Genomic DNA, 135,063 nt, shown 5'->3' with positions numbered 1-135,063 from the left:
CCTCTACCACAACTTCATTGCTAGAGCATCTAGTGGTTGATTTACGGACACTAAAACCTCGTGCACGAGTATGTATACAGCACAACTGATGCATATCATCAATTGTTTATCTTGTCATACCAACAAGAGAACCAGATACATCAACACAATCAATAGTGTTTTCTGCAAATATTTCAGAAACAAGTAATACTTTTTGAGTAAAAACCTAAACCTTTGGAGCAAAACTAATACTTTTCACGAGTTTTAGAAATTTTACCCTCATTGACTGGTACATGTACATTTTGTTCAATGATAGCTACTGCATCTATAAGAAATTAAAAAAGTTCATATGCAAACAAATAAATATCACAACAATTTCAAAATGATTAAAATGTAGGTAAACAAATCATATTAATCTTACATTTATTGATTTCTATATCATCTTCATCGCTACAAACAATGACGATTGAATTTAAATTTTGACCTATAAGAACAAATTAAAATACAAATTACATCAAAATAGAAATAAAATGTCATATAATCTATACAGTATGTATAGAAATTTATAAGAAGTGGTAATATGGAGAAACTATACGTTTTAATGAGAAGTAATACTTTCAAACATTTTGGTTTGTATGTCATTTAGAAAGTAACAAGTAAAGTATCACTTTCTTAATATAAAGTAATGTGTTTACATTGAAAAGTTATAGCATCGGTAACTGAAAAAAAAAATTACCTTCCTGAATACCAGTTTAAGCTTCATTCTCCATTGTAGATTGTAGTCGTCAAATTGGTCAAAACAAAGAAATATAGGACGACCCTAAGATTGTTGCACGACAAATTCGACAATTCAACAAATTCTCAACCTCATATGATGAACATGTTGAAACAAATGCTAAATATAATGATACCAACTGCATTCTGGAAGCAGTACACTATCATGGAGCATATATACATACTTTCAGGATTGTGAGTTTGAAATGATAGTGTTGTAATGAAGAAATACGAAAGAAAAAATAGACATTTACTGATAAAATTAGCAAATTGAATTGCCTCATTTCAACCTTCTCCTTACATCCCACAAATCGATCCATGTCCAAACATTAAATCCATTTCCATACAAAAAATCCCAAAAGACACAAACAAATTTGAAGAAAAAATCCAGAATCAAATTAAAGGAAAATAATAACCTGCAATACGAAGATTTCAATGACACTTTGAGGGGTGAGAAACGTTGATTCCATGTACAATCACCCAAAATATGATCGAGAACCGTTGGAAGAAAATTGCTAAACCTGCAATGCGAAGATTTCAACGACACTGAGGGGAGAGAAATGTTGATTTCATGTACAATTGCCCAAAATATGATTGAGAACCGTTGGAAGAAAATTGCTAAATTTTGTGGGAGTTTTCATTCGGGAGTGAGAAGGAGAGAGTGAAATCAAGTGATTTGAGAAAGATCTGAATTTAAGCAAACTGGGTAATTTGTGAGAGACGGATTGACACGTCTCACAGATTAAGATCCGTGAGACGGTCTCACATGAGACCTACTCTAGAGTTCGACCGCAGCTCTCCATTTCTTCGGAATTGTCCGCTCATAGCACGATGGTACTGTTCAAAAAAGTTTTTTCCTAGTTTTTTATTAGAAAAAATTAGAGGAAATAAAATTAAAGAACTTAGGTTTTGGTTTCATAGAAAATGTTCACGCTTAACGTCAATACATCATAAAAACAAAAGTTCAGTTACCTCAACAAAGGCCGATTTTGAGCTCAAAAATAGATATTGAAATTGGTCCGATTGAGAAAGATCGAAGATGAGCCTATTAACTCAATAAGCTCAACAGATATAAATAATAAAAAATTTAAAAACAAACAAAAAAATGAGAGCTATAGAAGAATCGAACCATACAGCATATAAATTGAGGGCTATAAGCTAAATCTCTAGTTGTTAAGTTTGACTTAACTAATTTAATAGTATCTATACAGAAAAAAAAAATCATATATAACAATAAAACTTTTAAAAAAAACCGCCCCTGTTTGACGTACAAGTTTGTTGTTATCTTAAACTTTGTTCATTACAGAACTATTGAGGAATACCAGACAGAATCTTCAAAACTAAAGTTAAAACGGTTCAAATGTTCCTACTCTTTGCTCACTCGGCTATTTGCAGTTGCGATTGCGATGTATACGGTTCTCTACAGAAACCGGGAATGAATTCTGCTCAATGCTGACTTTCAAAAATGATAAAAAAGAATCAGTTAATCATGACTAGTTTATACACACTGCTTAGCTAACTCTTTGCCAAAAACGGGTTTCTTGTGGAGGAGGTGGTGATATGAACCCCTCCATTGTTCGCTCGACTAAAGGGCCAAGTTCTTGGACGAGCTTGACAGATTCTGAAAGACGATGAAGCAGGTTCACCAAGGCGATTACTTCGTTTCTTTGCAGTTGCAGCTGGGAAAGCGAGATTTACAAATGTACACATTGATTGTCAAAAATGTTTTAGAGAGAGAGGGGATTATTAGATTTTTGCCATGGAACTTACAGGCTGGTTTTGCTGGTTTTTGCCATCAACGAAGAAGAGAATCTTTAGAGCTGTTCCCAGACCCAGCACCTGAAGTTTGCCCCAAAGACGACATTTCTCACATCCAACACAATCCATCAGAGCACTGGAACATCCAGAACATAGGCTAAATGATGCCTTCAAGATTTACTAAATAAAAGAACAACGATTAAAGAAAATATTGATCTAAAACTCGTTTTATATCCATGCTATACAAAGTACAAGCTATTAATGCTGTTATAACAAACTTAGAATCCACTTGCCAAAGTTAAAAAACCCATTGAATCAGAGCATCAAATTTCGTTAATACCAACAGCTGATATTTCTATACAGCAATAAGTGACAAGAAATTAGATTCAAACCTGATGTTTTTGAAGTTCTTTTGAATCTCAAGCTTCAGTTCAGGTCCACTTTGACCTTGCCACAGCTTAGCTTCGTCAAATGGAAGTGGACATGCAGCCTGCAGTTTTGGATTGTAAACTAGTTGTCGCATTAAAAACTGTGCTTTCAAGTCCTCCTCGACGTTACCAGTATTGTACTCTGCCTGCTCCAAGTATGAGGCGGCCTGAATCATATATGAAGAGAAATGAACATTACGTCCCATATAACTAGGGCCATTGTTATAATTTCAGAAATAACGAAGGCTTACTTTTGCCACAGCTTGAAGAACAAACATGAAAGTGAAGTATAAGTTTCTAACACGATCTGGAAACCGAAAAACACGATCATACATCAACTCCAGATTCCTACCCCACTGAAATTGCACACATGAAATAGGTTTTTGGTTAATATGGTTAAGCAAAATGGTTTAATGTTCTATGCTGAATGGAAATGATGCTTCAAAACCAGGTTTAAGGTAAAATTTAATGTTATAAAAGTTTTTAAGGTAAAATTGATGTTATAAAAGTTCAACTGCGTACTTTTACAGGAGATTCAAGCAAGATTTGCTGAAACTAACAACATATAAACAAGAAATAAAGTATAGTTTTTTGACGATACAAGGGAAAGTTATTAAGCAAACCAGATTTTTAGTTTCATCAAGCAGATAGTCGGATGAGATATGAATCGAGATAGAGGAGTGAAGCCCTGAAATTAACTTGTACAACACTCTTCTCTCCGGACAAATTCCTCCAGATGTATCTGCAATTTACAAAAAAGGAAAAGAAATTTCAGTCCATGTACAATAGAGAATTTCTATTTATTACTCAAGTAATGTTTCTAGAATCGGATTGCAGCCCCAAAAATCAAGTTTCTAGCCAAGATAAAATAACAAAGAAAGAAAGAATTACACACACATGCCGGAACTTCTTGATCTGTCCAAATACATGGCATTCTCAAAATAAACTTACCCACTCTAGAACAAATTTGAAAACAATAAGCAACACAAAATACTAGCATTACTAGATATCAAAAACTACCTAGAACAGTGTGATACAAGCAAAGTTGGTCAGCGGCATATAGTCACGTCTCACAAAAAAACACAAAAAAATTGAAAACCTCCTCGATTTATGAAGAAACCACTATTAACAGATATCGTCTGCTTGCTAAAGCTCGACTATGAAATCATGGAAGGAATTATATAGACAAGAAACAAACATTTTGGACAGTTTTCAGAATATATAGCATCCCATATCCTCCTGGCTGATTCCCCAGTATAGCCAGTATATCGTTCAGGATTCAATAGTAGATTGACATATGTCATCTCACCTGCAAAAAAGAGAAAACTCTTTATTATAAACATGATTGTCCATTCACTTTTAAAAGAAGTCATCACTAATAAATTGTGATTGTAATCTGCAAGAATCAAAAGGTTCAATTATAATAACTGTAAGCAGAGATAATCTCAGGAAGAGCTTACAGAGGCATGCACACATGATTAATAGAGAGAAAAGGGAGAACCTCAACTTAGGTTTTGATGCTTAGATCCTCAAAATTTGTAAAGCAAGCAACAACAATACATGCTAATAATTTAAATGCTAGAAAAACGATAAAGGAGTTTTACGGTTATCCGTCTCGTCATCATGAGTCCAAGGATTATCCACTTCAATCCATCCCCTAAAGGCCTTTGTATCTAGCGTGCGATCAACAACATCTTGTTGGTTCTCCTCTTGACATTTTAAATCATCTGATGGCAGACCGTACAACATAGCCTTCTTAAAGGGTTCAGGAAATTCATTTTCTGGGCATTCACAAACACTACAATCACGTAACTTGCACATGCCATCATCAGGCCAAAAAGGGCAGTCACACCACCGCTTAACCTGTATATTTAATGAGTAACATCAGCTTACAGAAGATATTAATGATTATTTTTAACTCAGTGAACAAGAAATTTTGATCTTGTTTGCAGGCTCACCACCATCTAATAAGCTCAAACTATTTCCAAAGAATGAAATTCGTTGATATTGGAAGCAACCACTTAAATACGCAAAATAAAAATTTTAGTTGCACCAAATCAAACCTAACAAACTGTAAATCATTATTTTACGCAAGGGCAACATGTTAAAATATGGCGGTGTGCCCTTGAAATTAATTGCTGGCACAATCTCTACCATAAACCAAGTTTGGAATCACAGCACTAGGAATATCCTAAATTTGGTGAAAAAAGTCTATACCCAACCTTAAAATATCGGAAAAATGGACTTTTAACGAGCTCTTGAAGTAAAGGGTGCAGAACTGCCTCATTTACACTGTCTATTGTCTCATAATCACAACAGCAGTCCTCAACAATGCCTGTATATTTTCGAGAATCCTACACAAGAGGCAAGTAAAAGATTGATAAAGTTAGTTCCTTAAACTAAAACAACAGTTTAAGTCTAACTGGAAGAGCAATAGGAAATCGCTAAAGTTCCAGACTACAGTGATGCAACGAACCAACATGATCAAGAAACTGTAAGAAGAAGGAAATGCAAAAATGGGATAGAGAAAATCAATCAAATAAATTGAAATCAATAGTTTTCAACAATTAAATGCAGGTTTGCACCTACAGCGTGTAGATGCAGGAATAGAACAAGTGTGTGCAGGATATTAGTCCCACAACTAAGAATACCAATAATTTCTCAGTGAAATTTATTATAAAGTAAATAAGAAACAATATCTCAATTACACACACATCCCAAGCATTGAATCCAGCAACAAAGAAGAAACAAAAGCTCAATTGCACAAATGGAAAATGCAAAGAAAACTGGAAAAGCGAAAAGACAGGACCTGAGAACAATGACAGGATTTATGATCTCGGTCATGCTTCAATGTTAGTGATGCCGCCGCCATCAACATCACCACCGCTCCAATTAGGGCCCATTTCCTCTTCCCCCTTTTCTCCTCTATTAATTTATCTATCTTCTCATTATTATCCACAATGACCTTAGCTTCGGCCATCTCAAATCAACTCAAACATATAGTTTGTTATGTTGTAGATACTGTGAGTAGATGTTCCACTCAAAAAACCCCCGCAATCTACAACACCCAACAAGAAATACAACACACTGGTTTCTGCAAAAACATGTTTCCGCCCATTCGTCCCCAAACCAGCCCCAGAAAAAATCTATTCAGAGCAACCAGCAAAAATCTCCGAGGAGAAACAGAGCGGAATCAACATTAACTAAATATTGCCCTGTTTCGATCCATTCAATCAGAAGATTCTATCAACCATTCATCAAGGTAAATTCGAAGAAAGAATTAGCAATACCAATCTTCCATTATCCTATAAGCTTCGCATTGCTGGGCGAACCAGCTTGACGAAGAAGAAAGGGGTGCAAATGAACGACTCACGAGATTTTGAGTCAGTCACTGTAAATATTTTATACGATCGAAGCCGTATTCGAAAGTCTTCGGATTTTTTTAGCTCCAATTTGAGGTCAAATTATTCTGTTCGATCGATTTCAAATAATAACTTTAATATTTTATTAATTTAATATTATTATATATTAAAAAAAAATTTTGACACTTAAATTCGAGTTCAAATTATTTTCTTCGATCATTCTCAAACAGTAATTTTAATATTTTATTAATTTAATGTCATTTATATATTAAATAAATAAATTTTGAGTTTTCAAATACGTATTTCCGAACAATAGTTTGCAAACATGTTAGAATAATTCGAGCCGAACTCGAACTTTCATTCGAATCGAATTCGAGCAAAAAATTTAAAATTTTCGAATTTTGAAGCGAGTTCGAAATCGAATAGAGACAAATTCAAGTCTTCAAAGTATCATAATATTAAACTCGACTCGATTCATTTACCCATAATTTACCTTATCCTAAATATTTGCCATTTGCAAAATTTTTTTGCGCCATAAATTTGAATCATAACTATCAAAATTTTAAATTTGTTTGTTTGAGGTTCATTTTTTAAAAAAAATTGAAAAAAGATTACAATTGAAAAAAATATATTTAACCAAGATCATTTTTCAACTCTACTGATACTCACGGGAAATTTAGGGTCCGATTCCAGCAAGTGTCATTAGTTCAGACGCAGGTTTTGAAATTACCCTGAGCCTGAAATCACAAATAAGATCGTTAGGAGGGGGCCAGGAGAGTGTCCTGGCGTAGCCCCTCCGACGCTTAAGTCAGAGACTGAGGATATATGGGGGAAGCAGCTAAGGGTGCTGCTGAAAACGATATAGTAAATGAATCAAATGAACACTCAAACATGGTATTTATAGGAGAATACATGGGCCCTTGATGGCATATCTTCCATTTGGGCTTGGTATAGGCCAGGAGTAGTGGGCTCAGGCCCATCCATGGGGTATCACCAGTCTCACCTTCCCGAGTCGAACTGAATCGCAGGTTCGAAGTTCGATTAATTGTGCTGTCCTCGGGTTACCGAGTGCGAGTTGTGCATTTTTTTTCCAGCCGCTCGCCAGTCTCCGAAAATTGGAATCAAATCGCAATCTTTCTCTGCATGGAAAGATTTGGTCTGGGCTCTCCCTATAAATATAGGTTCCTTTCTCACTTCCTTCTCACTTTTCCCATACAAAATTTCCTTTTGCAACTCTCATACGCTCTCCCCCGCCCACGCCTCGCCTGCGTGTTAACCCTAGCGCCGTCTCACAATCACCTCGTCGTTACCTTCGCGTGCAGCCCCGGCCACCGCCTCGCCCACGCCGCGCTCACCCACCGCGTCGCCCCAGCCCCCTCGCCTCCATGTCCAATCGCCTCGCCTCGCCTCGCCCAAGCCAAGCTCGCCCCTCACCTCCCCTCATATCGCCGCGCCTTGCCTCGCCCAAGCCAAGCTCGCCCCTCGCCTCGCCTCAGCCTTATCATCGCCTCGCCCGCCCAGCCATCCTCGCCCTTCCTCGCCCAGCCAGCGCCTCGCCCTCGCCCCTCGTCGCCCAAGTGATTCGCCTCGCCCAGACAGCGCCCAGCCACCACTCTCGCCCCAGCGCCCGAGCGCTGCCTTCGCGTCGCCTCGCCCGCCCAGCCATCCTCGCCCTTCCTTGCCTAGCCAGCGCCTCGCCCTCGCCCCTCCTCACCCAAGTGCCTCGCCCCGCCAAGACAGCGCCCAGCCACCACGCTCGCCCCAGCGCCCGAGCGCTGCCCTGCCCCTCCTTCTCCTCGCCTGCTCGCCGCCCCTGCCTGCTCGCCCCTCGCCACGCCCAGCCATCCTCGCCCTTCCTCGCCTAGCCACGCTCGCCCCAGCGCCCGAGCGTCTCGCCCCTGCCCTTCTCACCCACACTCGCCCAGTGCCCGAACGCGCCTGCCACGCCGCCTATGTCTGCTCACCTCGCGCCACAGCACACACTCGCCCGGCGCACCCTAGCCCCGCACGAGCGTGCAACACACTTGTGCTCGTCACCGGCTCATCCTTGCGGCTTTTTGAGTAGTTTTCCACGTCCCCTCCGGGTCAGTTCTCTCTTTCCCCTGTTTAATTATCCTTAACACCCATGTCTTCATCTGATTCCGAGTTTAATTCTTCGAGTGACCCCGAGAGGTTTAGTGAGTCTAGCAGGTCTAGTGAGTCTAGCCGGAGTAGGACTTCCCTAGCTGATCCCTGAATTTACCCTTGATTCTCATGAGGAGGTAGTCACTACTCATGGCCGTCCTGGTAAGGAAGTTCGCCATGTGACCCAACAGATGAACATATATGAAGCAGATAACTTATGGTACGGTCATTTGTCATCCCATATCCCTCTTGGTAGCAAGTCCAAACTTAGTGCTTTGTGGCACATTCTTCCCTCCCATGAGATCATCATTCCTACCTCTAAGGACCGACCCTATCTAACTCCCAAGGGCTGCTACACCTTCTTTCAGCACCACTTGATGCCGATCTTTGTTTTCCCTTATGTGACTTCTTCCAGGAGTTGAGCAATTATTATCAAGTGCATCTGGGTCTGCTCACTCCCAATGCTCTCCGCTTGAATAAGCTGTTTCGCTGTGTTATTCCGGGCCCTAGACCTCCCTGTGAATTGCATTTATTTCTCCTACTTCTTAGTTCTGTCCAGATCCAAAAACAGACCTTTTTATGTGACTTATCGGTCTAGCCATAAGCTTTTCGAGGGGGCTCTTAGTCATGTTAAGGACTGGAAAAAATATTTCTTCTTTATCCAGTCACCCGAAGAATTGACTTTTTATACCGATTGGTACCCTACTTTCACCAAGCCTGAACTTTCCAAGGGTTACAAGAAGGATAAGGAGTATCTGGAGATAATGAGTGTACTAGGAGATCGATGCTTTAGCATTCCCCGACTCCTATCTGAAGATCTCATGTGCCATGCTGGGTTAAGTCCCGCGAAAATTAAACTGAAGGCAGGACGCCGGTAGATATTCTCATCTCTTCACCCTTTTTATCTCTTTTTTGCTTATTGTGTTCTTGGATGATATTCTCATTCGGTTCAATGTTTTTACTTGCATGTGTTAGAATCTTGAATTCCGCATTGCTTCGAGAGATTGCGAAAAAGAAAACTTGGAGTTCATCTTCTGCCCCCCAGAAGTCAGTCGTTCCAGCAGTCACGACGGGCACAAAGGGAGATTGTAATGGTGTTGAGAAGAAGAAAACAGGTTCTTGCTCCACTACTGCGAAGAGACCTGCTAGCTCCCCTACTGCTGCGAAGAAGAAGGCATGCTCCTCCTCCTTCGCCCCAAAGTGAGCCTCCTCTCCACCTTCTTCGCCTGGTAAAAAGAAGGCGTCCATTGATCCTAGCCCGTCAGTCCCACCGCACGGTAAGCGCAAGATTTCTGAGATCTCAGTCATATCGGTCTTTTCTCCATAATGGTCTGGGTCAGATGAGGGGCCTCCCCCTGAATCGGGGGTACATCCTTTATACACCTCGGATTTGGCCATCGTGGGGCGGGGTCCGACTCACCTGGCTCACAAAATAATGTATCAGCTTCCTTCCGACTTGGATGCAGCGTTCATGAATTCACTGGGGTGGTCTGAAGTCACTCGCCGGACATGCAGCAGCATCACTGAGGTATATTTCTCCTTCTAGTCTCTAGATTGATGTCCAATACATGTATGATTTTCTTGTCATCTTTTCACTCTTGTCTACTTATTCAGGGCATGATGTACATAGGGGAGTTGGTTGAGTGTGCTAACGCCACTCGATCTACTGCCTTCCAAGACTTACGTGAGGGCAAGGCTCTTCGCGAACAACTTCAGGCTACTATTGACTGAGATGAAAGTGACGCATGTTAAGGAGCTCCAAGCTCAAGGTGACGAGCTTCTGAAGGAGAAACAGGAACATCAGTGGCAGGCAGATGACCACGCGAAGGAGAACTAGAAACTGAAGGAAGAGTTAAAGATGCTCGAGCTGAAGCAGCACAAACCCGTAGGGACCTCAAGGACGCCAAGGCGCAACATGCTTGCGAAGCCTCTGCATTCAAGGAAAAATTCCTTAAGTCTGAGGAGTTCGACGATATCTGCGCTCCTAAAGCTTATCATTTTTTAAGAGTGGGTTTCGAGCGTGCAGTCGACCTCTTCAAGGCTCAGGGCTATCCTCCACCAGGCGCCCCCACTGACTTCATCGACATTGAGGGTTTCGTATCGAGTCTCCCCCCGATTCTTAGACCGAGCTCCTTTACTTATGTTATTTTTCATTTACACAGACATTGTATGCCTTCGGGCCATATTCTGTTATTTTCTTCACTGCTTTACTTTTTATATTATTATGCGACTATGGATTTTATGACATTTATATCCCTCCTTTTGCATTTGCATTCACTGCCTCTTCTGAATTGATCTCTGATTCTTTTAAATCACTAGGGTGATAAAATCGGCATAGTGCGAACTCTTCTACTAGGCGATGCCTTAGTAGAAAAATTAAAATTTCAACTCCCTCGCTCTCTAACTCCTCTGCTAGGTGACACCTTAGCAGGAAAATAAAATTTTTTTCTCTTCTTCGTCTCTGCTCCTCTACTAGGTACAGCATAAGTAGGAAAATAAAATTTTTCTCCGGCACTATGTTCTTCTACTAGGCGATGCCTTAGTAGGAAAATTAAAATTTCAACTCCTTCGCTTTCTAACTCCTCTGCTAGGTGACACCTTAGATGGAAAATAAAATTTTTTTCTCTTCTTCGTCTCTGCTCCTCTACTAGGGACAGCCTAAGTAGGAAATAAAATTTTTCTCCTGCACTCTACTCCTCTACTAGGCGATGCCTTAGTAGGAAAATTAAAATTTCTCCCCGCCCCAACCCTGCTTCTCTACTAGACACAGCCTAAGTAGGAATATAAAATTTTTCTCCTGCACTCTGCTCCTCTACTAGGCGATGCCTTAGTAGGAAAATTAAAATTTCTCTCCGCCCCAACTTTGCTCCTCTACTAGGCACAGCCTAAGTAGGAAAATAAAATTTTTCTCTTGCACTCTGCTCCTCTACTAGGCGATTCTTAGTAGGAAAATTAAAATTTCTCTCCGCCCCAACTCTGCTCCTCTACTAGGCACAGCCTAAGTAGGAATAAAAATAAATTTTTTTCTCTTCTTCGTCTCTGCTCCTCTACTATGCATAGCCTAAGTAGGAATAAAAATAAATTTTTTTCTCTTCTTCGTCTCTGCTCCTCTACTATGCATAGCCTAAGTAGGAAAATAAAAATTTTTCTCCTGCACTCTGCTCCTCTACTAGGCGATGTCTTAGTAGGAAAATTAAAATTTCTCCCCGCCCCAACTCTGCTCCTCTATTAGGCACAACCTAAGTAGGAAAATAAAATTTTTCTCCTCCACTCTGCTCCTCTACTAGGCTATGCTTTAGTAGGAAAATTAAAATTTCTCTCCGCCTCAACTCTGCTCCTCTACTAGGCACAGCCTAAGTAGGAAAAAAAATAAAAATTTTTTCTCTTCTTCATCTCTGCTCCTCTACTAGGCACAGCCTAAGTAGGAAAATAAAATTTTTCTCCTTGCAGTCTGCTCCTCTACTAGGCGATGCCTTAGTAGGAAAATTAAAATTTCTCTCTGCCCCAACTCTGCTCCTCTACTAGGCACAACCTAAGTAGGAAAATAAAATTTCAACGCCCTCAAAATACAACAACATTTATGAACTTAAAAGAATAACTTGATTTTATTGAATTCCAAATGATTATTAGGAAAATTCGAAATGAAATACATCAAGCAATCAAATCAAGGATAATATTTTCTAAGATGATAAGCTTATAGGGCCTCTTCAATGCCTTGCCTTGTGCATTTTCCAAATAATAGGCTCCAGAGCTCAGCCTTTCAAAAACTTTGAAGGGACCCTCCCACTTTGGGTCCAATTTTCCTCTCTGCTCTTCTTGCACCTTCCTTAGGACCAAGTCACCTACCTGGAAGTTTCTTTGAATGACCCTTCGATTAAAAGACTGCGCAATGCGATTTTTATAAGCTTTCATGTGAATGCTGGCAACCTTCTCTTTTTTCTTCCATAAGATCAAGGTCAGTGGCGCGTCTTGCATAGTTGTCCTCGTCGTAAAACATTACCCTTGCTGACTCTAGCCCAATCTCAGCCGGGAGCACTACCTCATTACCATAGACCAAACTGAAAGGAGTTTCTTTGGTTCCTTCTCTTGGAGTGGTTCGGTATGCCCACAAGACACTTGGTAGCTCATCCACCCAATTTCCCTTAGCATTGCCGAGTCGAACTTTCAGACGTTGTACCAGCGTCCGATTAGTCACCTCCACCTGCCCATTACTCTGCAGGTAAGCTACAGATGTAAAGACTTGTTGGATCTTCATCTCTTTACACCAAGCTTGGACCTTAGCCCCTTGGAACTGTCTCTCATTATCAGATATCAATCTTCTATGCACCACATATTTGCACACTATACTTTTCCACAAGAATTTCAGGACAGTCATTCTTAGTGATTCTAGGCCAAAGGCTCTGCTTCCACTCATTTCAAAAAATATTCAACTGCTACCAATAGGAACTTCTTCTGAGCAGGAGCTATAGGAAAAGGCCCCACAATATCCATTCCCCATTGGTCAAAAGGACAGGCGGCCGTGATAGCCTTCATCATCGCGGTCGACCGGTGATGCAACCGGGCATGACGTTGACAACTATCATAAGACATCACTAACTCTTGAGCGTCGTGCAGCAGTGAGGGCCAGCAATAACCGGCTAGCAGCACCTTCCTGGCCAACGCATAAGCCCCAGATGATTTCCAAAGCACACCTCATGAACTTCTCGGAGTACATAATTAGCCTCTTGATAACTCAAGCATCGAAGAAGCAGCCCCGCAAAAGACGTTCTATACAACACTTCTCCAATCATCACATAACGCGAACACTTTGTCTTCAACTTACGAGCTTCGCGAGGGTTATCAGGAAGCTTTCCCTCTTTCAGGTAACCAATTATGTCAGTCCTCCAATCCCCCTCCTCTTGCTCAACTGCGGGCGAACTCGTGTGAGGTGTGAGTTCAACTTGAAATACCACATCTCTAGTCTTCCAATTTCCCATTGTTCCAGCCATTTTGGCTAGAGTGTCTGCTTTTTCATTTTCTTTCCTGGGAATATGTTCAAATGTAATCTCTGTGAATTTCTCTCTGACTCTATCCACATCTTGAGCATACTCAATAAGCTTTTCATCTTTCACATCATACATTCCCTTCATCTGTTGTGCTACAAACTGTGAGTCAGAAAAAACAAGTACCCGGGTAGCTCCCACATTTCTGGCTGCTCGAAATCCTGCCAACACAGCCTCGTACTCTGCCTCATTGTTGGATGCTCGAAAGTCCAACCTTACAGCCAACTTCACTTCCTCCCCAGCTGGTGAAATCAGTACTACCCCCACCCCACTTCCATCTTTCGACGAGGAACCATCCACATACACCTTCCAAGGGTCTTCATTCTCCTGATGCATGATCTCAGCCAAGAAATCGACTAAGGCTTGTGATTTGATAGCTGTTCTTGGCTCATACTGGATGTCATACTCTCCCAGCTCAGTAGTCCATTTTACCAAACGTCCAGACATATCGGAATGAGTTAAGATCCTCCCAATGGAATGATGGTGAGCACCACAATCGGATGAGATAGGAAGTAAGGTCTCAAACGTCTCGCAGTCATCACTTAGGCTAAAGCCAATTTTTCCAACCCTGAGTACCTTATCTCTGCCCCTTGAGTGCATGTGAAACATAATAGACTGGCTGTTGAGTTGATCCCTCCAACTTGACAAGGACCGAACTCACAGCTTCCTCGGTGGAGGCTCACCGGCTGCCGGTTTGGCCAGGACAGGCAGCTCAGCAAGATATTTTTTCAACTCTCCAAACGCTTTCTTGCATGCTGGATCCCATTCAAATTTTTTCGCCTCTCAAAGTCCGGAAGAAAGGTAAGCTTCTGTGGGCGGACCTTGAGATAAAACGTGTTAATGCAACAATCCTCCCTGTCAACTGCTGAACATCTTTGGGTCCCCGGGGAGAGACCATATCTTGGATAGCTTGAACTTTCTCGGGGTTAGCCTTAATCCCCCTCTCTGTCACCATATATCCCAGAAACTTCTCACTCCTCACCTCAAAGATACACTTCTGAGGATTCAACTTCAGCCCATAGGACCTGAGGGTGGAGAAGGTCTCCACTAAGTCGGGTATGAGATGGGTTGAATTCTTAGACTATACTAAAATGTCGTCCACATATACTTCGACATTCCTTCCCACCTGCTCAGAAAAGACTCTATCCATCAATCGTTGATACGTGGTTCCGGCATTTTTGAGTCCTGAAGGGCATGACCACGTAGCAGAAAGTTCCTTCAGAGGTGATGAAACTCACTTTATCTTGGTCTTCCACAACCAAGGGAATTTGATGGTACCCTTGATAAGCGTCCAGCATGCACAAATATTGATGCCCAGCTGTGGAGTCCATCAACTGATCTATCCGGAGCAAAGGATAGCAATCTTTAGGACATGCCTTGTTGATATCTCTGAAGTCCACGCACATCCTCCACTTCCCTGAACTCTTCGGGACTAGGACAACATTCGATAGCCAAGTAGGAAATTGCACTTCACGAATGTGCTTAGCCTCCAACAATTCCCTCACTTCTTTCTTTATAACTATATCATTCTCAGGCTCGAAATTTCACTTCTTCTGTTTTACGGGACGAGAATTCGGTAAGATGTTTAATCGGTGCTCTGCTACATCTGGGCTCGTCCCTGTGAGCTCTTGGGCTGACCAAGCGAACCCGCTGAGATTAGCTTGTAAACAAGTAATGAGTTCTTCCCTGACCTTTGGGTCGAGGTCAGGGGCTATTATGAGCGTCCTCTCACCGGGCCCCAATGTCACAATCTCCGGTCTTTCATCCATCACCTCCTGAACCTCCCTCACTACCATGGGCAACCCGCTTCGCCCCCTCCTAATCATATTGACCTCCACACGCGCCCTCTTCCCATCTTCCTTCACTATTCCTTCATAACATCGTCGCGCAACTTTCTGGCTCCACAAGACTCCCACCTCCTTCCCCACAGGAAACTTCAACTTCTGATGATACGTGGAAGCTACGGCTCTGAAATCCTTTAAGGCTGGCCGCCCCAGGATTCCATTATATGATGAGGGGGTATCCACCACGGTAAATGTTATCATCTTTGTTACCCGCCGAGAGTCACGTCCCAAAGATAGGGTAAGAGTAATCTGACCCAGCGGCGGAATGGCATGGCCCGCGAACCCATACAGAGGAGTGGAGACTGGATCAAACTGGAATCATTCCACCTTCATCTGATCCAACGTGCTCTTAAACAATATATTTACAGAGCTCTCATTATCAATGAAAATCCTTGCCACATCGTAGTTGGAAATGGTGGTCGTCACCACCAAGGCATCGTTATGAAGAGCCACGATGCCTCGAAGGTCTTCCGTCTCGAAGCTGATGAACAGGATCTTTGGGTAAGTCTGCACCCCTGGATATCTCAAAATTCTCCAACCTTCTCTCAGTGCGCTTTCCGAGCTCGCCCAGAGTCTCCATCAGTAGCACCCCCCGAGATCATGTGAATCATTCCTCTCGTGGGGTGGTTATCTTCGTCTGCTCTCCTCCTCGGCTCGACAGGTTCCCGAGGAGCATCCTGACCCCGCCCTTCTCTTCTCGGCTCTCCGACCCTCTGGTTGATCCAAGGAGGTACCTCGACCCCGCCTAGAAGACGGGCGAGGTTTTGGTCGGTCCCCGGATGAGGATCCCTCTCGTCTGTCCATCGGAGGCATCCTAACTCCGCCCTCCGCTCTCTGCGACTTCTCCCACCTTCCCTCTAGCTCCCTTACCTCCATCACTTTATCACGATTCCTATTCAGAGGAACATGTGACGAGAATTGTCCTCTACTTCTAGTTCTGTCCTCCTGTGTTTCCCCCGCACCCCTCTTCTTTCCTCCTTTCTCTGCTCCCTCAACTCTACTTCCTCCGGGCCGGTTCTCCATCCTTCTGTATCATTGAGCATCCTCCAAGTTTACATACTTCTCAGCTCGAGCCAACAGATCATCGTAGATCGACGGAGGCTTCTTGACCAGCGACTTAAAAAACTCCCCTCCTCTCAGGCCTTGGGTGAAAGCACTTATCATGATGTCCGGGGTAGCCGCTGGTATCTCCAACGCCGCATTGTTAAAACACTGGACAAATTCTCACAAAGTCTCGGCCTCTTGTTGTTTTATCACGAACATGCTCAAATAATTTTTCTGATGTCTCTTGCTGCTGGCGAACCGGTGCAAGAAAGCAACTGAAAAGTCCTCAAAATAACATATGGAGTTAGGCTGCAAGGCGTTAAACCACTGCTGGGCTGACCTCACCAACGTGCCCAAGAACATCCGGCATTTCACTCCATCTGTATACCGATGCAATAGAGCCGCATTCTCAAATCTCCCCAAATGCTCTTCTGGGTCGGTATGTCCATCGTATTCTCCAACATTTGGTTGTCGAAAACTCGGGGGAAGCCAGTGAAAAAGGACTTCCTCTCTTGGGGGTCGGTGCTTCGGCTTCCCACCTGCTGCCTCAGCATCCGTATTTCCTTCCACATCTCTCACATCTCCGCATTCCCTTCACTTGGGAGGGGCTGTGTTTCTTCCATCTTGCTCTGCTGTCCCTCAACATTTTCCTCTCGCTCCTGGCGAGTGGCCAGCTCCTCAGCGAACATAGATTCTTGGTTCCTTTTCATGGCTTCATCCACTATCCGAGTGATGAATTGGCCCAGCTGCTCTAGGGTCAAGTTCCCCACATTCTCATTGGGATGGGGTTGCTCGGCCCTGGTCTCTTGAAGAGGTTGTTCCTGCCTCGCCTCAGCATGAGACTGTTCGGGTCCCCTCTGAGGACGCGATGATGCCGAGGTAGCTCTTCTACTCCCTCTCTTCCCTACTATCTATACGTCTCAACTCAAATATTCCCACAGACGGCGCCAAATGATACTCACGGGAAATTTAGGGTCCGATTCCAGCAAGTGTCACTAGTCCAGACGCAGGTTTTGAAATTGCACTGAGCCTGAAATCACAAATAAGATCGTTAGGTGGGGGAGCCCCTCCGACGCTCAAGTCAGAGACTGAGGATATATGGGGGGAGCAGCCAAGGGTGCTGCTAAAAACGATATAGTGAATGAATCAAATGAACACTCAAACCTGGTATTTATAGAAGAATACATGGGCCCTTGATGAGCCTGTCTTCCATTTGGGCTTGGGAGGGGTAGTGGGCCCAAGCCCATCCATAGGGTATCATCTACGAATAATTAAAATAATAAATTTATATTTAAGGATTTATTCCAAAAAAAAATTTAATAAATTCATTCCATAATATCAATGCAAACATTTTTCTCATAATTATTTGTATTATTTTAATGAATTTATTAAATATTTGATAGATGTTTCAAGTATATAAAGACAACACCACACTCTTTTCGATATCAACCAATTAAAGAGTTTTGAAACCTAAATGTTGATGTGCATGAAAGGGTTTTCTATCATTTCCATGCAAAAACATATTGCTTTTTCGGCCCAAACCAAGAATTTCCTTAGATACGATGCAAAATGGATTTTTGTCAATATCTGATCACAAATTTCTCTATGAAAAATATGAATCGGAGTTTGATGGCCATACGACCCCATGGAAAATCCGTGCATGAAATGTTATATTCCTTCAATACGAAATAACTCGTGTCTTCGCTTGTGTTTCATCACCCAATGTTGTATAATACAAAGACATGCAATTTTCTAGCAAGTCTAAATAAGGTATCATATTCTGCATAATGTATTCCAATGCATAACCAAAGTTCTACACATCACCACGGTCAAGCTTCAAATTATATAAAATTAAGAGGGTTTAGTATGGGATTAAGCGTACAAAACGTTTTTTTGCTACTAAAATTTTAATTAAATATAGTTAATTAAAAGATTAAATAACACATTAACATATAATGTTAAGAATATTTGCATAACTTTTCAAGTCAAAAAAAAAAAAAAGGTTTTAAAATCATAAATTACGTGGAGTAAAACTTTTGTCGATTGCTAATGGGTCTAGTGTTGTCTCTTGTTGCAAAAAGAAAAATGGTTCAAGACCAATTTTTATTTCGACGCATTTAGAATTTTTTGTTGACAGATTTTTATATTATTTAAAATATTTTAAAAAAATAACACAAAATATTATCTTAAAAATTGTGTTTTCCCGTTTTTTCATGCTTTTATAAGCTTAATTAATATAATATGGTCAACCTTTTGAAGCAAAGCTTTTTTCCTCACACTTCTTGCTTATACCACACTTTTTCACCCTTTCAGAACACTACAATTGCATTATAATATAAAATCACTCGCATATTCATGATTTCGAGTTATTTTTCTTTGTCCAAAACGAGAGTTCAAAAAACATCTAAAGTCCATTGTTCTTGTGATTTAAAGTGATGCTATCATCACATATAAGTTATTGCATATTGAAATAATATTGTAACGTCTAGTGTTAAAATGATATTAAATTTTTTTTATAAGCTATTTTCGAAAATTGCTCAACCACATGTATGTAAAAAGAAAATATCATTCAACTATTAAATGAAAATACGGCAGTTAAAATATTTTAATCGCGTCAAATTCCTAGACTATGGTTTTCAAAAAGAACTCAAATGTAACATTCAAAATCCTGATAAATCATCAAAATAGTAAAAGATGAAAATGTATAAAAATAACAATGTTTTACTTATGACTCATAAACATAAAAAGTGTGGCAAAAATTGTAGCCTTCGGGTTAACGTGCGCACACCCAGTTCCGCCTACTCAGTCTTCGGTGCTTTCAGTCTCCACATCATCATGCTCACTTGAATCATTCACACCTAGTGAGTCTAAAGACTCAACACACCTAAATTGTGATAGCAAGTATATATACATATCATGCAACAGTGAAAAGTACTATAACTAAAATATATTTCATGATCTTAAAAGCATGAATTTATATATAATATGTCAAAGCATAAACGTATCCATAACATATCTCATCATATCAACATGTACATGTTCATTTTATTTTATTGAATTCAGATCATTAGTTGTGACTTTTGTATCAGCTCTAGTCAATGGGTCCATCTACGTATAACTGCGGTACCCGGCGACGGGGACATCAGCGACAGTATTACCCATCCACTGAGCCTTGGCCATACATGTTCGTGTTTGTGTTCGTATCAGCCACAACAACTCCCCTCCTTCAAAAACATGACATTGTATTCATCACTTAAAAAAAATCATGAATATACGTACATTTTCTTAAAACCAAGCATGCAATTACTTTCCTTATTTTCATAAAAGTCATGTTCACGATAACATATACATTTAAAACATGTAATTTTGGTGTCAGGGCACTGCCAAGACTGCTAACTCAACCCAGGTGAAAAATGACAATTTTGCCCCTAGAACCCCTAATTGACTATTTTACTTCTCGACCTCAAAATTTAGACCCGAAGCCAACCAAACTCCTCACAACATAAATATAATCATTTTTTAGACGTAAACTCGAGCCCATTCAATAATTTTCACTATTCGTTTTAAAACTTGGACCTGGGTCCCGGTTTTAACCCGAATCAACCCGAAACTCAACCAAACTTTTCACTTAAACCATGACTTGAACCTACATGACCAGCCCTTAAACCACTTGTTTGGACCACCTAAGACCCTCGAAAATGGCCGAACAACTGCTCGAAATATTCAGCCCTTTGCAACCTACAACCCTAGCTCACCTAACCTTGAGTTTTCGATCCTAGCCCACACTTGACCGGACAAGCCCCAAACCAGACCACCCTAGGACCAAGATCAATCCATGGACCCTCTCTTGGACCGACCAACCCATGCCTACATTCCCATGCACGTCCACGTGCATGATTCTTCACCAACAACCCACGCGAGTCCCAATATCGAGCCAAGCCTTCCTGATCTACCCTCGGCTCACAACCATCCATGATTGGGCCTCCCTAGACCACGAATTGGACCCACCAAGGTCTGGTTCAGCCCCACACGATCGTGCCTTCCCCTTAACCCTTGCCCGGTCGAGCAACAATCACGAAGCCTCCTAGGATTCGATCGGCTCCCCCATGGCTCGATCCAAACCCAACTCCAACACCTAGATGCCCTTGATCTGAATGTGCATATCTCATTACAAGCCTTAACCTAGCAGCCCCTTACATGCACAAAAGAAAACATGAGCAACATGATCATTTTTATGCATATTTCCGTGCAAATATTTTATAGAACCAACACAACATAATAGATCGAAGATTTCTCATGCAAAAACATACAAACCAACATATATTGATGTGAATGATGAGAAAACCGAGGTACAGGGCGTGCCTTTGCGATTTTATGCTCGAAAACCTCGATATCGTCGCGTAGAACGGGCAATGGAGGGACGGGGAAGAGTTCCCTTGAAAAGCTTTGAGAAAAATAGAGTGGGATAGCTGCTGAACTCGATATGCTGCTGTTGGAAGTGGGGAGAGGGGTGGTCGAATGGTGGAGGGTGAGATTAGGGTTTGAGTGAGAGTTAATTAAAATAGTTAGTGTTAATGGTCCCTCCATTAAAATAATGAGATTAAAAATGATCTTACGCCAATTATGCAATAAAATAGTCCCATCAAAACCAAAAACACTTTCGTAATATATTTCGTTTAGGTACATTTTTGGAAATATTGGTCAAACCCTCAAAAAGTCCTCTGACTTACTAAATTTTGCCTACCGGTTTAAAATATAGCTCGTTGAGTAAAAATATCTTAATAAGGCTCATTTTCTACAATAATCTCTAATTACACCATATATTAAATAATTAAAAATAATTATTTAATAAAATATTTTTCCTTAACTGTCCCCGGACTCTGTTCCTCGTTCTAGCGCGAAATACTACGAAAAGGCCCTAATACATGAAACCTTAACAAACCATGGAATAAAACACATATTCATGCAATAATCATGAATTAATGCATTAAAATAGTTAAACACGTATTTTAGCAAAACCCTAGATGACATGCAGTCATGTTACGTAGTTCGAATTTCCTAGACCTTACAAATATTGTCGTGTTTCATAATGATATGAACCTCGCACGACATCGCTTGATAGAACTCAAATCAATGTAAACATGGGAGTAGTATTTTAAACTCTTATTTTGCTTAAGACTTAAAAATCAAACAAGGCGTAAAAATTAAAAAATAATAAAAATTTATTTAAATAAGACATGGATAATATATGAGTAACTTTACAATAAATAATCATCTTCATACTCAACTTTTTTTTTACTCCCATCCCCTCAAATCTTTGTTTTAACTCCCCAATTTTTTAAAATTTCCAAAAATATCCTTAATTTTCAAATTATGGTACGTGACATTGTTTTATCTATCGAGCATGTTCTAAAAAACATATAACCTAAAGACATGCAGTTACGCAAGGTTTCCAGCATATATATCATGTTCAAATGATCAATTTTTTTAATAAATGACCCGTCATGCTTCCGTATAATAAATTGAACAGTTTACCTCTTTGACCGAAGTGCTATCAGGTTATATCTGCCGGGTTTTACAGACTCCTCCTCACAGCCTAACCACGCATCGCAACAGATGGTTCATGTTGTGAATTCCTTCAACAGCATCTAGCACAACCTTGTTTCATTTCTTTCCTCAGGATGTATAGTAAAGTTGTTCAATTTTATTATAATACTTGAAAGAGGCAAAATATTTAGTCTTTTTATTCAAACATAACAAATTATTATTACATAGTAACCCCCTGTAGAGAAGGAGAAACTTGTTTAGCTACTTATAGTAGCCGAAGTTACAATATGCATACACTAGAGAGAAAATTGTACAAAATATTTGAAAGAAAATGAAGATGTTGAATGATATTTTCATCTTCTTTTTGTCTTGATATTTATAGAAGTCCATTGCAGATTTGAATTCCGGACTTATTCTTGTGTTAGCTTTTCTTTATTGTCTTCCAGCTATGGTTGGCATTATCTCTTGAGTGGGTCGAGTGGTCCCTTCTCTTTTCTTGAATTGTCTTTTTCTAGATCATTAATCTAGAAGCAGCTTGTTCTTCCACATTTATCTTCTGGCATAACCAGTAAATATGTGTAAGTATCATATCAGCTGAGATCTCATTCCCTGCTTCTTTTAATTGTTTATAGAGATCTTTGAAAATCTTCAGCTGATTTCTTATTACCTTGATACGTTTTTTGAAAACCTTAAAATATGTAAAATACATTTTCTTTGGTTCCAAACTTCGTTTTAATCTTGTGTAGTTATCTTGTTCCCATTTACGCTTTATTTATAGATATATTTGGGTCCAAGTCTTTTGATAGTGGGAAAATTGTTGCGTGTTTTCTTGATTGCTCGCAAGCGCATGACGTCAAATTATAGTAAAATGTATTTTGGAGTACAAATGTCGATCCCACGAGAAGTGTATATATAAACGTATATCAGTGCTTGTAATTAAAATAGTCTCGACTTTATTTAGAAAAATCAAAAAAAGTTTGGTTTATTTAAAAACAACTTAATTGCAAATAAATAATTAAACTAACATCGAATGGAGAAATATCACCGAGAGAAAATATCTAGAAGAATGATTTCACTAAGTTTCCACGATAATTATTCCCGATTGAATTTATATTCATGAATTCCAACTATTTAGTGGCCAAGAACACTTAATTATTTTATTCTTCATTTCTCAAGTGACGAATAAATTGTATCAATAAAAACTTTGATTCAAACATTCCTAATAAAAATCTAAGTTTCATTGATAAATGCAAACGATGTTCTCATTAAGCCTCACTAAAGTTATACGCCTTCCAAACGATATAAACATTCAACGATGTGTCTCTAATGATCTATAATCCTAATCTCTCTCTCGAGTTGTAGAATTAATCAAATAACACACAATTTATGGTCAGTAAATTGCAGTGAATAAAAACAAGAGACACAATTAAACTAAACGGAATTCAATCATATAAACAGCCGCGTCAAATCATCGTATCGCCAAAGCTACGTCATTCTCTAGACTAGAAAATTAGTTCATGACGAATTCTAAATAAAAACAATGTTTAAAGTTTTAGACGTCGCAACACAGTAAAATATAAAAATGAAAGAATAGATGACAAATTCGAAGTGTCGTCTCTATCCCCAAATCCGTCGTTCTTCGTATTTGTGATCGATCTTCGCACTCCGGATCTTCGTCTCATGTTCGCTCCTTCTCTCCTGTCTGTTTTTCTCTCCAAAAAACGGTCTCTTTTCTTCTGAACCCTTCTTTTCTTTATATTTCCACGTCCGGGCCTTAAATTAAAGCCCATTCGTTATGTTTTTGCCGCCATTAGCGCCACGGCGTTGTTTGGGCAGCGCATAGGCGCCCGTCATTCATGAGTGTAAGCGCCGTGGCGTTTGTTCCTTAGCGCCTAGGTGCTTGGTCTTCGTGTTTGAGGCGCCGCAACGCTTCTTAGGCAGCGCCTAGGCGCTCGTTCCTCGGCAGTAAGGCGATGCGGCGCTTGTTGGGCAGCACCTAGGCGCTTGTTCCTCGGCCTAATGAGTGCTGCGGCTATCGTCTATCACATTTTCACGCTTAAAAGAACCTATGTTTGCTCTAAACCGTCCAATAGTTGTTTACCCCCTGCACGACACAAACGCAACAATAACCAAGCGTAATTCTGTTCGAAACCAAAATAAATCAAATCGATTAACATATAAATTAAGTGCAATCATTGATATGCAATCATTGATCTTGGCCTCCGACTAATCTATTTTTATGTAATTCATAATCACTCAAGAGTCACGTGCGTGTGTGATACGTCAATGTTCATTTACCCAATCAAATGCTCAAATAAATTTACAACACCCACTAGCCTTATAAACTCAAGAGATCTTCAGTTCAGTTCAAACCACACTTCATTAATATACAAATTCACTTACATAGATCTCAAAGAACTTTATTGGTATCTGTTTGGTTCAATAGGTATTCAACATAAGTCTACAAAGCGATGATGTTACACAATGAGATGCTTACATGCAAATTATTAAAGTTCATACTTCCTAACCATGTTTCTCAAGTATCCATAGGCTTGACTTGAACAAATTTTCTCCACCAGTATATTGGATAAATGTGACAAGATTAATAGGTCTTGTAGGCTTGTAACGTTAGGCTATGGCTACAATAAAAGGTATGGAAATCAAAATTTGAGAGAAATAATCAAATTTTCATCATCTTCACTCTCATTCATTCACCATCACTTTATTGTTTTCTTCCCAATCATATCCTCAATTTCCATATTTTCTCTTTTTCACCAATTTTTGATTCATTCCTTTGAGTATTTTTATTCTTTTTGTCTCTTTTTCAACTCCTTTTTGCACGTTTAATTTTTCTTTTTCTTTTCAAGGAGTATTTGAATCATCACAACACCAATGAACTTATTTCTCTAAACATTTAGGTAGGACAATAAGTGTATAAGCTTCATTAGGTAGTTGTTATGAGATGTAGAATAGATATAAGTGGGGGCTAATTGTATGTCATTGACACACACCACTTGATTTTTAGTAGGCTCAAAATGGGACACTAGGGATATTTTATGTTCATTTGGTAGGCTCGAAGGCTTAAACGGTTCCAAAAATCGCCTAAATCATTCATATGTCACATATTATCTGTATTTCGCCTTGAAAAGTGTTCAAGCAAGTTCTAGATTTTCGTCGATCCACTAGTCAACTCATACAAACAATCACATGCATTTTTCAATCAAAATGATATATGAGGTAGGTGCACAAAGAAAAGTCAAGAATCTCAATCCACTCGAGGCTCAATGGGCTAACGATGGACAATAAACAATTAAAACAGGCCCAAAGATATTGAGAAAAATTGCCTAGATCATTTCTGTGTTTGCAAAAATGTCAGTTAATGTCATGTGATAAGTACTAAAAATCAGATCTCCATTGTCCAATTAGCATCAAAGGTCTGTAAATTGAATCGAAACATCGATAGTATCAACAAACATGACAGTGCAAAAAAAAATTGTGACTCTCAAGTTATCATAAACACATGTTTTCAGAACCATAACTTCATTCTCATCATCATCCACACAATGATTTGTCCATGACTCTTTTTAACGACTCTAACATGCAATAATTAATTTTTTTTAACAAACTAGACTCAACTGTGCAGGGAATAACTAATCATGCAATTCCTAAAATAACAATGAATTAAAAACTGAACTAAAAAACAACTGAAACTCAAAATCAAAGCAGAATTAACGACCCCCCAAACTTAATTATGTGCATTGTTCCCAATGTACAGTAATAAAGCAAGAAAAATAGGAGATTACGTACCTCATACAGGGAGCATCAAGACTCGTTGTCCTCGCCTGATAGCTCAACCTCCTCATCATCATCATACTCGATATCATCCTCAATAGGTCTGTGTCCAAATGCTGGCGGTGGTGGGAATGTCTCATCAGATGAACTAGTAGCAGGGAAACGCTGTGCAAGCACTCTATTAAAATCGTGTACGTACTCCTGGTGCTCGCGTGTCATCCTCAATAGTCTATTCATCTTGCGCTCTAATGCATCAAGACGGTGGCGGTCGGTCCGTGCACTGCCGGTCTCCGCCTGTCGTCTGTGTGATGGCTGTGGGATGTGATGTGACTGTGCTCTACTCCCTGATGACTCTCCACTCTCAATCTGTCTCTGTCTCCTATCCCTCGGGAGCTTTGCAACCAGTAAGATGTTGTCTTTTGTACGCAATACCGGCTCGCTATCATCCCATGTAACCCCAGCTACATGACAGATGTCAGTGATCGTCGACGAATGGGGCATGCTGACAGTGGAGGTGCCCCGAGCAGCCTGCAAAATAGACGTCATAATCACTCGGCCTGTGTCGACTGTCCTGCCAGTGATGATACAATAAACCAAGGCTACCTTTGTCTTTGTCACATCAGACACATGCCCAGATGGCATCAACCGCAAGGCTACAAAGTGATACCAGTTGTATGCCTCCATCTTCATGGACGTCACAGGGAACGTGACCGGGGCTTGTTGATTCTTGAGCTTCCAAACTGTGCCTGGCTCACAAAGTGTGGTTATGATTGTCTCGTAGGGATAAGCCTCTCGCATGAACATCGTGTACTCATCTGTGTCGTAATTAGGCATCGAGTACAAACAATTGATCTTTTTGCTATAGAAGGAAACCATCTGGCCCCGAATCTTCACTTTATAATCCTCCTGTTTAACATTTAGATTCGCATAAAATTCCTGCACAAAAGAAATCACAGCGTCTGCCGGCGGTTTCACAAACTCTTCCCAATTTAGATACTTAGCAAGAACCAATGTCTCACAACCAGGGATGCTCTGATCCATTCCTCTCTCCCGCTGCATATTTTTTTCTTGTAATTTTCAGTAGCAACGGTATCCCAAAACCGTCGTCTATCAAAACTTGCAGTAGACAACTCGCCATCCCCAGACTGAACCTGCTTGCTCTTCTTCTCCGGAGACATATTTCAATTCAATAAAAACATTGCTCAACAACAATTTTTCACCCACAACTCAAATAATATTCCAACAATACAAGACCCACAATATTAACTCAGTCAATCAGTTAATGGTCCCCTCTAACATGCAATAATTCCAATCCAACAATTCTCTACAACAAACTCACTCAGAGAATTCATCGAACACCTTGTGTACGTAATTCAAAACTCAATTATTTCGAATTTCAAGCATTAAAATCAAGAATCACTACACCAAATACTGTTACCTTATGATAGGCTAACCAAAATGTGCTGCAATCTGTCCGAGTGTCGTCTCGTTGAAGGATTATCTTTGAAATTTTTGAGCCAAAAGGGTATCTTGTAGGTGATATTTGAAGATGGAAAAACTAGGGAGTGATTTGTGTATGTATATGATGTCTTTTTTTAATAGAATGAATCAGCGCCGTGGCGTTTAATTCTCGCATGAATGGCGCTACGGCGCTCAATATTTTGAGCTCATTGCACACTTCGTTTCAACTTTTACCTGCATAAAAGTACACGTATCAATGTCTAATCTTCACATGCATAATTAAATAAAATAAGAAAACGTAAAAGAAATTATACTACTGAAAATGAATAAAGTAACGAAAGCAGTAAAAAATACTGGTCGGGTTGCTTCCCAACAAGCGTTTGGTTTTATGTCGTCAGCCCGACTACCTCTAGACTGTTCAAGGTGGGTCGTGATAACTTTTGGATGCCTTGATTTCTACCCTTAGACCTTCAACCTCCATGGTCAACTTCCCTCGTTTCACGTCAATGATGGCTCCAACAATAGCCAATAATGGCCAGCCTAGAATGACGCGAACGTTCTGACTATTCTCTATGTCAAGTACCATGAAATCTGCTAGCACCTTCAATTTATCGATTTGAAGTTCAACATATTCTACAATACCCAATGGTGTCATGACCAATTTGTCTGTCATCTGCAAGTTTAGTTATGTGGGTTTGCTTCTGCTCAATCCAAGTTTCTCGTAGAGAGAACTTGACATTATATTCACGATCGCTCCTGAGTCATAGATAGCTTTTTCCACTAATTGACCCCCTATTTCACATGGTACAACAAATTCACCGGGATCTTGCAACTTCTGAGGAATATTTCTTTGTGTTCCTTCGATAAATTCCACTTTCTCTTGATCTGCAAACTCAATGTTAATGTGTAGATTCTTGAGATCTTCAAGAATTTTTTTCTTATGAAAATCAGCATTTAATTGTAAAAATCTCTGGGGTTAGGGGAGTAAAGAAATATTAATGCATTGATTTGAATGATACCTCTCACTTTTCTTACCTCAGACTCTTTTGCTCGGCGCTGAATTATCTTCCCGGATGGACGTGTGATCAACCTTTTTCTCTTATATTTTTACCTTACCAATATCATCATGCTGAATAAAAATGGCATTTATTTCTCTCAGATTTGGATCTGGAGTCTTTGGTACTGCGCCTGACGGTTGAGACGTGAGTTGCTTCATTATCTGCCCCACTTGCGACTCAAGGATTTTCAAGGAAGCACCAATGTCGCCATGTATGTATCTAAGTTGTCAAGTCTAGACTCAGTCCTAGTCATTCTTTTGCCAGATTCAGCAACAAATGTCCCAACTAAATCCTCAAATGATGGTTTCCTTCTCCATTTGATGTATTGAACCCCGGCGGAGGATTCAATACATTCTTATTATTTGCATAATAAAAATTTTCATGGTTTCTCAACCCAGGATGATAAGTATTAAGGGGAGGGTTACCTCGATGTCCTCCATAACCTCCAAAATTCTTGTTGTTGATGTATTGAACTTCTTCAGGAAATTGCGATTCTTCAACAACAACCGATGGTCCCTCAGTGTTTGATGTACTCACTTTATTCATGGTTGCTATCTGTGTAGTTAATGCTGATACTTGTGCAGTGAGTGATGTGATAGGATCCACAACATAAACTCCAGCTGTCCTCTTTACTCCTGACCTCTCAGACGGCCATTGGTAGCTATTAATAGTCATCTGCTCAAGAAAGTCATAGGCTTGAGCAGGAGACTTGGCAAAGATCGTGCCACCAGCCGCTGCATCCACTGTTGTTCGTTTCTGACCATTCAGCCCGTTATAGAAAAGCTCAATCTGTACCCAGTCTTCAAAACCATGATTCGGGCACTTCCGCAACAACTCCTTATACCTTTCTCATGCCTCATAAAGCTGCTCAAAGTCATTCTGCCTGAAAGTACTAATCTCAATCTTCAATTGTGCAAACTTTTCACTTGGAAAATATTTAGAAAGAAACTTTGTTCCAACTCTTTCCACGTTGTTATGCTCCCCAGTGGAAGCGATTGGAGCCACCCTCTTGCTTGGTCCCTGAGAGAAAAGGGAACAAATGCAATATAATAATATCGTCAGGAACTTTATTAATTTTCACCATATCCGTGATCTCCAAGAAGGTCCTCAAATGTACGTGAGGATCAGCAGTGGCGGTTCCAGCAAACTGGTTCTGCTGAACCATATTTATCAGAGCAGGCTTCAACTCGAAATTATTGGCATTGATGGTCCTTCGAGCGATGCCAGAGTAATGATTGTTGATCACTGGTCGGAAGTGATCTCTGATAGGTATAGTCTCTAGGCAGGTTATGCATGTTGATGTGATCCGGGTGAATAAGGTATGAGAAATACGGGCAATGGACCGGATAATAAGGATAATTTGGTGTTAGGAAATATGAGTAAAGATAATGGCTTCAGATAAAACCTGCAAACAAGGAAAAGAACTCGTGAATAGGTGTCGGAGGGGTGTCCAGTGTGACCACTCCGATGCTTAAGTCAGCAGGTTGAAGATGAAGAAAACAAGCAATATATGTGAGAATATATGTGAGTGCTTGAGAGTTCAGAATTTCAGAATCTGTAAATGAGAAATTTATCTGCTATTTATAGGAGAAAATTCCATCATTACCTTGTTTTCAGTGTCCACCTGCTAAGTATGGTAAGTCGGTTACCCATACTTTTTGATGACTTTTCTTACATGCCAAACCCATATTGTTCTGACAGATAAGATAGCACATACCAATACACTCGAGTATGGTGAGTTTCTCGAGGTAGCCCAGGTAGAAAGTACCCGAGCGCTTGCATAATAGCCCGGGCTCTTAATTGCCCGAGAAGAGAATAAATGCCCGGCTGATGAGGAGAATTTCCTGCATATTGTCTCTGATTTGGGCTATGTAATTAATGTTTCGGGTCATCCATGACCCGTGCTCTTATGAAGACATCACCTGTCATTCTCTCTGTTTTCGGCCATTGATTGAATTTCTTCCCTTCTCGCTTTCCTTAGTCTTCTTGCAGTTCTTTCAATCTCCGGACCAAAAATAAGAAAATCAGAGCTTAGCGATCTTAGCATGCACTGTCAAACAGATAAAATGAACAAATCAATAAATATAAAAATAAAATAAAAAGCTCTAAATTAAAATCTAGACTAATTGATAACAATACTGATATAAATTCAAATTTTTACACTCTCCGGCAACGACGCCAAAAACTTGTTGCGTGTTTTCTTGATTACCCACAAGCGCACGACGTCAAATTATAGTAAAATGTATTTTGGAGTACAAGTGTCGATCCCACGAGGAGTGTATATATTAACGTTATCAGTGCTTGAAATTAAAATAATCTTGACTTTATTTAGAAAAATCAAAAGAAGTTTGGTTTTTTTCAAAACAACTTAATTGCAAATAAATAATTAAACTAAACACCGAATGGAAAAATATCACCGAGATAAAATATCTAGAGAAATGATTCCACTAAGTTTTCACGATAATTATTTCCGATTGAATTTATATTCATAAATTCCAATTATTTAATGGCCAAGAACACTTAATTATTTTATTCCACATTTCCCAAGTGACGAATAAATTGTATCAATCAAACTTTGATTCAAACATTCCTAATAAAAATCAAAGTTTCATTGATAAATGCAAACGATATTCTCATTAAGCTCGCTAAAGTTATACGTCTTCCGAACGATATAAACATTCAACGATGTGTCTCTAGTGATCTATAATCCTAATCCCTCTCCCGAGTTGTAGAATTAATCAAACAACACACAATTCATGGTCAGTAAATTGCAGTGAATAAAAACAAGAGACATAATCAAACCAAACGGAATTCAATAATATAAATAGTCTCGTCGGATCATCGTATCGACAAAGCTACGTCATTATCTAGACTAGAAAATTAGTTCATGACGAATTCTAAATAAAAACAACACATGTTTAAAGTTTTAGACATCCTAACACAGTAAAATATAAAAGTGAAAGAATAGATGACAAATCCGGAGTGTCGTCTCTGTCCCCAGATCTGTCGTTCTTCATATTTATGATCGATCTTCGCACTCCAGATCTTCGTCTCGTGTTCGCTCCTGCTCTTCTGTTGTTTTTCTCTCCAAAAACGACCTCTTTTCTTCTGAACCTTCCTTTTCTTTATATTTCCGCGTCCGGGTCTTAAATGAAAGCCCATTAGTTATGTTTTCGCCGCCATTGGTGCCACGACGCTGCCCCATCATTCATGAGTGTAAGAGCTACGGCACTTGTTTCTTAGCGCCTAGGCGCTTGATCTTCGTGTTTGAGGCACCACGACGCTTCTTGGGCAGCGCCTAGGCACTCGTTCCTCGGCCTAATGAGCGCTGCGGCGCTACATTGTGGCGTTGCGGCTCTCGTCTATCGCATTTTCACGCTTAAAAGCACCTCTGTTTGCTCTAAATCGTCCAATAGTTGCTTATCCCCTGCACGACACAAACACCACAAAAATAAAGCGTAATTCTGTTCGAAACCAACATCAATCAAATGGATTAACATATAAATTAAGTGCAATTCTTGCACTTATCAAAAATCATGAGCCTATTTGCTTTTGTCGGAGAATCTCTTAGCTTTTGGTTTCCTCGAGGAGAACGTGACTGTTGTCACATGTCCATTTAGTTTTGTTGGGGAATCTTAAACTTTTGGTGTCCCCGAGGAAAACGTAATTGTGGTCCTTCACCACTTGGTCTTGTCTCTGCAAGATGCTTCCTGTCTGACCTAGGTCTGAAGCCCTTATCAAATTCTGGCTCCTTCTGATTTGGGCATTCTGGGCAGATCTTTTCTGACAATCTTCCAACATGATCCATGTTACAGAATTTTCGAAAAGTTTCTTTACTCCCAAGCAGCTTGCTATTCCACAAAATATTTCTTTTCTTTTCAAATAAATCTCTTGTAAAACTTGTTGTTTTTCCTGTCATATTGTTTAACAAGAATGATCCATTTATTGAATTATGATACAACTTAAATGGAAACTTGACTTTGTCCATCTCGGTTAGACAGACCCATAAAACCCATGCTCTTCTGGTGGAAATGTCATTTTCAGCTATTGAATCAACAAGGGGTGTTTCTTCTGTCGGAGGATCCTTGATAAATTTTTGAGCATTTATATTTGGCCTCTTTAACTTTATAAAATGAAAGATTCATTAGAGCATTTTCCTGCTGGTTCTGGTGCTGTATTGAAAAAGTTAAGCTCCAGAATGTCATCTCTAGACAAATATTGGTTATTTGCCCATGTTTCATGAACCGTTTCTTGAATCCATTTAGGTAATCATGAAATTTTTGAGAAGCTGGGTGATGTAGTATAAACCGAGACAAGAGCCCTGAATTTATACCATGTCTTTACCTCCTTTGGATATGAATTTGGTTTCATTCATACCCTAGGATATTTCCCTAAACCATCAACCCTGATTGCAGCTGGGTTAATGGCTATTCTTGTTTTAAATTTATCTTAGTTTTTTTGATACACCTGTAATTGATAAATTATTGCTTCATTAGTACCAACCTTAGATTTACCATTGTTCATATTTGGTCTAAAATTGATCTTTCCCTCTTCAATTCCCGAGATGAAGGGTTGAATTGAATACTAGAGATAGGGATCAAGAGTTTCAATTTTTGTTTCAGCCGAATCATCTGGAGATGATCCCGACTTAACACTTGCGCTAGAGGTATTTGAAAAGCCTTTTTTTACTGCATAAAATTCTTTCTCGTTGATATGTCATCTTTTGGCTTCTGCATCTGAGAAAAGTCCACTGCAATATCTACATGGTTGTTCTTTTTCTGGTGTGAGCTTGGTTAAAACTGCCGCTCACCAGTGATCACTGACATTTGTATATAATACTAAATCATCTACATCTAGAAGAACAACCATTTTTGGAATATTTTTACAAATCTTTTTTAATTGACTAAGTCTCTCTGTGTGTTCTTTTGTCCACATAAATCTTGCGTTTTTTTGGTAATGGACTAAACACTTTTATGTGTTTTGCTAAGTTCTTAATGAACATTCTAGCAAAATTAATAACTCCTAAAAAACTTTGAAGTTGTTTCTTTTCTTTTAGTTCGTTTGGAAAATTTTGCACATTTTCAAATATGTGATCTTGCAAAATTATTCCCGACTCATCGATTTTTATTCCGAGTAATTCAATATTTCTGGTGACAATGACTGCTTTCTTTTTGGATAGAACTAGTCCTTCTTTTTTAAAAACTTTATAGATCTAAATGCTTGATATGTTCTTTCATATTATTATATGCTCTTAAAACATCATCAATATATACGAACATAAATTTGAAATAATTTTTAAATAGATTATCTATTTTTCTTTTAAATATTTGTGGTGAATTAGCCAATCTCATTGGTAAAACTTCCCAAATATAATATCCTTGATTATAATGTACATATCCATTTGATCAACTATGTTCATCAGGATAGGCTTACATCGGACAAATTCATACTCTTTTCTATCATTGATTTTAAGCCAGACTTTGAGTTGATTTTTATCCCATCATGTCAAGGGATCTTCATTGTAATTTTCTTTTATCATCTTCTTGACATCTTTTAATGAAACCTTTAATTCAAACTCTACATCATTATATTGTAGAGCTATCTAGAGGAATTCGAAATAGGTTGGAGCTCCTTATCTGCTCTTAATTGGAGCATTGTTTCTCTCAATCGTGTAGAATTCTTTATTTTTGGGTTCAGAAGTTTTCCTTCATCACCACGCTTGCTGGGAAACTGAATTGATACTTTCTGTAAAATGTCTCTGTTCGTCTCCGGACTATAACTTTGAACACACGATGTTGTGAACATTAATCTTCTAGTCTCGTTTTCTTGTGTGTAGGATTTCAAAATTTGTAGGAAATTATTTCCTAACAGAATATTAGCTCATGTATCATGAAAATAAATCGTCGGTGTTTTCACCTTATACCATGGTGTTTGTCCAGCACCTCCGATTAATATTTATGTCATCTTAATACATTTACATAAGATTAAGATTCTTTCAGAGAAATCTCTTCCAACAATTTTAGGTAATTCTTCTTCCAAATCCTTTGGAAAAACTCCTCTTTTTGCTGAACAGATTCCAGCGCCTGAGTCAATATAAGCAGCAAAATATTTTGTCTTATATTGTTTGTATAACATCCCTACTAGAATTTATTTCAAGAATGGGATTATGGTCATTGGATTTTTCACATTTGGTCTTCAGCCATAAACTTCATTCCATGTTCTAGACGTTTTCAAGGTTTATGTTCCTCGAGAAACTCTATCCCAAAAACCAATCGATCTGGTTCTTTTCCTGGAATTCTTTTGATATGAACTTCCAATGCTATGATGTTTTGTTCTTTGGTAAGTTCCTACCATAGGTTGTTCTAAATAGTATATGACTTTACAAGGAAATTGATTCTTTTTTTCCATAATATCAAATATTATTTCTACTTCCTTCCACGCTTCAGGACATCTAAGCTTTCCTATTGTCGAAAAGCATTTTAGTGCATGTTAGGTTTTTTGAACAGGTGTTTTTCCCCACCTACGGCTTGTAATAATTTCATCCCGGAAAAGATAGTCTTCTTGATTCCAATCTAAGACTTTGATTCCTTTGTAGAATCAGTTTGTCTTGTATTTAGATATATGTTTCCTGTAATAATGGAAACTCAACTCTTTCTGAATAAATTGTCTGAGCAACTTTTTCGAATATCTCAAGTATTTCAATGAATTCATTTCTTGTAACGTCTATTGTCTAAAATGCGGAAGTATTTTTTTATATATATAAAGCTCACATTTGAAAATAAACACTTAAATAATTTGCATGCATGCAATCCTAATAAAGAAAAATGACATTTAAAAATAATCGTAAACATTTTATAATTAAAAGACATACTACAATTTAAAAATGATCGATCTCAAACGAAACAAGAACGATTAAAAATGCTAATAACCATCAGTAAATCAACAACAGTGTAAAAGTATCAATGTCCTCTCATCCCTCTTAAAATGACGATGTGCGGAAAAGTGTGGTCCTCGGGTCGTGCGCACATCCAGGCCTGTCTACTCAGATTTTGGCACCTCCAGTCCCCCCAGTATCATGATCACCTGCATCACATACGCCTAGTGAGTCTAAAAACTCAACACACCTGTAATGGAATAACGAATACATATACATAACAAGCAGTAGTGAAAAATATCGTAATCAACATACATTTCATGGCTGCGGTAAAATAGTATGCATAATCGTGACCTTTCAAAGCATGTTATTAATCATAGCACATAAAACATATATGTGTTCATTTTTCTTAATTTTAATTCAATTCGTCGGCTGTGACTTTCGTATTATCATGTCATTCGATGGATCCATCTACGTGTAACCGAGGTACCCGACGGCGGAGGCGTCAGCGACGGAATTACCCGTCCACTGAGCCCCAACCTTTCGTTTCATCATGTTATCATGTCATCGTGTTAGTCACAACCAACTCTCATCCATCAAAAATGTGTCATCATATTCACCACTTAAATAAAAGCATGCATATACACAGTTTTTCCTTCAAACCAAGCATGCAACGTATTTATCGTATTTACATAAAAATCATATACATGATGCATAAGCATTTAAAAACATGCTAAAATGTGCTCAGGACGCTGCCAGGACTAAAACTCACCACGGGTGCAAAATGACCATTTTGCCCATAGAAACCCAAAATTACCGTTTTATCCCTGGACTTCTAAAATTTGACCCGAAGCTTATAAAACTCCTTAAAACATCCCAAAACATATTTAAAATATTTCTTAGACCTAAACTCGAGCTCGTTGCAAAACTTAATTGTTTCGTTTTAAAACTTGGATCGGGGTCCCGGTTTTAACCCGAATCGAACCGAAATTTAACCAAATTTTTCCCAACTCTTTACCACAACTTATAAAAATAAAAAAGGCCCTAAAATTTCCAAAACCAGACCCCTAAACCCTACGAACAGCCCTCACCAGCTGCTGGACAATTCAAGACTTCCATATCCTACGGATCCTACTTGCCTCCTTCCATATTTGCGTCTCTAGTCTACAACCGTTGGAACCAGTGGCAAGCCAGCCTACCATAGGCCACCCTAGAACCCCTATGGATCCAAGGAACTCATGGCTGCACACCCATGCAAGCCTCGGCTCAACCCCGAACGTTATTCTTCCAACTAGCTCAACCCGAGACCAAATCCTTCCCTCCCGATCATCCGCACCTGGGGTTGGTTCCAGCACGTGTTGAACCCTTCCAAGCCTTGTCTCAGACTCACCAGGATCTGGTCTAAGGCTTGGCTAGGTTCTTGCGTTTCTAGCTAACCCCTGCGTGCTAAATAACCCAAGAACTGAGCCAAAACTTCAAGGAATACACTCAACTCTCTCCCGTCCCGACAAAGCCTTGAACCAGATTACCAACCTTCCATTACTTGGTGATAACAGACCCTCAACATCACATGACAGCAGCCCCCTTGCAACAAATCATGAAAAACGTGAGAGTTGAACAAAAATGCAATAATCACATGTAAACCGAAATATTCTTCATGCAATAGGCTAGATCGGAATTTTTCATGCATAAATACATTCTCCAGCATATAAAACGTGTGTGATGCGTAAAAAAATTATACAATGCGTACCTTGATGAATTGCACGCAAGAACTGGTGAAGATCAAACATCGGGAGAGCGCCGGGGAATATTTCTTTGCAAGAAAACTATGGCCAAAGCTTTGCTTGGTTATGGCTGTAAAACCCACGAAATGCTGAAGTGGAGAGGGGTGTCGGCCGGATGGGAGCTTAGGTTTAGGTTAAATACTAATTAGATGCTAGGTTTAAGTTTAATTAAAGGGTTAATGGGTCCTAGTATAAAATAAAAGGGTGAAAATGGATGGGGAGCCCATTAATCTTAAAATTAAGCCCATTAATTCCAAATCCACGCCCCAAAAATATTTCGTGTTGGCAAGTTTTTGAAAATAATACCCGAACCCTCAAAAGTCTCTCGTTTCGATAAAATTTGCGTATTGCTGAAAAATATGTTATGACGGGTAAAAATATCCAACAAAGCCCATTTCTTAAAAAATACATTTAAAACATCCTATATTAACTAATAAAAATTAATCATGTAATAAAAATAATTTTCCTGATAATTCACTGCTCTTCGTTCCTCGTTCGAGCGCGAAATGCAACTAGAAACCCTAATGTATGAACTTTTAAAATTTCATGAATAAATTCTATCATGCAATAATTATGCATAAAATGCATAAAAAAATAATTAAAGACGTAATTAAACAAAATCCTAGATTTTGTGCATTCAGGTTACGTGAATTAAATTTCTTGGACCTTACATTTCTAATAAACAATTCTGAATGATGTGTATTAGACAGAACTTATGAAATCTGATGGCTAATAGAATATGGTCTATTATCCTCTTTCATCAGCCTTTTTTCTTTTAAGTTCTTATATAATGTCAAAAGCTCGGCTGAAATCTCTATCTGCTAGGCAGTTCTTGGATAAATAACTCCTACAATCTTTCATGCACAGAGATTTCCTGAGATCGTTCCCAGTACTGATTCTTGAAGGTTTCCCATTCGTTTACCACGTATAATGATATCAATAGGTGAATATATTCCTTCTTTAAAAGTAGCATTTATCATAATCTAGATTGCTCCGATATGAATCCAGGACATTGTTCGTGCTACTTCTATCTTGAGTTTTTGTAACTCCTCCTTAATTTCTTCAGAAGGAATTAACTGCATCTCCATTCTATTTTTTGTAAGTTCCACTGAAATTGTCATTTCGTTTCTGGAAACTTTATAGATTAGATCATGCTTTCTAGTTCTTATGCTAAGACTTCCTAAGAATTTTTCTACTTATCCTGCAGAGAATCCTTGATACCGAGAATCTTTGATACCTCTGAAGACTAGGATTTTCTCTCATGATCTTTTGGACAATGTTATGGGTTATTGTTGTCTGACTAAAGAAACCAGACAAATCTTCATGTGTTTCGTGTCGAAACACCTCGTCTTCAGTCAGATTCCGATTATGTTCCATCAGATTCTTCTTGACTTAAGACTTCTTCTTCATATATACTTTCGTCTAAGGCAGTATCCTCAAACCGATATACTTGAATAAGATCCTAATAATACTACTTCTTCAATATCCAGGGTTGGATCGAAACATTTAATTCCTCTTTTTTCATTTTTCTGGACAGTTGGTTGAGATATGTCTTCTTGCTCCACATGTCCAGCAATTACAATCCCTAAAACTTTCATTAGCTCGGGTGTAAGCTCTTCTGAAAGTTTTCTTCGTAAGTATTATTCTCGTACTTCGAGATGTAGTCGATGCTTGGGATGATGTCCTACTTCTTGATGGTCCACTCTTTTGTCCAGATTTGTAAGATCTGGCCTTTCATCTAAACCATACTATTCTTGGTTTCCAAGAACGTATTTCAATTCTAACATAAGGATGAGTTCTAGCATAAGGATGAGTTCTAAAGCTTTTCTTTTTATACGTTTTTGGTTTACTTCCAATGATTTTTGGAAGATCATTTTCTTTACAACACAAAGGATTACGTTTGTTAATACCCCCTTAATTGTTTGTAATTCTTTTGTAATGATTCTATATGACATCATTTTGCCAATTTTTCTTTGAGAAAAGAGGTTCTTCGTGCTAACGTATCCGGATTGCCAGGGACATATTTCTTTATTAGCATTTCTCTCCAGAGACTTGGTATTTTGGCGAAAAAAAGTTGCATTGCTATGTTTTCTTCGACCCCTAAATTCCATCTATATTTAATGAATAACATAATATATTCATCCACTAAACATATGTCATATAATTCAAGAATATACAAAGCTTGAAGGTATTTCTTTTTCTCTCTTTATTTTGACTGTTAAAATAGTCTACTCCTATAAATTGTGCTTTAAAAAGGGTAGTCATTCTTCCGGCTATCTCGCTAAGAGATTATCGGGCTAGGACTGACTCTTTGGTTTCTACTGAAGCCATGTCCCAAGCTATTTTAGCTGATCTAATAAAACTAATTTTTAAAAGTTTAATGAATCATTCTCTGTTGAGATCAAATGTGCCTGCTGCGATTCTCATAGCGGATTTCTAATCATCTACGAGATCTTCTTTGTTTTTGAAGTCTAATATATCTAGGTTAAGCATAACCCATAAGGATGTATAGGTTCTAAAACAGATTTCTCATATGGTGTTTGCTGCAAGAGAATTTGATTTCTCCTTGACCTTATTCCCGCTAGGTGTGATTCTCCATCAGTATGAAAGTCTGGTTGGGATTCTCTCATATTTATATTCTGAGATATCTCACTTTTTCTTGGTAGTTCTTGAGCAGATGACCATGTTATGGTGGGTGGTTCACCCCCAGTTGTTTTCATCTTTAGCTATACAACATTGAAATTTGCAAAAGATCTTGCAAAGTCTCGGAGTTCCTCGAGACCAATTCTTTCTAACATTTTCATCAGATTAATTTCTTTTCTAAAATTGTTTTGATTAGATTGATCATTTTTTCTTCTTTATTTAAAGATTTTGACATCACTTTGGCCTTCCCTATTTGGTGTAATAAGCGTTCAGTACCAAAATATGGTAGTAACCTTCCTTCTGAAGTCCTTTTACTAGCACTTGTTTGATGTTCTAGGTTTTGAATTCTTGTTTAAATATCCTTTAATATTCCAAGAATTTCTTCCTTGTTTTCAAGGATTTTCTCTACATTTTTTGACACATAATATAGTATATTAACATAATTCTGTACCGTCTTTTGAATTTATCTAAGATTTCCGGAAAGTTTAAAAAATCTGGTACTATTTTTAAGAAACTATTATTCTGAATCATAATTTTACCTTAGGATTCTGAAAAGTTCCCCTGTTTTCTTGATATCTAACCCTGGTTAGATTTTCTTATTTCAAATATTCTAAAGTTTTGGAATAAATCTTGCAAATAATTAATCTCAAATCTAGGTTCGGATTCATGTTATTTTAGAAAATTCTCCTCCTCAAGCATTTGATCACATATATTTGAAATAATTTTACCTAGACATTTATATCATTTTATTAGACAATAAAATCAATCATTTTAATTAACATATATAAGTGTATTTTTGTCTTTTTTATTACTTTAGGTAGTAGAAACAAAGTTTTTTTAGGTGTAAAGAGTTGGAATAAAGTTAAGTTTGGGTTTGAAAATTTATTTCCAATTTACCCATAATATAAACTACTCAAACGAAAAAAAAAACATAATTTTCGAGGGGAAAAAACTCCAACCCATTGCTAACCCAAGAAACAATATCGGTATCTGATTTCACCTTGACCCGTTGTGATATTCGAAACAAGGAACTTGACATATGAAATCGCACCTCGACCCATCGCTGAAATCAAAGCCATACGTTGAAGAAAAACCTCGACCAATTATCTATACAAAGGTAAGAACCTTGGTATAAACCGTCGCCTAATCTTTTTGGCGACGGTTTATACCGTCGCTAACCTTTTTTTTTTGTAGTGCAATATGAGCTTAAAAACAAAGTTTAGTGAAACTCACAATAATAGCTTAATAATAAGTAAGAAAATTTTAAAAATATATACAACTCTTAATCCCATAAACATCAATTAGGCCTTGAATAACCATCTAAATCAAATAAAATTCTCGATTAATTTGATCGATTTCGATTCTTAAATTTTTTGTTTCAGTTAATCATCGCTCGAATCTTTATGATGCCTAGAAATTTATCAAAACTACTTGAAAATTGATCTTTGCTACTCTTCTTCAGGATCACATCATCATCGCCAATGAGGCAAATTAATACTTCAAATCTAGTTTCAACTTGCCTATTTCTGTTTTCATTACAAATTTCGTTGCAACCAAATTAATGATTACATTTTGTTCATTTAAGTTTCTCACCTAATATATAGAATTAATAACTATATATATTGTATGCATATGTAAGTTGCATAGAAAAACATTGAATATGTTATAATACAATGAGGTCGTATATCTCATGTCGATCATGAAACACATTTTAGTTACCATATATTATAAACTTGTTCATAGTCGATTCACATACCTAAATAAGGATAAAAGCCACTCAATTTCAATATTAGCATGTGATGTTATACGTCACGTTTTATTGGTATAGACATGGAGATGTCCAATCACATAGATAGATATCATATGACGAGTCATTGAACAACCGATCATTGAGCTTCCCAAGTTGTCATCATTTATCGAGTGGATCGGTATGCGAGTATGGTTGTATACTGTTAGTCCTTCGACCCGAAACAACATAGAGGCTCTACTTATAGTGTTGTATTTTGACTCGTTTACCAACACCACGAGGGTCATCAGGAGGCCATGATAAGTGTAGTTCTGATATACATAGGAGCCGATATATTGTAGTTGGGGATGCACCGCTCAATTACGGGTGTGGATATCCTACTTGATCTGATGAGTTAATACTGTAAGGAATATTTGGCCAGAGTAAGATGTGTGCATTAGGGTAATGTGGTTACCAAGTTGCATATGTGACGACACTATTATTACTCAAAGGTACATCATATCGTTATTGAACTCATATGCAGCCTCCAATATACTAATGATTGCAGATTCGATCGAGATATATTTGTTGAATCGACCTTATTGTATGCTAACTATAACATATTGATTATTGCAGGCAATATCAGTGATACCTAGAAATCATGAGGCGATGCTATTAGACGATCTTACCATGATCAATAGATGCGATTAGTTATGGGTTTTGACGTTCTTGTGATCAATGGATTGATGCAAAAAATATGACTAATTAGGGTAAGCCCATATAGAAGACGTATTGTCCGAATCACATGGGTTGTGAACTCACGGCTAGTTGTATCCTTAAACTATTGATGGTCAAACAAATATTTAATTTTTTTTTCATGTTGATATAGTCAATTGAATTTGGTGATTAAGAATGATGATAATCAAACATTTGGCTTGTAAATATGTTTACTAGTGAATTCTATATTTGAAAGTTGTGAGAGTTAGCACAACTGCTAAATTCGTGAAGAGAGTGCAACTGCCTAAATTTTGAGAAAAAGTTTAAAAATTGATAACTTCCAAAATTGAATCAGTGGAAAGTTGGTTTTCGAAAATTTGAACTTTACAACATAATAACGAGTTTTGTAGACTCGTCACATCGGCTATATCTAATTGTCGATTGGATTATGATGAAACCATAATCGTGGATTGTTTGATTATTAAACTTGGAGTATTCTAATCAAACGTTGATTAGTATATTTTCTACTTAGTCAAATTACAATGGAGAATCCTAGAAGGTTCTACAAACAAATGGGCATATAATGACTTATCTTATCAAACACTGTCAAAAGTTTATAAGATTTCAAGGGAGATTTGATAAGAGAAAACTCTTAATTTTAGAAGGATCCATATACATATGACTGTATGAGAGATTAAATATATGTTATTGATGGTTGATAACAAGCAACACATCAAGATCAAGATTTGACAAAATGTAAGGACCGTGTATCGTATTATCGTAAATCCTATATGATTATCGATAATTCATGAATTTGATATGTGATTATGTATTTGATGTATATCGTGACAATGGAATTGAGGGAATGAATATTGAATAGGAATTGACGTTGTAAGAGCTCGAGTGGAGAGGCCGGACGCCAATTTAGTTCAAACATAAATATTTGTACAGAACGTGTGGCGCCTGGGCGGTAGAAAGTGACCGCCCGAGCGCCAGAGTATGTGAAATGGATGTTCGGGCAGAACATGCCGCGCCCGAACGGTAATTTGTGACCGCCCGAGCGCGGTACATATTTGAGACGGGGGCAGAATGTTACCGCCCGAGCGCGAGGGAGATGAAGATAAGAATAACTTTTCTTCTCTTTCTTTCTTCATTTCTTATACGATAACTTTGAGAGAAAAGAAAGGGAATCGAATTTCTTTTGTCCAAATCGACTTCGAAACGCTGTCTAAACGCGAAACAAATTATGTATTTGTGATCTTCGCGTCGAGGGCTTCTGACTGAGGTAATTTTCTTCTAGTTCCAGCAGCTCTAAATATTGAAGTGCTGGAACAGCATGTATTTGAAGTTGAATTTCTGATATGTAGTAGAATAACCGACAATAAACTCATAATGGAAGTCGGAATTGAATTATGATATGAATTTGATTTGATATGAATTTTTGAAGTTTCAAATGATATTTGAAACTCATATTAATGATTTTGGAATATGTTAGTGATTGGAATGAGTATGTTATTGATGTAGATAAAGTGTAATATCAATATCTTCAGGCTAGATCAACTGGAAACGAAGAATTGAGGTATGTTGCGACCGGGTAACATACGAAAGGTATCTGTATTATATGATATATGTCGGATTGATTTGATTAATTGGAATGAGATTATGTGTCTATATGCCTTATTTGTTGATTGATGTGGCATACATGACAATGAGATTGAGATATCGATGTATAAAATAAATGTTTTGTTAACACACATCATTTTATGCATACATCGATACATGACATGCACGTTGAACTATGATCCTTGGATACCCTGATATGATTTGATTGGATTCCGGGGTTTGTGAACACAATCGCTATGCCGGTATTATATGACCCGTAAAGCATAGACAATTGTGGCCCCATATGATTGGATATGAGATTTGGGATTTGATGGCGCTTTGCCTACGCTATCATACGAGTATCCCATATTGGCCGTTGTGCCAGCTCGAGCATTGATTTGATAGCGATTCGATTGATTCTGACATGTGCTCAGTGGATGGGCATTTGACCTGATATGTAGAACCCGTAAATTAGACTACGTACGAGCCATGCATAATTCTAATATTTTGAATTTAATTGACTTTATTGCATGATTATTTAAATATTTTTCTTTGAAGTTAATTATTTTAGCCAGCAGTTTAATTTTATTCTTTCAGTTATTTCAGTGAGGCCGGACTGGAGTTGGAGTTTAGAGATAAATTTAAGATTTAGAAAATATTTCCAGGATTTATTTTAGCTAGCAAGTAAGTTAATTTAAGTTAATAAAGAAGTTTAAGGAATTATTTAAGCTACTTGAGGTGAGTAGAAAATAAATTCATTTGAGTTCCTTAATTAAGGGGTTAGCTCACTGAATTATTTAAAGGATTAGTGAGGCTTTTAAGGGTTATTAATTTACTAGATAATCAACATTTCCCCTCCATTTATTAGTGAATTTTCGGCCCCCCTTAGTTGCTAGATTATCCCTTGCCAACTCAACACATTTGACCATTTCTTTGTTATTTAATAAGTAGGATAATTCTTCAATCTTTTTAGCACCATTTAATTAACCAATTAGTATTATCCTAGTCTAGTTAGCATGAAGGATAATCGGCCACCCCATCCAATCCCTCCAACAATTCATTTGATAGCAAACAACATTTCAAAATTCAAATAATGGTAGACTTGGTCACCCTTTGTATCCCTTTATTATGGGATCTCCCCTCACTCCCCTAACCACTTAATTCCTCTCCCTCCCCACCGAAATCAGCAGCCATTTCAGATTAAAAATCGTGAGCACCATAGCCTAGAACAAGAGTGAAAGTCGAGAGCAAGAAAAGAAAAAGAAAGAAGCGCTCCACCTCCTCCGCGCCGAGTCGTCGTATTCTTTCGTTTTTCATTCAAACGAAAACCAAGGCATGTTTAGATTCTTTCAAACCTCAATCAAGTCATATTATCATTGTTTTTACATTACATGATCATCATTTCCATGCAAAAACCGAAACACGCCAAGAATTTTCAGAAAAATATAACATGCAGATTTTTGGTTCTACCATGCTTCACGATTGGTATGTTTTGTTTCGATTTCAGGGATGGCTCGTTCCAGGGGCTCGAAGCTGCATATGAACATGTACTAGGACATGTTAGGGTCATGATAGAACGTTGGTTCCAGCCCCATACACACTAGAATTCTTCAATGACAGCACATCCCCCATGAGTGTCATATTGAGCTTCAAAAATTCTGTTTTGAGGTCAAGGGAAAGGATCTGATCTTGGCTGCCCTAAGGGCCTATAGCCATGGTTAGATCACTCCCCTAGCATGTCTAAGACGTGACTAAGTTGCCCTTTTGGTGGCTCGGTCCATGGTTCATCGGTTTTTAAATCAAATGCAAGAACAGCCCCTCCCCTCTCGGCCCCCCTCGGTTTTGACAGCATGTATGAGTTCGGCTTTGGTTGGGTTGGTATGGATTTTGGTTGGCCTATGGCCCTTAGCCACGGTTCATACCATGTCCCTAGATGTCTAGATCGTGCCATGGTCAATCAATGGCCACTGGAACGAGTCGAGACAGCAATCAAAGCAAAGCACCCCTCATGCGCGCAAAGGTGCTCTCGGGTGTAACTTTTCTGATGTTGCTGGAATAATTCGAATTGTGGCTGGCCTAGGGCCCTTAGCCATGGTTCAAATAATTCCTTGGGATGTTGGTAAGAGTCTCTGGTCGGTGGTTCACGCCCCAATGGCCGGTAGTCTCGAAAACAACACAAGATACGCGATGGTACAGCTGCTGGAAATTTACTGCAAGTTGCGGTGTTGGTTCGGAGGCTCGTTTGAGTTCTTGGTTGGCTTTTAGCCTATGGCCTTGGACTGGACAGTGCCTCATCGAGTTTGAAAGGTCGTGTTTTTGACCGTTTGTGATTCGGATCATTTTTGAGGTCGTACGAGAATTTACGGTGCAATGTGCCAAATTGACTCTCGAAAGAGCGTTTCTTGTTTTGGCCTCCATTTCACCTAGATTTCGACCCTCATCATTTTAGGAGCATTAGTTCATAATTTTAAGCGTATTTTAATCATGACTATACGTCGGTTCAGTGTTGGTTCGGGTTGGTTCGGAGTCATGATTAAATACGAAGTCGTTAGACGTAATTGTCGCATTTTGAACTTAATGCGCATAGTTGGCCAAGTTTAAGCTATTGCATATTTTTCATGACATATTTAGGTTGCAGCGAGCCTGGGAACGATCCAATCCAGTTGGTAAAATTTCAGGATTTTTCAGTTATGCCATTTAATTATATTACGTGCATGAAAATAGAAAATACTTATTTTTGAGATTTATGCGATATTGCTTGTGGTCAATTCACTATTATGGGAGCATTATTTTATACGGTCGCCAGTGACCGATTAGTTCAGTTTGGTACCACCCGGTCGCCAGTGACCGGTCAGCTCAGTTCAGTTTGATACTCCCCGGTAGCCAGTTACCGATCAGTTCAGTTCAGTTCAGTGCAGGGGCCACAGGCGTAGACCATAATCTCAACAGAAAATTTTTATCAGTTATTTCAGTACAGGGCTCCAAGGAGCAAACATTTTCACTATGATTTTCAGTTCAGTTATGCACGTATTATAATTGATCAGTACAAGTTATTTTAAGTATGCCTCATGACATGATATTTTATCCATGCAAATTACATTTTCTCGTTACCTATGATATTTGCAAGCTGAGTTCTTAGGCTCACTAGACTTGATTGTTGTAGGTACTGATGAGGCCAGGGCCGAGGGCGGGGACCAGTGAGCCAGCTTGGGTCGGCAGTAGTGGCACCCGAGGACCTCAGTTTCAGCACATGTCATTTTATGCTCAAACATTTTTACCAGTTGTTGGACATTCTTTGAATTGTTATTTTTGGCAAACTTTATTTTCTTCCGCTGCTATATATATATTTTTTTAAACATTGAACTTGATTCATCAGTCGATTTTATGGATGAGGCACTCCATTTATTTTAAAAGAAAAAAATTTTTAATTTTCCGCAAATTTTCAAAGCAAGGATTTTCGTGCCTCCACAGTTGGTATCAGAGCGGTGGTTCTGTATAGGGTTACACTACTACTGACCACGAGAAGCTCACGAAGCCACGCCTTCGGTCTGTAAGTTTTACAGTTCAGCATTTTATTTAAAGCATGAATTATTTTGACAGCATGCTTCTATGAAATAATTTCTACCAGATTTTTTTTCAGCATTTCAGTGTTCATTTAAAATAAATTATGGAAATATGCATGTTAGTTACGTATGGGTTATGTTTGGAACAGTATGTCCCCTAGACGTCAAGTAGGACGCCCGAGAGGTAGTGGCGAGCACCGTCGAGAGGACGATGACGATCAGAGACAAGAGAGGCAGACACCTCCTCCTCCTCCTCCACCTCCACCACCGCCCCCACCTGACATGAGTGCCCAGATGCTAGCTGGGGTGACACAGTTCTTCGCACAGTTTGCGAGAAACAATGCCGCAGCCGCAGCCGCAGCTAGGCCGACAGGGCCAGAGGCTGTTTACGAGCGATTCATGAAGATGCGTCCAAAGGAGTTTTCTGGGACGTCTGACCTCATGATAGCCGAGGGATGGATCAAATCCCTCGAGGTTATCTTCGAGTTCATGGAGCTGGGAGATGCAGACAGAGTCCGTTGTGCCACCTATCTGTTCAGTGGAGATGCCCGCTTATGGTGGGAAGGAGCGTCAGTAGCCCTGACCTTGGCTACACTTTCATGGACACGCTTCACGGAGGTTTTCTACTCCAAATATTTTGCTGAGGAAGTTCGCACCAGGTTGACCACTGAGTTCATGAGCCTGAGACAGGGAGATATGACGGTTACGGAGTTCATCCGTAAGTTCGAGAGGGGCTGTCATTTTGTGCCCCTGATAGCGAATGATGCCAGAGCCAAGTTGATGCATTTCCTGGTGGGTCTACGGCCGATCTTGCGCCAGGATGTTAGGGTGTCTGACCCTGCTACTTATGAGATTGCTGTCTCCAAAGCCCTAGCCGCAGAGCAGGATCTGCGGGATATCGAGAGGGATCGCCAGGGCAAGCACCCAGTCCAGGTACCACACCGCCCTCCTCCTCATCATCATCAGCAGCAGAACAAGAGGCCTTTTCACGGACCGCATAGAAACAGAGGCCAGCAGCAGCAGCAGCAGCGGGGACGCCCAGCCCTGAGGACTTACGAGCACCCAGTTTGTCCCAGGTGCTCACGCCGCCATCCTGGAGCATGTATGTCTGGCTCAGGAAAGTGTTTTAAGTGTGGCAGTCCTGACCACATTTTGCTGCAGTGCCCTCAGAGGAATCTGCCTACCCAAGGCAGAGTTTTTTCTCTCCATGCTGCGGAAACCAACCCGGAGACTATGTTGTTGATAGGTACCTTTAAACTTTAAGTTATTATTTGAATTTCTGTGTTTTGGGAATAAGGATTAAGATTGAACTTAGAACTGTGATAGGATTGCATGCTCTACTCAGTAGTATTTTGGAGATTTAAGTTAGAAGAACTTTGACCATTGCATGTCTATAAGTTTAGTTCTTGTAACTACTGGATTCAACTTAGAGCTCCGCTCTTTCAGGGAGAATTTTTATATCTGGTTCCGCTACCAAGGCCTTGATAGATTCAGGGGCCACTCGCTCGTTTATTTCGGAGGTCTTTGCAAACTTTCTCAAGATCAAGACCATTGGGCTAGACATAGCCTTTTCAGTAGTGTTGCCGTCAGGCGAGGAGATGGCAGCCACCAATGTTATCCAAGATATAGACCTGGAGCTGCACGGTAATCTTGTTTATGCGGATCTGGTTGTGCTACCGATGCCAGAATTTGACATAATCCTAGGGATGGACTGGCTATTGAGGAACAGAGTGTTGATAGACTTCCAGCGGAGATCTGTTCTTGTCCGACCGCCTGGAATGGAGCAGTTCTTATTTGAGCCGGACAGGTACTTTCCTTTACCGCGCATTATTCCTTATGTTCAGGCCAGGAAGCTCATGCATAGAGGGTGTCGGGCATTTCTAGCGACCTTTTTATCTGTCCCCGAGGAACCCAGCCAGTCAGCCTCAGATGTTCCGATTGTCAGAGATTTCTTAGACGTTTTTCCCGAAGACGTCTCTGGTATGCCACCCAAGAGAGAGGTGGAGTTTTCCATTGAGCTTATGCCAGGTACGGCTCCGATATCCAAAGCGCCGTACCGACTAGCACCGACAGAGATGGCAGAGCTTAAGAAGCAGATACAGGAACTTCTGGACAAGGAGTTCATTCGCCCGAGCTTTTCACCATGGGGCGCGCCGGTCTTATTTGTGAAAAAGAAGGATGGCTCGATGAGGCTTTGTATTGACTATCGGGAGTTGAACAGGGTTACAGTGAAGAATAAATACCCACTTCCGAGGATTGAGGATCTGTTTGACCAGTTGCAGGGAGATTCGATTTTCTCCAAGATTGATCTGCGCTCTGGTTATCACCAGTTGAGGGTGAGAGATGCTGATGTTTCCAAGACTGCTTTTAGGACTCGTTATGGCCACTACGAGTTCCTTGTGATGCCGTTCGGACTGACGAATGCGCCAGCAATCTTCATGGATCTCATGAATCGCGTATTTCAGCCGTATCTTAACCAGTTTGTGATAGTGTTCATAGATGACATTCTCGTCTACTCCAAGAGTCGGGAGGAGCACAGCAGACATCTGACCACAGTGTTGCAGACATTGCAGAAGCACAAATTATTCGCAAAGTTCAGTAAATGCGAATTCTGGTTAGAGAAGGTGGCGTTCTTAGGCCACATCGTTTCTAGCAGTGGTATTGAGGTAGACCCAGCAAAAGTTGCAGCAGTCAGAGATTGGGTTGTGCCTCAGAATGCATCCGAGATCCGCAGTTTTCTTGGGCTAACAGGATATTACAGAAAGTTCATTCAGGGATTCTCCTCCATTGCCGTTCCACTCACAGCACTGACCAAGAAAAATGTGAAATTTGTTTGGAGCGAGGAGTGTCAGAAGAGCTTCGATACTTTGAAACAAGCTCTTATCTCAGCACCAGTTTTGGCCATGCCATCAGGGCCCGGCGAGTTTGTCCTTTATACCGATGCTTCGAAGCTCGGTTTAGGTGCAGTTCTGATGCAGCATGGGAGAGTGATAGCGTATGCTTCTCGACAGTTGAAAATCCACGAGAAGAACTACCCTACCCATGATCTAGAGTTGGCCGCCGTAGTTTTTGCCTTGAAGATTTGGAGGCACTATCTTTATGGAGAGAAATGCCAGATCTTTACCGACCACAAGAGCCTCAAGTATTTCTTTACGCAGAAGGAGCTGAACATGCGTCAGAGGCGTTGGTTGGAGCTTGTGAAAGACTACGATTGTGACATTAGCTACCACCCGGGTAAAGCTAATGTAGTTGCGGATGCATTGAGCAGAAAAGTCGCAGTGATTGCTCATTTGACGATTCAGAAACCTCTTCAGTTTGAGATACAGAGGTTTGATCTCGAGACTTATCCTCGAGGTAGAGTTCCTCGTCTATCTACCTTGACCATTCAGTCTTCCCTTATGGACCGTATTCGCAGTGGTCAGTCAGCAGATGAGCAATTGGCACAGTGGAAGAAGAGAGATGAAGCCAAGGGCAGTGTCTTGTATTCAGTCAGTGATGGTATTGTGAGATACCAAGACAGGATATGGGTTCCTAGCAGTGATTCTATCCGAGCAGACATCTTGTCTGAGGCCCATATGTCCCCGTACTCCATTCACCCTGGGAGTACGAAGATGTACAAAGATCTGCAGCTATTGTATTGGTGGCCTGGTATGAAGAAGGACATCAGACGATTTGTGTCCGAGTGTCTGACCTGCCAGTTAGTGAAGGCCGAGCATCAGAGACCAGCAGGTTTGCTCAAGCCTCTCTCTATTCCCGAGTGGAAGTGGGAGAATGTTACCATGGACTTTGTGACCGGATTGCCGAGGTCAGCCAGAGGATCGAATGCTATCTGGGTGATTGTAGATCGTCTTACCAAATCAGCGCACTTCTTGTCTATTAAGACGACTTTCACCATGGTTCAGTATGCAGAGCTGTATATCCGAGAGATAGTCCGACTCCATGGTATTCCAGTTTCGATCGTATCCGACAGAGATCCCAGATTCACTTTCTCATTTTGGAAGAGTTTGCATTCGACTTTGGGTACGAAGTTGCTGTTTAGCACAGCTTTCCATCCGCAGACAGATGGGCAGTCGGAGCGAGTTATTCAGATTTTGGAGGATCTTCTTCGCGCTTGCGTCATTGATTTCTCAGGGAGTTGGGAGTCGAACTTACCATTGGTTGAGTTCACCTATAACAACAGCTTCCAGTCTTCTATTGGTATGGCTCCGTATGAAGCACTGTATGGCCGCAAGTGCAGATCTCCTGTCCATTGGGATGAAGTAGGAGAGAGAGCAGAGTTGGGTCCAGAGATTGTTCAGCAGGCAGCAGATGTAGTAGTCAAGATCCGTGATAGGATGAGGACTGCTCAGAGCCGACAGAAGAGTTATGCCGATCAGCGGAGGAGAGAGTTAGAGTTTGCAGTGGGCGATCATGTCTTTGTGAAAGTGGCACCTATGAAGGGTGTCATGAGATTTGGGAAGAAAGGGAAGCTCAGTCCGAGATTCATTGGACCCTTTGAGATCCTTGACAGAGTTGGGACGCTAGCTTATCGTGTTGCTCTCCCGCCGAATCTGGCTGGAGTACACAATGTGTTCCACGTCTCCATGCTGAGGAAGTACATGGCGAACCCTTCGCATGTCCTGAACTTTGAGCCGTTGCAGCTTACTCCGAACCTATCTTATGAGGAGAGGCCAGTGCAGATCCTAGACCGGCAGGAGAAGAAACTTCGGAACAAGTTGGTTAAGCGAGTCAAAGTCAAATGGCTCAATCATTCAGAGGAAGAAGCTACGTGGGAGTCTGAGCCGGAGATGAGAGATCGATACCCCGAGTTATTCGGTGAGTTCTAATTTCGAGGACGAAATTTCTTTTAAGGGGGGAAGGATTGTAGAACCCGTAAATTAGACTACGTACGAGCCATGCATAATTCTAATATTTTGAATTTAATTGACTTTATTGCATGATTATTTAAATTTTTTTCTTTGAAGTTAATTATTTTAGCCAGCAGTTTAATTTTATTCTTTCAGTTATTTCAGTGAGGCCGGACTGGAGTTGGAGTTTAGAGATAAATTTAAGATTTAAAAAATATTTCCAGGATTTATTTTAGCTAGCAAGTAAGTTAATTTAAGTTAATAAAGAAGTTTAAGGAATTATTTAAGCTACTTGAGGTGAGTAGAAAATAAATTCATTTGAGTTCCTTAATTAAGGGGTTAGTTCACTGAATTATTTAAAGGATTAGTGAGGCTTTTAAGGGTTATTAATTTACTAGATAATCAACATTTCCCCTCCATTTATTAGTGAATTTTCGGCCCCCCTTAGTTGCTAGATTATCCCTTGCCAACTCAACACATTTGACCCTTTCTTTGTTATTTAATAAGTAGGATAATTCTTCAATCTTTTTAGCACCATTTAATTAACCAATTAGTATTATCCTAGTCTAGTTAGCATGAAGGATAATCGGCCACCCCATCCAATCCTTCCAACAATTCATTTGATAGCAAACAACATTTCAAAATTCAAATAATGGTAGACTTGGTCACCCTTTGTATCCCTTTATTATGGGATCTCCCCTCACTCCCCTAACCACTTAATTCCTCTCCCTCCCCACCGAAATCAGCAGCCATTTCAGATTAAAAATCGTGAGCACCATAGCCTAGAACAAGAGTGAAAGTCGAGAGCAAGAAAAGAAAAAGAAAGAAGCGCTCCACCTCCTCCGCGCCGAGTCGTCGTATTCTTTCGTTTTTCATTCAAACGAAAACCAAGGCATGTTTAGATTCTTTCAAACCTCAATCAAGTCCTATTATCATTGTTTTTACATTACATGATCATCATTTCCATGCAAAAACCGAAACACGCCAAGAATTTTCAGAAAAATATAACATGCAGATTTTTGGTTCTACCATGCTTCACGATTGGTATGTTTTGTTTCGATTTCAGGGATGGCTCGTTCCAGGGGCTCGAAGCTGCATATGAACATGTACTAGGACATGTTAGGGTCATGATAGAACGTTGGTTCCAGCCCCATACACACTAGAATTCGTCAATGACAGCACATCCCCCATGAGTGTCATATTGAGCTTCAAAAATTCTATTTTGAGGTCAAGGGAAAGGATCTGATCTTGGCTGCCCTAAGGGCCTATAGCCATGGTTAGATCACTCCCCTAGCATGTCTAAGACGTGACTAAGTCGCCTTTTTGGTGGCTCGGTCCATGGTTCATCGGTTTTTAAATCAAATGCAAGAACAACCCCCTCCCCTCTCGGCCCCCCTCGGTTTTGACAACATGTATGAGTTCGGCTTTGGTTGGGTTGGTATGGATATTGGTTGGCCTATGGCCCTTAGCCACGGTTCATACCATGCCCCTAGATATCTAGATCGTGCCATGGTCAATCAATGGCCACTGGAACGAGTCGAGACAGCAAGCAAAGCAAAGCACCCCTCATGCGCGCAAAGGTGCTCTCGGGTGTAACTTTTCTGATGTTGCTGGAATAATTCGAATTGTGGCTGGCCTAGGGCCCTTAGCCATGGTTCAAATAATTCCTTGGGATGTTGGTAAGAGTCTCTGGTCGGTGGTTCACGCCCCAATGGCCGGTAGTCTCGAAAACAACACAAGATACGCGATGGTACAGCTGCTGGAAATTTACAGCAAGTTGCGGTGTTGGTTCGGAGGCTCGTTTGAGTTCTTGGTTGGCTTTTAGCCTATGGCCTTGGACTGGACAGTGCCTCATCGAGTTAGAAAGGTTGTGTTTTTGACCGTTCGTGATTCGGATCATTTTTGAGGTCGTACGAGAATTTACGGTGCAATGTGCCAAATTGACTCTCGAAAGAGCGTTTCTTGTTTTGGCCTCCACTTCACCTAGATTTCGACCCTCATAATTTTAGGAGCATTAGTTCATAATTTTAAGCGTATTTTAATCATGACTATACGTCGGTTCAGTGTTGGTTCGGGTTGGTTCGGAGTCATGATTAAATACGAAGTCGTTAGACGTAATTGTCGCATTTTGAACTTAATGCGCATAGTTGGCCAAGTTTAAGCTATTGCATATTTTTCATGACATATTTAGGTTGCAGCGAGCCTGGGAACGATCCAATCCAGTTGGTAAAATTTCAGGATTTTTCAGTTATGCCATTTAATTATATTACGTGCATGAAAATAGAAAATACTTATTTTTGAGATTTATGCGATATTGCTTGTGGTCAATTCACTATTATGGGAGCATTATTTTATACGGTCGCCAGTGACCGATCAGTTCAGTTTGGTACCACCCGATCGCCAGTGACCGGTCAGCTCAGTTCAGTTTGATACTCCCCGGTAGCCAGTTACCGATCAGTTCAGTTCAGTGCAGGGGCCACAGGCGTAGACCATAATCTCAACAGAAAATTTTTATCAGTTATTTCAGTACAGGGCTCCAAGGAGCAAACATTTTCACTATGATTTTCAGTTCAGTTATGCACGTATTATAATTGCTCAGTACAAGTTATTTTAAGTATGCCTCATGACATGATATTTTATCCATGCAAATTACATTTTCTCGTTACCTACGATATTTGCATGCTGAGTCCTTAGGCTCACTAGACTTGATTGTTGTAGGTACTGATGAGGCCAGGGCCGAGGGCGGGGACCAGTGAGCCAGCTTGGGTCGGCAGTAGTGGCACCCGAGGACCTCAGTTTCAGCACATGTCATTTTATGCTCAAACATTTTTACCAGTTGTTGGACATTCTTTGAATTGTTATTTTTGGCAAACTTTATTTTCTTCCGCTGCTATATATATTTTTTTAAACATTGAACTTGATTCATCAGTCGATTTTATAGATGAGGCACTCCATTTATTTTAAAAGAAAAAAAAATTTTAATTTTCCGCAAATTTTCAAAGCAAGGATTTTCGGGCCTCCACATGATACCTCCACGACATACATGCATTGCATACCATATATCATCGTTTAGATATCTGTGGTATATATGATTGGTTGTTTCATATGGAGTTTTGCTCACCCCCAAGAGGGGCTGTTGTTGTCTTTGTGTGTGGACAATGGCAGGTACTCCAGGATATCAGGAGACCGGAGAGGGTACTTCTGGAGGGAGTCACAGCTTGGGCTGAGGTTTTATGTTTTTGTCTTGTTCCCAGTATATATGTATATGTATCTATATACCGGGGCATGTCCCAAGGATATGAGTTGTTTGTATATGATTGATTTTGATTACGTGTGGGCATGTTTATGACGTGAGATGAAATACTATTTTTAGTATTCAAATAAAATGATTTGGGCTCATTGTAAAGAAATTTTAAACTCGCTTTCCGCTGTAATTAGTTAACCCTAATCAGATTGCATTGTAATAACGATTAGGAGCTAAGGGCCTCACACAAAATCTAGACCTCTCTCTCTTCACTTGAATTTTCGACCATCACCTTGGAGAAACATGTCCCACGGCTGAGACCTCCCTCGCATTGCCATGTCACCGTCGTACAACACCGGAATCATGCCGCTTTTCAGGCAATTAATCCTCAACGCACAAACTTCATTTGGATTTTTAGTGCAATCTAAACGGCAAACTCAATTTTCAATCGTGGTCTTAATTCGAAGATTGAAGAACGATGTTTGATCTATTAGATCGTTCGTATAAATTTATAACAAAATCTAAACTTACAGAATTTGGCTCGATAAAGTCCTCGAGTTAATAAAAACGTTAAAAAAACTAATGGATTTCCCATGTACAAGATGGATATATACACACACACACATAGTGAGTAATAAAATCAAAGAAATCACATACAAAATCATGAGGGTGTTCTTTGGTTTTAGATAAAAATTCGAATAAACCATATTTTATTGGTTTTGCAAAATTTCAAACCAAACGATGAATTTCGATTTAGTTTGGATGATTAATTTTAGTTTTGAATTTAAAAGTGAATTAATGCATAAGATATTCTATTTTAGAAAAAGTAACCGTCGATACTTGATAGAAATCGAATGAATGTTTTATTTTATCGTGAACTAAAATGATTATAAACGAAATATCATAAATTAAAATACTTATAAGTTACCGAGTTTCAACTTATAAGAAAGACAAACTTTTAAGGTAGGTAGTGATTGTGTTTATTCAGTGAAAGAGTAGGTATCTTGTGAGACGGTCTCACGAATCTTTATCTGTAAGACGGATCAACCCTACCGATATTCACAATAAAAATTAATACTCTTAACATAAAAAGTAATATTTTTCATGGATGACCCAAATAAGAGATATGTCTCACAAAATACGACCCGTGATACCGTCTCACACAAGTTTTTGTCTTAATCAAAATCATCTGTGAATAAATTCTAATTGGATTATCACGGAACCAACTAAAATTAAAATACAAAATAAAATCGAATAAATTATCTATATCTAAAGAAAAGCACACGAATTTAAAAAATTTATTATATGAGTATAATCAAATTATGTTCGAATCTTTCCTTTTTTCGGAAAAAAAAAGGAAGATCCGAACAAAATAAATGAAATGAAAGAAAAAATTTTGTTCAAAATTTGAACCAAACCAATTTTTTCAGTTTTGTTGATTTTAAAAGTAATACAACTCATAATTGACTGGAAATCAATCCGAACCATCCAATTTGATTTGATTTTATAGTTTAGTTCGATTTTTGAACACCCATACGAAATCATACTAAGGGCATCTCCAGTCATAAACCTCATCACCAGGTTTATTCTGTGCCACATCACTGCCACATCAAAAGTTAAAAACCTCATTATTTTTAAACCTTTCCACCCCAATCATAAACCCAAAAACAGAATTTTTGTAGACCCCACTATCAAATCACACATTCATCTACTCATTTTAATTTACTACCTTTATTTTTTACTCACTTATATATTTGACTAAATATATATTTATAATAATCAATTTAATTTTCAAAATTATTTAATTAATCATATTTTTTTTATTTAGCAAATTTGAAAAATTTATAAAAAAATAATAAAATAAAAACATCATCGAAATTTTATTGAGAACTTCAATAAAAATCAGTACAAACAATTCACAAAATAAAATATAAAAGACAATTAATTGTTGACGTAACTTGCCCATATGTGTTCAACCAAGTCAGCTCGAAGTTGATGATGTATTTCCCTATCACGTAGATTGCAATTTCTCTTAATGTATTCATTAAATTCTCCAAACGCACCGTGGATTATCTCTGGAGACGTATCATCGACGTGCTCATCCGACCAATTGGGTGATGTATCTCCCTCATCCTCAACTATCATGTTATGCAAAATAATACATGTATACATGATATCTTTCAAGTTATTCTTGTACCAAAATCTCCCTGGACCTCTGATTATTGCCCAACGAGATTGTAGAACCCCGAATGCCCGCTCGACATCCTTTCGTGCAGCCTCCTGCATTTCTTTAAACTTCTTTCTTTTAGGGTCCTGAGGGCACGGGAAGCTCTTGACAAAAGCTGCCCACTCCGGATAGATTCCATTTGTTAAGTAATATCCTTGTGTATATTGTGTGCCATTTACCGTGAAATTTATCTCGGGTGCATTTCCTTGCAGCACATCATTGAACAAAGGTGATTGGTTAAGCACGTTGATATCATTATTAGATCCTGCAACACCAAAAAAAGCATGCAAATCCACAAGTCTACAGACGCGACTCCCTCAAGCATGATTGTAGGGACTCCATGGTCACCTCGTGTAAACTGACCTTTCCAAGCGACCGGGCAGTTTTTCCATTCCCAATGCATGCAATCAAGGCTACCCAACATGCCGGGGAATCCGTGTCTCTGCAGGTGCATTTCAACCAAATGTTTTTTATCATCAGCACTGGGCCTTCGAAGGTATCGCTCACCAAATATTTCAATCACACATCGACAAAAGTTGAACAAGCAATCGATGGCCGTTGTTTCAGCAACCCGTAAGTACTCATCATAATGATCTGCAGGGCCTCCGTATGCCAGTTGACGGATAGCAACTGTGCATTTTTGAAGTGGTGAAAAGCCTTTTTTGACGTTGCATCGAATCTCCGGTGAAAGTATTCATCATATCGGTTGTTCTGTGAAGTAATCATTCACAAGACGAGCGTGTGCAGCTGCGCGGTCCCGTTCCACATATTTTCTCCTCTTCGATCCACCAAAAGAACTTTGTGCTGCCCCGAGAAACATATGCTGTTGCTGGAGTATCATTTTCATCATTTGTTCATCTGTGTCATCATTCATCGCCACTTCAAAGAAGTCATCATCACTATCGGTGGTAGAGAATGAGTTGTGATCTGTGGACATATTTTCCATATACGAATGTATCAATGTTTTGTAGTATAAGGATGTGAAGTCTGCCCTTGATTATATAGACTATTCTTTAATGTGTATATATTGTTGTCCTCAACATCAATAAATAATATATTTCAGCATCGGATGCTTTTTTTATGATAAAGTAAAGTATATAGCCTATTCTTTAATATCTACTTATTGTTGTCCTCAACATCAATAAATATTATATTTTCAGCATCGGATGCCTTTTTTTATGAAAAAGTAAAATATTGTGTGGCAAATCAATGTCAGATTCGGATTGATTTCTCTGAACAAACAAAAGCTGTAACCAACTAGGAGATTGTAATCCGATAAAAAAAGCTATGGGATTTTAATTATTAATAACATTAATTATTATATTATATTAATTTCAGCATCGGATGCCTTTTTTTATGCAAAGTAAAGTATTGTGTGGCAAATCAATGTCAGATTCGAATTGCTTTCTCTGAACAAACAACAGCTGTAACCAACTAGGATATTGTAATCTGATAAAAGCACAAACAACAAATAAAAAGCACAGACAATAATTTAGAACATAACATTACATTATTTAAAAATAAAAAGTACAAACAACAAGAAGGCACTAGCAAATTTAAAGCACAAACAACAAATAAAAAGCACAGACAACAACAAGATACAACCACATAAAAAAAACAAAAAAAATACAAGAAGATAAGAAGTAAAAAACAAGGTAAGAAAAATTAAAAAACTAATAAATGCCCCATTTCTTTTTAATTTCGTCACACATATGAACGTGAATACGAAGTTGCTCTTGTGTCATTGCAGTAGTATCTTTCATAAGGATTTGATATTCACGTGTTCGGTTGTGAGATCTGATTTCCTCCAATTTTTGTTGCGTGTAGGCAGTAAATTCCTCCATATTTTTGTCAATGCTGTCTTTCAACTCTTCGTATGCTGCTAATTTGTTTTTTCCCTTTCTTTTTGCCGCTTTTTGCCCAATTGGTCGACTGCAACTTCGCTCTTCATCTTCGTCAACACCCATCTCTGGATTTGAAGACGATGTGTATTCCCCTGAAGCAGAAGTTTTTTTCTTCTTCATTCCGCGATGATCGATTGATTGTGGAGCAAACTTCTGGCACTCTGCAAGAATCCTCCACACATGCTCATACTTGAACGGTTTGTTTTTGTTCTTTGGCTCAGTCATCCACTCTTCATGCGCCTTTACAAGTATATCAGCGTCGTTGCAACCACTTCCCCATTGACTATGAACTTTATTGTATATTCCATTAAACAACGACGTCATTTTTTGCATATAGTAGAAATGTGATTTCAATGGTTGCCATCGTCTCTCAATAGTTCTGGCAGGTCGATTTTTGTTGTACTCCACTGCGATCCTAGCCCACATTTGTTCCATCTTTTGAGAATTACCAATTTTAGGATCAGTGCTAATAACGACCCATGACATTGCAAGGACCTTCTCTTCTCCGAGTGACCAAGAAACCTTTTTTGGTTGTGGTGCATGGTCCTCATTGCCTGAATGTGTGTCCTTATCAAGGATAATATTCTCGAGTCCAACTGGCGATGAATGTGGTGGCAAATGAGATCTGGGTACAGAAGTAGGCGTCATGGATTCTTTCTCTGTGCCAGTTCCCTCTGTACTAGTCCTTCTTGATTCGTCTGAACCAAAACCCGCTGCTATAGGAGGAGAAATTCCATAAGGAGGTGGTGGCATGAAAGGATATTGAAAAAATTCCGGTGGGTACATTAAAATCGGAGCTCCCTGGCTATTATTCAGATTCATTGGTAAATTTGGGGAATATTGAAAATTATGAGGGTGAATATTTGGATTGTCCGAAGATGAATTATTTTGTGAGTTGGAAAAACCCAACAAATTCATCCAATATTGATGGTAATTTTTATCCATCCGTGGATAGCAAGAAAGAAACTGTAATTGTGTAAATTGAAAGAAAAATGATAGTGTTGGGTACAGAATGAGAATATGCCTATTTATAGCCAAAATGGAATAATTATTATTTTTATTATTTTTTAAATGAAATAAAAAAAATTATGCAAAAAAAAAAAAGAATCGAAATGCATGCAAAAAAGAATGGACAATTATATGAGTTTGTGTGGGCCATATATCAAACTAAAGAAACAATAAAAAAAACAAAAGTTTGGCACAACTTTTTATATTGTGATGGGACCCACACAATAAACATGGTTTAAGACCATGGACCATGTTTATCTGCCATGAACCTCCCATTGGAGGTGCTCCAAAGGAACCTTACATATTTGTTTGTAAAAATATGGGGCTTCAAAAGAAAGAGTTGTCTTCCCGAGATGAGTTTACAACGAAGTCCAATGTGAAAATTCCACTCAGATCGATTAGAATATCTGAATACAAGTAACTATATCATATGTTACGGTCACAAGAAACACAAGAAAACTCGATAACGTCAGCTATTGCAGAGTTAGCTCCCAACATTGGATCCAAGCCCTTTTACCACGTCCATGGTACATCATTCAGTTTCGCAAGAGTATCACAGGAGTAAGTTACAGAGAATTGAATGGGTGGGATTGTCATATCCAATCATCCTCGTACTTTCGAAAGACCCGATCTCCGCCGAAGGCACTCAAACCGAGAAAATTGCAGTCAATGGCTTTGGCAGTTTCTTTGCAAACAAGATCATGGTTTTCTTAGTGCTGCTGAGTATTAGTGTAGCCATGTCATCAATTTCCTTCTCATATTGCTCGTACGTGAAACAGAGAGTGAAAGATAGGACTAAGGCTGCAAATTATTTATTGTCCAATAGAGATCATCAAAATCGAATGCGTTCTTCTTTCGTTTCCATAACTATGTTTGATTTATCATTTATGTACAAGGAAGAAGAGAGGTAGCATCATTTTATAAAAAAAAAATCTGTACATTTCATACCCGCACCAATTGCCACGTGCAAGAAGCACGGAATGATCAATTTGCAGGCATACAGGGTAGTTGAGACCTGCAAAAAGTTGAAGCTGGTTTACTAAACACACCTAGGGCCTGAATAGATATAGGCTAAAGTCACCCAAATGGGATTTGAGGAACTGGTAATTGTCTCACGGGCAATGCCCATCTCAAGTTTATAAGCAACATAAAAGCGGATCTCAAATTTGCATCGCAAGTACTTGTACATGAGAAGCTCATCGAGATGAATACAAAAAATGATAACACGCGGAAATTGTTACAGTCCAGCCCCACAAATAGCGACTCAAACAACAAACCATAAAAAAGCTCAAATGAGCAAGTGAGCAAGCAAATAGATTCCGGTATTCAGATATGGGAAATAAAGGCTGAGGATTTGGTTTACTGGTCAATGAATACACCAATATTAAAGAGTTAAAGTTTCACCAAATGAGTACCTTTAAAAAGGTATACCAATCCGTTCCTTCAGCCAATGACTTTATAAGAAGACACGTTCCATTCCACATCCATGCCAAAGCCAAAAAAAAATGTCTCATATCCACTTCTGAGATCTCAAAAATATGAGATGGTACTTCAGGGATTTTCCACCTATATCTATAGCAAACATGTAAGCGACCAAATAAGCAACAGAATATTTGAAAAACTCATAATATTATAAAGAAATTAAAATGGAGTAAACATGATGCAACTAACTTGCTTGTATCCATATTGATATACCCAGGTTAGAATCCATTGCAAATTATTAAAACAAAGTTGAGAACTTGAAATTCCTCGCGAAGTTCTGAACTTTAAGTTGCTTTTCAAATCCAATACATTTTTAGATCCTATATTTAACTTACCTGGTCAATGGAAGAATCTGATTCCCGCAAAGCAACACAACAATCAGCAGAAGAAGCTTAGCACTTGACGAGATGAAGGTTCTCCCAGAAAAGAAAAACCATTGATACAGCAAAACCAGAAACAGGAAACAGCAAAATGTCTTTTTTTCATCTCTCCATAGCAAAATATCAGCAACTGCAGTAAGATAATATGATGTAATCGTCAGGTGAAAACAGAAAGCTAAACATCATTATCGTCAACATATCATACACACACACACATAGAGAGGTAGAGATAGGTAGCGACTAGCGAACTTGCAGCATTAAGATAATTTTTTAAGTGCAGCTAATAGACACATAGATATGCCTTTTAGTGCTAAACCATTGTATATTTACTTTTTAAAGGATAGTGACAGTCCATCAGTTTAATATCAATACCAAAGATAAACAAATTGACGTCATCAATCCTTAAAGTGTTTGTTCCTAGCAAAATTAAGTTGCAGAACGTCACAATGCAATCACAAAAAGAACAGCCATTTTTCAGCCATGAGGTTCAGGCTACAGAGTAAGATGATAAGTTGACATCATCCAAACGGAATTTACCTTTTCCACCTCCCAACAATTTATCCACTTTTGACTGCTCATCAGAGTATATATGCACGAAAGGTGAGTCTCTAGATGTGTGGGGTGATGAATCCACAGTTAATGATATGCCCTCCTGTGTCAAAAATTTCCATATCTAGCTGTTGAATCGTGACTGGCATCCATCGGAAGTTTATTAATTCAATGAAAAAGAACAAGTTAATCTACATGCCAAAACCTCCGTCTTATTACATATATCTTGCATGTAAACCAACTCAGATTTTGCAAATGAAAGAATACGAATTAAAAGAGAAATAGAGAAACCACAATGTGATGTGGCGTAGAATTAGATTTTCCAAAGCTGCTGATTGGTATCTTCCATATTTGGGGATGCAACGCCCTCAGAACATATTGGTAAGTACTAGAATCAATTAAAGAGCCAATAGGAAAACAATTTGAAAATTCTTTGATCCAAGTAGTTTAAACCTAGGATAGATCGTTTCACAAAACATAAATACCAAAAATAAACATGTGATCATCTTGTTTAAATACAATGGTGATATACTCATCGTCCTCATTTTAAATGAAAATAATATGTTTCAAATAGAAAGAAAAAAGAGAATAGGTGATGCTGACTGTTTTCGTGCAGAGCTGTTAGTTGCTGGTGATAAAGGTGGCAGTGTTAGCTGAATATATGAAAATAGTTGATATAAAATTGCAAGTTTCTTTGTAAATCAACTGACAAATAAAATTCATACTCATCCTTTAATTAGGCCCATCACTAGGTCAACTTCAGTTTGAATACTTCCATCAAACTAATAAGCTTGATTCACCGGTATCAAATATATATTTTTATCCTTCTCATATTTCTCCTTTTCCCAAGCTTAACTTAAAGAATTCTTATGCCAATTCTGACTGAAATTATATCAAGGAGAACATCAGATACGATGGGCGACATTGCCAATAAAGTCATAGCAGTAGGCAGTAAGTGCCAACCATCTAAAGGCTTATGGAGTTACTGTTCATCTTTGGGGAATTTATAAAATATGTCAAAAGGCAAACTCAATTGAAACTGTTCACAGGTGGACTTTTGTTTAAGCAAGTATAAGTTCCTGTAATTCGTAGTTTAGATCGAATTCACAATAAGCCAAATTTCACTGTTTCACCATTTAGCAATTCAACACAGTTCTATGACAAACCTCTAACAAAGCCAAGCTAGAGCCTCACCTTAGCTCATATTAAGAAGAGAGTAAGTGGAAGACGTTGTCCTCTACTAATGAACAAAAAAATTAATAAGAAAAATTATGGCTTAAACTTGAAAAACTTACTTCCATGGAAACAATAGGAGAGTACTGCAGATACTTATTAGCTGCAGAACAACTAAATGTCCTCGTGCATAAAGCTAAAGCAGCAACATTGTATACAGAGACAGCTGAATCAACCTTCCGGGAGTCGGATTTCGCATGCGACAATTTTGCAAGTAAAATAACACAATGAACCACCCAAGAAGGAAGACAGATAACAGGCCTGCCACAGTTGTGAACAAATTTCTGTTTAAAAAACATGACAATTCTCGCACCAGTGCAGCTTGCATAAAAACCAATTAGAAATACTAAACGCCACACTCTGTCCGTACAAACTAAAAATGAAAAACGAGTATAAAATAAAACCATTAGCTGACCATAGCAGCCGTAAATGAATATCACCATTAAAAAAAACCCCAACCGCTCCAATCTCCCGAGTGTGGAGAGTGGGACAACATTTAAAAAAATAAATCCGCATAGTTCATCAGGGACAAATAGATGTGAATTGAAAACCAAAGGGAACTATAAACAATATTGTTATAGAGAGATTCTATGGAGAAAGTTCCTCTACAGGACACCAGCACTGAGTCATTGCAAGCACAAAGGACCTCATGAGCCCTCATTCTTGATTCTGTTATGCATGGAAAGTCTCCTGCACAGTCCACTGTCATGAGAATTTGACTTCTTGTTAAGATCCACTGGTTTATTACAATGTTTTAGTGTTTTTTACTTGCCTTCTCCCTGCACTTCCGTGGCTAGAAAATACCTTCCTACCCAGTGAAGGTTATGAAACTTTTAATATTATATGCCAGAAAAAAATTGTCTGGGTCAAACAATCTCTTCTAGAAAATTATTGCAAGGATGCGAAATCTCATGCAATTTGACAGATGGCACTTAAGACCATTTGGATCAATAGAAATGAATTTGGGAAGCAATGCGACCTTTACTACATTAACTAGGTTAATAGGAAGTGATAATGCCATACAAACTAGGACAAACCGACGAAGATATAAATTTTTTTTAGTTGTCAGGCCTGACCAAATATGCTGCATAAATTGGACAAAGCAGCAAAGACTTCTAATAGTAAACCATATCAAGGGCACACTTTCAGCAGCATAGGAAAAGAAAGTCTTTCAAGAACATGAAAAAATGTAAGAGCAGATGAGTTGAAATATGAAAAACGACTCATTTCAATTTAATGCGGAATTTAGTTGAGAAGTTAAACAAATGGCAGGTCTCTGGTCCCTGATGACTGCAAGTTGTTCAAGACAAAGTGTAATAGGCACAGAATTAATTATTATAGAGTTATAATTCACTTTCTCATATTGAACAGTTGATTTGCCATAAATCCGAACGAAGATCCTGCTTTTTTACGCCAACTCCTAATATAACTACTTTAATCAGCAAGCAGTTTGCTCACACTCTATTAGTCCGCTATATAGCACATATGCACTAAGACAAATTTGTTTTCATTAATTATGTCCAGTGTAAAAGATTAAAATTTTGCAAGCACAATTAAGACAAACCAGAACTTATATCATAAATGGAGATGCACATTCATTGCAAGAAAAAACTACTTTCCAACAGCAGATTACGTCATAGGAATCAATAAAAAACGGGGGTATGAATACCTCTCAAAGCCTAAGCCTTCCAACACAAGAGACGCGAATTCCCAAAATTTTATCGGCTCCATATTAGTTATAAAAAAGACCTGCAAAATTCCAGCCAGTGATATCCTTCCACCACTCATAAAAGTAACAGACAGCTCCAAGAACAACTAAATTCTTGTAAATACCTTTCCACACACTGAAACCATCCGAGAACTAAGAGATTCTTCAGCACAGATATGAGCATGGGCAACATTATCCACATAGGTGAAATCTGAGAGATTGTAACCACTTCCTATAATAAACTGAGATGGGAAAAGACCATTACTTATTCACAAAAATAATGTAACTGAATTGCTAAATCAATCATGACTCTAAAAAATGAAATGGGGAGATGTCAATCATAAAATTAATGGTTTTTTTTTTATTTCACTAGAGAAAAATAAGCAGGTAGTACCGATGCAATGTCCACTCGACAGCATAGAAAAGACTATCAATAAAAAGTATCAGAAATATACATGTGAAATCCACCAAAATGAGCAAAGAAATAGAATTTCGGAAACTGCAGCAACTTTTATGCAAACATTAAATAGCGAGAAGCTTTGAAACCTTAGCCCAGCTGGACTGTGCCATCCTCACTAGAGATGGTATGAGGTGTTTTTCTCCGGGTCCAAATACATTGCAAGGACGAAGTACACACGTTAAAAGGCCATCAATATCATTAGCAAACAAAATCAGAGACTCGGATTGAGCTTTAAGGTCAGTGACCAAATCCTTGAACTGCATCATAACATTAGAGAAAGAGAATGGAAGAGAGTTACAAATGATTGTCAAAGAGAGAAAAGGTCACCTTTAAGCTTCAAAGTTAAGGACATACATGGTCAGGTTGAGGTATGGATTCATTTCCATTTCTTATATCTCGTGAACCGTGAAAAACTACGTCAGCAGAACTGTTATATATTAGACGTTTTACTTTACATTCTCGACATGCCTCAATAATATTTTTTGTACCTAGGAGATGAGGAAATAAAGATATTATCATGGGATGAAATGCTATGGCACATCATTTCAACATATTTTCTCACCAAACAACTAAGAATTACCTTGAACAAAGATTGCATAGCAAGCATGAAAATAATCGGGGAATGAATCCACATGATCAGTATAAAATACAACCGATGCACCTTCAACAGCTGCAAATGAAGAAAAGTAAATTACCGGATTAAAGATTTCAGTGTCGCAGAAGACAAAGAAATATAAATAATCAGATAAAACAGGTGAGGTTGTAGACAAGGTCCCAGACATATGCATACAGAAATCTGAAAAATCAAAATTCTATTACGCACAACAAAATCTCGAACTCAAGGGCTACAACCCAAACAATCTTTAACGTGGGACTGCTAAGCATTCTAAGACTGTGGCGGTGTGCATGCTCCTTAACAAAGGAGACCACATTATCAAGAATGACCTGACGAACTCTCAACCTTGAGTTACGATTCACGATCACAGTGAATGGTGACATGAATGGACACTGAAAATCATACTGATCAACAGAATGATGAAAAATAAATACATTCTCGCGCATCGAACAAATACCTTGTATAATCTGGGCTTTCTTGCGCACGTCGACGTGGAAATAAGAGGCGCGACCGCAGGAGAATGCGTGGGCGAGTAGCGACTCAGAAGGGAGGAGCTGAGGATTCTCAGTCGAACCAACAACTCGCACGGACCAGTTTCCAAGCTTCAACAACCTTTCCACAAGTGCACGCCCGATGAAACCCCTCCCCCCCAACACCACGCACGCTTTCAACCCTCTCTCGAAATCATCGCCCCCGATTTCCTTCTCCATTTCACGAAATCGCCAAATTAGCAACGAAATTGAATTGGATGAAGAACAATGACAGGGAACGTGAGGAGTGGCGCGGAAATCGAGAGGGGTTTTAGGGGTGGGTGGATTCGGTGTGGGAGGCCCCACAGGAATCAGGTGCCGGATCCACTTATTGCACTTTACACGCCCGCAAACACATGATTTGACCATTTTATCCCTCCCAAGTCCCGACTTTCTTTATACAACTCAGTTAAAAACAATTATCCTCAAAAGTCGAAGTTCATACTTGTTCTGACTTAAAAAGTGTGATTTGTGTTCATTTTACAGTACGACACACCAAATGTTTTATCGGCATTATTTTCTAAACTCGGAGTTCAGACTTATCTCTCAAATCTTGATTGCGAGTAGTTCCGAGATAAACATGTCTTGGATTCACGCTCAAGTCTCGTATCGGCAAAATGAGGCCAGTCAAGAAAGACAGCAAAACGTGTTTGATACCCCGAGATGTCCCGGGTCATGGATAGTACCCAGGATGTCCCGGGCCATGAAGTCGGGCCATGGGTAGTGCCCGAGTCAGGAGGATGGATTATTCCCAGATCAGCAAGACGACAAACTGAGTAGAAATCCGGATCTCAATCTGCCCGGGACGTTGGGAGTATGACTGAAGTCAAAGTATAAAGGCCAATCGAAAGGCCGAGCCATTGGAAAACCCGGACTTAAACTACCCGGGCTATGAGATGCCCGGGCTCTCATGTAAAATGCTCGAGAGGCAATCTACCCGGGCCACTTCGATAAACGTGCCACATTTAATTACGCCGACAAAGTAGGGTGTGTGCGGCCAACCTATCTCTGACATCAGTGCAAGAGGTTGACAAAATCAAATAGGCTGGATATGACTAGTATAAGATTTGACATGTCAGAACAATAGGGTATAATCAGCCGTCCTACTATAATTAATGCTCAAACACAAAGAACGAGGTCATCATTGCATCTTCTATTGTAAATAACAGGTTCACTCTTTGCATTTACTCTCTATTCAGATATTGAATACACTCATTTATTGTGCATTTAATACTCACCTTCCACACCAATCTCACAACCATCACTTGGTTACATTGGTTCTTTGCTTGAGTTATTCACTGACTTAAGCATCGGAGTGGTCACGTCGGATACCCCTCCGGCGCCCATTCACGCGGTTACCTTCTTGGTTGCAGATTCATATCTATCCCAGGAAGCGAGCTGTTCATCCAGACGTCTTGCTTTTATTTTTCCCAACTTCTGGATAGTAGATTCGGTGGAACACCCGACCCGGCTCACCTATTTCACCCAGATCACATCATTGGCGCCGTCTGTGGGAAATTCTAAGTTATAAGACGTTGATATGGCTCCTACTAGGAGGGCAAACCAAGACACTTCCCGGATCCAGGAAGAGAACAACACTCGTCTCTCTGATATGGGTGGTCAGCCACCCAATGGTCCCCCGCCTACTATCCATTTAACACCTGACGAGTTGACCAAAATTGTAACTGATGATGTTAAACAGCCATGGCAAAGAAGACCGCTACTCATCATTCCAGCCACCCTAGCAAGAACGCGAGCAGCCGCGGGAGGAAGAGAGAAGGGAGAAAGAGAGGGAGTCAAGTGCAGGTTCTAAATCTCCTACTGTGGCAGAGGAGTTAGAAGAGTTGAAGAAGAAGGTGAGAGTGTTGGAGGGACAAGTTGGTTCTAAAACCAGTGCTCAAATTGTCAAGGGTTGCCCATTCTCCGATATCATTGTCCGGGACTTCAAGTCAGCCAAAATCAAAGATTGTGATGGAGTTCTGACCCCGAAGAACATCTGGCTCGATTTGAAAACATGGTCATGTTACATTGCTACGGAGATCAAATCAAATGTAAAGTATTCCTGACTACCCTGGTCGACTCGGCCCAGAGATGGTTCGAAGGGCTGGCACCTCAGAGCATTCATTCTTTTGAAGACTTCCAAAAAATATTCTTGCACCAGTTCAGTAGCAGCAAGAAATACAAGAAGACTGCCTTCAGTCTATTTGAAGTAAGGCAGGACCAAGATGAAACTCTAAGAGCCTACATCAAGCGATTTAATCGAGTAGCTTTGGAGGTCCCCGCATGTGCTCCAGAGACAAAAGTTACAGCTTTTATGCAAGGATTGTGGGAGGGAGACTTCTTTCGATCCTTGACCAAAAAGTTGCCCAGGGAACTTCGAAGATCTCTTGTCCTGGACAGATAAATACATCAACATGGAAGAGGCGCAGAACCAAAAAAGATCAGCCCTGAAAAGAGCCAGAGGAGACCGGGTTGTCAGACCCGAAGAGAGAGCTCACAAGAAGAGTGGTCCCGGGCATTTCTCCCACGTCCCTTTAAGAATTGCTCGGGATCGGGAAGTTCAAGAATGTAGCTCGGATATAATTCCTCGTCCAAATCCAGTAGCACCACCATCAAGATCAGAAAAGAAAGGGTTCTGCACCCTTCAAAAAGAAAGTTCTCACAATACCAATGAGTGTCGAATACTGAAGAAGGATTCTGGTAGGCGTCCTGTGCCAGAATCTCATCCCCCCCGAGATAGGTCTAGACAACCACCTTGGTTGTCTCGACGTCCCGGACCTAATACTCCCCGCAAATCAACAGATATCCCTAGTGGAAGTAGGAGGGAGGAGGGAAGTTCCCAGGAACAAAGAAGCAGACAAACCGAAAGGAAGGACCTTTCCCCTAGCCGAGGAGTAATAAAAATGATTTCAGGAGGATCTACAGATGGTGATTTCAACCGGGCTCGAAAAGCAAGAAGCAGAAGGGAGTGCTTAGAAGTTGATGGGAGGGGGAGGAATTAGCCAGTTATAAGATTCGGCCCAGAAGACCTCAGGGGAGTTAATCAACCCCATAACGTAGCTCTCGTTATTCAAGCCCGAGTGGCTAATTACGACGTGTTGAGAGTATTCGTTGACAATGGCAGCTCTGTCAATGTCATCTTCAAGGAAGCATTGTGTCACACCCTTACTCTATACTTGACATGATTACCATAATCAAAATAGGATTTGAATGTTATATCTATATTATGAAGTAATTCAACCAAGGGGCATAAATTTGATGGTTTATAAAAATGTTGGCATGATGTCCCTATATTTTGTATATGCCAACAACTCAAACAACAGCAACAATACGTACATATAATCGTATTTTTACACACAAACATACTCTGTATCAATATATACATAGACATAAATATAGTAAAAACTTGTTTCGAACCCTGACATTGAATTCACTATAATACATATGCGGAAGCTATACAATAAGACGTCCAGGTTCTTATCGAGGTAAGGCACATCACAAGCATCTATTGGCGAACCGGCATCCTATGTATCTTCATTACCTGATCCTGTAATACATGAGCTACGTGAGTTTATAAAACTCAATAAGTTGGCACTTATACGTATCAATATGCGTAGAAAGAACATACGTATCAAGTCGTGAACAACAATGAATCTTTAAACCATGTCATATCATAGCATATATTCATGTTCATTTTTGTACTTGAGCCTCATTAGTTGACCTGTACTACTGTGCTTGCTTTATTATATGGATACTACTGTGTTGGACTTCAGGGAGCAACCTTTGGCAACCCCACGCCCCATGAACATATATTGGCCAATAGCTTTGGTGGACTTAAAACCACCCATGATGTCAACAAGCTCTATATCATGTAAAAATCAGTCATTTTCCTTTCATGTTCATGTTCATAACATAGCACACATCATCAATATTCATGAGTTTCTTATATATTTAATACATAACAATGGAATATGGTGCTATGTTTTCATCAATAAGATACTAACAATGTACATATAGCAATAATCAATTGGAAGTATTTGAAATCATAAACTCATGTATTACTTCAAGAACATGCCAACTTACTCTTTCCTAGCAAAAACACGGTGTGAGATGTTGTTTTTGTGCTCCTAAACTGTCAAAACATGTACATATTCATCAATTCCATAGCTCAACTCCATTCTTATGGTATCCATAGCACAAACCTATGAAACAAGGGAGAACTTACTTCTTTATGCAGAAAATTCTGTTCTCATATCACTTCTAACTTAAATTCAAGCTAAAGATGGTTTGTTGCGGAGAATTTGAGGGAAATAATTGAAACCCTTGCTTTCTCCCTTGGTTCTATCGTGAGCTTGGTTGAAGAAATGATAAGGATGGTTAAACAAATCAATCCCTAGAGTTTTAAACCATAAAAATCGTGTTTGGAACGCACACTTTTGCACAGGGGCGCTAGGGCGGTGAAGTTTGGCCGCCCCCAGCGCGAGCCCTACTGTAAAAACACCTAAAAATTGGTACAGGGGCGCTAGGGCGGTCAAACTTGGCCGCCCCAGCGCGGTCGATTCTGATTCCTGCGCGTATACTTCTCAAAGATCGCTCCAGAAATGTCTCTTCCCTTCAGAATTGGAAAACGTGGTAAACATGAAAGTTGTAGCCCTATTTCTTGCTTGCATCCCCAATTGGCTTCATGTAATTTGAAGGTCTGAGTTAAAAGTTATGTACAATCTGCCAAAATGTGTCGGTGAAGCAAATGATGATGCACATGACACACTACAGGGCACTTTTGGCTTGTCTTCCACAATGATTTGGATAAAACCCAAAACATGAAAGTTGTATCATTATATCTTAGCTTTCTAATGGTGGTGGCCTCACACAATTTGGATCAATATTCAAATCATTATGCTAAAATCCGTAAAAACTGCCATATTTTCATCTCATTTCCTACCAACTTCATTACACTATTTCTACCTACACATCTTACTATCACTATTTAGACATATTTTCATTCTCAATACACCATGAACAATATAAAAATCATGTTCAATCTCAAAATTGATACCTCAATCATCATGTGAAATCTGATGAGCTAATTAACTACATAATAAACGACATAAACACATGATTATCATTTGTACGAATAATCGGACATTACAATTCTCCCCTCTTTCAAAGAATTTCGTCTTCAAAATTTGACGTACCATATAGTTCAGGATATCTCTGTTGAATCTCGTCTTCTCGCTCCCATGTTGCTTCTTCAATTGCATGATTGCGCCATAATAGTTTCACCGAGGGTATTTCCTTGCCTCGTAACACTTTTGATTTCCCATTGAGGATTTGGACTGGCCGTTCTTCATACGAGAGATTCGATGCAAGCTCCAATGGTTTGTAATGAAGAACGTGAGAAGGATTGGCCAAATATTTCCGTAGCAAGGAAATATGAAAAACATTATGAACATTTGATAAGTTTGGTGGTAAAGCAACTCGGTAGGCTCTATCTCCTATTCTTTCCAAGATTTCAAATGGACCGATATATCTTGGACTCAATTTTCCTTTCTTACCAAAACGTAAAATGCCCTTCAATAGTGATATCTTTACAAATACATGGTCCCCAACCTGAAATTCCAATTGACGACGTCGCAAATCAGCATAGCTTTTCTGTCGGCTCTGGGCAATGTGCATTCTTTCTCTGATCTTGGTTACCAATTCGGCTTTTTTTTTGTACCAATTCAGGGCCTAATAATTTCCTTTCTCCTATTTCATTCCAATGTACTGGAGAACGACATTTTCTACCATATAATGCAGTATACGATGCCATTCCAATGCTTGACTGATAGCTATTGTTATATGTAAACTCAGCTAACAGTAGTTTACTGTTCCAACTACCTGGAAAATCAATAGTACATGCCCTCAACATATCTTCTAAGATCTGATTTACTCGTTCTGATTGTCCATCCGTTTGAGGGTGGAATGCCATACTAAATGACAATCGAGTTCCCATAGCATGATGTAAACTCTTCCAAAATGCAGACGTAAATTTGGGATCTCTATCAGATACAATGGACACTGGGATGCCATGAAGTCTCACTATCTCTTTGATGTATTCTTCGGCATATTGATTCATCGTGTATGTGGTTTTCACCGGAAGAAAGTGAGCTGATTTTGTAAGACGATCGAAAATAACCCATATAGCATTGAATCCTCTTTGTGTTCGTGGCAAACCAAGGATGAAATCCATTGTAATATGCTCTCATTTCCATTCAGGAATAGGCAGTGGTTTCAGGAGTCCTGCTGGTCTTTGATATTCAGTCTTGACATGTTGACAAGTTAGACATTGTGCAACAACTTAAGCAATGTCCTTTTCATACCTGGCCACCAAATTAATGGTTTCAAATTTTTGTACATTTTGGTGCCTCCTAGATGTATTGAGTAGGGAGTAGCATGTGCATCAATAAGAATGTCGGTCCTGATTGTTCCTTGTTTCGGCACGCTCAATCTAACTCGATATGTCCATATTCCTTCCCCATTCAATTCAAAGTTCGAATTTCCTTTATCCTCATCTCGCTGCCTCAGTTGTTGTAATTTCGTATATGTATTTTGTTCGGCCTTGATTCTGTCTGCAAGCGTTGATCGAACCATAAGGGATGATAACTGAATTGCAGCTCCATTTGAATAACAACAAGCTTCAAGTTCTGCAAATCCCATAAAATTTGTTCTTGTACTTGCATGCAGCAATAGAACTGGACTTTCGACTTAATGCATCTGCAACAACATTGGCTTTACTTGGATGATAATTAATAATACAAGCATAATCTTTCACTAATTCCAACCAACGTCGTTGACGCGTATTCAATTCTTTTTGTGTGAATAAATATTTCAAACTCTTGTGGTCCGTATATATTTCACACTGTTCGCCATACAGATAATGGCGTCATATTTTAATGCAAATATCACTGCTGCCAGTTCTAAATCATGTGTGGGATAATTCTTTTCATATTCCTTCAATTGTCTTGAGGCATAAGCGATCACCTTCCCGTGCTGCATTAAAACTGCTCCTAAACCTTGTTTCGAAGCATCACTGTATACTACAAAATCTCCTGATCCTTCTAGGAATAGCAAGGACTGCTGCTGAGGTCAATTTTGTCTTAACTCTTGGAAACTGCGATCACATGCTTCATTCCATACAAATTTCACATTCTTTCGTGTTAACGCAGTCAAAGGCAATGCTATCTTAGAAAATCCCGCTATAAACCGACGGTAATAACCAGCTAACCCAAGAAAACTACGTACCTCGGTAACAGTGGTAGGTCGTAGCCAGTTATTAACAGCTTCAATCTTACTTGGATCCACTGATATGCTTTCTTTTGAAATGATATGGCCCAAGAATGCTACTTGTTCAAGCCAAAATTCACATTTCTTCCATTTGGCATATAAATGTTTATCCTTCAAAGTCCGCAAAACTAATTGCAAATGTTCTCTATGCTCCTCCACAGTTCGTGAGTAGATGAGAATATCATCTATAAACACAATCACGAACTTGTCTAGAAATGGATTGAAAATTCTATTCATTAAATCCATGAAAGCAGCTGGTGCATTCGTTAGTCCAAATGGCATTACAAGAAATTCATAATGCTCGGTATCTGGTTCGGAAGGCAGTCTTTGAGATATCATCTGATTTCACTTTTAGTTGATGATAGCCTGATCGTAAATCAATTTTTGAAAAGATGGCAGCTCCTTGTAATTGATCAAACAAATCATCAATTCTGGGGAGTGGATACTTATTTTTGATTGTCACCTTGTTCAACTCCCGATAATCAATACATAGACGAAGGGTACCGTCTTTCTTCTTCACAAATAAAACAGGTGCACCCCACGGTGAAAAACTCGGTCTAATAAATCTTTATCAAGTAACTTTTGCAACTGTTCTTTCAATTCTTTCATTTCTGTAGGAGTTAATCGATAAGGAGCTTTTGAGATCGGATGAGTTCCTGTCACAACATCAATCACAAATTTGATCTCTCTATCTGGGGGTAAGCCTGTAATATCATCGGGAAATACCTCTGGAAATTCACAAACAACATCTGTATCTTTTAATTCACGAACAGGTGAGTCACTAGTTAACACATATGCTAAATATCCTTGACACCTCTTCTGTAGTAATTTACAAGCCTTCATACAAGAGATTATCCGAAGAGGTAAGGATATACCTGCACTTGCTACTGTGAATGGTTCAGCTCCTAATGGTGCAAACTTGATCATTTTCATGCCACAGTCAATAGTAACTATGTACTTCGAGAGCCAATCCATTCCCAGTATCACATCAAAATCAGTCATGTTCAGAACTATCAAATTGGCATACATCTGATGGCCTTGGACATATATTGGACACCCTCGTACAATCCGATCTGTCTGTAATTCTTGCCCGAAAGGTAATGCTATGGCGAGTTGTGTCTCTGTTGTACTTGCTGTAATGCGCAGTCTTCTTACAAACAATTCCGAAATAAAGAAATGCGTGGCTCCTGAGTCTAGTAAAACAATAGCAGTAATACCAGAAATCAAGAACATACTAGTGATCATCGATGTATCCGCATCCACTTCTTCTTTGGTCATGGAGAAAAGGCGTCCCTGTACTTTCTCAGAACTCCCTAAACAATTTTTGGCGAGATGCCCTGGCTTTTTGCTAACGATAGCAAACATTGGAACCTTGCATACATTCACCGCCATGGAGTTTGCCACATTTAGGACAAGGTACATTGTCCTGTTCTTTACGTGGAGAAGGACCCTTGCCACGGGGTTCCTCTGGTCGAGTACCTTTGCTATCGGTCTTTTTGCCTTGTCCTATTCCTTGGCTCTTTTGAAAGTACTGCTGCCTTCGCTGTTGCCTATCTCTGTCAATGTCTTGTTCGTCTTGTTCAGCCATAAGTGCTCTTTCCACTATCTCCCCATAGATAACAACTTTCGACATCCGTACATCTCGTTTAATTTCAGAGCGAAGTCCCCGCATGAAGTGTTCACCCTTTATGTCATCCTGTGCAATATATGGTACATATTGGACTCCATCCTCGAATTGTTGTATGTATTCCGCCATTAACATGGTTCCTTGCTTCAGATTAAGGAAATCACTGGCTTTCTTGGCTCGTACATCTTTACTGAAATATTTGTTGTAAAACATGGTTTTGAAAGTTTCCCATGTCAATGGTATCGTAGGTAATGCCACCCTTGCACTCTCCCACCATATTCTTGCATTCTTTGTTAATAAAAATATGGCACACGTTATTTTGTCTGCATCTTCCATATGAAGGTAGGAGAAGATGGACTCCAATGATTTAATCCATTCTTCTGCTACTGCTAGATCGGTGCTTCCCATGAATTCCGGAGGAATTCAGACGTCGAAAATGATCATACAGATCTGTTTGAACAGGTCCTTTTCTGGGTAGCATGGCTTGTGCGTGTACCTGCTCATGAGTAGTCCGTTGCATCTCAAGTAATTGTTGTATCTGCTCCCCATGGACTTTCGCTTGTTGTTGGAGCAGTTGAGCAAAATCATCTACAGGTCGTGGCGCACTGCCCTTGCCTTCTACTGCTGAGGCCTTGCCTTTAGATGAATCTCCTTCGTGTACCTTGCGTTTAGGTGGCATGGTCTTTTATCTTAACCTACATATAGGTCACGTAGAAACACATAACTTAGCATAAACTATTGGATACAAAGATACTTACTTGCCGAGTTCCCCATGTATGGATGAAGTGCAGTGTCTTCCCTCTCGAAGAACTGTGGGCTCTGATACCAACTAAAATGTCACACCCTTACTCTATACTTGACATGATTACCATAATCAAAATAGGATTTGAATGCTATATCTATATTATGAAAGTAATTCAACCAAGGGGCATAAATTTGATGGTTTATAAAAATTTTGGCATGATGTCCCTATATTTTGTATATGCCAACAACTCAAACAACAGCAACAATACGTACATATAATCATATTCTTACACACAAACATACTCTGTATCAATATATACATAGACATAAATATTGTAAGAACTTGTTTCAAACCCTGACATTGAATTCACTATAATACATATGCGGAAGCTATACAATAAGACGTCCAGGTTCTTGTCGAGGTAAGGCACGTCACAAGCATCTAGTGGCGAACCGGCTTCATATGTATCTTCATTACCTGATCCTGTAATACATGAGCTACGTGAGTTTATAAAACTCAATAAGTTAGCACTTATACGTATCAATATGCGTCGAAGAAACATACGTATCAAGTCGTGAACAACAATGAATCTTTAAACCATGTCATATCATAGCATATATTCATGTTCATTTTTGTACTTGAGCCTCATTAGTTGACCTGTACTACTGTGCTTGCTTTATTATATAGCTACTATTGTGTTGGAATTCAGGGAACAACCTTTAGCAACCCCAAGCCCCATGAACATATATTGGCCAATAGCTTTGGTGTACTTAAAACCACCCATGATGTCAACAAGCTCTATATCATGTAAAAATCAGTCCTTTTCCTTTCATGTTCATGTTCATGTTCATAACATTAGCACACATCATCAATATTCATGAGTTTCTTACATATTTAATACATAATAATGGAATATGGTGCTATGTTTTCATCAATAAGATACTAACAATGTACATATAGCAATAATCAATGAGAAGTATTTGAAATCATAATATTACTCATGTATTACTTCAAGAACATGCCAACTTACTCTTTCCCAGCAAAAACACGGTGTGAGATGTTGTTTTTGTGCTCCTAAACTGTCAAAACATGTACATATTCATCAATTCCATAGCTCAACTCCATTCTTATGGTATCCATAGCATAAACCTATGAAACAAGGGAGAACTTACTTCTTTATGCAGAAAATTCTGTTCTCATATCACTTCTAACTTCAATTCAAGCTAAAGATGGTTTGTTGTGGAGAATTTGAGGTAAAGAAGTGAAACCCTTGCTTTCTCCCTTGGTTCTATCGTGAGTTTGGTTGAAGAAATGATAAGGATGGTTAAAAAAATCAATCCCTAAAGTTTTAAACCATAAAAATTGTGTTTGGAACGCACACTTTCGCATAAGGGCGCTAGGGCGGTGAAGTTTGGCTGCCCCCAGCGCGAGCCCTACTGTAAAAACACCTAAAAATTGGAACATGGGCGCTAGGGCGGTCAAAATTGGCCGCCCCAGCACGGGCGATTCTGATTCCTGTGCGCATACTTCTCAAAGATCGCTCCAGAAATGTCTCTTCCCTTCAGAATTGGAAAAAGTGGTAAAGCATGAAAGTTGTAGCCCTATTTCTTGGCTTGCATCCCCAATTGGTCTCATGTCATTTGAAGGTCTAAGTGAAAAGTTATGTACAATCTACCAAAATGTGTCGTTGAAGCAAATGACGATGCACATGACACACTACGGGGCACTTTTGGCTTGTCTTCCACAATGATTTGGACAAAACCCAAAACATGAAAGTTGTATCATTATATCTTAGCTTTCTAATGGTGGTGGCCTCACACAATTTGGATCAATATTCAAATCATTATGCTAAAACCCGTAAAAACTGTCATATTTTCATCTCATTTTCTACCAACTTCACTACACTATTTCTACCTACACATCTTACTATCACTATTTAGACATATTTTCATTCTCAATACACCATGAACAATACAAAAATCATGTTCAATCTCAATATTGATACCTCAATCATCATGTGAAATCTGATGAGCTAAATAACTACATAATAAACGACATAAATACACTATTATCATTTGTACGAGTAACCGGGAATTACACATTGGTTCAGATGGATTTACATGAGTATCAATTAGAGGCGGTTGAGACTGCCTTATTTGGCTTTGCGGGTCATGCAGTGTACCCTGAAGGGGAAATAACCTTGCCACTGACCCTGGGAACTGGGGATTTGAGGAAGACGTTCATGACAATCTTTACAGTGGTGGATGCCCCGTCCTCGTACAACATCATCTTAGGGAGACCGGATATGAATGAGATGAGATCCGTGGCCTCTACTTATCATCAAAAAATTAAATTTCCAGTACGAGGGCAAGTCGGTTAAGTCAAGGGAGACCAGCCCTCTTCCCGGAAATGTTATGGGGAGACTGTCCGAGTGGATCAGAAGAGGGCGAGAAGGGAGGAGAAGTGGAAGAAGGAGAGTCAAGATGAGGTGGCCAGAGAAAGGGAAGTACATTTTGTTTCGGAGGAAGAGCAAGAGGCAGTGGAGATTGAGCCTGGGAAGCACATCCGGGTGGCCCGAGACATCAACGCGTCCACCCGGGTAAATCTCTTGAATTGTTTAAAAGCTAACATTACTGTTTTCGCTTGGTCCCAATAAAACCTGGCCGGGATCTCGCCGAAAGTGGCTGAGCACAAATTAAATATCCTCCTAGGATCCCGGCCCGTGAAACAAAAGAAGAGGCATTTTGGCTCAGAGAAAGATAAAGTTATTGAAGAGCAGGTGGGAGAGCTATTGCGGGCCGGCCACGTTTGGGAAGGTCCAATTCCCTACGTGGCTCTCAAATGTGGTCCTTGTTCCTAAAGTTACTGCAAAATGGAGGATGTGTGTAGATTTCCAGGACCTGAATAAAGCCTGCCCCAAATACTGTTAACCACTTCCCCGGATCGATCAACTGGTGGATTCAACCTCCGGGTGCGAGTTATTAAGCTTTCTGGACGCTTATCAGGGGTACCACCAAATCCCCTTAACTCTTGAAGATCAAGATAAAGTCAGTTTTATCACTTCCGGGGGCAGTTTCTGCTACGTAGTTATGCCCTTTGGATTGAAGAATGCTGGGGCCACATATCAACGCTTGATGAATCACGTTTTTTAAAAATAGATAGACATGAACGTTGAAGTGTATGTGGATGATATCCTGATCAAGACCCGGGAAGTCTCCTGCTTCATTGATGATCTGACCGAGACCTTCACCACCTTGAAACAGTATGGGATAAAGCTCAACCCGGCTAAATGTGTATTTTGGGTAAGAAGTGGGAAGTTTTTGGGTTTCTTGGTGACTGATCGTGGAATCGAAGTAAATCCAGAGAAGATCAAAGCAATAATGGACATGCCTTCCCCTCAATCTGTCCCGGGATGTATAAAAATTGACTGGGAGAATTGCGGCCCTATCTCGTTTCATCTCTCGGTCTGCCCATAGAAGCTATCCATTCTTTCAAGTTTTGACAAAAGCACAAAAATTTGGCTGGGATGAAAAATGTAAGCAAGCTTTTCAAGACTTGAAAAGAAGCATTTGGCCGAGTTGCCTGTTTTGGTGAAACCAGAACCCGGGGAAAAACTGTGGATTTATTTATCTACTACTGAGCACGCCGTTAGCTCCGTACTTATCAGGGAGGAAGAAACCAACCAAAAGCCTGTATATTATGTCAGTCATGCCCTCAGGGTAGCCGAGTTAAATTACAGCGAAGTGGAAAATATAGCCCTGGCCCTGGTGATGACTGCCCAGAAGCTGAGGCCTTATTTTCTCTCACATCCAATTGTGGTTCTCACCAATTCTCCACTCGGGAGAATCATGACACATGCTGAATTCTCGGGAAGAATGGTTAAGTGGATTATAGAACTCGGGGAATATGACATTGAATATAAACCTCGAGTTGCTATAAAAGCCCAGGCATTGACAGACTTCTTGATAGAGATGATTCAACCAGGAGAAGAGGAAGTATGGAGAATTTTTGTTGATGGAGCATCAAATTTGTCGGGGTGTGGAGTTGGGGTGGTTTTAATTGCTCCGTAAGGCGAAAAAATCAAGTTGGCTCTAAGAATCGATTCCAGGGTCACCAACAACGAAGCTGAGTATGAAGCCGTTCTGGCAGGGTTGCAAGCTGCCCGGGAAGTCGGTGCCTCCCGAGTCATTATTTATTCTGATTCTCAACTGGTCACCCAGCAAATAAAAGGGACGTATGAGGCCAAGAATGAAAAAATCCTCAAATATCTAGGGCTCATCATAGCCCGGGCAGCATCTCTAACCGACTGGAGCATTGAACAGATTCCTAGAGAAGAGAATGAGGAGGCTGATACATTAGCCAAATTGGCTGCCTCTATGTCAGACATAAGCACCTGGGAAGTCATGTGTTTTACCCGGTTAGTAATTTCTGTTATGAGGAAATACCATCGACTCGGACAAGTTCGTGGATAGCTCCTCTAATTGAGTATATGGTCTAGGGGTGTTCATCGGTCGGTTCGGTTTTAATTTATCTAATTTCGGTTCGGTTTTCCTGGTTTTCGGTTTTTGAATTATGTAATCCGAAACCGATCAATTGTAATTCGGTTCGGTTTCGGTTTGGTAATATAATGGACCGATTTATACGGTTCGGTTTAATTAATAATATATCATAAAGTGAAAAAAACATAAATTTTTTCAAACATTTAATTTAGATGCTTATAATAAAGTCCGAGCAATGGTTTTTCTCTCTTTTCGACTCTCTTCCTTGCAGCTTTCCTAGCCTTCATGGCAGCTGCTTCCTCTTCAGATACAGCTTGAGGCTTTTCAGCTGCCCTTTTCTCTTAATAGCCCGATGAACTCTCGTACTCCCAATCTCTTATTCACACATAATTAAAAAAAGGTTAGTACAGAGACATTGTTTGTTTAAGTAAAATGGCAATACAACCAAGGGAAAATATACACAAACTCAGTTATGAACTAACACCGACATATATTCAAAATTCAAATCATAGCAATAAAGTAAAAAAATATGAAGGAAAAAAGCTACTGAAGATAATGCTTGATGATGGTGTCGCAATTTTGAAGGAAGAAATGGAGGTGATCCAAGTAGTTGATGCCAGATTGCCTGCTGAATATTAAATCAATGCAACATCTTAAAAAAAAAAACGCCCAAATGTTAATCATCCCACTAATTATTAAATCAACAATCAAATATGAAAGTCTATAAATCATAAATTCCTAATCTTAATACAAAAATTTAATATAAATTAATTTATCATACCTGATTGATAGATGCAATTATATGTCAGTCATACAAGGAACACCTCTTCCCAAGTTGGCCAAATCTGGAAAAAAAATTATTTTTATCATCTAAAAAATACAATATTTGTCACATTAATATTAAAAAATTTGTAACTTTTACCATCTTCAAATTTCTCGAGCTTATCCAAGTCTTCTTCTACTGTAATGTGTAAAGATTCATTACGAATCCAGTCTTGTGCACAAACAAGAGCTTGCACTAATTTAGGAGTTAACGAACTCCTAAATGGATCAAGCACACGACCTCCAGTACTAATTGCACTTTCTGACGCCACAGTAGAAATAGGAATTGCTAACACATCACGAGCCATTTCGGCAAGAAAAGGAAATCTAGGCTTGTTAACTTTCCACCAAAGCAAGATATCAAAATTTTCATTTCCAGGCTCTACTTCTTCACCAAGATATTTGTCCAACTCTGACTTAGCACCCATAATTCCACACATGGCTCTGTGCCTCAAGTATTCTTGTTGAATTAAGGTTTTTTTATGTGCGCTTCCAGAACTTGACATGTCATTGTCAATTGTTTTACTAGCTGAAGCCGATGATTTAGATTGAGATTCTTTTGAAGTTCTTATTCGATACTCATCATATAAAGATATCACATAGAGCTTTAGATCATCTCTCATTTTTCCTCCTTTCTCTTCTCCATATATACTCAAAAGAACAAAAGCAACATACTCAAATTTGAAACGAGGATCTAACACACAAGCAACAAAAATCATCTTATTCATCTTTTCTGGAGCGCCCCAATACTTTTCAAATTTAGCTTTCATCTTCTCCGCCATACAACTCAAATCAGTATCATCAATATCCACTAACATTTTCAAAATGCAAGCAACTTCACCAATTTCATGAAAGTGAACATTTGAAGTAACATATGATGACCCCGATACTCTTAAGGTAAGTTCGTAAAAAGTTTCAAGAAACTTTACCATGTGTCTTATTTTCTTCCAGTCATCATCAACAAAAGCACCCACAATATTCCCATCTTCACAAGTGTGATTAAGAAGATTATCCAACAATCCAGGATCAAGAAAACCATATCTCACAAAGGCATTCTCAAATTCTTGTGATGTATTCAACATCAAATAGGTCGAATTCCACCTAGTAGGAACATCCAAACACAATGATTTTTTACTCTCTATTTTTTCAATTTCACAACAATCTTTGAATCGTTTCATCCTTGCAGGAGATTGCCTAATGTATCTCAAAGCTTGTCTCACACGTTTCACAGAATCACCAACTTCTTTCAATCCATCTTGAACAATAAGATTGATTATGTGAGCAACACATCTAACATGAAGGTGACTACCATCCATGAAATTAGTTCCCCATTTGCTTAATTGTTTTGAAAGTTCTTTCACTGTCAGTATCATTTGAACTAGCATTATCAACTGTAACAGTGAACACTTTGTCCAAACCCCAATCAATCAAACACTTAGTGATTGCAATTGCCATATCATCGCCTTTATGACTACTAATTGGACAAAAATGCAAGATCTTCTTGTGCAGTTTCCAATCTTTATCAATAAAATGAGCTGTGAGACACATATAATTGATTCGCTGTATTGAAGTCCATATATCTGTTGTGAGACAAACTCTTTGATGTATGTCTTTGAAAAACAACTTAAGTTTTTTCTTTTCTTCCACGAAAAGTTCAAAGCGATCTCTCGTTATTGTAGCACGGGAAGGAATTCGAAATAGAGGTTGTATTAAATTAATAAAATGCTTGAACCCTTCTCTTTCAACAAGACTAAAAGGTTGTTCGTCCATGATTATCATCTGAGCTAATGATTTTCTACATGCTTCTTGATCAAATCTCCAAATATTAACTGAATTTTCACCATCTTTTGAATTTTCTTGAAATCTTAATTTGGCTTGTTTAGTCCCAGCATTATGAGGATTTTGCGTACACTTTCTCAGATGATTATTTAAAGAAGATGTTCCATTGGCATTTGAATCAGCAGCATAGTTTGAACTACAATAAAGACACCTTGCTCTTTTATTCCCATCACAATCAACATACCTTTCAAAATGTTCCCACACAATTGATCTAGGCTTTACGGTTTTTCTCTTCTTTGAATCTTCAGTGGTTTTTGCAGAAGAATCAATAGGTTGCTCGTTATTTGAATTTCTACTTTCACCGAGTGTACCATCAATTTCAGCCATCTAATAATACAATAAACATAATATGAAGATTAAAATAAGAACAAATGAAAAAAATCCAACAAAGGTAAAATTTTAGAAAATAAGGATAAACAACAGCATACATGCTAAATTTACACAGGAAAGTAACCTTATTTAATTAACAAGCTGTCCATTATTCAAATTCAAAACTACACCCAAAAAATTACAAAATCACATATACGCAAAAAAAGAAGTTATACAGATGAACAAGAATTATCATTCACATATGCAAACCGCATACAACACCGCATATTCGCCAAATTCATACATCAGATCCAATTAAAATCCCAACGAAACTTCGGAAAAAGTTGGAAACAATTTTCCCGAAAACCAATTCATCAAATGCAAAACAAATGTTCATCCGGTGTTAAATCCCTCTTAGATAAATGGACATTTAACATCAAGAGGATTAAAAACTATGGAAGATACAATGATTTTCAATATAGCACAATTTTTGAGCCCCACAAGCTTCTGGAAATTAACACCTGGCTGTGACGCCTTCAATTTGTTCACCCACACATACAAATCGGTTGAAACTCAAATTCCATTAGTAAATAGACAAATTACAAAAATAGTAACTGATAATTGAATTTGTTTTCCCCTCGGCCCTCACTCTCTCGTTCCTGAGCTATTAATAAAAATGGGTTAAGAAACTTCATCCCAAGTTCGAAACTACATGCCCACCGAAAAAAAACACCTAAACTACAAATTTTGACATACACACAGGAGGGCTCAAACCCAGAATGTACAACCAACACACACAAGGAAGATCATCCACTTCACCATCTCAAAAAAAAAAGAAACATAAAAATTCGAGAAATCGTAAAAAGTACCTGAAAACTGAAAATCAACGAACAACGAACAACACAGTCAAGACTCAAGAGAAGAGGAAGAAAGCGCTGATTTTCTGTGAGGGAGAAAGCGCTCCTTTTGTGCTAGGGCCGGCTAAGTTTTTTAAATGTTAGATATGGAAATAAATTATATTATAAATAATAAAAGTTTTGGACTAAAATCTATAAAAGTTGGAAACACTAGGGACTAAATAATAATATAACATAAAATGCGGCCGGTTCGGTTATTTCGGTTTTCAATACATAAAAACCGAAACCGAATCGGAAAACCGAATATTTTAAAAAATAAATCCAAAACCGAACAGAAAAACCGATCCAAAAAAACCGAATTACAAAATTCGGTCGGTTTTTTCGGTTATATCCGAATAATGAACACCCCTAATATGGTCCATGACAAGCTCCCGGAAGATAAAGCTCAAGCCCTGAAAGTCAAAAAACAAGCACCCGCACCCAGGTTTGTCCTGTTAAATGATGTTTTGTACAGGCGATCATATCAGGGCCCTTTGCTCAAGTGCTTATCAGAGGATGAAGTAGAATATGTCCTCCGAGAAATACACGAAGGGTGCTGTGGTGAACATCTCGGTGGAACTGTACCTGTCTCGAAAAGCTATATTAGCCGGATTTTGGTGGCCCCAGATGAATCAAGATGCTGCCTGACTTGTTCAGAAATGCAAGGGTTGCCAGCACCATTCTAATTTTCATCATCGCCCAGCTGCTGGCAAGCAACCCATCTCAGCATCTTGTCCCTTTGATCAATGGGGATTGGATATAGTGGGCCCATTTCCAATAGCCCGGGCCCAGAAAAAATTCCTTCTTGTGACCGTGGATTATTTCTCTAAATGGGTGGAGGCCGACCCATTAGCCAAAATTACTGAGGAAGAGGTCATGAGATTTCTCTGGAAAAATATTGTTTGCAGATTTGGCATCCCCAGAAGATTGATTTCAGATAATGGGAGGCAATTCCAGGGAAATAAAATCACATCTTGGTGTCAAGAAATGAAGATCACTCAATCTTTCACCTATGTGGCCTACCCACAAGCCAATGGCCAAACTGAGGTAACCAATAGGATCATTGTGCAAGCACTTAAAGCCCGGCTGCATGGGAAAGGAAAGGACTGGGTGGAGGAGTTATCGAGTATATTATGGGCATATCAAACTACACCACGAATAACTACTCGGGAAACTCCATACAGCTTGGTCTATGGTTCAGAAGCAGTCTTACCTGTGGAAATCGGACAATCTTCTACTCGGATAGAATCTTATCCGAACAACAATGATCAAACCCGGGCCATTGAGCTTGATTTGATTGAAGAAAAAAGAGACCGAGCAGCCATTCGAATGGAAGCTTATCGCAGCCGGGTAATGAAATCCTATAACAAGCATGTTCGATCACGAGATTTCCAGGTTGGAGACTTGGTCATGAAAAAGGTGAAGCCAGTGGGTGATGTGGGAAAATTAGAAGCACGATGGGAAGGACCCTTCAAAGTAATTCAGAGAGTTATCTCGGGGGCAGCTTATTATCTAGAAGATTCTCAGGGACATACCCTTAAAAGACCCTAGATTGCATTTCATTTGAAGAAATATTATGTTTAAAGCTTTTGTATCTATTGCTTATACATCAAATAAAGAAAATGTTCAAGGAAGTGTCTACTAAGTCCAGGGACCCGTACCCTGGCTCGGGGACCCGCACCCCGGTTATCTCCTAAGTCCAGGGACCCGTACCCTGGCCGGGGCCCCGCACCTCGGTTATCTCCTAAATCCAGGGACCCGTACCCTGGCCCGGGGACCCGCACCCCGGTTATCTACTAAGTCCAAGGACACGAACCCTGGCCCAGGGACCCGCACCCCGATTATCTCCTAAGTCCAGGGACCCATACCCTGGCCCGGGGACCTGTTCCTCGGTTATCTATTAAGTCTAGGGACCCGTACCCTGACCCAGGGACCCGCACCCTGGTTATCTCCTAAGTCCAGGGACCCGAACCCCGGCCTTGGGACCCGCACCCCGGTTATCTCCTAAGCTCAGGGACCCGTACCCTGGCCCGGGGACCCGCACCCCGGTTATCTCCTAAGGCTGGGGACCCGTACCCCAGTTATTTACCAAGATTGATTATTTCTTAAAAGATTATACCTCGATTCTTAATATGCTTAGTGAAGGTTGGTTAAAACCTAAAGGATATTTGAAAGTCTGCAACACTTAGAAATATTTTAAAACAGTTATCAGATGCGAGAAAGGAAAAGCAAAATATTTTCATTAATACTGGGAAAAATTTACAAGGTGCCCGGAAGCCCGGGAATAAAAAAAAAAGAAAAAAAGAATTCCTAATCTACTTTGGGGACCTCCTCCTCCTCTTCATCATCCGGGAGGGATGCAGCAGCTTTCTCCAAATCCGGGAAGTCCTCCCGGTCAGGAGGAACAAGGCCTACTTCTTGGAACTGCTCCAGACATTTGTTAAAGCCTTGGTCAAAATAACGAAGGCTTTGTCAGCCACCATCTTCTTGAAATCCTGGGACTTCAAAAATTGAGTTATTTGTTCTTCCTTGGCAGCCTTCAAGAGATCTACAGCAGCCCATGCCTCCTCAGCCTGGACCCGGGAAGATTCAGTCTCTTCTTTGGCTGCTTGCACCTCCCGGCGAGCGACCCCAAGCTCCCTGCAGGATGACTCCAATTCTGCTCGAGTTTCAACCAGCTCTGCTTGAATCAAGTCTGTTTGTTGTTTCCAGCAAGCCTTCTCTCGGGCCAAGACATGTTCATGAAGTTCATTCAGCCGGCTTACCTCCTCTTGCAGTTTGTCGTGCGTTTCCTAGGAAGAAGTGGCTTGTGTATGGGCTCTTTTGGAAGCCTGAGCCACTCGCTCAAAGGCTGACATAAGCATTTGCATACCCTGAAAATATAGAAAATGTTAGAAATGATATATAATTTAAATGACAAAATAAATAAGGGAACTTACGGAGAAAGACCGGGCTACCACTTCACACAAAATCTCATTGGGCTGGAGCCCTTGAAGATGCACCACTTCCTCAGGCCGCAGAAGACCCCGGATCATCTTGACCAGATCCGAGCTGATGTCATCCCCAAAGATGTTGGGAAGGACGCAGGACCTCCCCCCCCGGGGGCCAGTAGACGATCCGGGAAGAGGAGATTGGACAATCTCTTCAGTTTTGTCCTCCACGGTAATCGTTTCGAGGACCAGCTCCGTCGCAGCTTTTCATTCAGCAGGCTTACCTCCTCTTGCAGTTTCTCGTGCGTTTCCCGGGCAGAAGTGGCTTGTGTATAGGCTCTTTTGGCAGCCTGAGCCACTCGCTCAAAGGCTGACATAAGCATCTGCATACCCTGAAAATATAGAAAAGGTCAGAACTGATATATAATTTAAATGACGAAATAAATAAGGGAACTTACGGAGAAAGACCGGGCTACCCCTTCACACAAAATCTCATTGGGGTGGAGCCCTTGAAGATGCACCACTTCCTCAGGGCGCAGAAGACCCCGGATCTTCTTGACCAGATCCGAGCTGATGTCATCCCCAAAGATGTTGGGAAGGACGTAGGACCTCCCCCCCTGGGGGCCAGTAGACGATCCGAGAAGAGGAGATTGGACAATCTCTTCAGTTTTGTCCTCCACGGTAATCGTTTCGAGGACCGGCTCCGTCGCAGCTTTTCTCTTACGGTGATTAAGAGGCGCCAGGTCCTCTTCAACAACCGGGGAGGTGGTTTCCTCCTGGGTAGGAATTGTTTCCTCTCGGATCTCGGCCTCTTCCCGGATCCTTAGGAAGCTCAGGCTGCTCAGGCATTGCAGATAAGAAGCCGGTCGCGCAAGTCAGGGTAATTAGAATTTGCAAAAATAAAAATTTCGTCTTCCACCCTTTTAGGGAAGAAGGGATATCAGTCAGGAACCTGGTAATGCATCCGGGCTATAAAAGAAAAGACATCATCATTAAACCGGCATGAGTAGAAATAATGGAAGATGGAAGAGCTGATAGGAATGTTTCTCATACGGAATAAAATGAAATTAGCAGCCATGATTCGAAAGGCGTTGGGGTGGAGGTGATTGATCGGGAGCCCAAAGAACTGGGCAATCCCTTCGAAAAAGTGATGAATCGGGAACCGAAGCCCACTCTTGAGTTGTTCCACAAAAAAGGTTTGGAAGCCCTTGGGAGGGGTGTCCAGGTGATCGCTAGGGTTAGGAATTAATATTTTGTAGGAAGAGGGAATAGAACCTAAGGACCTAATTTCTTCTAAATTACCCGGACGAAGGGTAGAAGTTACTGTTGAGAACCACAAGGGCCCTGCAACCTTATCCTTCCCCTTACCTTGGGTACCGGCAGGACGGGAAGAAGAAGCTTTGGATTTGGTGAGAATTCGGGAACGGGGAATAGAAATACCTATTGGGATATGGACAGAGGTTTCAGAAGGGGTCGGGGAGTTATCCTCCGACCGACCCCTGACATTCTTATCCGATGTGAATGAAGTAGAGTTTGACATGACTAGGGAGAAGTAAAAGATAAGGATGAAGAAACTTACTAGGAAGATAAATGGAGGAGGTGACTGGTGACTGATAAACGTAGAAGTCGCCGGAAACACGATTGGTACGCCGGAAAGCTTGAGAGAGAAATTTGGCAGAGCTTCGCTACACGGTTGAATTTGAAAATGATTTTTCAAAAATCACTAAGCTACTATATATAGGGGGAAGAGACTGATCTGAGCCGTTGATCATGGGACAGATGAAGCACGAGATCAACATGGGGAAATAAGCGGGATAATTGAAAAGACATGCACGGGATGCGAGGTGCCATGATGATTTATCTTCTCGGAATTCGAAGAGTCTGACAACTTTAATGCTAGGGCTTACGTCAGCATTGATAGGGTGACATCATCCTTATTCTCTCGAGGAGATGGAACGACAAATACTTTTCCTGACCGGGCACACAAGACTAATCGAGGACAGCGAGTACGACTCTAGCCCGACTATTTAAGGAATGAGTGGTGAGACCCCGGGATGTCCCGGGTCATGGATAGTATCCGGGATGTGCCGGGCCATGAAGCCGGGCCATGAGTAGTGCCCGGGTCAGGAGGATGGATTATTCCCAGATCAGCAAGACGACAAACTGAGTAAAAATCCGTATCTCAATCTGCCCGGGACGTTAGAAATATGACTGAAGGCCAGTCGAAAGGCCGAGCCATTGGAACACCCGGGCTATGAGATGCCCGGGCTCTCATGTAAAATGCTCGAGAGGCACTCTACTCGGGCCACTTCGATAAACGTGCCACATTTAATTACGCCGACAAAGTAGGGTGTGTGCGGCCGACCTATCTCTGACACCAGTGCAAGTGGTTGACAAAATCAAATAGGCTGGATGTGACTAATATAAGATTTGACATGTCAGAACAATATGGTATAATCAGCCGCCCTACTATAATTAATGCTCAAACACAAAGAACGAGGTCATCATTGCATCTCTACTATAAATATCAGGTTCACTCTTTGCATTTACTCTCTATTCAGATATTGAATACACTCATTCATTGTGCATTTACTACTCACCTTCCACACCAATCTCACAACCATCACTTGGTTACATTGGTTCTTTGCTTGAGTTATTCACTGACTTAAGCATCGGAGTGGTCACGCCGGACACCCCTCCGGCGCCCATTCACGCGGTTACCTTCTTGGTTGCAGATTCATATCTATCCCGGGAAGAGAGCTGTTCATCCAGACGTCATGCTTTTATTTTTCCCAACATCTTGATAGTAGATTCGGTGGAGTACCCGACCCGGCTCACCCATTTCACCCGGATCACATCAGTGTTAAATGCGTTATTTGTCAAACTTGGCAGAAGCTTGATAGAAGAACACGGACAAGGGCTCTATAAATAGAGCTCTCACTTTCATTCTGAAATCATCTCTTTTTCGAGTTTTCTCTCATTCTATAGCATTTGAGTGCTTAGTTCTATAATATTTGTGAGGTGTTTGTTCTCCTGTATTAAAAGAGTGTGTGTTCTCTTTGGAAACACAGTGAGTGAGTTGTACAACATAAAATATTATAGTGGAAATCTTTTGATCTTGCCCTTGGTTTTTACCCTAATAATTTTTAGGGTTTTTCCACGTAAATCTCGGTGTCTAGTTTATTCTTTATTTTCGGATTTATTATCTCAAATTACCGCACGTGGACCATCATCTCGTAAATAATGTTGACAGTTACATTATATCTGAAAGAATATCATAATTGTATTTTGAAAAAATATTTAAAGTTTCATCATTTTAAATATATATATATATATATATATATATATATTCGTAATTTTGAAGTCATTTTGGACATAAAAGTCTTAACGATTGGATTAGACAAATCAAACATGGATTATAGAATTCTACAGGTAGACCGAATTATCAAATTAACTACTTAATGAGTATGTTGGATATAATCCATCATCACACACATTACTTTTCAACCAAAAGTTGATCTCTGATTTTACCTGCTTCGAAGTCACTCATCAATTTTTCTGGTGAATTATAAATTACTCCATGGAGAAGCAAGTCAATTATAAAATAATATATATAAATTTTGAACAAAAACTTACATGAAACAGTCGCACGCGTCAATTTTGTTAGAAAAATTTTCTACTTGAGTCATTTATGAAAAAATATTACTTTTTATGTCAAAATTATTATTTTTTATTGTAAATATGGACAGTATTGACCCGTCACATACTCTAAATATTGACCAGGTGAAAAAATAGAGTATGACACTCTGTTAGTATCGTATTTGGAGGTCATTCGGGGGGCAGAGCACAGATCTAGGGAGCGAGGAACAACATCGAATTGAGATGGATGAATCGATATATTTACGATCATGAAACTTGAATTTTATCACAACTTGGATATGAAAATTCAATTTCTTTAGTTTGAGGGAAAGCGACAGCACCTTCTTAGTACACTCTCGTCTCTACATAAAAGCCAAATGTATCGAACCTGCTTGTCTGTTATTTCTGTTTCTTCGTCAAAACATACATCACGACGCGTGGACTGCTGTAATCCGGATGCCACTGTTCTTGGTCTATACGGCCAACGATAAAATCTTTAGTCGCTGCTTCTAAGAAATATTCGAGAATAGCATCTGTTACATGAGTTGCAAGCAAGCATAAGAATTTGTGTAAAAGCACTTGGATTGGAATAGCCAAGAAAATAATCAAATACCGTTTCGAAGTTCGCCAGCCAAAATCATAGTAGTTTGTCTCCCACAAAGTTCTACGAGTGTTTCCATCAAATCCATTACTGCTTCCTCACCGTATACTACATCTGAGCCAAGCACTGCAACATTTGTTCCACATTAGTACGATGTATTTCGAGAAAATAAGGGGTATATAAGTCTGATGGAAAATAAATCAATGTGGCTCGATGTATTTCAGATTATTGAATTGGACCACAGCTCAAATCTGTTCGAAAGTATTTCGACCCAATTTGAACCAAAATTACTTTTTTCAATGCATATGAGCAACTTGTTGTCCAAGTCCATAATCTTAACATGGTATCAGATATCAGGCTAGCCGTTATGTGGTGGACTATCATATAGGTTACCCAATAATGTCTTGTAAATTTTACGCTCCAATTGTTCATTCATAAGCTTGAAGAGGGCTGAATTAAATTCTTGAGAGTTGTGTATATAGACTTATGCAATCACCTCCTTCGAACTACATTTTGGGTGGAGTTAGGCTCAAGTCCATAATCTTAACACAAATTTCAAGCATTAATATATATATATTAACCATTTCTAAACAAATATAAAACATGAGTCATCAAGCTTCAACTTTCAACCAACAGAACAAATATAATATAAAGATTAAAAATAATGAATCCGAAAAAATTTATAAGCTTTGGGATGACTTGTAAATTTCAAGCTCAACCTCAAACACGAAGATATAAATTGTAATGGGGTCACTAACATCCTTCTTAGACCTTGAATAAGAATCACTGGTATTTGTTTCACTTAGGCCCCCTGTTAAACAGTACGAATGATGTTTCATCCAAAAACAATATTGCAGAAGTCAAAGTTTCATGCCCTACTCGTTACCATAATCAGGGCAAGGGTGTGTCAAGTCCGAGTCCAGGTTGTCTCCCCATGTAAGTTCTTCCACCTTTGCAGTCCCTCGCACATCACCATATAGATTGGTTTCAACATTCTTTTTTAATAATTTCAGTCGATCAGGCAGGTCAGTCAGAACCACTCGAGCACCCAGCAAAGCTGCAATGCAACTGAAAGATGCGTGTGAGAAAATCTCCGTTCATTTCAAGAACAATAAATTACAATTGCCTCTAACATATATACAAGTCAACACTCCAATAAAAAATAGAGAATAGGTGCTCAACTTTGCGTCGTTCAAGCAATGTGAAGTGCAACTAATGTAAAGTTCAAGGGTCGAAAGTTTATTATCCAAAAAACAACTCAGACAAAAGATCGGTATGGGAACATGGAGCATGCTCAAAACTCTAAACACACAAGCTTACACAAACAAGATAAACAGTTAAACAACAACTGACATCAGTTACCCAACAAATCCACAGCCTGAGCCCAACTCAATGACTTTCTTGTCCTGAAGAATGATGGTCTTGGACTCCACAGAATGCTCTAAAAATTTTCCTAGAACTATGCCGCTATCCCACATCACTGCACCAGTAACTCCAGGAGTTCCCTGTATTTCAAAAGAAAACCGTAGTTAGATTGTTGATCGAGAGAATTTGTGACTATAGAACAGCTGACGACAAATTTTGGCCGGTATTGGTAAGATAATTTAACGGCACAACTCTTGAATTTTTATGAAATACACCTGAATGCAGATTCCTCTCCAATAGTGGAACAAAAAGCCAAAGAATGGTGGTATTGCCAATATTTCAAAATTTTCATATTTCAAAAATTTAAGAAACACTGATTCGATATTTACAATAGTTCAAATTTATGAACACTGAGGAAAAAAACGAAGTAATGAGTTTCATGAATTCGATTTATAGTTAGTACCTGAATCATATAGCGATGAAGTTATGAACTATGGAGCTCCACAGAGGGAAATAATAATTTATAATCCAAAATCCATTTTCAACAGTATGTGTCTAAGTAGTTTGACCATGCGATAAAAGTTCTAATACATTAGGGATTTGGAAGGAGGGATTTGAATGATGAATTTGAAACGACACTCATCTTAGGTGGATTTGAAATGACGACTATCTTGGGTGGATTTGAAATCCATTATAATTACCATTATATTTACACAAGTTAAGATGAGGTGGATTTAAAATTCATCCAACATAAATTCATCCAAGCAACCAAAAGGATCTGAAATTCATAGCTTCAAACCATCCTCCGTCGAAGCGCAACCTTAATCAAATGGACTTTAAGGTTTTAACTGGATGGGGGGATTCGATTTGCGGAGGGAATCAAGGGATTCGAAGCTATGGATTTAAAATCGATTTGATTGTTTGGATGAATTTATATTGGATTAATTTCAATTGCACCCCACACTTAACTTATGTAAATGCAACGGTGATTATGATAACGTTGTGTTTGGATGGATGGATTTGAAGCTAAGGATTTCCAATCTATAATAATAAATGCATTATTTTGTTTGGACAAATTCCCTTGACAATGAATAGTCATTTATGAGATATTGTTCTATATTTCGAATTTATCCAAACATTTAGTAATTCCAAATCTTCCAATCAAATACTTCCTCAAAATCGAATCCTTCAATCCAAAACGCAACCTAAGAGTTGTTAATTGGATTATGTGAACAAAAGCAAGCAGTGAAAATTGTTTTCCTCCAGCATCTCCCCGAAAAATGCATGATACAATATTCGACATAAGTATCTAATAGTGTTTCATAAATATTCGAACATACGCGTTTCTTGAATCATGACTGACTAAGTGGTGAACAAAATGGCAAATCCAAGAAAAACTTGTGCTAATCTGGGGACAGAAAAAATTACAACCAATGCAGCAAAACGTCCAACAAAGGTCATCTCCCCGAAATGAATCGATATCCATAACCTCAAATGCTGTTAAATAAAAGCATTCCACCAATTACACAATATTTAAGCAATGGTGACACACAGCGGCTCAACAAACAAAGAAGGAAGAAACAATAAACTGGAACAAATGAATTTAAAAAAAAAAAGTAGCAGGAACCAGAGAAGAAGGGGACTGGTGGATGGAGAGCGAGCGGCCACAGGCATCGATCCGGAGCTGAAGAGATGACTGTTTGACGAAAGCGTTGTGCTTGGAGAAAAGTGGCTGTTGAATTCCCCACAGAAGAATGATTTCTTCCGCGGCGGCTGATGGCTCATCGGATTCCATACCGCCGCCATTAATCAGCTTCACTTTCCCGAGATATGAGCCGAGCCCAGCCACTACGTTATCGGCCTCCTCCTCCATAACCAATACTGGGTCTTCTTTTGCTAGCTGCACCGGAGTTCCCCAATATTGGGAAAATTAGGGAAAAGGATCCTTATGTTTTAAGTTTAAAATCTGTAAAATACACGATTAAACACTCGTTATCCAAAAATCAGAACCCTATTCCACCTCCACCCCCCGAAACCCTCCGTTCCCGGAAAAAACGTTTCCGTCGAGTCTTTGCAAAACTCAACCGAAGGAATGGCAAACGAAAATGTGGTAATTTTTCGCATTTATTTCGATTTGTTTCTTCTGAATTTTAATAATATTTTTTACTTATGTTTGCTGCGTGTGTGAGCGTAATCGACTGTGGTTTTCCACAATTGTCGACCATAAAAATTGGTCGAATAACTTTTATAGTCGACCAACTATTATGGTCGACCATAAATTTTATGGTCGACCACGTTTTATGGTCAACCACGAATGGTCGACCATAAAAATTGGTTGTGGTCGACCATAATAGTTGTTCCAACAATTTTTATGGTCGACCATTTGTGGTTTTATGGTCGACCACATGTGGTTTTATGGTCGACCAATTTTTTTTTCCCTAACTTTACTAAGTAATTTTTTTTTTCACAGGTCTATTTGCCGAGGAAACTAGGTAGATATGCAATTTTTCGATGCAAATTGACCATTCAATCGAGATACAAAGAGATTGCTGAGAAGATTCATCGCTATTTGAACAACGAAGAGAGAACCCATTTTTTCGAGCAATCACCTTTTGGTAATTTGGTTATGTATTATAGAGATTTTAACATTTTCAGTCAAATTATATGGTATTTAATGAGTAATCAGATGGTTGATAGTAGTAGTGATGATTTGTGGATGGTGGTGCGCAAAAGGCCTCTTAGATTTTCTTTGTTAGAGTATTGTTTAATAACTGGTCTGGATTGCGCTCTAGAGCCCGAAGATTTACCAGATAGAGGTGTATTTGGCACCACACACTTTCCCAGTAAGTCTGATATTGTTTTGAGTGATTTGGAGGGAAAGATTATTGTCCAACAGCAGAATGAGACGGGTGTAGACGTGGAGAAGATAAAAATGGCTAGTCTATACTTTTTTTGTGCCGTATTCGGTGAGTCGACTAGGAAAAAGACGACAAAGATCGATCCTAAATACTTGAGACTCAACCATTATCCCTGGGGTAGAGTAGCCTATCGGGATGCGGTCCGATGTTTGAAGAAGGACCTTTCAGGACGATATAATAACCTCACCGAGGCACAGGGCCGGAAAGAAGTTGAGGGCAGCTTCCTTGTCGGTGGTTTTGTTCTCCCTCTGCAGGTATATTATTTTTTGAATGTTAAATTGGATTTGTTATCTTTATTTGTACCAGTAACACTGTTTGAAATTTATGTTACAGATCCTCGCTTATGAATGTTATCCGAGCGTGGCACAGAAGATTGCAAGGAGAAGAGATGTGGACGGTTTGATGTTGCCCAGGATGTTTCAGTGGGTGACTAACACATGGCCGTCAAACCGTGCCCCAACTGGTGCTGAAATCGCTGCAGCCTTTGGTGATTGTGCTATAGATGTAAGTAATATGAATTGATTTGATAAAATAACTGTGGACATTAATTTTAATTAATTTGATCTTTTATTAATTATATGCAGGATTGTCTTGGATTTTTGACTCCTACTCCTGAGGAGCTAGTTGCACCGTATTATACGGCCGGACTTTTTGTTGATTCTGCACCTGATGCGGTGATCACTCGGGTACTCGAGCTCTGGAGGCAGGGTCAGACAGTCATATGTAGCGAGCACCCTATGGAGTCTCCCTCAGTCCAGCACATGCATTCCGCTCATTCACCTCCCTCTGTCCAGCAAACGCCTCCTGCACATGCTTCTCCTGACGTTTCCGGCACCCGTCCTGGTGATCTCAATAGATCCAGCTCTAGCACCAGTTCTCCTATGCGTACAGGTCCTAGAGTCCACTTTGGACTCAATCCTTCCCGCCGCCCATCACCCTTGGAGCATCGTTTTGAGCGGCGATTGACTGCGTTGGAGGATTCCGTTACGTCCATGCATGTTAAGATGTCAGCAGAATTTATTGAGACCAGAGCGTCTATCAGGAGTATAAATCAAGCTCTAGTTGACTTGAAATCGAGTTTCAATCTTGGTCTCGATGAGTTGAAATTGAGTTTGACTGAACAGATTAGAGCTGGTTTTGCTGAGATGAGGTCTAACATGCCAGTGCAGCAAGACAGAGATTATAGCATAGCCTATACCAGAGGGCGGAAGAGGAAAGCATCCGAGGCAGATTTTGGTGAGTTAATTTTATTAATTAGATTTATGTTTATGTAATATAATGATTTAGTACAATTCTCATAATTATTTTAATTTGTTGAATGTATGCTTTTAGGGTTGGATGATAATCTGGCCAGGAAAATTGGCAGAACTAGCCAAACACTACATATATTTGAGCCTAACCTTCCGATCATTATAGAGGAGTCCTCAGAAGGTGAGTTAATGCATTTTTTTGATTTGATATTTATGTATAGTATATTAAACAATAAACATTTTATTTTTAGATATTCAAGTGACTCCGGATTCGCGTAAGTCAGGTGGCTAGGCGACCACGTCGAGAGGTTATTACACTAAAACTTTTCTATTCATATTTGCATTAAAGTTCTTATTATTTTAATTTGTTGAATGTACGCTGTTAGGTGTGGCTGATAATATAGGTATGGAAATTGGCAATAGTAGACAAACCCAACAGATATTTGAGCCTAACCTTCAAGGCATTCCAGAGGAGTCCACAGGAGGTGAGGTAATGCACATTTTTTATATTTATATTTATGTATAGTATATTAAACAATATACTTTATGTTTTTAGATATTCAAGTGACTCCAGATGCGCGTATGTCAGGAGGCGAGGTATGGCGCCCCAAACCTCGCCACGTAATCATACAACATGTGACGTCATATGCATAAAAATTTTCTTTTCCACAACGTAATAATATAATGCATATACGACAAAATAATGCCATCACCACACTATCTACGTCAGTGTAGCAGAAACAGTTTAATAAATACACACATACAACTCAAGTAAGACAATGAACCATATTGTCTCTATTTACTATCAACTACAGGACTGTTTGACTAGACACACCTAATCCTTCACCACTATCCTGTCTCACAGCATAGTCCTGTAACCTGCCCAACAGAAACAGCCCCCAAAGGGTGAGCATATACAACAATCATCATCGTAATACATAACAGTTATATTAACAACATAACATATAACTGAAATCATAACAGAAATACCCCCTTTGCCGTTTCTGGACAATCAGCCAACAACAATCTCAACAACATCACAATGCAACAACATCGACGATACGTCGCACCCCAACACCGGCGACAGCAATATCGTCGAACGAACAACAACATCGACGATACGTCGCACCCCAACACCGGCGACAGTAATATCGTCGAACGAATAACAACATCAACGATACGTCGCACCCCAACTCCGGCGACAGCAATATCGTTGAACGAACAACATCAACGTGACAACATCAACGAGACGTCTCCCAACAACGATAACCAACAACATCAACAATAATAAACAACAACAAATATAATACCAAATCACCCAAATCCAGTGATTTATCGTCGTTCAACACAATAGTATTCATCAATACTAAACAATAACAACATATGCTCGTACGTCAACACGTACCTAATAATCGAGTATATATACAATCTGGCTATTTCTTTGATCCTGAGGCTTGTGATGTATCTAAATAATTCAACAATAATTATCAGATCATTGTCACCGTATCAACACAATCATAACAGCCTCAATATATAACATCAAATAGCCCAACAACAATTAATTCAACAAAATATAAAACTCGATTATAAATTATTATCGCTCAATAATTTAATATTCTGGTGTATTTAATTCACAATACTACCATCAAATACACCCTAATTAATTTAACATCAAATAATAGCTATTTTACAACATCCGTCAAATTGCGAAAACTTTATATCAACGTGTAGCCTATACTTCGTAGACTCCGAATATATAATCAGAATTAATAACAGCTGACAAACAACTCACCAATTTCAATTCAACGATTAAAAATCCCTAATTATAATAATTTAGGAATAGTTCAAAACAACAACACAATAATATTCTCTACTTCGTTAAGATCATACACTATTCAACAATCTTCAATTTCAGTATGATTTAACAATTTATCGGATTTATTCCAGAAACCGACGAATTTCAAACATCACCAAAAATATGAAATTTATACCTCAAATCGAAGACCTCGTGTCAACGATCCCAAAACTGAAGTCGGTTCGTCGATTGGATAAACCGATAAGTCGCACGATCGAAAAGAAAATCAAAATTCTATTTTCTCTTCTAACCCTCCTCTCTCGTTCTCTCTGTTCAAATACCTTCTGCCAAAATGAATGAAACTCACGTGAGTTTCATATTTATCATCTTTTCTTTTTTTTTCTTTTTCAATTTATAATATTTAACATTTTTAACTTTTTAACACCGGTATATTCCTTTGAACCAGTCAAACGATCAAATTTTTCAAAACTCAAAACATGAAACTTCTACATCTTTGAGTTTTCTACGTTATATCCAAATTTCAAATCATTTCGACTTTCTATGACCAACATATGTCATATTTGCCTCTTTAAAATTAATTAATTATTTAGTAATCTCACGTTACTAAATCAACAACTTGTAATATTTACTTCAGGCATTACACGAGGCGACCACGTCGAGAGGTTATTAAACTATACCTTGTTTATTGTTCATATTTGCATTAAAGTTGTTACAATTGATCATTTTATAGATGACGGTGTGAGGACACTTGCGGAGACCGTGACACTGAAGGTAAACAACTCGCTTGCGCGAGTTAGGGCATCGATGCTCGACCGTTCGCCTAGTAGGATTCGAGGTTTTTACGCCGAATATGAGAAGTCTTTCTACGGACCCATGGCGATCGCAAACTCGCGTGTCACTTTCTCTGTAAGCTTTTAAATAAATCTTTTATAAAGTTTAAATTTGTAGAGAATTTCTTTTAAAACATTGAAAACCTTTTGTTATGTTGAATTCAGCACTTCGGCGAAGCTCTCCGTGGATTGCTTGAGATGCAGATCCGACATTCTGAAGATCCGACATTCTGAAGTGATGTCGGCAGATGATTCGTTGATGGACGGACATTTCTACGGTGCGATCTCAGTTTTGTCCGAAGATAAAGATATCGATTTCAAAATAAATCTGGCACGGATTGTGAGCAAAGTCAAAGGTAGTGATCCAGAATGGCCGTGTCTCTCGTGGGAAAAGGCACGAAGAATTCTCATCCCTGTCTACACAGATCGGCGCTGGTTTTTGCTAAAAATCGTGACAGGGGTGAATAAGTGCATTATATATGACTTGCTGCGAAGGCACGATCCCAAATTCAAAGATATGAATGAAGAAATAGAGCCTATACTTATAACCGCTGCTCGTCTGCTATCCATTGTTGGGAACAACCCACACCCCGAGAGACCATGGAATATAAAACTACATGATGAATTCCGTGCCAAGATTATACAGTACGTTGTCAACTTTCTATTTAAAATATAATAATTTCATTATTTTTTTTAATGTTACAATAAATATTAACTTCTCATTTTTTTCTTTTTCACAGTGAAGATTCGGGAGCATTTGTGTTAGCTGTTGTTGGATACTCTTTGTCTAGGAAGAGTGCGCAAGTAGTACTAACTTTAGATGATAGATTAGTATCTGAGTTTAGATATTTTTTAGCTTGTAATATGTTCCTTAATGATTGGTTATTATTGTGATATATCGGACAATTTTATGTCATTATTTGAATCACTTAATCACAATCTCAGTATTTTTTTACATTATAAAAAACACGATTTTGTTATATGTTTTAAGTTAAATGTGAATCGTTGAATCGTGGAATCACAATCGAACATTGATTCTTGTTTAGTTCACTGGTAGTTTTTTGGTCGACCACTCTCCTTTGTGGTCGACCATTCTCCTTTTTTGGTCGACCAATAACTTTTGGTCGACCACTCTAGCATTTTGGTCGACCACTAGTTTTTTGGTCGACCACTAGGTGTTTTGGTCGACCACCACTGTCCTTTTGGTCGACCAATGTGCTTTAGGTTTTAGGGTTTAGGGTTTTAGGGTTTAGGGTTTAGGGTTTAGACCTGTTAATTCACGATTTAAATTATGTGTTTTAAATTACAATCTCAGTATTTTGTTACATTTTAAAAAATATGATTATGTTATATGAACCGTGTAATCACAATCGAACTATTTTGTTATATTTTAAAAAATATGAATCGCAATTTCACGATTATGTTATATATAATAATTGAAATGTGTCACGATTTCACAAACATGTTACATTTAAAAAACCAAATGAATCATAATTTCAGGATTATGTTATATGTTTTAAATTACATATGAATCACAGAATCACAATCTCAGTATTTTGTTAAATATAGTTATGTTATATGAACCGTGGAATCACAATCGAACTATTTTGTATATTTTTAAAAATATGAATCGCAATTTCACGTTATATGTAATAATTGAAATGGGTCACGATCTCACAAACATGTTACATTTAAAATACCAAATGAATCGTAATTTCAGGATTATGTTATATGTTTTAAATTACATATGAATCACAGAATCACAATCTCAGTATTTTGTTAAATATGGTTATGTTATATGAACCGTGGAATCACAATCGAACTATTTTGTTATATTTTTAAAAATATGAATCGCAATTTCACGTTATATGTAATAATTGAAATGTGTCACGATCTCACAAACATGTTACATTTAAAAAACCAAATGAACCGTAATTTCAGGATTATATTATATGTTTTAAATTAGATGTTAATAACAAAATAACAACAAAAATATGAATATGAATCGTAATTACATATAAATCACGGAATCATAATCTTACAACTTTCCTAATTTCGACAATTATTAATATATATACAAAAAAAAAGTAATGGTCGACCATCAAGCTCATGGTAGACCATTAGTTTTTTTTGGTCAACCAAAAAAAACTAATGGTCGACCATTAGCTTGATGGTCGACCATCATTAGCCTTTTGGTCGACAACCAAGCTGACGGTCGACCATCAAGCTAATGGTCGACCATCAAACTAATGGTCCATCATTAGCCTTTTGGTCGACAACCAAGCTGACGGTCGACCATCAAGCTAATGGTCGACCATCAAACTAATGGTCGACCATTAGTTTTTTTTTTGGTCGACCATTAGTACAATTTTGTTCCACCCTCAGGCTATCTCTTGCTGAATTCACCGATTGAAGGAATTCTGTTTTGTTTTCTTCTGCCAACTCTCTTCTCTAACAAAGGAGGCAACACGAAAGGAAAATTAATGTTGCGTGGCCATTCATTTTCTTCCGGAACGAGATACACAGTCTCTGAGTAAGCCATGCACCATGACATTGTAGAATAGTACTCTGAACACATATCATATAAATCAATATTGGCTAACCCACTGGCTGCGATGGCATGAGCACATGGGATTCTATCAATATCAAAAACTCGACATGTGCATCTTTTTGATTCCAGGTCCACTATGGCCGAATGTCCACGACTCCTAACATCGAACTCTAAACGTCCTAATTCAAAAACTTGCATTCCCTGGGCATCTGTGAACCTGCTACGAAGAATTCCCTCGATCGTAGGGGTCATATTACTGTTACTTGCAATTGATGCGTGGCGATATCGGGCAAACCAAGATGAGGTCAGTTTCTGCAAAGAATCTAAGAGTGCAATGATTGGCAGCTTCCTTTCTTCAAGTATTCTAGCATTGATCGACTCAAACCCGTTTGTCGTCATGATATTGTAACGGGTCTTTGGACAATATGCTCGAGTCCATCTATCAAGTGAGTCTTTCTCGTCCAAATATTGCGCTGCCTCAGGATATCTATTCCTAAATTCATTGTATGCAATATCAAACTCGATACCCTTATAAATTTTTGCAATGCGCAAAAACATTTCGGTTGCACCCTTTTTTTTGCATCTAATTTTCATGTTTTGAGATAAATGCCACGTACAATGACCATGATGCGCATTCCTATATACACTAGAAACCGCATTAATGATTCCTTGATGCATGTCTGAAATTATCACCAATTCATCCTCGTCTGGTACTACTTCTAACAACTTCGTTAAAAACCAACTCCACGAAGAAGTACACTCGACATCTACGATTCCCCACGCCAAAGGATATTGGTGATAATTTCCATCTTGTGCCGATGCCACCAGTAAAACACCATTATACTTGCCCTTCAACCACGTACCATCAATTGATACAACTTTTCGCATACTTCGATATCCTCTAACGCATGCACCAAAAGCAAGAAACATATACTTGAATCGATTTTCCTCGTCAACAAATATGTCTGTTATGCTTCCTCGATTCATCTGCTCTACCATGTGCAAATAACAAGTCAATTTAGTAAAACTCTGCGTAGTATTATCTTTCAACATATTGTCTGCTAGTTCTTTCCCTTTCCAAGCCTTGTAGTATGATATATCAGCATTCATACTATTGCGCATCATCGACATCACTGCTTTCGGTACAATTGGCACTGGATGACCTTGGAAATTATCCACCAACATATCACGAACAACAGCAGAACTCGCTCCACGGATTCTCTTTCGTCTCTCTGTCAAATCACATGTGTGTGTGTTGCAATATGTCCGGACAGAGAATGCATGTGAATCAATTTTAATCTTTGAGGTCCAGATTCTTCACTTACAATCAGACACTACACATTTTACGGTGTACACTTTTTGGCTACTTTTAACCGTCTCAAATTCAAAGCAAGCTTCCAAACTTATTCTAATTAGCTCTTTTTTCACCGCTTCTCGGTTTGGAAACTCTTGACCAACAAACAAGTTTGAACCATCCGTGAATGAAAATGTGTCATTATCAATATCCACATATGCAACCAAATTTGCGTCATTAATTGCAACCACATTTGCCTCGACCTCATTTGCGTCATTACTGTGCTTCATCACATAACTCGACTGTGTTACTACGATCCACATGCATGGCATCCACATTATGTGCTTCGTCAAAAAAGACACTGCTACTATTACGATCCACATAAACAATATTCAAGTTAAAATATTCATCAAAATGCCTCTGTTCGTTAATATTCCAATTGTTTTCATCAATATCATATCCGTGCACATTATCAAAAGAATCAAAAAAAGCAACACGTTCAATTTCAACTTGAAGCACTGGCCTACTTCTCGGACAACCAAGATACAAATATGCTTTCAAATCATGGTCATTCTCTATATAAATTGGTTGAATGTTGCACGGCAAATCTAGAAGATAACTCAACCTCAAGTTGGCAGTGTCTTCTACTTTCCCAGCTCTATATAGTTCACTTTTTAAATTTTCAAAATAACAAATATCATCATCCACCGGAATAGCGACAAACTTTGCATTGGGCCCTGGATTCCATTTATATACTAGCCCCTCCGTCACTTCCCATTTCCCGTCGAAATGAACAACAATAACTGTTGGCATATCTACAAAATGCACCAACAAATATGATAATTAGAATGGACAAATTTTTTTAATAACAAAAAAAAAGGCAGCAAATGGTCGACCAAAAATTTTATGGTCAACCAAGAAAATTTCTTGGTCGACCGCTATTATGTCGGTCGACCAAGATGAATACATCACGGTCGACCGACTTAATTAGAGTGTGGTCGACCAAGAAATTCACTAAACATGGTCGACCAATAAGATTTTGGTCGATCACGAAAAATTCTTCTTGATCGACCATCTTAATTTTGATAGAACAAAATTATTGATTTTTATTTTGGTCGATGAAGAAAACAATAAACGACAAGTATTATTGATCTTAATTTTGGTCGATGAGTTCAAAGAAAATGGAGAAAACTTACTGTGATTTCTCTTCAAATACAGACTATAGACAAATTGGTCTTCAAATACAGAAGAATGAGGCAAGATCTGGATCTGAGGAATGAAATTCAAATACAGAAGAATGAGGCAAGATCTGGATCTGAGGAATGAGCACAACAACACCTGAGCACAACAACAGGGAAATGTGGTCAATTTCGATTTAATGCAACGCGGAAGCAGCAGATGCGGTAGATGAGTTATTTAAATTTGGGAAGCCGATAATGGGGGAAAATGTGCGTGAAATGAGAAGAAAGAGAAGATAACAAAAGTTATAATGTTAATTAAGGTTAAATGTACTAATCAAGAGTCAACTCCTTCTTTTCAAAAAAAAAAAGTCAGACTCCTTGTTTTTTAAATTCTTCATGTATTAATCCTATTTTTTTAATTGCCCCCCAATGTTCTGCTAAATAAAAAAAATAAAAATAAAAATTTTCGGGACCCACTAGAGTACGACTGCACCTAAATTTTAATTTATGTCTCCTAATTATTTTAAAAATAATTGTTAAAATGTGATAGGTTTAATTGGTAGCTGAAAACAATGTCAAGAAACAGTAAAAATAAAATAGAGAGTGATAACTGTTATGAAAAAGTAAAAATTTACGGTAAAAAGTAAATATCTCAAACTCTCAAAATTTATCAAACTACACACTTTATAATATTTTTCTCTCTCAACTCAATTGTAAATTTCTTCACAAATGGTGAGGCTATTTATAGAATTCCTTTGATAATAATCCAAAAATAAAATACATCATTACCTACATCATCACGCACAAATTTCTAATTTTATAACTCTTATTTTCAACATTCAAATATTCGACTATTACTTTTTCAACATTCAAATCTTTTATTTTTAACACTCGCCCTTGTGATGATGATCATGATACGATGATGTCTTCATTACGTGTTTTTGTACTGCCTCGTTAAAAACCTTACTGGAAAAAACCATTGGGATAAAAACCATAGTAAGGGAAAAAGAGTGCAGTCACGTAAACTCCCCCTCATGTTGACACGAACAATTTTTTTTTATTGTTTCTGAATATTGTCGTAGGAAGTGCCTTTGTGAAGAGATCTGATGAACTTTCACTTGATTGAATGTGACGAACATCAATATATTTATTCTTCTCAAGCTCTTTGGTGAATGCGAAGAACTTAGGAGGAATATGTTTAGTTCTGTCGCTTTTTATGTATCCTTCTTTCATTTGAGCAACACATGCAGCATTATCTTCATATAGTATCACAGGCTTCTCGTCGAATGATAATCCGCATGAGATTTGGATATGTTGGGTCATGGATTTTAACCACACACATTTACGGCTTGCTTCATGTAGTACAATAATCTCGGCATGATTTGATGAAGTTGTTACGAGTGTTTGTTTCTGTGAACGCCAAGAAATTGTAGTGCCTCCACGAGTAAATACATATCCAGTTTGGGAACGTGCCTTGTATGGATCAGATAAGTATCCAGCATCAGCATAACCAATTATACTTGGATTAGCATCTTTTGAATACAAAAGTCCCAAGTATGTCGTTCCTCGTAGATAACGGAATATATGTTTAATTCCGTTCCAGTGTCTCTTTGTTGGATATGTGCTAAATCTTGCCAATAAATTTACGGCAAAATATACATCAGGCCTTGTACAATTTGTAAGATACATAAGGGCACCGATAGCACTTAGATATGGTACTTCTGGACCAAGAATATCTTCATCATCTTCACATGGACGGAATGGATCCTTTTCTATGTTTAATGATCTAACAACCATTGGAGTACTTGAAGGATTGGATTTATCCATATTAAAACGTTTAAGTATCTTTTCTGTATAATTTGTCTGGTGAACAAACATTTCACATTTTTTTTGTTCAATTTGTAAACCCAGACAATACTTGGTTTTTCCAAGATCCTTCATTTCAAATTCTTCCTTCAAGTATGACACAACTTCTTGAATTTCCTTATTCGTTCCAATGATGTTTAAATCATCAACATATACAGCAATAATTATGCATCCGGATGTTGTTTTCTTAATGAAAACACAAGGGCATATTGAATTATTTACATATCCTTTTTTCATCAAGTGATCACTTAGCCGATTATACCACATTCGGCCGGATTGCTTTAACCCATATAATGATCTTTGTAATTTCACATACTGGGTTTTGAACTTTGTGCTTCAGGCATCTTAAATCCTTCAGGGATTTTCATATATATATTACTATCAAGTGATCCATATAAGTAAGCTGTAACAACATCCATAAGACGCATTTCTAAATTTTCAGATACCGCCAAGCTAATCAAATACTGAAACGTAATTGCATCCATCACGGGAGAATACGTTTCTTCATAATCAATTCCATGCCTTTGAGAAAAACCTTGTGCAACAAGTCGAGCTTTATATCTTACAATTTCATTTTTCTCATTTCGCTTTCGAATAAAAACTCATTTGTATCCAACAGGTTTTACACCTTCAGATGTAAGGACTATAGGTCCAAAAACATTACGTTTATTTAGCGAATCTAATTCAACCTGGATGGCATCTTTCCATTTTATCCAATCCTGTCGATTTTTACATTCACCAAAAGATTTTGGTTCATGATCTTCATTATCATTTATGATGTCAATTGCCGCATTATAAGAAAATATATCATCAATTTCTTCTATATCTTTTCGGTTCCATATTTTTTCAGTATTAATATAATTGATAGAGATTTCACGATTCTCGTCAGTTTGTGGTTCTGACAGAACATTTTCGTAATCATGTGTTTCTTCAGGAACATCATTCTCTATTTTGTGATCATCATGTGTTTCTTCAGGAATATCATTCTTTATTTTTGTGATCATCATGTTTCTCTATCAATTTTCTTTTTCGATGATTTTTATCCTTGGAACCGACTGACCTTCCATGCTTCAGACGTTTAATGACATCATGAGTATATTCAATTTGTTTCTTCGGAATTTCAATTCGAGCAGGGGCATTTGCAGCATGTATATATGATTTAGTCACCCCTTTTGTGTCTGCAAATGCATCTGGTATTTGATTTGCTATTCTTTGCAAGTGCACAATTTGCTGTACATCTTTTTCACATTGTTTTGTTCTTGTATCCAGATGTAACAATGATGATACATACCATGTAATTTTTTTTTCGGTATGTTTCTTGTCTCCCCCTAACATTGGGAAGATTTCCTCATTAAAATGACAATCAGCAAAACGTGCTGTGAACACGTCGCCTGTCTGAGGTTCAAGATATCGAATGATTGATGGACTATCATAACCGATATAAATTCCAATCTTTCTTTGAGGTCCCATTTTCTTTCGTTGAGGTGGTGCAATAGGCACATACACCATACATCCAAAAATTCTCATATGAGAAATGTCTGGTTATTTACCAAATGCAAGCTGAAATGGGGAGTATTTATGATATGCACTTGGTCTGATGCGAATTAATGCAGCGGCATGTAAAATTTCATGTCCCCATATAGAAATAGGGAGCTTTGTTTTCATAATCATTGGTCTAGCAATTAGTTGCAGACGTTTAATCAATGATTCAGCCAATCCATTCTGTGTATGTACATGAGCAACAGGATGCTCAACAATGATTCTCATAGACATACAATAATCATTGAAAGTTTGGGAAGTAAATTCACCAGCATTATCAAGTCTAATTTTCTTGATTGTATAATCGGGAAATTGATTCCTCAATTTTATTATTTGAGCAAGTAATCTTGCAAATGCAACATTTCGAGTTGACAATAAACATACATGTGATCATCTGCTGGAGGCATCAATCAATACCATAAAGTATCTGAATGGTCTATATGGTGGATGAATTGGTCCACAAATATCACCCTGAATACGTTCAAGAAACATTGGTGATTCATTTTGGATTTTGACTGATGATGGTCTTATAATAAGTTTTCCAAGAGAACATGCTTTACATCGAAACTTATTATTCTGAAAGATCTTCTGGTCTTTCAGCGGATGACCATGTGTATTTTCTATAATTCTTCGCATCATTGTTGAACCAGGATGTCCTAATAGATCATGCCAATTGGTTAATATTGAAGAATTATCAACTACCATATTTGATTCAATGAGACTTATATGTGTATAATGCAATCCAGTAGGAAGCATTGGTAGTTTTTCATTCACATATTTCTTTCCTGATTTATATGTGATAAGACACATATATTTCTCATTCCCTTCGTTCATTGTTTGAGTATCATGCCCATGGGAATATATATCATTAAAACTCAACAAATTTCTTTTCGATTGTGGTGAATATAAAGCATCATTGATAAAAAAATTTGTACCATTAGGTAACAAAAATTGTGCTTTACCACATCCTTTAATCAAGTCTACAGGACCTGATATTGTATTCATCATTGTTTTTGTTGGTTTTAATTACAAGAAATATCTTTTATCTCGGAGGATAGTGTGCGTTGTACCACTATCGGGTATGCAAACTTCAGCTTTGTTCATAGCATTTTTCATGTTTGAACTTCAAAAAAAATATGCAATGAAATAAAATTACTGACAATAAAATACAATAAAATACATATGTAAAAAATATAGCACACGATAAAACATTATCATACGGGTACATAAAATATTTTACATATTTATTCCACCAGCAAATTGATCATTGTCTGAGAAATCAATCAGAAAATCTCCAGCATCAAAATGAGTTGAATCACTCAAAGGTTCACTCTGTTCAGTGAAGTTGGTCTCATTTTATTTCCCCTTTATTGATTCTTTATAAAGTTTACAAAGGTGCTCAGGGGCCTCGACAAATACGGGACCAATGCCCTGGAGTACCACATCTGAAACAAGAAATTTCAAATCTTTTCGAGTGATTCTCATTAACACTCATATTTTCATGATGTCTTTTCTGTGGATGGCTTGGGACACTCTTTTGAGATGAGTTATCGAAGTAGCTATCTCGATTATTTTCAAAACCACGGCCGTGTCCACGACCACGACCACTTCCACGTCCACGTCCACGTCCACGACCACGACCTCGATTTCGTCCTCGACCAAAATCTTGTGTATAACTTTGATTTTGATTTCCAGATTTAAATTCATTTTTGCTTACGACATTTACTTCAGGAAATGCCGTTGAACCAGTGGGTCGTGCCTGATGATTTCTCATTAACAGCTCATTATTTTTTTCCGTCACAAGGAGACAGGCGATAAGTTCAGAATATCTCGAAAATCCACGCACTCTATATTGTTGTTGTAGAGTTATATTCGATGCGTGAAAAGTGGAAAATATTTTTTCAAGTATTTCCAATTCAGTAATCTCGTGCCCACAAAATTTCAATTGCGAGATTATTCTATACATCGCCGAGTTGTAATCACTGACTTTTTTAAAATCTTGGAATCTTAACGTATTCCATTCATCTCGGGCGGTCGGAAGTATAACTTCCCTTATATGTTCGAATCTTTCTTTTAATCCATTCCACAAAGCCATGGGATCTTTTTCAATTAGATATTCACATTTCAATCCATCGTCGAGATGTCGACGCAAAAATATCATGGTTTTTGCCTTTTCTTGTGATGTCGATATGCCATTTTCTTTTATGGTCTCACTTAGACCCATGACTCAAGATGCATTTCTACATCGAGAGTCCATAGCATATAATTTTTCCCCGTAATATCAAGAGCAATGAATTCGAGCTTTGTCAAGTTTGACATGGTGGTACTAAAAAATTACGATGCATTTTATTAGTTAATGAATATTGCAATACAAAGTAATGGATAAACAATAAGTACAAGCATTCGTAAAAATAAAGAAAACACACGGGAGAATATTCTCCGATAAATACAAGACTCGTGAGTATGATAACCAAAATAATTAAAAATAACCTTGAGAAAGTCATCTTCTTTTTTCTTCGAAAATTTGATGAAGAATAATTTTTAGAGAAGAAGTGAAAGTTGGAGTAATTGAATGTGTTTGTGATATCATATTTATAGGGCAAAAACTAGCCGTTTTGTTACCGTTTATGACCGTTGGTGTACAAAAAAATTAATGTATGTATTTGTAAAATTTTATGGTAATAATATGATGTATATAATATTAGTCATGTTTAAATAATTATGTATATCATATCACATTATTATAATGCGGTGTCACAAGTTATTTTGTTTAAAAACTTTATAGGCTTTTATACCTGTCGTGTCCTTTACCGGTAGTGTGGGATGTCGTCTTAACATCCTTCCAAGATTTATAACAAGTTTTTGAAAAATTTATTTTTATTATTTCTGAATAACATTATATTATATATATTAAATAGATACACAATAAATAAATAAACAGTGAAATAAATATTATTACTTTTGTTACCTTTTTCTTCTGTTTTGGAGCTTGGAAAAATATGGAGGACTTTTAAAGCTTCGTGTTGATAACGTGTTATGAAAAAGTAAAAATTTACGGTAAAAAGTAAAAATCCTCACTCTCAAAATTTACCAAACTACTACACTTTATAATATTTTTCTCTCTCAACTCAATTGTAAATTTCTTCACAAATAGGTGAGGCTATTTATAGAATTCCTTTGATAATAATCTAAAAATAAAATACATCATCACACACAAATTTCTAATTTTACAACTCTTATTTTCAACATTCAAATATTCAAGTATTACTTTTTCAACAGTTCAAATCTTTTATTTTCAACAATAACAAGTAAAGTTAAGGGCATTTTGGTCAATTTATGTGTCAAATACAAATTTTTAGGGAAAAAATTTACTGTGAGAGGGTCTCACGGGTCGTATTTTGTGAGGTGGATATCTTATTTTGGTCATCCATGAAAAATATTACTTTCTATTGTGAATATCGATAGGGTTGACTCGTCTCACAGATAATGATTCGTGAGATCGTCTCACAAGAGACCTACTCAATTTTTAGACTCCGATGTTTTAAACTTGAATTTTGAAAAATGAAGGATTTATTAACATATTAATTTAAATCATGATGTTTTATGCCTCTTTTGCAAGTTAGAGGGACGATAGTTAAATATTACCCCAATTTGTAGGAATACATCGAGGCAAAGAAAACAACACTTTTTTGGTTTAACAATTTCTATTGAAATATCATAGAGAATAATTTAAATAAAAAATAATTAAAATAGTGATAATTTTCACCAAATTATTGACGTGTGGGTAATTAATATTGATTGAAAATGTAGCTCACAGAAAGCATTGATCGAAAAAGTATGAAACCATCATTTTCATGCACTGGATTCACTAATTTAAGTTTAAACGAAATTGCTAGCTTGTTTGTAAGTTTACAAACGCAACAAGCGTGCACTTTTCTAATAAAGAATACCAAATTTACAAGGGTTCGCATCTTGGGAATTTTGAGGTGAGATCTCTTAATTTGAACATATTCAAAATGAACTTGTGAGGACAAAATCAAAAGGTTAGTCAAAAACATTGGACTCGCGCTTTACATTTCCAATATTTGAGCAAAGCACAACCACTCCCCTTTCTAGGCTGCGTCCACTATTAAATGACCACATTTGATGTGTTGCCTTATGTCAAATTCTTGTTTCGGTCTGTTGAGCAAACGACAATCTTCCATCAAGAAGAACAGAGGCAGCCTGAATATTGTTTATTCTATTCTTCCTCAGAGAATTTGGGTCTACTCCTACTTTATGAGCTGCAACAACTCCTATGGCCTCCCAGTAATTCGACACCTTCACCTGTAGTTAGAAAAATATATACTTGATAAGTTCATAATTTTCAAGTATTTGCTGCCACATTCATGTTTCAATCGTAACATTGTATCTTTGTTTTGTTTACAATAACTGGTCTATGAGATAATAAGGAGAACGATGGAAAGAACTGGTTTTAGCCTTTAGGATACATGAAAACTAGGATTGGGAAATTTGCCAATCTACAATTTGTTAGTATGTTAGACATAAACCTCCATTTACATACTAATGTCATTCTTCAAGCAAGAGAAAGCTAATAACCGAGGCTTCAAATCATACCATCGAATTGAAATATAAGCTGTTACTAGAATATACTTGTGAGCAAGCAAGGCATTAAAATTATGCATTAGTGACGCCATTTTTATCCTTAATTAAATATTCCAAGCCATCTTCAATGATCACATACCAAAGAAAGAACTAATAAGGTTAACCAACCTCTTCTTCGTGTCAATTTGTAACAAGAAATCGTTTGGTCAGGTTCATCTATATACACATAAAAGTATGGATTTCCTCGAATATTTGTTCTCATTGCAAAAGGACAAAATTGTACACATAATTATTTCTATCATTGTATTATAATGTTATTACTACAATACAATTGCAAGAGATTTTCTATTCGATATCTCTTGAACAATCTCATGTTCCTAAATTGCAGATGTTCTTCATTACAACACTATTATAACATAATAATCACTAGATGTTTTTATCTTAGGCCCATTGAGTTGTTTTGTGTTCTTAATTTTATTATCTACTTATTGTGATATTATTGGAAGAGATTTTTTTATCAAATGGCTCCGGAGTTGTCCTATGTTTATAATTAGGGGAAACTCCATAAAATCCCCAAACCCTATTTCTAATTACACATCAGTCCTCATGTCAGAGTTTACAGCTAAAAATGTCTTGTTTGGAAGATTTTTTAACAGAAGGAAAAGAAAAGAAATGAAATGGAGGAAAAATTAATCAAAATATTTTCCTCCCAAAAGTGGAAGGAAACTCAACTTTACTTCTTTTATCAAAATATTTTCCTTCCACTTCTTTCCCTCCCAAACAAAAAACATTTATTTCCTTTCTATCTTTTTTCAACTCTCAAACAAAAAATATATATCATTTCTCTTCTCTACTTCTCTTTTTTCTTATGGTCTTTTCACTTTCTTTTCTCTCCCAACTCCCAAACCAAGACTTAGGCACCCCTAGTTTAGAAATGTTTTTTTTTTAATTCAGTCCCCAATCACACAAACCTTCCTTGTTTCTCGATTTCTCATATTCCCCAAAATCTCAACTTCGTAACTTTCCCTAAAATCTCCTGCTGACACCCGAAATCCTTTCTTGCACTTGTTATTTCCCTTACAATCAACTGAAATTTTACCACCCTAAATATCCAACCAACACCCGAAATTGTTACTTGTTCTTTTCGTTTTCCCCCATAAAACATCTTATAATTCATCAACATTTGGCCTAAATTTCAGCAGCCTGTCAGCTACCCAACAGCCGGTCTGTGGCAGCCTCAAAACCATCATCTTCCACTAATAATTTTTTATATTTTCCCAAAAATTTCTTGGTGTTCTGGATTCCAACAGCATGGTAAGTGTGTTTCGATTTCTGATAACGGCAAGAGTTTGGGAAGTTCGAATGTGGTTTTTTCGGTAGCTGTCACTACAAGAGCAGACTATATATGATTTTAATCAATAATCACATGAGTTCATGGAGCTTTTTTCACCCTATTGAGAAAAGGTGAGGATAGTAGGCCTAATTTAATATCGTTGCTATACCAAGCTCCTCATGAGAGATATTTCCAAACTTGAACGATGATGTATACTATATGCTTCATCTCCACACATGTATGAAGCTGACAATCACCGATACAAGGGCGGTGAGGAAAAATAATCCACCTAGAGGCAGTAGACATTAAGTTATTGCAGTTTTAAAATTTTGTATAATGATTATTTTTTAAAAAATAGTAATGTTTTGTTTTATTAAATACTAAACTTTATAAGAGCAGTACTGAATAAAACTAGATTTATACTAAATGGTCAATGAAATATTCCTACAAAACCAGTCACATGTAATGGAGGTGCATCTTAGTGTTGATGATGATAGTACTCCACCAATACCCATTTCGTATTAATCTCACTTTGTGAAATAATTAGCCCAAGTTTCTAGAAGTGCTCTACCATATATGTTTGAGCAAGCACATGCTATCGAGATTGTGTAAGGAAACCAAGCAGATTGTAGAAAAAACCGAAGTAAAGAGGAGGTTTTAGTTGGGAGGTACCGCAGGAATCCCAAGTTTATCCGGTGTATCACTGAGAACTGTATCATTCTCTCCAACAGCAATTAAAAGTGGCTGCAAAAATCAATAGTTGTAACAGACATTAGAACTTCTCCATTTTGAGGTTTGACAAACCGTACATTCGGCTTAAATCACAAAAATTGGTTCTGAAATAGATGGGTGTCGGCATATACCCTGTTTGCTTTGCTATTAGCAAATGCAAGAGCAGCGGCTCCTCCCCAAGCATCAATTGGTAGAATCACACTATCAACATCACTAGCAACTAGACAGTCCTTTTCCAAAGATTCGGAGCTGCGGACTAAGTATTGAGGTGCATTACTAAGTCCAGCAAGCACACATGGCAAGAATGTGTATCCTATCTGTCAAATGAACATGTGATATAGACATGATTTAGCGTAAAACATGCTCCCAAGAATAATTTATACAAATTAAATAAAGGAAAAGCTAGCTGCAAAACGAGAACACGTGATGCATGCATACTACAATTTGAGCCGATTATTGCTTCTATCTTCCATTTTGAGAATACAGTGCACAAAATCCAGGTGAAGTTTCGTAAATGGTGTAATTTCAGGATACCAAGATAAAGAATAAATATATTTCACCTCCTCAGCAGCTGCTTTAGGACATAAAGAAGGACTCAATGGAAAAGGTAATAATGCAGGAGCATGGGCACATGGAATTCCAAAATTCTTCACCACTAGGTGGCTTATCACCGCCTCCAAACCCGCCAAAAGATCAATTCCCTGTAGTTGAAAAGGGATGAATTAGAATGATCTATGGAATTTAGACTCCTGTCTTAAGTCTTTCATATTGTTTAGAACCGGTAGACGTGAACCACAACAAACTTGTCAACAAAGAAAATTGCATAGCTTATCAAATAACGCATACCAACCCTTGCCGATAACCGCTCACATCATCATCTGGGAAGCGTGCCACAACCGCGACTGCATTCACCCGAGATCTCTCAACTAATGTCCTTACAGCCCTTAATAATGAATCGGGATGCTGTATCCTCCCAGTAGATTGTCCACTTGTTGGGTCAACCCACTTTTCCACCTAGTTATGCACAGAAATTTTTTCGAAAACTCTCTAAACAATAATACTTGAACTTCCTTCATGAATTGCAAGTATACTCTTTTCTAAGAAATATTCATTTCCCAAAATCCATAGTTAACATATAGAATGCCACATTGTCATGTCAATAACTACCATTGTATAAATAACTTCGAAATGTAAGATTTCAACCAATCACTGTGCATAACCAATCACTGTGCATATGAAGGAAAACCTGCCTCCCATTTACTGTGTTATATGACTTTTTTTCTTTTATCATAGCTTTGTTCACATGTGAATTGCAAAAGTTTCAACTCCATCTCCTCGCTAATTTAATCTAAATTAATTATGTGAAACACTTTTACATCAGGACCATTTTTGTTTTGTTTTGTGAAATTTTCCCATATAATTGGACATGAAGTACTTCCAAATGAATGAATTTTATCAATGTCGTAAAAAAAGAGTGCCAGGGCTTTGGTTACGATTTTTTAGACATTTTTAATCAGAATAATGGAAGTGTTTGTTTCATTCTCTGCCAATATTTGCCAATAAGACATCTGTCAGCATTTGGCTTTTGTTTTCCTTAAAAAATTGGCTTGTGTATTCCACTTAACATCTGCAGCATACCAAGATGATTCTAGTTACTGCCTTTCGATGATATATTATATTATGAATCAAACATATCATCAATCCCTGAAATATGTGGGTAAGAGGTGACATATGAATCATTTACCTGTAGAGCAGTGTCTGTTACTGTATAATCTATGATAGGCAAACCTAGAGAAGCCCTTGTTGCATCCACAACTTGTAAATGACGAATGCGAAGGTCTCCCTCTATTCCAGCATCAAGAACAAGCCCCACCTTACCCAAGTTAAAAGTATAGAGTATGGTCATGTTCAATCATTACAGAAAAAAAAATATGGGCAGCCATAAAACAGAGACAACTGATGTAAGGATCCACCAGGTGGTGAAGCATACCTTATTCTGGTGAACCGGCTGCAGTGCCCAAATGCCTTCAGCGAATCTATCTAAAGCATAGCCCTCAACATATAACACATTTGGCATTGGCCAATAAAGCATTGCAGCATTTAGAACCTGTATAGATTTTTAATGTAAAAGACAAGTGACACCTTTATGCACTCAATTAAATAAGCACTCGGTATGAAAAATGAAAAGCAGTCACAATAAACCCTATTGATGCAGAGCATCTGAGCTTTCAGATTAGTATAATGATTACAGAATAAATTGATTTGGTACGACATGACTCTCTTCCTTTGCATAGGCAACAGGTTATTCTTGCACCTCCAGTCATTCATTAGTTCTATGACTATCACAGTAACTCTTTAAAATAATTGTGTTGCCAATTAATTATAAACACTCGTATAGATGAGGATCGTTATCTAATGTGTTTGCAGATGCATTTTGGCCTTATTGTTTTGTTTTCTAGCTAACTTATCATCAATCATATCCCCTACAAAACTCTTTTCCAATCTTCTAAACATTCTTTTGTGTCTTAAGAAAAGCCCGCTGTTATTCATTTTATAGGGAAATTATGACGGCAATTAAAAGCATGACCAGTAGGTTTTCATCCAAGGAAAGCTTTCCAGCAGCGTGCTCTGTTCATAAAGTCCCATCTGATTTCTATCTCTTTGTTTAGCATTGTCCAATAAACCGGACATAGTACAAGCATTGTGAAGAGGCCCGTTCAAATAAAATGAGCTTCTGGGTGCCAACAAACAATATTTAGCGCCAAATTCAAAAAATCCCAACACTTTTCCACTTAACTGTTCCCAGACAGCTACACTCTTACATTCTCACAGGTTTTGGTAAAATCTCCACGCTACTCTAATTCCCAAAACTGAAAACACAACAAAGATAAGAGAAAAATTCATAAAAAGTACATCAGAACGAAACTTTTCCGAACGAAGAAGCATACATTAGGATGAGATATGAGGCAATCGACAACATTGGCCAGAGTGCGAGCCACCGGCAAGGCATCCCCTGCATAACCACCAATTGCAGCTCCTACTCCGGTCGGTACTATCATCACACTAGTGTACGGCCTCTTATGCTGCTCAAAATACATACAAACACTTTTAACTAAAGCAAAAAACGCATAGAACTGATGCTTGCACCTGCGTTACAGATAATACTAAACCCAAACACAAATAATCGTACTAAATTTCTTCGTATAACTGGCCTTGCACGAGAGGTGGAAATTTGAACATGATACGACTGACCAGACGGCAGGCTTCCGGACTGATCCTTGGCCGACGGCGGAGTGAAATGAACGGCACGCGATAAGGCTCGCCATTCCACCAGCTTTGTCCCTTCCCGAACCAGCAGCTGCCTAATCCCAAACCTTTGCTGTGAAAATATAAACGAAGCTGCATATATGACGTTTGTCGTATTTCTTTTTAAAAAAAAAAATCATTTTTATTAATAATTGTTTCCTTTTATTTTAACTTCACAATAACATAAATTCGGCGACATGTTGGCCAGCTTATGAGGTTAAATCGATACCTTCTATTATTGAAATAATTAAATGATAAATTTGGTTGTTTTACCAAAAAATATACAGTACAACCTTAAAAAAACATTTAAAATATGCTCTTTATCGAAAAAAATTAAACAATTACTAAATCAAATATTCTTCAATCTCTAAACTCAACTAGAAAAATAATGTTCTTAAAATATTTAATATTATTTTATTTAAAACAATTATTTTATTCCATAAATTATTTATTCATAAATTGATTAAATACGATAAAATCTTTCACTTTAAATTATAGGATTGATAGGAGCCGTTTTTCATGTTTTATTGTGTCATTTTTAGCACGTTGTTGTTAAGTGTGGTTCATTTTTGTGTTACTTGCATTAGTTGGTTTTATCTTTGACTTGTATATATAGGTCAACTTGGGGATTTAGTGATTCATTCAATAATACAATATCATTGTTTTTTCTCTTCACACTCTTCAATCGAAGTTCTTCACAGCAACCATGGCGGTTTGATCCAAATTGTGATCACCTTCTAACATGGTATCAGAGCGAATTTAATCGCTTCCGCAAAATTAATTGTCTTCGTCCATGGTGGTAAATCCTATCAACATTAGCTTCAATGATCCTCTTTATCTGCATCCTTCGGATACTCCTGGGGTTTCTCTTGTTCTTGATCCATTGATCGGTAATGAGAATTACGGTGTGTGGAGTCGCGCTATGTTGCTTGCTCTACGTGCCAAGAACAAGCTTGGATTCATCACTGGAGCTTCTCGAAAACCAGCAGAAAATCAGCCTACATTGCATCAATGGGAACGATGCAATGCAATTGTCCTATCCTGGATCATGAGCTCTGTTTCGAAGGAAATCTTCAGTGGAATCATATATTTCACAGAGGCTGCTGGTGTTTGGGCAGATCTGAAAGAGAGATTTGATAAAATTTGTGGATCGCGCATTTACACTCTTCATCAGGAAATTGCACTCTATTCACAAAGTTCCTCCACAATCTTTGTGTATTTCTCGCATCTGAAGAAGATATGGGATGAATATGCCTCGCTTGTTACGCTACCGTTTTGTAGTTGTGATACTGCCAGAGCTTATGTTGAGCATGATCAACATCAACACCTTCTTCAATTTCTCATGGGCTTGAATGACAGCTATGGACACATTCGAAGTCAAATCCTTATGATGAATCCGTTACCATCAGTTATTCAAGCTTATTCCATTCTCAGTCAAGAGGAATCACATAGGAATGTTCTATCATCCTCAACGATTGTTAATGTGCCTGCGGCAGCATTTTACTCCTCATTTAATAAAGGGGGTGATTCGATGAAATGTGAGAATTGCAATATTCCCGGTCACACTGTAAGGCTCGAAATTTATTAGTCTTCATTGATGTAATATTCGAAAGATATGAGTATGCATGACATGTAATGAGAAGCACTAAATGAGATTATGAAGTGGTGCATGAAATATAGACCGCACTCGCGGTAAGGAAAGGACCGCACATGCGGTTGAGCTCATGAATTGTGGAAGAAGTACAATAGCATGAGCGCACCCGCGCCTAAAGAAGGACCGCACCCGCGGTGGATAGGCAGAAAGTTGGCCATTTTTACAGTAGGGTCACCGCACCCGCGGTCCAGAAGCAGCGCACCCGCGGTGCTGCTACAGTAGTACTACCGCACCCGCGGTGCAAACCAGACCGCACCCGCGGTCGGCGATGTTAGGATATTGATAGGGTTGCCGAGAGTTAAGCGCACCCGCGGTACCCTGTGCGAGAAAGCCACCCTTGATCCTTATGTTGACACACGGCATATATATATATATACACTTGGGCTGAGTCATTCTTTCTTCAGATTTGCAAGAAAGAACCGAGAGCTATTCCAAAAGAAGTGAAAGGTTTCTTTCATGTAGACTTGAGTTTGTGCAAAATATACTCATCCAAACTTCAATACAAGAATAGAATTGTGTACCTTGTATCAAGAGCTATCTAAGGATGTAAGTTTGGTTAAATTTCAGCATGATTTAGATTCCATATGTTGAAAGAATTATAATATGATAGTTATATTGTGTTCTTGACATATTGAGCAAAGTATATACACAACCGGATCGAAGAACGGACGTTGTATGCTATTGTAACTATTTTCCAGCATGTTTAGAGTTAACTTATGCAAATTTTGAGTACTATCATAGGCTTATGATGATGATTATGAGTTGAGACCTATGAATTATTGATATATGTGGGAGTTGGATTGACCGGTATTGAGAAATTACGTCGTTATGCCGTCAAATGATACCGAGGTCAAGTATTGAATTGGATATGTGTTGATTGAGATTAGAGATTGATAGAATATGTATCAACATTTCCATTTCAGATTTGATATTGACAGATTCGTCTTCGAGACTTCGACTACGACAGATTGTTCGACTGAAATGTATAATTCATGTTTTGTTTTGGGGAAGATACAACTCAAATGAGATTCAATTTGAGTTGCCCAACAAAATCACATACTAGAATTGTTGTTTACCTTTTGATATGATTGATTTGTTTATGGAATTATATTCAAATCTCTTGATATGACGATGCCTTGTTTATAGATTTATATTCAAGCATTTGACATAGGAGAGTCATTGGCAGACTTGCTAAACTAGATGTTCGGTAGTATCGACGCTTCGGATCAGATTCACTCTGATTGTAGACATTCGATACAGACATGATCGAAGTCTAGGAATAAGACGTACAGTTACCCCGATTGGGAGGGTAGGTGACAGACAGTGACGTCTTATTCACACCGGGATCCCTAGAGTTAGAGTCGAGTCGAGTCAAGATATGAATTGAATTGAGTAGCATGCTTATTTTATTTTGATTTCAGAGATTATGGAATCCATTGTTACTGCATGCTTATTTTGATTTGGTTTCTAGACTATGAAACCTATTGTTATGAATTTTATGCATGATAATATGATTTATATTGTGTATATGCATGTATACATGTTTTATACTGGGATTTATTCTCACCGGAGTATCCGGCTGTTGTCTTGTTTTGTATGTGTGCATGACAACAGGTGGGACATGATCGGGGTCAAGAAGATGATGAGAGAAGATGCGTTAGAGTGGTGATTCCGGACTTGGATGTAGACTTGGTTTAATACTTGAAATTTAGTAGTTAAACCATAGATTAGTTTGAACTAGAAGCATGTTGTACAAGACTTGTATTATTATACTGGTTGTATAATAGATTGATTCCATTACCTTCCGCATTTTAAAGAAAAAATATTAGACCATGTTTATCTTAATTGATAATTAAATCCCAAAGATGATTAAGATAATGATTAGCGTCCGGGTCCCCACAACAGGTGGTATCAGAGCGATAGATCCTTTAGACTGAGATAGAAGAGAATGAGCGGGGTAGAGTGAGTTTTCTTTCCTTGCATGTGATTGCTAGCATGAAATTTATTTTAATGTTGATTTACATTATGTATGCTAGCATGATACTATGATTTACTGCTTTGAAATACATGTTTACCTGATTATCTGATTTGAGTTGGTATTATGTATTATTGAGTATGAATCAGATCTGATTCATGATCAGCAGTAAGATGATCCGAGAAAGAATGGAACATGTTTGTAGTATTTGGAGTACTAATGTTTTGATAAGCAGATATACCTCCACGGAGAATTCCAGAAAGGGGTAGTACTTCGACTGAACAGATAGATGTATCAGAAACTCAGATGGAAATACAGTTGGAAGAATTTCAGTTATTTCAGCCGCCGATTCTGAGTGGTGTCGAGACGTCTGAAGATTGTGAGAACTGGTTTGATGACATAGAAATACTGTTTGATTTACTTGATTATTCAGATGAGCAGAGAATTAAACTGATATTCCACCAGTTACGAGAGACTGCCAGAAGTTGGTGGATTACAAATAAAAGAATGCTAGAACAGAGAGGTACAGTGATTTCGTGGGAAATATTCAGAACTGAATTTTATCGAAGATTTTTCTCAGTTTCGTACCGGGAGGACAAGAAAGCAGAGTTTGAGAATCTGAGACAAGGTCAACTGAATATTGAAGAATATGTTGCTAAATTCTCTACTCTACTGCGTTTTGCTCCTCAGGTAATTGAGAATGATGAAGCTGTAGGGGATCAGTTCATCAGAGGATTGAACTCGGAGATAGTTGCATTGATGAATATGCAGCGACCTTACCATTTTGTTAATGCCTTGAGTAGAGCGAAGAGAGCGGAGGCGAGTCTGATTAGACAACTAAAAAGGGTGTGTACGATGCAACCTCAGATACAGCAATCCCCTCTTCGATTTGATCGCGGCAGCACGAGTGGAAAGCAAGATTTGCTGAAAGCTCGAAAGAAGCCATTCAAGAAGTTAGGGAGCGGACTGAGTGGTTCGTCTAGCTCCAGTGGTTCCAGCCCAAGTTATACTGGAGTGTATTGCAGAATTTGCGGAGGGAGACATTCCACAGAGCAATGCCAGGGAGTGACTGGTAGTTGAAATATTTGTAGACAGCCGGGACACTTTGCTAGAGTTTGTCCTCAGAGAAGTTCCCGAAGATTTTAGGGAGCAGAAGACCGAGGAACAGACACCGGACACACCTGATGATAGATTGGCAGGTATTGTTCTTTTATGATTATATTGCACAGGTATTGATATATACTAATGCATTCCCTACGATTATCTTTGACTGAGTTGCATTGAGATATGTTGTATCTGTTGAGTCTGATTGTACTGTAGTATTGATTCCCTTACTTGTTTGGAAAGAAAGATTGATATCAGAGATTTCTGTGAAATACTGTATACTACAGTAAGATGAGAATAAGATTGAGTTAGATTATGATGTACTTGTGTTTTCTGATTTAACCGCATTATTGTTATCAATATGCTGAACAAGTACATAACTATTATAGATTCCTTTCAGGAGAGTATAAGATTCAAACCAGATATGGTTGAGTAGAGATTCCACAGTAAGGATTCTAGATCTAGAATTCCTTTGATATCTGTACTGTCTATAACTCGATTATTACAGAAAGGAGCAGATGGCATCCTTATGTATTCAGTAGATGTACTGAAATCGAGCCTAGCATTGGCAGATTGCCAGTGATGTACGAGTTAGCTGATAATTGCCAGATAAGATTTCAGATTTACTTTATATCAAAAAGATAGATTTCAGAATTGAATTGATATCAGGTACTGTTGTTGTTTTAGAATTCAGTACAGAATGATATTGAATGTACAGAATGTCATTGAAAGAATTGAAAGATCAGTAGAAGAGTACCGACCAGGAGTTACATCTGATTTAATGTTTCTCTTTGGCATGTTTTAGTATGTTCAGAGATATTCTGATGATATTATGCTTGTTGTATCTATGATATTTTGATATAATTGCAGCATCTGATTGATTGAATCGAATATCTGAAGATTGTATTGAATACTCTGAGAACTGTGATTATTGTATACAGAAATTATTCAGATATGAATCCTGCTTGAAACATATTGTATTCAGAATATGCGATATCTGAAGTTAGTATACCGATTGATTTTGACACAGTTAAGATCATGATCAGTAGATAAAAATAATATCGATATCAGAAAGAGTAGAAATGTCAGAAATTTATGTTTGGTCTGAATTGACAGATTTTCGTATACGATTGTTATTTTGTGTCTGCCTGAGTATTGTTATATTTCTACAGCCGTATTTGATACCGATCAATGTGAACCGTTGAGATTATATACAGTTCAATCCGAATCAGAGTTGAATTCGAAAATTTCAGTATATCAGAAATATAATCAGAATGTTCAGAACTTAAATTCGATAATCAGAGCAGAACATCGATCAGAGTGGCATATATGTGATTTTGTTACTGTATGAGAATGATTATCGTGTGATATCAAATGTTTCAGAATTGCACGACAGAATTTGATATCGATAGTCAGAACCGAGGTAGGTATTTTTCTTTAATTTATATTATTAACTGATTGTTTATACCAAATAGTTCGAATCTGAAATGACCGATAGTGTCCGAAACGCACCGTAGTGGATTCAGTTTTCATTTTGGTAACAGAAAGTATATGATAATTCGAACAGATAGTTTTGATATAGACAGATTAAATCAGTTGTGGCAGAATTTATGCTGAAATGTTGGCAGAATTTGTACTGAAATGTCTGAATCGCCAATAAATGAAGATAGAAAGATAGAGATCAGAAGATTTATTACAGAATTTGTATATTCTTGACTAGACATGGGGAGTATATTTCGATGAATTTCGTAATAAGACCACTATAATACTTTCCAGATTGTGATATGATATGATTGTGATTGACAGATTGTTCAATCTATATATATTAGTTTGTACAAGATGACGTACAAACATGACCAGATGACAAAGATCGATGTCAAAGAAACGGTCAGATTGATCAGAATGTAGAACTAGACTATATCAGATTATGATTTTGATTGAGTTGTAATTGTGGCAAAACGTACCATGAACTCATTCATATATTATCCACTGACTGAAAGATAGCCAGAGTGTACTATCCGGATATTGAGAGATATCCAGAGAGCGGCAGTGCTGGATGCTAGCACCAGTTGATATGACATATTGTCACTGTGTGAATTATTGTACGATCATGGTTATCAGATAACCAGATGGATAATGAAATAGTTACAGACGATACATTGTACAGTGAGTACTGCAGATTTCTTTGATATAAGAATAATATCTCAGAGATACCTGAGATAAGATTTGATACGGTCAGAGATATGACAAAGAAAATGTAGCTAATTCAGAAGAGAATGAAGATAGCTCAGACCCGACAGACTTAATACGCCAACGTCGGATGATGACGATTGGTATTTGGGGCCGAAGATTTAATATATCCTCGACTGGGATAAACAGATTGGATAACAGCGGATGATATTGATTTGGTATGAGCCGTTGATTGGTATATACGGATGTAGTATAGCCAGTATTATGAGATTGATTCTGTCAAAGTATTTCAAAGGGTATTATGATATTATGCTCTTGAATTATTATTCCAATTTAGAATCACGGATCCGTACAAGAAAGATATTTCAGAATGAAGACTATTCTATTATTGAAAATACAGTAAGTTGACAGGGCCTCAGGGAGACTATCTGAAAGACAGAATTTGTCATGAGATTAAGATTTCAGAATGGATTCATTGAGATGAGTTTTGATTTAAACTCTGTATACATTTCTTCTGATATAGCTGAATTGATTACTTGTGATTTCGAGGACGAAATCATTTCTTAGAGGGGGAGAAATGTAAGGCTCGAGATTTATTAGTCTTCATTGATGTGATATTCGGAAGATATGAGTATGCATGACATGTAATGAGAAGCAATAAATGAGATTATGAAGTGGTGCATGAAATATAGACCGCACCCGCGGTAAGGAAAGGACCACACCTGCGGTTGAGCTCATGAATTGTGGAAGAAGTACAGTAGCATGAGCGCACACGCGCCTAAAGAAGGACCGCACCCGCAGTGGATAGGCAGAAAGTTGGCCATTTTTACAGTAGGGTCACCGCACCCGCGGTCCAGAAGCAGCGCACCCGCGGTGCTGCTACAGTAGTACTACCGCACCCGCGGTGCAAACCAGACCGCACCCGCGGTCGGCGATGTTAGGATATTGATAGGGTTGCCGAGAGTTAAGCGCACCCGCGGTCCGGGAGAAGCGCACCCGCGGTACCCTGTGCGAGAAAGCCACCCTTGATCCTTATGTTGACACACGACATATATATATATATATACACTTGGGCTGAGTCATTCTTTCTTCAGATTTGCAAGAAAGAACCGAGAGCTATTCCAAAAGAAGTGAAAGGTTTCTTTCATGTAGACTTGAGTTTGTGCAAAATATACTCATCCAAACTTCAATACAAGAATAGAATTGTGTACCTTGTATCAAGAGCTATCTAAGGATGTAAGTTTGGTTAAATTTCAGCATGATTTGGATTCCATATGTTGAAAGAATTATAATATGATAGTTATATTGTGTTCTTGACATATTGAGCATAGTATATACACAACCGGATCGAAGAACGGACGTTGTATGCTATTGTAACTATTTTCCAGCATGTTTAGAGTTAACTTATGCAGATTTTGAGTACTATCATAGGCTTATGATGATGATTATGAGTTGAGACCTATGAATTATTGATATATGTGGGAGTTGGATTGACCGGTATTGAGAAATTACGTCGTTATGCCGTCAAATGATACCGAGGTCAAGTATTGAATTGGATATGTGTTGATTGAGATTAGAGATTGATAGAATATGTATCAACATTTCCATTTCAGATTTGATATTGACAGATTCGTCTTCGAGACTTCGACTACGACAGATTGTTCGACGAAATGTATAATTCATGTTTTGTTTTGGGGAAGATACAACTCAAATGAGATTCAATTTGAGTTGCCCAACAAAATCACATACTAGAATTGTTGTTTACCTTTTGATATGATTGATTTGTTTATGGAATTATATTCAAATCTCTTGATATGACGATGCCTTGTTTATAGATTTATATTCAAGCATTTGACATAGGAGAGTCATTGGCAGACTTGCTAAACTAGATGTTCGGTAGTATCGACGCTTCGGATCAGATTCACTCCGATTGTAGACATTCGATACAGACATGATCGAAGTCTAGGAATAAGATGTACAGTTACCCCGATTGGGAGGGTAGGTGACAGACAGTGACGTCTTATTCACACCGGGATCCCTAGAGTTAGAGTCGAGTCGAGTCAAGATATGAATTGAATTGAGTAGCATGCTTATTTTATTTTGATTTCAGAGATTATGGAATCCATTGTTACTGCATGCTTATTTTGATTTGGTTTCTAGACTATGAAACCTATTGTTATGAATTTTATGCATGATAATATGATTTATGATTTATATTGTGTATATGCATGTATACATGTTTTATACTGGGATTTATTCTCACCGGAGTATCCGGCTGTTGTCTTGTTTTGTATGTGTGCATGACAACAGGTGGGACAGGATCGGGGTCAAGATGATGATGAGAGAAGATGCGTTAGAGTGGTGATTTCGGACTTGGATGTAGACTTGGTTTAATACTTGAAATTTAGTAGTTAAACCTTAGATTAGTTTGAACTAGAAGCATGTTGTACAAGACTTGTATTATTATACTGGTTGTATAATAGATTGATTCCATTACCTTCCGTATTTAAAGAAAAAATTTTTAGACCCTATTTATCTTAATTGATAATTAAATCTCAAAGACGATTAAGATAATGATTAGCGTCCGGGTCCCCACACACACGAAGGAGCAATGTTTCTGCTTGATTGGTTATCCTCCAGGTCACAAGCTATACAAGAAGTTTTCTCAAAATAGGAACCACAAATTTAACCATGTGTCACAGCAGAAACCTTTCAAGGCATCTGTAAACCAATCGGTTTCTACTACTACGACTCGTGGCTCCCCGGGGAATTCTAATATGGCTCATACATTCACTGATGATCAATATCTTCAACTCTTGCGGCTGCTTGATCATTTTCCTACGCCTACAGCTGCTTCATCCAACACTGGAGGTAACTTTACCAGTCTAATGACAAGTACTAAATCTAATGAATGGATTTTGGATAGTGGTGCAAATGCTCACATTACAGGTACTTCAAGTGCTCTGCAAAATCCTAAGCCATGTTCTTCATCCACTGATTCTGTTAAACTACCAAATGGTAATTCCACCAGCATCCTTTCTACTGATTCTGTTCAGATTTCACCTTCTTGTACCCTGCCAAACGTTTTACATGTTCCTGATTTTAGCTTCAATCTTATATCCATGTCACAATTCACCAAAGACCACCAATGCTTTGTTGTTTTCTACCCAATTTTTTGTTTATTTCAGGACCTCTTAACTGGGAAAATCATGGGGATTGGTAAACAAAAGCATGGCTTATACTATCTTGATCAAATCCCAGCTGTTTTAGGTTCTGTTGCTCACTCAACTACCAAGCCATGTATTAGCTCTTATGATAATTCAGTTCATTCAAATCCTTGTAGTCTTTCTGCTTGTAAGAATGATGATATTGATATATGGCATAAAAGATTTGGTCATTTATCTGTTTCGCGTCTACAATACTTACCATTTATTAAGAACAAGGATTTTAAGATGCATTGTCCTGTTTGTCCATTAGCGAAACAGACCAGAAATCCTTTCCCTACTCATAAACGATCAACTTCCACTCGTATCTTTCAATTACTTCATGTTGATGTATGGGGACCCTATAGAACCCCAACTCACAATGGTTCACGTTTTTTCCTTACCATCGTCGATGACTTCTCGAGATGTACATGGGTTTTTCTTATGCAATTTAAATCTGATACACTACAGATTTTAAAAGGTTTCATGGCCTTTGTTTCGACACAATTCAACCAGCAAGTTCAAATTCTTAGGTTCTATAATGCATTAGAATTCTTTAATAATGATTGTAGTTCTTTTCTCACATCCTTGGGAATAATTCATCAAAGCTCTTGCCCATACACCCTCCAACAAAATGGCTTAGTTGAGCGAAAACATATCCACATTCTCAACATAGCTCGTGCTCTTAAGTTTCAAGCTTCAATTCCTACTCCTTATTGGGGTGAGTGTGTTTTACATGCTGCCTATCTAATTAATCGAACTCTCACTCCGTTGTTAGGTAATCGAACCTCTTTTGAAATGTTGTTCAAAAAACCTCCTTCCTTTGAGCATTTGAAATTATTTGGATGTCTTTGCTATGCTACTAACCTGAAACCAATTGACAAATTTGATGTTCGTGCGAAGCCTTGTGTCTTTCTTGGTTATCCACTCCACCAAAAAGGATACAAGCTCTTGGAGATGTCGACCAAGCAATTCATTATGTCTCGAGATGTCATCTTCCATGAGGATATATTCCCCTTTTCGGTCAATTCTTCACCACTTAGTAGTGTTTCTCAGCCCTTGTTTTTTGATTATGATGATTCATCCTTATCTTCATCATCTGATGCGCCTAATGTTGTTGATTCTCCTCCTGTTCTTATACCATCATTAAACACTCAAACTGACATTCTTCCTTTAAGAAAGTCCACTCGAATAACAAAAACTCCTCTTTGGACAAATGACTATGTCTGCTCCAACATATCCTCCAACACAGCTCATAATATTTTTGACTATCTTTCTTACAAGAAGTTATCCCCATCTTACCAATCTTTCTTGGCCTCTGTCTCTAATCTTACTGAACCACAGACCTACCACGAGGCTACTTCTGACTCGAATTGGCGTGAAGCCATGGCTAAGGAAATCGCAGCTTTGGAGGCTAATAATACATGGGAAATAGTTCCCTTGCCCCTTGGCAAGAAACCAATTGGTTGTAGAGGGGTTTATAAAATTAAATACAAAGCCGATGGGAGCATTGAACGCTTTAAAGCCCGGCTAGTCGCCAAAGGCTTCACTCAGCAGTACAGAATTGATTATGAGGATACATTCTCACCTGTGGCAAAGATTGTCACGGTTAGATGTCTTCTTACAATTGCAGCTGCAAAGAAATGGGAATTACACCAAATGGATGTAACAAATGCATTTTTACAAGGAAATTTGGATGAAGAAATATACATGACCATCCCTCAAGGATTTGACTGACAACAGAAGAATTATGCTTGCAAACTCCGTAAATCGCTTTATGGTCTAAAACAAGCATCTCGACAGTGGAATTCGAAATTCACTCAAGCACTAATACAGGGTGGCTTTACTCAGTCCATGCATGACAATTCGCTCTTTGTTGAGCAGCAGGGGCAGTTGATCACCATACTTCTGGTTTACGTTGATGACATTGTCATTACTGGAAGTGATGAGGCTGCCATCAAGGATCTTAAGAGTTATCTTCATGCTACCTTTGACATTAAAGATCTTGGACCCCTGAAGTTTTTTTTGGGTATTGAGGTGGCTCGGTCTAAGGATGTAATTTGTTTAAACCAGCGCAAGTATGCTCTTGAATTACTGTCGGAGATGGGCATGACTGGATGCAAACCTTTTGATACTCCCATGGAGCAACACCTGAAGCTCACCACACTTGAATTCGATCATTCTACAGATCCTATTGGATATTCCTCTGAATCTAATCCACTGCTATCTAACCCCTCAAGTTATCAGCGCTTGATTGGTCGCCTTATTTACCTCACCATTACTAGGCCCGATATTTGCTATGCTGTACAAGTTCTCAGCCAGTTTATGCACTCACCAAAAAAGTCTCATTTACTTGTTGTTTATCGCATTATTGGATATATAAAGAAAACTCCTGGATTGGGTCTATTCTTGTCCTCCACAAATGACTTTCAATTGACTGCATATTGTGATTCTGATTGGGCTTCATGTCCCATGAGTCGCAAATCCACCACTGGTTATGTCATCAAACTTGGCTCTTCTACTGTGTCCTGGAAGACAAAGAAACAACACACCGTTTCCCGTTCTTCAGCTGAAGCGGAGTATCGTTCCATGGCTATAACAGCTTGCGAAATCATTTGGCTTCGAGGCCTTCTTGGTGACTTGGGTATCATGGACAACACAGCTACACCTCTTCATTGTGATAATCAATCTGCTCTTCATCTTGCTGCCAACCCGATTTTTCATGAAAGATCGAAACACATCGAAGTCGATTGTCACTTTATTCGGGAAAAAATTAAAACCAATGTGATTCTTGTTGTACATATCTCCACACGAATTCAACCAGCTGATGTATTTACCAAAGCATTGGCTTCAGACCAACATCATTTTTTGATCTCCAATCTTGGAATGCTCAACCTATTCCAAGCTTGAGGGGGGCTGTTAAGTGTTGTTCATTTTTGTCAATACTTGCATTAGTTGGTTTTATCCTTGACTTGTATATATAGGTCAACTTGTGGATTTAATAATTCATTCAATAATACAATATCATTGTTTTTTCTCTTCACACTCTTCAATCGAAGTTCTTCACAGCAACCATGGCGGTTTGATCCAAATTGTGATCACCTTCTAACAGTAATTGCATGAGTCTACTATGTTCAGTCTGCATTTCACTCATTTTCATTCCTCACGTGTGGTGCTTGATTTGCAAGAGAAATAGCCAAAAATGATGGAGTTAAGGTGAAGAGCTTAATTCCGGGCAGAACATGTCGTGCTAGGACGGTGTTTTTTTTCGACCGCCCCAGCGAGAATCCATGAAGAGTTCGATTGTTGATAGAGGAAGACGTGTTAGGGTAGTGGTTTCTGACTAGCGTCCAGTGAAATTTTTTACTCCAAAACAGAACATGTCGAGTTAGGGCTTTATTTTCTTACTGCTCCATTGCGACGCGATAAGGAAACAAAATATCGTAGCAGATTTGTATCAATCAGAATAACCTTTGAGGATGAAATGCAAATATTAGGACGAAGCCCTAGCGGACGAATGAAATTGATTACACGTTAATAGTGATAGTTCAATAGGTCTGATGTTAGGAGATTCTACTAATCATTCTTGCAATCACATTTTATAATTAATTAAAAAGATTTAATTATTTCATTGTATTGAACTAGTTTGGCATAACTTGAAAGAATGTGTTAATAATTTAGAGAATCTTGTCAAAATCATGAACAAGCATTGAAGATATTATTTTAATCAACCTGATTGTATGTGTATTGAAATTCCCAACAAGTTTATCCACAATTAATATTAATATTTTGCTTGAATTGATTTCCTTTTCTAATTGAATTATATTTTTCTCTGAATTCATATTGAATTCATTCATCTGAATTTTTCGTTTACACGTAGCTAAAGATTTAATTTTTTAAAATAAAAGTTATGTGATATAGTCTCTGTGGGACGATGCTTGTATTCATACACATATTATAACTTGATTCATATACTTATGATTTTTTCGAGCATAATTTTTTATTCTATTGGAGGATTTTATAGTGCAGGAAAATCTTGATAATGTTTTTGTCATCGCTGTCGAGGATTGTTAAATCATAATTATATTCTTAGATATTGTCTTTAGCTCTACTTGGTTTTTTTTGAAGCTAATACCACTCTTATATTGCATATTCTTCTAGTGTGTGCCACAATCTATTGACTTGGAGCTTGAATAGTTTGATCCATAAATTGAGAGAACTTTTTGTATGAGAAGGAATTATCAAAAGCTTAAGATGTCGATGCAGAAGCACCGAGAGATCATCAAGTGGATGATTTTATTATTGTGAATGCATAGTTGGATGTCCTGAATAAAAAAATTCTAAAAATTTGAACGTGGGAGGCACTGCCATGCGCATTCAAGAGGTATCTTGTGATTGATATATGTGGTGATGAACATTTCACCAAGCATTTTCAAGATAGAAATCCTTTATATGTATCAGAGGAGTGCCAACAACCAAGTGGGTAACCAGAATCGTCCTATAAAAAACCCCTATTCAAACATATATAATTTTGGGTGGTTGCATCGTAAATTCTTCACGAGGTGGTCAGAACAATCCAGCTCGTCCACAAGAAAGCCAAAATATAGGAAGCGACCAGTTTTCAAGCCTGAACCGCAATAATAGAAGTCTAGTTTGGAGCATATGATAACAACTTTATTTCTCCCACATATACGAGGTTGCATAATAAGAATGCTTCGATTTAGAACTTATAAAATCAAATAGGATAGTTGGCAAAGATGATTGCAAAAAGAAAACCTAGAACTTTTCCAATAGACATCGAAACAAATTCGAAAGAGCAAGTAAAGAATCTTGAGTTGAGAATTAGTTTAGCATAACTTGAAAGAGTATGTTAATAATTATAAAATCTTTTCAAAATCATGATCAAGATTTGAAGTTAATTATTTGAATCAACCAAAAGTATGTGAAATGAAACTCACAATAAATTTATCCAAATTTGATTTTAATATTTTACTCGAATCGATTTTCTTCTCTATTTTCTCTCAATCTATATTGCATTGGTTCATCCCAATTTGTCGTCTACACGTAGCTAAATGTACCTATTTATGAAAATAAAAGTTGTGTGATAAAATCTCCGTGGGACGATACTTGTATTTATACATATGTTATAACTTGACCCCTCCACTTACTATTTATTCGGGCATAAATGTTTATTTTATTGTGAGATTTCATAGTATAAGAAAAGCTCGATCAATTATATTGATCCGTGCCTGAAAAATTTATATTTTATGTTTTATTTTATATCATTATCATTTAATATAAAAGAGAAATATTTAATTGTTTATTAAAATAAATTTATATAATTCAAACAATAATAAATTTATTTTATGCATGATTAATAAAAAATAAAATAAAATTAAAACACAATTAATTAAAATATAGAAATTATTAAAAGAAAAACGAGATACTCAAGGATAAACAGATCAAAAAAGCTTACACATATAATAAAATATATAAAAAACAAATCGGGTTGGGCTATAGCGAGGGCTAGTGTATGCCTGATCAATCTATAAAATAAAAGATTTTCTTTGAAATCGTCCACATTTGTGTATATTATCAATTCATTCACCGGGGATAGCACACAAAGATGACAATGAGTACGATTCAGGTGTGATTTCATATTCTCGATCTCTCCATATTTATTATATTAATCTACAACCACATCGAGTATTCAACTCTCATTATCATCGCTGGTTGCACAAACTTTTTTTCAAATGTGATACATTTCTTTATAAACAATTAAACGTTATTGTGTTTACAACCCACTCC

General features: G+C 38.3%; 10 protein-coding genes and 3 long non-coding RNA genes across 15 annotated transcripts; 3 read left to right on the top strand and 10 right to left on the bottom strand.

The window, feature by feature from the left end:
- Positions 1 to 2,234: 2,234 nt before the first annotated feature.
- LOC142547497 (endoplasmic reticulum oxidoreductin-1-like) lies at positions 2,235 to 6,330 on the bottom strand. Its single transcript, XM_075655825.1, has 9 exons — positions 5,749 to 6,330; positions 5,162 to 5,293; positions 4,544 to 4,802; positions 4,138 to 4,248; positions 3,563 to 3,681; positions 3,191 to 3,295; positions 2,904 to 3,106; positions 2,524 to 2,647; positions 2,235 to 2,432 (listed from the first exon to the last, which is right to left on the bottom strand). Exons 1-9 carry the CDS (start codon positions 5,917 to 5,919, stop codon positions 2,265 to 2,267), a joined length of 1,392 nt encoding a protein of 463 aa, XP_075511940.1. The 5' UTR covers positions 5,920 to 6,330; the 3' UTR covers positions 2,235 to 2,264.
- A 6,505-nt stretch (positions 6,331 to 12,835) lies between these two features.
- Positions 12,836 to 13,914, bottom strand: LOC142544382 (uncharacterized). Its single transcript, XM_075651436.1, has 2 exons — positions 13,117 to 13,914; positions 12,836 to 13,072 (listed from the first exon to the last, which is right to left on the bottom strand). Exons 1-2 carry the CDS (start codon positions 13,912 to 13,914, stop codon positions 12,836 to 12,838), a joined length of 1,035 nt encoding a protein of 344 aa, XP_075507551.1.
- Positions 13,915 to 59,113: 45,199 nt separating this feature from the next.
- Positions 59,114 to 60,166, bottom strand: LOC142544380 (uncharacterized). The gene has a single exon (XM_075651435.1). The coding sequence runs from the start codon at positions 60,164 to 60,166 to the stop codon at positions 59,114 to 59,116; it is 1,053 nt and encodes a 350-aa protein (XP_075507550.1).
- A 512-nt stretch (positions 60,167 to 60,678) lies between these two features.
- Positions 60,679 to 67,650, bottom strand: LOC142547496 (3beta-hydroxysteroid-dehydrogenase/decarboxylase). Its single transcript, XM_075655824.1, has 12 exons — positions 67,238 to 67,650; positions 66,745 to 66,834; positions 66,519 to 66,652; positions 66,251 to 66,421; positions 65,830 to 65,946; positions 65,666 to 65,745; positions 64,059 to 64,257; positions 62,752 to 62,866; positions 62,170 to 62,344; positions 61,768 to 61,924; positions 61,301 to 61,367; positions 60,679 to 61,153 (listed from the first exon to the last, which is right to left on the bottom strand). The coding sequence occupies exons 1-12, from the start codon at positions 67,488 to 67,490 to the stop codon at positions 60,999 to 61,001; spliced, it is 1,713 nt and encodes a 570-aa protein (XP_075511939.1). The 5' UTR covers positions 67,491 to 67,650; the 3' UTR covers positions 60,679 to 60,998.
- A 3,787-nt stretch (positions 67,651 to 71,437) lies between these two features.
- Positions 71,438 to 76,476, bottom strand: LOC142544379 (uncharacterized). The gene is made up of 4 exons (XM_075651434.1): positions 76,017 to 76,476; positions 75,512 to 75,829; positions 75,300 to 75,391; positions 71,438 to 71,512 (listed from the first exon to the last, which is right to left on the bottom strand). The coding sequence occupies exons 1-4, from the start codon at positions 76,474 to 76,476 to the stop codon at positions 71,438 to 71,440; spliced, it is 945 nt and encodes a 314-aa protein (XP_075507549.1).
- Positions 76,477 to 81,934: 5,458 nt separating this feature from the next.
- Positions 81,935 to 85,739, bottom strand: LOC142544980 (uncharacterized). Its single transcript, XR_012820177.1, has 5 exons — positions 85,347 to 85,739; positions 84,353 to 84,495; positions 82,430 to 82,591; positions 82,289 to 82,352; positions 81,935 to 82,159 (listed from the first exon to the last, which is right to left on the bottom strand). It is a non-coding gene; the product is annotated as an uncharacterized LOC142544980 (long non-coding RNA).
- A 6,438-nt stretch (positions 85,740 to 92,177) lies between these two features.
- LOC142547495 (uncharacterized) lies at positions 92,178 to 95,837 on the bottom strand. 2 transcript variants are annotated; one of them, XM_075655822.1, is made up of 5 exons: positions 95,536 to 95,837; positions 93,906 to 94,048; positions 93,430 to 93,611; positions 92,556 to 92,669; positions 92,178 to 92,475 (listed from the first exon to the last, which is right to left on the bottom strand). In XM_075655822.1, exons 1-5 carry the CDS (start codon positions 95,779 to 95,781, stop codon positions 92,342 to 92,344), a joined length of 819 nt encoding a protein of 272 aa, XP_075511937.1. In that variant the 5' UTR covers positions 95,782 to 95,837; the 3' UTR covers positions 92,178 to 92,341. The 2 variants fall into 2 exon arrangements, with proteins under 2 accessions (XP_075511937.1, XP_075511938.1); XM_075655823.1 differs by lacking the exon at positions 95,536 to 95,837 and adding an exon at positions 95,358 to 95,506.
- A 163-nt stretch (positions 95,838 to 96,000) lies between these two features.
- Positions 96,001 to 98,368, top strand: LOC142544378 (uncharacterized). The gene is made up of 6 exons (XM_075651433.1): positions 96,001 to 96,018; positions 96,379 to 97,080; positions 97,160 to 97,330; positions 97,411 to 98,062; positions 98,159 to 98,257; positions 98,328 to 98,368. Exons 1-6 carry the CDS (start codon positions 96,001 to 96,003, stop codon positions 98,366 to 98,368), a joined length of 1,683 nt encoding a protein of 560 aa, XP_075507548.1.
- Positions 98,369 to 98,581: 213 nt separating this feature from the next.
- Positions 98,582 to 101,599, top strand: LOC142544979 (uncharacterized). 2 transcript variants are annotated; one of them, XR_012820176.1, is made up of 4 exons: positions 98,582 to 98,673; positions 100,539 to 100,554; positions 100,623 to 101,367; positions 101,463 to 101,599. It is a non-coding gene; the product is annotated as an uncharacterized LOC142544979 (long non-coding RNA). The 2 variants fall into 2 exon arrangements; XR_012820175.1 differs by having other exon boundaries at positions 100,539 to 101,367.
- LOC142544978 (uncharacterized) lies at positions 98,807 to 100,219 on the bottom strand. Its single transcript, XR_012820174.1, has 3 exons — positions 100,068 to 100,219; positions 99,482 to 99,541; positions 98,807 to 98,955 (listed from the first exon to the last, which is right to left on the bottom strand). It is a non-coding gene; the product is annotated as an uncharacterized LOC142544978 (long non-coding RNA).
- Positions 101,600 to 103,108: 1,509 nt separating the features above from the next.
- On the bottom strand, positions 103,109 to 104,458 carry LOC142544377 (uncharacterized). Its single transcript, XM_075651432.1, has one exon. It carries the CDS (start codon positions 104,456 to 104,458, stop codon positions 103,109 to 103,111), a length of 1,350 nt encoding a protein of 449 aa, XP_075507547.1.
- An 8,559-nt stretch (positions 104,459 to 113,017) lies between these two features.
- On the bottom strand, positions 113,018 to 119,221 carry LOC142547494 (uncharacterized). The gene is made up of 9 exons (XM_075655821.1): positions 119,036 to 119,221; positions 118,772 to 118,906; positions 117,814 to 117,930; positions 117,568 to 117,696; positions 116,670 to 116,837; positions 116,384 to 116,524; positions 115,955 to 116,140; positions 115,764 to 115,835; positions 113,018 to 113,479 (listed from the first exon to the last, which is right to left on the bottom strand). The coding sequence occupies exons 1-9, from the start codon at positions 119,147 to 119,149 to the stop codon at positions 113,315 to 113,317; spliced, it is 1,227 nt and encodes a 408-aa protein (XP_075511936.1). The 5' UTR covers positions 119,150 to 119,221; the 3' UTR covers positions 113,018 to 113,314.
- Positions 119,222 to 119,922: 701 nt separating this feature from the next.
- Positions 119,923 to 120,717, top strand: LOC142544376 (uncharacterized). Its single transcript, XM_075651430.1, has one exon. It carries the CDS (start codon positions 119,923 to 119,925, stop codon positions 120,715 to 120,717), a length of 795 nt encoding a protein of 264 aa, XP_075507545.1.
- The last annotated feature ends 14,346 nt before the right edge of the window (positions 120,718 to 135,063 follow it).

The sequence above is a fragment of the Primulina tabacum genome, chromosome 5 (genome assembly GCF_025594145.1).
Source record: "Primulina tabacum isolate GXHZ01 chromosome 5, ASM2559414v2, whole genome shotgun sequence".
NCBI classification, from domain to species: domain Eukaryota; kingdom Viridiplantae; phylum Streptophyta; class Magnoliopsida; order Lamiales; family Gesneriaceae; genus Primulina; species Primulina tabacum.
This window is presented reverse-complemented; position numbering and strand designations above follow the sequence as displayed.

Excerpts from the sequence above, each read along its gene's own strand:
- LOC142544376 (XM_075651430.1), top strand. The coding sequence starts at position 119,923 with ATGGTGGTAAATCCTATCAACATTAGCTTCAATGATCCTCTTTATCTG.
- LOC142547494 (XM_075655821.1), bottom strand. The coding sequence starts at position 119,149 with ATGGCGAGCCTTATCGCGTGCCGTTCATTTCACTCCGCCGTCGGCCAA. Across the intron at positions 116,141-116,383 it reads CTAAAGCAGCTGCTGAGGAG|ATAGGATACACATTCTTGCC; the intron begins GTGAAATATATT and ends TTCATTTGACAG. Across the intron at positions 113,480-115,763 it reads ATAAACTTGGGATTCCTGCG|GTGAAGGTGTCGAATTACTG; the intron begins GTACCTCCCAAC and ends TTCTAACTACAG.
- LOC142544379 (XM_075651434.1), bottom strand. The coding sequence starts at position 76,476 with ATGTTTTACAACAAATATTTCAGTAAAGATGTACGAGCCAAGAAAGCC. Across the intron at positions 75,830-76,016 it reads CAAACTCCATGGCGGTGAAT|ACTCAGGAGCCACGCATTTC; the intron begins GTATGCAAGGTT and ends TTGTTTTACTAG. Across the intron at positions 75,392-75,511 it reads ATTCACAGTAGCAAGTGCAG|ATACAGATGTTGTTTGTGAA; the intron begins GTATATCCTTAC and ends GTGAATTAAAAG.
- LOC142547495 (XM_075655822.1), bottom strand. The coding sequence starts at position 95,781 with ATGGAGGAGGAGGCCGATAACGTAGTGGCTGGGCTCGGCTCATATCTC. Across the intron at positions 94,049-95,535 it reads ACCAGTCCCCTTCTTCTCTG|GGAACTCCTGGAGTTACTGG; the intron begins GTTCCTGCTACT and ends TTTGAAATACAG. Across the intron at positions 92,670-93,429 it reads ACACCCTTGCCCTGATTATG|TGCTTGGCTCAGATGTAGTA; the intron begins GTAACGAGTAGG and ends CAAATGTTGCAG.
- LOC142547497 (XM_075655825.1), bottom strand. The coding sequence starts at position 5,919 with ATGGCCGAAGCTAAGGTCATTGTGGATAATAATGAGAAGATAGATAAA. Across the intron at positions 4,803-5,161 it reads CATTTTTCCGATATTTTAAG|GTTAAGCGGTGGTGTGACTG; the intron begins GTTGGGTATAGA and ends TTAAATATACAG. Across the intron at positions 3,682-4,137 it reads TTCTGAAAACTGTCCAAAAT|ATACATCTGGAGGAATTTGT; the intron begins GTTTGTTTCTTG and ends TGTAAATTGCAG.
- LOC142547496 (XM_075655824.1), bottom strand. The coding sequence starts at position 67,490 with ATGGAGAAGGAAATCGGGGGCGATGATTTCGAGAGAGGGTTGAAAGCG. Across the intron at positions 62,345-62,751 it reads ATTGTTGGGAGGTGGAAAAG|TTGCTGATATTTTGCTATGG; the intron begins GTAAATTCCGTT and ends ATCTTACTGCAG. Across the intron at positions 61,154-61,300 it reads GCACGTGGCAATTGGTGCGG|CCTTAGTCCTATCTTTCACT; the intron begins GTATGAAATGTA and ends AATAATTTGCAG.
- LOC142544382 (XM_075651436.1), bottom strand. The coding sequence starts at position 13,914 with ATGTCTGGACGTTTGGTAAAATGGACTACTGAGCTGGGAGAGTATGAC. Across the intron at positions 13,073-13,116 it reads TACTCCGAGAAGTTCATGAG|GTGCTGCTAGCCGGTTATTG; the intron begins GTGTGCTTTGGA and ends TTGGCCAGGAAG.
- LOC142544380 (XM_075651435.1), bottom strand. The coding sequence starts at position 60,166 with ATGAATCTGAATAATAGCCAGGGAGCTCCGATTTTAATGTACCCACCG.
- LOC142544378 (XM_075651433.1), top strand. Across the intron at positions 97,081-97,159 it reads GTTTTGTTCTCCCTCTGCAG|ATCCTCGCTTATGAATGTTA; the intron begins GTATATTATTTT and ends TTTATGTTACAG. Across the intron at positions 98,063-98,158 it reads AGCATCCGAGGCAGATTTTG|GGTTGGATGATAATCTGGCC; the intron begins GTGAGTTAATTT and ends GTATGCTTTTAG.
- LOC142544377 (XM_075651432.1), bottom strand. The coding sequence starts at position 104,458 with ATGTTGGTGGATAATTTCCAAGGTCATCCAGTGCCAATTGTACCGAAA.